A 130705-nucleotide genomic window follows, 5' to 3' on the forward strand; every position below is an offset into this window, starting at 1 on the left:
GAACTTCTGTTTATCAGGACACACTGTTGTTTTATGTGGTGGTAAGTCTCATTAGTTCTCAGGAAATGCAAATTAAAACTATGAGATCTAGGAGATCCAACCAATCAATCCTAAAGGAAATCAGTCCTGAATATTCATTGGAAGGACTGATGCTGAAGCTGAAGCTCCAATACTTTGGCCATCTGATGCGAAGAACTGACTCATTGGAAAAGACCCTGATGCTGGGAAAGATTGAAGGCAGGAAGAAAAGGAGATGACAGAGGATGAGATGGTTGGATGGCATTACCGACTCGATGGACATGAGTTTGAATAGGATCCGGGAGTTGGTGATGGACAGGGAAGCCTGGTGTGCTGCAGTCCATGGAGTCGCAAAGAGTTGGACACGACTGAGTGACTGAGCTGAACAGATCTAGAATTTTAAAAAAACAGAGAATGCCAAATGTTGGCAAGGATGTGAGGGCAACTAGAACTCTCATGCATGGCTGGAGGGAGGCTTAATGGGTACAAGAACTTTAGAAGACTATTTGACCTTGTCTACTAAAGTTGAATATGTATATTTCTCTGACCCTTATCGAAGCTGGGAGTAGCGGCCAGGGAAAGAGGAGATAAAAGTATATCCCAATCACTATCAAGGGCTATGAGTTGAATAATGTTACTCCCAAATTCCTATCTTGACATTTTCACCCACATCCTGTTTGGAAATGAAGCAACATGCTTCTATATAACTATAGGTCAAAATATCATAATAGAAAGTTGAAAATACATTGAATGTTTTGATAGGGAAAATACTACAGTCAAGGTTGTGCTTAGGGGAAAATACAAATGTGTGTGGTTATAAAAGAAAAGGCTAACATTAATGAGCTAAGTATCCCTCTCAAGAAATTAAAAAAAAATAAGAGGAAAATAACTGCCTCCCCCCCCAAAAAATGAATGAATGAAGATACAGAAATTAATGAAAAAGAAAAAACAACCAATATGGAGGGTGAACAAAACCAATATTTTATTGTTTGAAAAGTAGCAAAACTTTGGTGAGATTAATCAAGAAAGAAGACAGAAGGTACAGGAATGGAATAGAGACTGTAATTATAAATTCTATGAACTTTAAATGATAAGAAGTTATGAGCAAAAACAGAAAGTTTGAAATAAAATACAATTCATAGAAATAATGCAACTTAGAAAAGTCTGAATAGTCTTATAACTGTTTAACAATGGGATGAGCATTTGAAAGTTTCCCCAACCCATGATGACTGATTTTATGTGCCAACTTGACTAGGCTATAGTAGCCTGTTACTCAGTCACTCTTCTAGTTGTTGCTGTGAATGTATTTTATAAATGTGATTAAAGCCCATAATCAATAGACTTTAAAGGATATTATCCTGGATAATCTGGGTGGGTCTGATTCAATCCATTGAAAAGCCCTAAGAGCAGAGCTTCGGCTCCTACCAGAAAGTTCTAGGCTGTCCTTCCTCACAGCCTGCACTACAGATTCTAGGCTTCCTAGCCAGCCCTCAATTCCTGACACTACATCTCTATACATCTCCTACTGATTCTGGTTGAACCCTGACTGATAAAAACAGACACCCATGGAGAAATTGGCTGGAGGCTGGTGCCTAAATTCAAGTCACTCCCTGATCTTTCTAGAAATATCCTGCTAAGAGTCAAACACATGCTTTCTTTCAAATATGGCATTTTGCACTGATGTTTAAACTCTGGCATAAGCAGCAGGTTGCATCAGCTTCGTATATTTACAAGCTGCAGGATTCAAATAATTTAATTTTGGCCAAAGGAAGAAAGCCTCCCTAGAAACTGACAGAAAGAAGGAAGGTGAGACCCCCAAGGGAATTTCTTTTCCCCAGTCTGAACCCAGTGAGGTGATAGATGTGCAAGTTAGGATTCCAGGCCCTGGAGACAACCCAGGCCCAAATCCCAGCTCCCACACTCACCAGCTGTGTGAACTTGGACCTCAGTCTCCTCATCTGTAAAATGGGGATAATCATAGTATTGTCCTCAGAGGGCAGGTTTCAGAAGTGTCTCTTTTCTGGTTATTGAAATGTCAATCTCAAACTGGATTTGACTCTCCTCTCCCTGCCTCCCACCCAGTGCAGCCTCCCCAAGACCATGACTGCTCTGAGACCCTCCTGCCACTGTACTGTCTTCAGGAAAATTAAGGGACGCTGGCTCTTTCATGGCGGCGGGGGAGGTGTTGTGAGCTCTTTTAAGGGTTCTTTGGGAGCATGTCCACTGTCAGTCCCCTGTCATGGATGGGCAGGCCAGCCCCTGCTATTTCTTTCCCCAAGAGGGGAGAGGAGTAGGAGTGAGGGGGGCTGTGGCAGTGGCTGGTGACAATGACAAGGCCTGTATGTACCTTTTGTACATGACAGTGGAGGGTACCTGGCTGCCACAGCTGGCAGATGCCCCTAGACTGTGAAGGCCCTTAATGCCTCACATTTCGTTCTCTGACGGGGGTGGAAGAGCTCAAGCTCTTAGTGGGAACAAATCAGTCATGTGCAAACAGCCTTGGGAGCAAGCAGGAGAGAGCCGCAGGCATCCTGTTCCCCTCTGCTCCGGATGTCTTCCATATTCTGCTCCTGGCCACTAGATGAGTTTTGACAAATGTGACTGCTGATGCCTGATCTCTGACCCTTTCTTCACAGGCTCTTTCCTCACGGGGGCTCCCTTTCGGTTAAGCTGAGTAGGGCTCCTCACTGGCCTCTGTTAGTCTACACCCAACCCTTGCTATGCTGCCAGAGGATGCAGCATATGTTCTCTGTGGCCTCCAGTGGCCATTGCGAGCTGCCTCTGCCGCCACATGCTTGGCCTCCACCCTGCACAGTCCCTCTGAGCCCCAGCCCTGTACTATCCCATGTCAGTTTGTTTCCTCCACTTGGCTGCCGCACAGGCCCTCAGTCTCACTACCTCCCAAACAACTTTCATTCCCTGACCCTCAGAAGGGCACTCCTGAAGAGCGGATTCCTACCCCGACTTCCTTCCTCAATTGTTTCATGAGGCTTCTCTAATTCTTGAATAAATGATGTGTGCAAGTAACTGAAGCAAGCGGGCACCCACTCTGTGTCTCTCTCATTCCCAACCTAAGCTCCCTCTGGGCTCAGCCCATTTCTTCTTCTAATGTCAGTAAACACCTGCCCCTCTCTTTGTGGGTGAACCCAACAGTCCAACCCGTCTGAACACTGGGAGGACAGGGCTAGTGAGGGCCTCCCTTGTTGAAGCTGGGAGTGAGGCCAGGGGAAGATCAGATGAAGTCTATCCCAGCCACATAGGAATGCTTCTGCTGCTGCAACAAACCTACATCAAAGTGGCCACAAGATGAGCTAATAGAAGACGGACAAATGTGACTCCACATTTACTTAGCTTAATGTGGAGTCTTGATTTCATAGGGAGGGCAGCCTGCCCATGCCATTTCCCTGATTCCTCCCCCTCCTCCCCCAGTTCCTGGATCAGGAGCCCCCCTCCCATCCCCCACTCCACTGCATCCTCACATTAAGGTTGGTTCTCGGCATTTGAGATTCTTATCTGTTCCTTCTATTATTCTGGAACACAGGCTCCCCCTTCTTCCTCCCCCACCTTTTCCCCTAGGGGAATATCATAGAAGAATAAAGACATTCATCTTGGAAAAACTGTGAGTCCAACTTTTACTTGTAGGGAACAAACTTCAAAGAAACTTGATGATGGTGCCATTTTATTGACAGGAGATTTCCTACTTCCTTCCCTTTCTCCCTCTGTCGCTCTTTTTCCAAACACCCACAGAGCAGCCCATGTCCCTTGTGGGTGCCACCAGGGGCCCAGACCTATGACCCGAAGGAGCTCTCCACCACCCCAGGGAGACATGATGTCACCTGCTGCCTCTGCCTCCTCCTTCCTTGAGGTCAGGCTTCCCTCCAGTCATCTTCCCAGGACCATCTCTTTCACTTCCCCTCTTCTGCCCCCTGGCAACGCTCTACCCCTTCCCCACTGGCTACCACCCCACCCCAGTGGATCTTCCTCCCTCCTAGCACTAGTTCTCGCCTCAGGACTCAGTGACTTGTTAAGCCTCTTAGGCAGCTTTGTCTTCCCCCAGAGCCTGTCCTGTATCACAGGGAGAGGGCGGGGGAGGAGGCTCAGGGAGCACCTTCTGGGATGAACTCATACAGAGATGTTTAAGATGTAACTTTTTTTTTTATTTATTTTTAATTGGAGAAAAATTGTTTTACAATGTTGTGTTGGTTTCTGCTACACAGCAATGCAAATCAGTCATAATTATATATGTATCCCCTCCCTCTTGAGCCTCCCTCCCCTCTCCCATCCTTTAAGAAGCACAATCTAACCTGTTTTCTAAACACACCAAGTATTTACTGGGCTTCTACTTATGAACAAGTACTATTCTCACACACCTGTTGGGTTCAACCCCTGGGTTGGGAAGATCCCCTGGAGAAGGAAATGGCAACCCACTCCAGTATTCTTGCCTGCAAAATCCAATGGATGGAGAAGCCTGGTAGGCTACAGTCCATGGGGTCGCAAAGAGTTGGACACGACTGAGCGACTTCATTTTCTTTCTTTCACACACATGTTAAGAGTGGCCAAAAGCAGTCATCATGCAAGGACTGCTGAGGCCGTCTCAGGTTGGGGAGGGGAGGGAAGGGGCACAGTGAACTCCCACACTGTTTGTGTGCTGTATGGCTGTCCTATTACAGAGATAGTATATGTTCAAGAGAGTGCTGCCTCTGCCAAGTCACTCCCTGATGGTGGGACCATGATGCCGGGACACATCCAGCTGTGACTCTGCTTTGAATTTTGAAAATGAGTGTTTGCAAAAACGTGGCATCTGCATTTTGTTGCTATACTGGAGGTGATCCCGTTCTCTTGACCCAACACTTACTGAGCACTTAGTAGTTCCCAGTGCCTGTCTCGAGAGGAGGTGTATGAATGGGAGCCAGTTTCTCCTTTCTAGAGCTCATGGGCCATGGGGGAGGCAGAGGCAAACCATGTGACTGCCACGTGATGTGGTCCAGGAAGAACCTGAGCCACATGTGTTGCCAAGGCAGTGGCCAACAGCTCAGAGGAGCTACTGTGAGGAGAAAGCATCCATTGTTCATCCAGTCCCTGCTGTGTGAAGTCTTTTTTTTGTTTTGAAAGTGTTAATCGCTCAGTCGTGTCCAACTCTTTGCAACATCATGGACTGTAGCCTGCCAGGCTCCTCTGTCCATGGGATTTCCCAGGCAAGAATACTGGAGTGAGTAGCCATTCCTTTCTCCAGAGGATCTTTTTTGTTTTAGATCAAATTAATTCATTCTTCATTCCAGGTGACCCCTGATTCTGCCATCCAAGTGTGTTGTAGATGCTGCCATGTTCAATGTTTCTACACCTTTCTCATCTTGTAGACTTTATTTCTTCCTAGGTCTGACCTTTATAGACTGAAAAGCACTTCATTAGAGACACAGGCTGTTCATTATTAGAGCTTGTCCCCATGCCTCGACAGTCACTCACTTCCTTGGCTGCGTTAATGGTTTCTCTGTGGGCCCTCTGAGGAGCTGTCCTCTCCTTCCAACATAGACGGTGGGGGAGTCCACAGAAATACACTTTCTGGAAGTGATACATGGCTGGCCTCAAGGCAGCACCCAGAAGCAGGAGGAAATCTCTCCTGGGCAGCCCACCAACTGGCCCTGGCCCCACAGCCTGAAAGCTCTCCAGCCAGAGGCAGCCTGGCACAACTTGAGTGGGCTCCTTGTGAAGTCACTGGGGCCTCAGCATGGCTAGGTGGGCTGGGCTGGCCTGGTAGAGGCAGGGGCTGGCAGGGTTTGCTTGTGTGGTAAGAATAGTTCTATTTTCTTTTTTGTTTTTATTAGTGTTTTTTTTTATTATGAAAGTAATGCACTGCCATAAAAATTCAAAGAGTACAGAATGGAATAAAAAGAAAACTTAAAGTACATTCCCACTCGGCCCACACAAACCCACTGCCTAGAGGCAGCCGTCCTGATCATTTTCATGTGAAACCTTCTAGATACCTTATAGCATATACAAACAGAAATATAATGATGTAGTTGTTGAAAATCACTTTTTTAAACAAAAAGCAGATGCACATTTTAAAATAAATCAAGCATTGCAGAAAATACACACAAAAAAAGAAAGTCAAGGTAACTCAAAATCCATCTCCTAGACATACCAAGTGTTTCCAAGGTGTTTCTCAATGCATTCAAACAATTTTATAGAAATGAGCTCACACTATACACACTCTTATATATCTCATGGAAACTGCTTTCTCCCTCTTGTTCAGCAATATAGACATTTTCCATGTTCATTTCTAGAGACCTATAATCATCATCTCAATCAGCTTCATATTACCTGTTATAAACTTTGAATGTACATATGGATGGAAACCTACACTGTTACCAGCTTTTTAATATCAAAAATAATGTTGCAACGAGCGTACTTGTACTCATGTTCTCTCTCCCAACCCCACGTAATTGCCACCTGAAGATAAATACCAGTAACTCAAAACCATTGTATTGGCAACAGTGACACCTCTGTATCCATTGCATTGGCAACTGTAAGGCCTCTGACCACGTCAAGTCTTGGCCAGAATGTGGAGCACCGGGTGCTCTCACCCACTACTGACCCAAAGGAAAATCACTGTTCTACTGTGAGGTCAAACATGCCCATATCCTAGAACCCAGCATTTCTACTCTTGGGTATAATACACCTAGAGCTCTGAATATCCAAGTATGATTTCCCCACCAGTAGCATGAGCATTGGGCTTCTCTGGTGGCTCAGACGGTAAAGAGTCCACCTGCAATGTGGGAGACCCTAGTTTGATCCCTGGGTCAGAAAGATCCCCTGGAGAAGGGAATGGCTACCCACTCCAGTATTCTTGCCTGGAGAATTCCATGGACAGAGGAGCCTGGCAGGCTACAGTCTATGGGGTTGTAAAGAGTCAGACATGACTGAGCGACTAACACTTTCACTTATATAACATGAGCATCACCTGGGATCTTGCTAGAAATGCCAATACATTCCTAACCAAACTGAGATCTCTGGGGGCGAGGCCCTGCTCTCTTTGTTTTAACAAGCCCTCCAGGGGATTCTGAAGCCCATGAAACTTTGAGAACTACTCACCTCAAGAATATCTTGTCCATGTGGTCAGGAGATGTGTACAAGAATTCCAGAGCAGCCTTGTTCTTAATGGCACAACAACCAGAAGCTCACCAAATAGTAAGAGATGAGGAGAAGTGGCCGGATCTCTGTAGCCCCAACTTTGGTGGGGACAGCTGTGGGAGGAACAGGTTTGGAAGGGCTGATAAGGAGTTTTATTTGGGTCACCAAGTACAATGCCTAATCAATGTGCATTGAATAGGCCTTGGGATATAGGAATATGAAATTAAGGGGAAAGTCCTGAGTTGGAGATGTAAGTTTGGGATTTATCAGCCTTCCGATGGTGTTTAAAGACACAAGATGGCAAGATGAATAGAAATCACCATAAAAAAGAATACCATTGAGAAGAGTTCCAAGGACTGAGTCCTGGTAACTTCCAAAGTGAGGAGGTTGGAAAGAGTGGAGACAATGAGAAAGGGTCAATCAAGAGTAAAGCGTTTCCAGAAGGAGTGATTCCTGTATCCAATGATGCTAACATATCCAGTAAAATTAGAATGAAAGCTGACCACTGGACATAGCAAGAGGGAGAGTACTGGTTTTAAAAAGAGCCATTTCTGTTAAGTGCTGTCCATGAGATAGAAGGGAAGAAGAGGAGTAAGAGAGAGAAAGTGTAGGTTATTCTCTCCATGGTTGCTACTGAGAAATGGAGGAGGGAAATAAATGAAGAGTAGCTTGCATTTTGATCAAAATGATCCAACCAAGTGGAAATAATTGATGACCCAAGAAAAAGGTAGAAAAAACATTAGCAGGCCAGAGTAGGTGGTAGGAGATGGGGTCAAGTGCCCAAGCCAGGACAGGTCATCCTGAGTCTCAGGACAAAAGTCATAGATAATGGTGCTGGTTGGTTGGCAGATGTTTATATCCATCACATTTTATATAATATACATATATACCACATTATAGATAACAGATAATAAAAAGATGTTTTTAATTTTTGAAAAGTAAGCTTATTGAAGCAGTTGATTTATAATGTCATGTTAGTTTGAGGCATACAGCATGGTGATTCAATTTTTGGTTTGTTTGTTTTGGCCACACCATGTGGTTTGCAGGATCTTAGTTCCCTGACCAGCGATTGAACCCATGTCCCCTGCAGTGGAAGCACAGAATCCTAACCACTGGACTGCCAGGGAATTCCCAAAAAGAATTTTTGAATGTTAGTATTGCTAGGTCAAAGGGAGTCCTCATAGTTCTTGTTACATATTTCTACAAAAGTTACAATTCATTCTCCCACCTCTAGGACCCTTGAGGCTAAGGGTGACCATTTTCCCACACCTCAGATAACCCTGGGTTTTGCAGATCCAATGTAACTTTAACTTCTCTGAGACTGTATTTGCATTTCTTTCGCATGTGAATGGGGCTCCTGCAAACCTTGTTTTGTGAATTGTCTGTTCCCTTCTTTTCTGGCCTATGTTTGCTATTGCTGGCTTTGAAAGGGGCCCTTTTTTTATTTCTGGAAGATTAAGTCTTTTGCTGTCACATGCAGTTCAAATAAGTCTTCCCTGTTTGTCATTTGTCTAATGACAGTTCTGATGGGTTTTGGCATACAGAAGTTTTTAATTTTTCTCTTTTCTTTTATAGCTCCTGGTTTTCATGACATACTTAGAAAGGCTGTCCCCATCCCAGGATTCCTTCTAGTACTTTTATGGTTTCATTTTTTTTACATGAAATTTCTGAGCCATCTGGAGTTTATTTCAGTGCGGAGTCTGAGGTAGGAAATCCAGCTTGTTTTTCCACATGACTAGTAGTTCCAATGTCATCTACTGAGTGATACAGTTTTAATCTCTGATTTGAAAAGCCAGTGTATTGTCTAATAACATACCACATTTGACATGATCTTTTATTCCTTCTTTCATTCATTTGGCAAATATTTTGTGTGTGACCACTCAGGAACCCTACCAGGTGCTTGAGTGAGCAGGAAAGCATGAGATATGTTTCCTACATCCAAGAGTAAGGGAGGAGACAGAAGACTGTGATTCTGTAGGGTAATGAGTGCTGGGGCTGAAGGGCAGCCCAGGAAGAGACACTTGACTGGTCTTGATGGTTAGGGACAACTTCCTACTAGAGGTGTGTGCAGAGCAGGAGTTAACCAGGGCAGGAGGACCTCAGTCAACACCAAGGCTTGGAGACAGAGAACAAAATTTCTGTGAGGATCAGCAAGAAGTCCAGTGTGATGGGAACCTGGAACTTGGAAGTTGGGAGAAGAGGCTGGAACCACAAGAGGCATCAGACCTGGAGGGTGACAGGGAAAGAGGAGTCTCAGAGGATACCCCGATTTCCAGCTTGGACAGCTGGGTGAGTGAAGTCACCAGACTGACAATACAGGGGGACAATAGATGTAATGGGGCAAGAGTGGAAGCCAGAAGACCGTGGTGGTGGGGTAGGGGGGATCAAGGGTGATGGCTTGGACTAGGAGGGTGGTGGCAGTGGAAGTGAGAAGAAGTGATCAGGCTCTGGGTACATTTTGGAAGTAGAGCCATAATCAGAACCTGCTGATTGATTGGATGTAGGAGATGAAGGCCAGGTGCCTGGGCCTTTGGGCATGCAGAGCTGGGAGGTGCCACTGATGGGGAAGACCTAAGAGAAGAGAAGTTTGAGGGGTGTGGAGTTTTATTTGATGTGTTTAATTTCAGTCAACCCTTGGACATTGTAGGAGTCCCTGGCTAGGTCTGAAAATTAGACTGACAAGAGAAAAGAGTACCCATTTATTTAACATAAGGTTGAGAGCCTTCATAAGAAAATGAAGACCTGAAGGAATGGTTAATCCTGAGTGTTTTTTTCTAGGTTTGATGAAGACGGAAAGTCATGCAAAGCCAAGATAGGATGAAGAGTTTTGAGCAAAGTGTAGTAAATTCAGGGGAACTTAGCAAGGCCTCTTTGTTCGGATTCTTCTTGGCCTTATCCCTGTCTTAGAGATAAGGACACTCCTTTTGTCCAGGTATCAGGAGGGCACCTCTCACCTGAGAGTCTTATGAACTGCTTCCAGGAGAAAGGTGGGAGTGTAGGGAAGGTCAGAGAGACCTTCTTGTTTCTGTCATTTTCTCAAACTCCCTCATCTTAAAATATTCAACATGCCATGTTTGCTGGTAGTGAGTCTCAAACTCCATCAACATCCATTTGGTGGTTTCAATGAGTGTCTCTCAATGTAACAAGCTCTATTCTCAGCACTCTCTGTTACCAATGTAATCTTCACAATGACCCCAAGAGGTAGATGCTGGTATTCTCACCTCCTTCATACAGGTGAAAACCTAGAGGTGGCAAGTGACTTGCCCAAGGTCACACAGTGATTAATTGGCACAGCCAGGATTTATACCCACACAGTCCAGTTCCAGAGTTTGTGCTCCTAACCTTCAATATCCTTGGGGAAGTGAAGAGTCAGGGAAACAAGGGAAGCATGTTTTTCCGGCCTGAAGGAGTGATCGACTGTGGTTAAGAGGTTAAGTGAAGGCAGAGATGTGAGCACTGGGTTTGGCAACATGGAGAATCACTGGTAACCTTGACAAGAACGATTTTAAGGAAGCAGTAGGGTTGAAATCCTGACGGGAATGGGTTTATGAGGGAATGAGAAGCAGAGACAGCCCGTACAGACAATTCTTTCACGGAGTTTTGCTCAGTAGAGGAGCAGAGAAAAGAGACACTAAGTGGAGCTGAGAGCAGGGTCAAGTGAGACAACTTTTCTTCTTTTCTTTAATATTGATGGATATGCTCCAAATAAAGTGGACCTTCTTATGATGCAGAAAAAAAAGGGACAGTTACAAAGACGGAAGTCCTCGCAGAGGTGAGAAGGATTACGATCCAGAAATGGATATTGGCGCCATTCTGCAGTTATGTGACCTTTGCCAGCACTGTCATCACCTTGGGGTGGACAGGAAGAAAGCAGATGTTTAGATTTGTCCAGATCTGAGTGTCCAGTGAAGGTGACAGAGGGTCTGCAGAGCAAGGGAAATTCAGATGTTAACAAAAGAGGTGTTAAACTGATAGGCCATTGACTCCATGCTGGCTAGAGAGGGCCAGGAAGGGAGGAAAGAGCTAATGGATGGGAAGAAAGCAGACCAACAGACAGGAGATCCCCATGAGCCGGAAAGAGAACTGACTATATGTCTCATCAGGAAATAGAACTAATGTGAACAAGCCCACTGGAAAGAGAGGAGACAGGGGTCAGAAGGTGGAAGCTTTGCAATACAGTCTCCAGAGGTGATAACAAGATGTAGGTTGCCCCTGTGGGAAGAGGCAGCTGCAGTGGACTTGACAGGTTCTTCAGTGATATTGGGGTTGAAGAACTGAGAGCCCTGAGGAGGATGGATGGTCCACTGGTAGGGATGCTGAAGTCCCACACTCACTGCTCCACAACACTGCACCCCCTTCCAATTCTCCTAGTCACCTTTTCACATGCAGTGAGATCTGGGTGGAAAAGAACAATGTGTCCTGTGCAAACATTTGCCTAAATATTCGCCTGAGCCTCAAAGGAGGAGAGGTGTTCATCTAAAGACAGACTAGTCTACTCCGAGTGAGTGGTGTGTGGAAGAAGGGAATGCCTCCCTTGGCTGAGGTTGTGGGGGGACCTCACTTAGCGGAGGGACTCAGTTAAGGGGAAAGTTGAGAGCTTCCTTCTAAGGAGAAGTGATTCAGCTAGACTGCTGATGTACGACAGAACTTGCTGTGGGGATGAACTCTTGTCTATCTGTGCTGTCTGTTACAGAAGCCCATGGCCACATGGAGCTAAATGTGACTCTTGTGACTGAGGAACTAAAGCTTCAATTTTATCCCGCTGTAATACATTTAAATTGCAATAACCATGAGTAGCCAGTGGAGATCTAGAGAGGTATGCTGGTGTGGGAGCAGCAGTCCTGAAGGTCACAAGGGGGGAAGAAAGGGGCATGAGGGAGGGTACAATGCCAGGGAGCCTAAAGCCATGTGGCAAGTTCATAGTCTCCAAGTTCAAGCTGCTGTGATTCCCTTTCCTCCACGAGGAGGGGGTGGTCTGCCCAGATGGACAAGGAGGAGGCCTCTGAACTGTCCCCCTCCACCCCCAGTCTCTCAAAGGCTGCTCCCATTGAGGAAATCAAGGCAGCTAAGCACCCAGGGAGGTTTCTGGAAAAACTAAGGTGAGTCACAGTAACTTGGCTCTCCTGCATTTCCCCTTCCCAGGTGAGCACGGCCCCTGGTGAAGGAACAAATCAGCAACTCTCAGAGCTGGACAGACCTTCAGATTGCTGTGGCCTCAGCTCCTCCCACTAGCGGTTTAGCCAAGCCAGGCTTAGCAGGGCCCCTGAGCGAGAGCATCCTCCCTTGCTGGATGGATCCAGCTCTTCAGGAGTCACTTTTCCTGTGCATCCTGCATGCCCCGCTAGGTCTCCCAGCCCAGGGCCCCACTCAGGTGGAGGGAACCTTCCTGTTTCTTGAGCAGGTGGTAGCTCTCACACCTTTCCTCTTCTTGGCCTGTGATCACCACTCTCAGTGGGCATCAGGCCTGCCAGATAATCCAGGGGCCTGGGCTGCTTCTGGGGAAGCAGTGGGACCTCTGTGGGGTGGGGGGGAGCAGGGCTTGAGCCCTGGCTCAGGAGGACCAGGCAGCTCCCAGATCCCCCAGGCATGGCCCCTTGCTGAGAGCGGCTGAGCTCTGGGGACAAGGGGGCGCTGGGCAACCCGCCTACTGTCTCCTCCTCATGACTTCCCTTCCTCCTCCTCCCAGGAGCCTCCTTGCCGGCCAACTGTACTAAAACTCCGGAAAACCATGGCGGGGAGGTTTTCCAATTAGAACATTCTTTTTCCGATCTGTGGATGATTCTTAAAACAGCAAAAAGCCATTCTTCAGGGCATGTGGGGATTATCTGCCAGCGAGGCCTTGGCTCAGCTCGTGCACTCGTGCTCTGGAGGCCTGGCCCGGGGCTGCTTCACAGCCAGAGACAAAAGGCGGTCTGCGTTCCGGGCATCAGGTCACAGAGGCCAAGACAATGGCTGAGTGTTTCCTGGGCTTCTTCAAAGTAGTAGTTTTAAAAGGCAGAGGGGGAGTTCAGCCTGCAGGGGTGGGAGATGTGCACGTGGCCAAAGAGGCCTGCCTGTACAATCTCTCTGCTCCCAGAGGTGGGGGCACTGTCCACAGGGCAGGAACTGCATGGGCGTGGATTCCGCACCATGGACCTGAACTGGTCTGCCTTCCCCACCAGATCAGGAGCTACTTCAGGGTGTGATTGGTCTCTGGGTGGGTGTGGCAGTGTGGTAGGGAAAGGAGGTCCTAAAAGGGGCATTTGATGAGTAAGAATAAGTGTGTATGTCACACACTGGAGGGGCCCAGCCCCTAAGCCGGCAGTGCAGGTCGAGGGCAGCGCAGGGGCCTCACAGGCAACACCTGGCAGGCGGGGTCTTGCTCCCAGCCACATGGAGAGCTGGTTACAGACTCAGAGGCCGGCCCTGCAGGTTTGGGGATCCATAGGGGCCACTGTGGCTACAACCACACCTGAGGACCCCTGTTATAAGGGGACCCACCCTGCTTGGAGCCAGTGGAGTCACCCAACAAGTGGAAACTGGTTGAAGAGCTTAGGAGGATGAGGTGTCAGGGCAGGCCCTAGAAAGAGGGAGGGCAGGGGGGATTAGGGTGCAAACAGGAGCCCAGCCCTCCTCACATGTGAACCTAAGAACACCAACTGGATGGGGGTTCCATCCACAGCAACCGGAGCCCCAGCTTTAATCCTATTTCTGCCTCAGAATGCTGTGTGGTCCCTGTGGGCTACGGTCCATCCCTCTCTGGACCTGTTTCCCCATCTGCACCATGGCAGGGTTTGGATCCGGCATGGGTCTCCAGTCCCCTCCGGTGTGAGGACATTCTGCCTGGCGTGGTTTTGGTTGTTTTCAGGTTCAACCTCAGCCTGAAAACTGTCAGGCCTTACCCGTCGTCCCCCTCCCTAACCTGGGAAATCATGGTCTAGACTGTCTTGCCTGGGTTCTGTTCCCAGCCCTGGAGACCTGAATGGGGCCTTCCTGGAGCTGATGAGCCCTGCTGGCCACTTCCTTCCAGACTGCTGCCTGTCCCCCTGTCATCTGCTTGCTTCCCAAAGAACTCACCTCCATTCCCTGCTCCTGGTTCATGGCTCCCCTCAGCATAGGGGGTCACCACTTGCCCACTGCTGCTTTTTCCAGGCAGCCCAGCCTGGCTGCACCCTCCAGCCCATCAGAGTTAGAGGCAGCACTTTTACTCTCAGAGCAAAGCCTTGTTGTGGGGAGACTACTTGAGCTTGGGGGACTCCAGGAGGACTCTGCCAGAGCCTGGAGGGCTGGTCAGCCTTGCAGCTAGAGATGGTGGTCAAGGCACAAGAGGAGCTGAGAGTAGAAAGGGACAGGGCCAAGCTCAGGCCAGGCAGGGGTAGAGCCCAGTCTGGGGGAAACCAGCAGCCACCAGAGTCTTGGCCCTCCAGCTCTAATCTGAGGGGAAGTTCACGAAGGACCCAGTGTTCTGGCTAAGAATGGACGGCAGTTCACCAGCAAGAAGACATCTTGTGCAGGGCCCCGGTGGGACAAGAGCACTTGGTGCATCTGGGTCCACATGCCCGAGAGCAAGGAGTCAAAGAGGAAGCTGATGAAGTTGGCAAGGGCCTCAAGGCCTGGCTGAGGTGGCTGGGGGTGGCCCTGGCGGGGGTGGGGGGGCTCCGTTGGGGCAGTGAGCAGGTGGGCAGGGCAGGGCAAGGTAGGGCAAGGCAGTCACCTTTCGAGTCAAACTCGTTTGCAGGCAAGACCAGCTGCAGGGCCTGGCAGCCTGGCAGGGAGGGAGGAGTTAAGGAAAGGCCTATCCCTCTGGCTGGTGCTGTCATGGCGGGACTGACCCAGTGGGGGCTGAATCACCTGGTATGTGGGAAGAGCTGTGAGGCCCTGGGGCAACCCAGCCCCAGGCAGCCCTTGCTCACTGGCCATTGTTGGCTTTGGATACCACTCTCGCTTGTGCTCTCTGGAGTGAGCTTGCCATTTCCTACTGGTGGCCTTTGAGAGGGGGGCCACCCTCTTTCTCATCCTTATGTCTACTGCATCTCTGTGACCTCTACCTTCTACCTCTTTAAGTAAGGGGCTCTGGAAGGGTAAGGGGGCCCAGAGAAGGGGTGAGACATATCCAAGGACATATAGTGAGTATCATCTTTAGGAGCTAGGATGCCAAGTCAAATCCACAGTGACCAGCAACCTGAGATCAGGAGTGGGGAAGTGTTAGATGCTGGTCCCCAGACTGGAAGCAGAGAACGTTTGTTGGCAAGAGAGAGACACAGGTGAGCTGAAGTGACTTTATACTTTAGATGTAATCCCTAGTCCCACACCCCACACATATATTCACTCAGATATAGGGCTGCTTGCTTTCTACCTGATAAAGCCCGAGAAGAGCAAGGACAGCTTCCTGAGTGTCGATCACCTCCCAATCTTCCCCAACCCCCCATGTTGGTTTCCATGTCCCAGTGATGACTCAGACAGGGCCCTTCCCTCCCCAAGCTCACCATCTAGAACAATAAAAGGTGACAGCCACTATACTTGATTGATGCAGTCAGAGGGAACTGGGGGAGCACGGACAAGGAAGTGTTCTACTTGCCTGGGTGACCCGTGCAGTCAGGAGAGAATTTACAAACACTTGAGGAAAGTTTTGAACAATGACTAAGAGCTCACTAAGCAGACAAGGGGACAAAAGACATTCTAGGGAGTCTGTGCACCAGGAGTAAAAGCATCAAGGAGACAGGATGTATTCAGAAAGCAGAAGGAGGTGAGTGTGTCTGGAACATATTGAACCAAGGGAAGAGAGTGGCTGGGTCTGCAGCCAAATCCTTGAGCCCCTTAAAGTGGTTGCCTTTTATCTTGAGAGCGATGGGAAGCCATCAAAGGCTACAGGCAGCTTTGGAGCCATGTGCAAAGTCCTCAACTGACTTCTGTGTGGAGACTGGATGGGGAGGAAGGCAAGACCAGAGGCAGGGAAAGCAATGAGGAGGCTGGTCCCATAGTCCAGGCTTGGACTAGGGTGGCGGCAGTGGGCATGGAGAGAAATGGATGGATTGGAGGACCCTTGGGACCTAGATTCATCAGGGTTTGTTGAAGGAGAACCAGTAGCTCCATGGTTTGGATGCTCTCATCCTCATAGGCCATCTCCTGGCCAATTCTGTGTGGTCTCTTGGAAAGAGAAGCCCCACAGGTAAGGGTAGGGGCTTCATCTGACTCTCAGTCCATCCTAGCCCCTAGCCCAGTGCCTTCACTGTCACCAGTACTCAGCAAGCATAACAATGACACAAGTACTCAAAAACCAGGAATGAATGAATGACACTCATGAAACCGCACTGGACCTCGGGATCTGGCTGTGTCACCCCACTGAGTTTGCGGGGGTGCCCTGGCTAGGCGGACAGGGTGTTGGCTGCAGTGCCTTTGGAACCCCAAGTTTCCCAGGAGGATTTCCCAGCGTGAGAACTCAGGCGCCGCCGGGTAGTAGGCTCTCTGCCTTTCTTCTCCTTCCCAGCCTCCGGGACTTCCTGCATGATCTGAGCCGACAGCCCCCAGTCCCCCCGCCCCGCGACCCCCGTCTGGTATCTCCATCTGTAAAATGGATCTAGGAACAGTAGCTCTCCACAAAATGAACCTGCAGCATCTGCGCAAGTCATCACCCCGAACCGGGGCCAGATCGGGCCGGGCGCGGGCTGGGGCGCAACTGGGCAGCCCGGGCCCTTCACGTGGCGGCGGCCTCCCAGCCCAGGGCCGCGAGCCCGGAGGAATTTGCCTGGAAGTTTTCCACAGCGGCCGAGCCTTCGGGAGTTCGCTCTGGGCTCGGTGCGGGGAGCCCCGGCTTTGATTTCTCCAGCGGTCCCGGGGGCGGGGCCGGGAAGCTGCCGGCGGGCCGAGGACCCTGGCGGGGGAATGTCCGGAATGTGCCAGGCGCATCTACCTACCCCAGGAGAGGGCAGAGGAAGGGGGCCGGCCGAGAGGAGGGGCCAGGGGCGAGGCTCCGGGCGCAGGAGAAAACCTGTTTGTTCTCCTGCGGGCGGAGCCCAGTCCGTGCCTCCTCGCCGGCCCGCGCGCTCCCCACCGCGCCCCGCGTCCCGCGTCCGCTCCCCAGCCCGGCCCGGCCGGCGCTGCCCACCGGAGGGAGCCCGCGCCCCGCGCCCACCGGACCCTACGCCCGTCCCGCGAGCCGGGCACCTGTGCCAGGTAGGGCTGTCGAGTCGCCGTCCGCCTTCGGCGCGGCTGGCAGAGTCCGCGGTGGAGGGGAACTCGGGCAGAGCCCAGCCGGATGACAGTGACGACTCGGGGCCTCAGTTTCCCCACCCATAATCTTCACTCTCTCTAAGTGCTTCTGCCGGCTGAGGGACGATACTTAGTTTTCTGAATTCGCTGTGAGTGAAGAGACTAAGAAAAGAGGCACTTAAGGCTGGCCCGGCCCACCCTCTTTCTGCTAGAGGGGGTGTGATTGTTAGTAAATGGCCTGGGGCCAGGGTGCTCTAAGAGTTGATTGCAGGCCGCGGGAATAAGGGAATCTGAGATCAGCTAGTTCTCCCTGTGTCCATTTTGTAGATGAGAAAACCAAGACCCAGAGTCTGGTTCACCCTGGCGCCCAGACCAGGAGGCTCACCAGTTACTTGTGATGAGCGTGTGCTGGGCACCAGGCAGTCTCCTGAAGGGCCACTGGGAAGATAGCTGCTCAGACAGAAGGCGCCGAATCAAGCTCTGCTGGGTGTTATCAACAGGATCTGCCATGAGCAGGCTCTGTGGCTGGATTGTTTCGGGGGCAGGGGAGCCAAGAGCCTTGTCCTCTTTGGAAAGGCACAGTGATACCTCTGCCTTGGAAAGAGACTAAAAGCTCAACTCCTCTGCCTACTTTGCTACTTCTGAGCAGGGGGTGTCCAAGAGGGTAAGACACCTGGTTGCCTCCCACCCGGGGCTGCTGGGGGCTCACATGAGGTCGGTGGTGAGTGTGCCAGGGCTTTGCAATAGGAATTGTGCTCACACTGAGCCATTTGCACTTGGTCTTCAGACTGTGGAAGGCCACACAGCCACATCTCAGGACCACTCAGCAAACCCTGAGAGAGAGCCCCTTACAACCCATCCAGAGGTGGTCCAGACCCCTGGCACCTGGACCCAGTCCTGCCTGGGCCTCATGGCCTTGTGAACTAATGATCGTGTTACCTGGCTGGGAACAGAAAACAGGGCCCCATGGGCCAACAGGCCTGGACAGTTGGGAGGAGCTCTACGTTCCCACTCATCATTACCAGCTCACTTAGAGCTGTGGTGGAAGGTGGAGGTGGAGTAGTACCCTACCTTCCCAGGGTCTCCACTGCCTCATCTGAAAAATCAGGGGCAACTCAGAGACCAGCTCAGAGGCCCTGCTTATTGCTTTAAAGCAAGGGGCCAGGGCATAGATGCACAGACCAGGAGCCAGCTTGCAGGTTGGCCCTGGTACTTGTGCTGTTCACCTCATCACCCCTGGACCACCCCAGGATGGGAAGGAGCAGAACCATCTCACCTGCCCTACCCCCACTGTCCATCAGTTCCCAGACCTAGCCCTTGTGCCTTCAGAAGCCAGGACCTCGCTGGGGCCTCTGTACTCAACTGTGGGGAGCTGATGTGAGGCGCCCAGCACAGGGCCAGGCACATAGCAAGTGCTCAGATCTGTTCTTTTGTACCCTCTGGACACACACAACTCAGTGACAGAGGTGGACCACGACCACACTGAGGGCTGCCTCCCTGAATAGCATTAGCACAAGGGGCTGTGGCAGCCTGGGATGGGGGAGCAGGCCTGGCTGGGAGGATCAGAAAATACTTCCTGGAGGAGGAGGACTTGGAAGCAGCAGAAGGAGCTCAGGAACTGCCCGGCCAAGGCCCACGCATTCTTCTCTGAAATTGTCCACCTCCCTTCCTTCTCAATTCTAGCCGGATTCCAGACGGAGTGCCCCAACCTGAGGGCACTGATCCCAGGAGCAGCCAGTGCTTCACCTCGGCCTCCAGCCTGCCTTGTGCTTCTGCTTAGCACCCCTGTGGCCTAAGATTCAGCGGGACAGAGAGTCTGGGCCCCCAGCAGCAGGCCAGGGACCTGCCCATGGTAGGCATCGGCACCTGGTCCCCGAACTGCCCTCAGCTGATGCCAAGAAAAATTTCAAATCTGGCCCAATGAACTCTGGAAGCTGGAAGCCTGCTGTCTCCCTTCCCCACTCAGCCTCCATGGCTGACTGATCCCTTTGGACTGGATCTTGCTTCAGGCCACAGCTCATAAGGTGCCAGCTCATGCGTAATACCCGCTTGCTTTCTGCTTGCTGAATGAGGCTGCCTCAACTGCCAGCCCCTGCTCCTGGCATCAGACAGGAGTGTGGTTGAGGGAGAGAAGAGCTGCTTTCCATGGCTCCAGAGTCCTGAGCAGCAATCCATATGGCACCCCAGGTCTTTGGGTCCCGAAGTTTGGGATCCATCAGGGGTTCTGCATTCCTTACTGCTGCACTTGCAGAGAGCTGACCGATGCCAGGACAAGGGCAGCCACCCAGAGACCTGTGTGCCTGAAAGTGACCCTCAGAAGAGGTTAACTGGTGGTCATAGCGTGTGTGATGGGACATGCAGGCACCTTTACAGTCGAGTGGTAGGAAAGTGGCTGGGAGACCAGACAGGGTTAAGACCCCAACTTGGCCACAGTCTAGTTGTGCAAACCTGAGCACATCCTGAAAGCTCTGGAGGCCCCGTGTCACCTGTCCAGAAGGGAGGCTGAAGCCAGGAGTGCTGTGCTTTCAGGGCTGTCAGTGGATCCAGGGTCACCATATCCTCCTCCAGGAGCCATGGTCACCAGGAGTGAGGTTGAGGCCAGGTTGGAAGGGATATGGCCTCCCTACCCGAAGAGAAACTATTTTAAAATCCCTGCTAGTCTGTGCGAATGATGGACGTATTGTGTCTACTCACAGTTAAGTGATTTGCCACAGTACACTTCATTCTTGGTCATTTCTGGATGCCTACTAACTAGCATTTGATTTGCTTTCTTTGACAATTTTCACTCTTGAGTTTTTAACTTTTATCTTGGAGTAATCAAAAGCTCACAGAAAAGTGATAAGAATGGTACCAAAACCCCCCATATCTGGATCCCCCACTGTGAACATTTCTGGTCATTTTCTTCAGGAAGGGGAAGCTGATGTGGGAGCACTTGTGTGACTGTCACCTTCCAGGGGCCATAGCAGGGTCAGGAGGTGGGACTGGCTGGATAATGAAAGGACCAGTGGCCCAGGGGGTGTCATTCTCAAACTCCATAAGGAATTAGGGGAGCCGGAACCTGCAAGTTAAGCACACGTCCCGGGAGACCTAGATGCCAGAGGGACCTAGAGGCCACTGTCAGAAACACTCCCTAGGCTTTTCCTGTGGGGAGGATGCTCACAAACCACTGCAAGAGGTGGTGGCAGCCAAGGTGGCTCTGTGGCTCTGTGGCCACAGCCTGGGTCTAAGAGGAGGCCTGGCTTCTGGGAGCAATGGTGGGTAGGCCCCCCACCGCTGCTGCTTGTTGGCCCTGGCAGTCCCTGGCTGCATCGTGGGCACACCGTGGGTGCTCTGTGTGGCCCCTTGCTCTGGTCCCCAGGATTGTTGGCTCAGCACACGGCTTTCTGATGACTCGGTCAGTTTCCCACTGAGCAGGCCCGAGGATTCCTACCACCAGAATGGGTATCCTGGGTACAAATGCTCACATCAGGCAGCGCCTGGTTTAAGACTGAAACAAAACAAAATGCAAAACCAGGACTTGCCTCATTACTTCTGCCCAGCGAGCTCCTACTCATTCTTTCATTTTTTTTTTTCAGAAAGACCCGAGCCAAAGGCACCTTCTTGGGAAATGCAGTGCTGCTCTAGGCCCCTGTCTGTCTGTCTGCCCAGCACCGGGTTGGGCTTCAACTTTCTGAAAAGCCTTATGGGACAGATGAAAATGTGGCCATAAATGAAAATGTGGGAAGTCAGGATCTGCAGTGCACAAGAGTGAGGAAGGAGGGGGCTGGGAAGGCAGATGACAGCCTCACTCATGATCTCCCATGACCAGGGGCAAGTGGAGAGGACTTCCCTGTCACTGGACCTGCTCTAGCAGAGGCTGAATGGGTGGCAGGAGTAACAGTGAAGGGGTGTTCCTGGGGTGGAGAGAGTTGGTTGGGGTGGAAGTGGGCTCTGATGACCCCTGGGTCCCTTTCAACCCCCTTGACTGTCTGTGGGCCCCACTGGAATGAACTGAAGACCACCTTGGTTCCAGGCTGCAGAGATACCTGGAGTGTGTGCTGGGAGGATCAGCAGGGGAGGTGGCCACACTGGGAATAGCTCTTGTCAGTGGCTCTGGCAAAGGGTCCCCGGCATGTTGACTCTGCCCAGCCCCCTGGCCTCCACAGAGACATCTCAGAGGGTCCTGCCCAGAGTCCCTTGTGGCCAAGCCACCTCTGCAATAGTCCAGTTTCCCAAAGCAGCTGCTTATATCCAGCCTGCTGAGAGCTAGAAAAGGGGCACAGAAGTGACGGGTGGCCAGGTGGCTATGTCCTACTGGGGCTTGAACTCCTTACCTCCTGGAGGGAGCTGGCCAGCCTCAGACATCTGCCTCCCCGAGCTCTTCTGGTGCTGACGCCAAGAAGTCTAGATTCTGGGATGTTGAGGGGTGGGATGAGGGGAGGTAAAATTCCAGACTTGAATGCAGAAGTCATTTACCTGTAAAGCACATTTACAAATATTCCCCCCAGTCCATGCATTTTTTTTCCATATTACATTTTCCCCCTCTGCAACCCAAGTCTCCTCCAGCTCTTTTTTCCACGTGGTGTGCCTCCTTCCTGCCACCCCTTGGCTTCCAGGCCTGAGGCCTAGGATGGGAGCAAGGCGCTCCACTCTGCTGCTTGCACAGGGCAAAGGGGCTGGCCAGGGTTCCTGGGAGCTGTGTGCTGCTTAGCTGACTGAGGGGCTTGGACATGACCCAGCTGCTCAGCCATCAATCTGGAAGGCCTCTGAGGGGCCCCTTCCTCCTGAACCGCTGCCGAGAATCTCTGGATCCCAGGGACCCCTGGAGGAAAACAACCTCTCTGCTGACTGTCCTCTCGCCAGCTGCTGGAACCGGGAATCAGGATGTCCTCGTTCCTGAGAGCTGGTCTCGGGAGACTGTCTCACAAAATGGGATGTTTGATCGTTCCAGCCCTTTTGGCCTGGGGAATCAGGTCAGCTGACCCAGTGGCAGCTTAAATTGACTGGGGTCCAAACTTCGATACTCGGCCAAGCTTGTGCATTGAGAAAAGGACCGGATGAGGATAACCAAACAGGGATCCCCAGCCCCCTTCCTGCTCCCTGCCACGTCCTGCCTGGGGCCTCAGCGTTGTTTGTCTGGGTGCAGGTCCTCGCTAGGGTGCCAGGCCTTTGACCTCCAGGGATGCTGCCAAGGAAGGACAGGAGGCTATGGCCCTGGTTATGAGCTGCACTGAAGCCAGTGCCGCCCCCTCATGGCCAGGTGCAGGGGTCTGGGAGTGCTTTGAGACCCAGGCTTTATCCTCAGCCAGACAGGATAAGTGATGGGTCCAGTGACTTTTTCTGACACCACGGGACTTGGACTCTGTGTCTCTTGCTCCTTCCTTTGCACGTGAGTTGGAAGAGATAGCAGGTGTGCCTCTCTTGTGAAGTGACAGATAGTGGGCCCAGACGGTTTATCTCCAAACAAGCAGTGTCCCCACCATCCTGTAAGCTTCTGTTTCTACTGCCCCTCCCTTCAGGCTCAGGGCTGCCAGGCCGCCTGCAGAGGGAAGCTCTCTAAGGAAGCCCCTTGTCTAGAGGCAGAGCTCTCCAGCAGGTGGGCTTTGACTACCTCGTTGTCATCCGTCCCCTGGGACACATCATTACCCTGAAGGATCTTGAGAGGGGTCTCTCACAGGCATTCACACACAAGGGTGAGCCCTCATCTTGAAGCTCAGAGGCATTTGCTTGAAACACAGCCAAAGAGGACCCAGCTATCTCTTCTGGGAGGTGGCTATAAGGCACAGGGACTTTTCTTTGAGCCTGTTCCCTGATGCTGGGACCCCTGGAGGCTCTTATTCATGGAGGACAGGGGTACCAGCCCCACCCCTGGGCCCAGATCCCCCATCAGCAGGGCCAGTCTTCTGGTGTGTTGAGCTGTTGCACAGCTGTGAGGGTCATGCACAGGTGTCCTCCCCACCTCCCTATCTCCCCTTCTCACTGAGGGTGGCAGCCCCCAGGTTGAATTCAGCCAGGAGGTAGGCATGGAGGGACTCTGGCCAGGGGAGCTGACTGGATCCTCAAGCAGTTTGTCATAAGAGGGTTAGAGGGGACAGGTGTGACAGCCGGGGTTCTCCTTGCAGGTTTTGTTTCTCCATGGTTTAGTCACGACACCTTCATCCGATGGTGGGGGAGCCAGAGCCACATAAAAATGCTCACAGACAGAGCTTTTCTAAAACATTGCCTCAAGTTGGCCCAGCAACCAGCCCTTGCACTGGGTGGCCCAAGGCCTCATTGACTTCATCCAGATGTCCCTGTCACATCTGTTTTCAGTCACTGGGCTTGGCTGCATGGGTCACGGTCAGTTATGCCCTATTGCCCTGTCCTACTGCTTCTTCACTCTTGATTTCTGAGCCATGCCTAAAGTGTCTGCCCGGAGCTGAGCCGAGGACTCTGGTGCCAAGAGACTGCACTGTGTCTGATCCCTGCCAGCCAGAGATGGGGCCCTGCAGAAGGTCCATACACATGCGGAAATACAGCTGGACCTCCTGTCAGCTCCCTGGCTGCAGTGTCCCAACTCCTCTCTGGGAGGAAGGCCTGCCCCTCGCTCCCCTGCCAGTAGTGCACCCACTCATGCTTGTTCACGGTGGCCAGAGTCCAGCACATACACATGAAGACAAGCCCCGACTCCTGTGCCCTCTGGCTGCAGCTCCTGAAAGGCAAGGCTGAAGGTGTTTTGTTCCTCTTCCCTCCCATTTCACCTGGGGGGTCCCTGCCTGGTACCCAGCACCTGCCACCTAGGGTGGGAGAAGGACGGTCACTCAGCCTGCTGTCGACTTTAGCATGAGCCCCGCCGCCTTGCCCCCACCATGGTGTTCTTCCCATTGTCTGGAAGAACGCAGCCCATCCCAGATGAGCCAGGGAGCACCAAGGAAGAGTGTGGGGGCAGCAACAGCACAGAGGGACCCCAGGGGGACATGAGGGCTCCTGTGAGAGGCGCCGCCTGGGCTGAAGCTCAAGGCCTTTTGTCAAAGGTGGAGACACAGAAGCCTGCTTGGGAGAGTGGGTGGGCATGACATGGGGAGTCAGGCATGAAAGTCCAGAAAACTTTCTCCCAGTTAGTTTTCTCATCTTGGAGGCAGAGCATGTGCCTGTGAGGTGACAGGATGACCCCTCCTCCTGCTGTTTCTCAATCTCTGTCTCCTCATACATCAGCCAAGCACTGGTGTCCTTGTCTGCCAGCTCTCCCAGGTCCTTCCCTGCCACTAGTCTGCCTCCACAAGCTCCTCTGCCTCAGCTCTGACCCCTCTCGCTGATGGCCTCAGATGCCTCCAGGCTCACTGTGGCTGGGACCACAGGCTCCACACACCCCCCTCATTGGCTCTTCACTTTTCTCTATCCAGTCAAGGCCAGAAGCTCTTTTCCTGGGAGGTTGTGGGGCGGCCTTGTGAGGCCGCAGCAGCTGGGAGGAAGGTGCGGGGCAGCTACCTGCATCAGAGAGAGCCTGTCCTGACTCTCTCAGCCAGCCCTGCCAGGGACACTGCCCTGGCCTGCCCCAAGAGACAAGTGCAGGCAAATGGAAGAGGGAGGGAGAAGGGAGTAAAGGGCACAGAGGGTGGCCTGACTTGCTCAGGAGGACTTGCACTTGGTCCTGAGCTGCCCTGGGACAAGTCTGGATGTAGGGCCTTGGTTGGATTTAGCAAGGGAAAGGGTCCTGCCTAGTGGAGTTGAGAGAGAGGATGAAAGGTGGTAGGGAAGCCACCCATTCCTTTGGTGGTCCAAAACAGGCCCTTGGGCAGGGTGATGTGACACTTCCTAAGAAATGAGAAGCCATCTCCCTATCAAGGTAGATTCAGGGCTGTCGTCCTGAAAAGGTGCACAGTGAGGACACCCACCAGCATCCAGATACCAAGCCATGGCATGGACAGAGCTAGCACCAAATTACAGGGAGGGGCACATCGTCTGGCTTTGGGGTGTCCTGTCACAGGTTTGGTGGCTCAACACCACTTTACAGATGAGGCTCAGAGAGTGGGACTCATGGGCCAGGAGAGCCTAGAAGAGTTTGGAAGAAGCCCAAGTTCCCAGAGAAGGAGGAAGACTGGAAGACCTGATCAGGCGGGAATTCTGCCTTTTGAAGGTGGCTGGAGGTGGAGCCTTTGGGTGATGTGGCATCCATCTTGTCTTGTTCTCCACCTTCTGCATGGGCTAAGTGGGGAGGTGCATAGGTCTGCAGTTAGAACAGATTCTCTCTTCCCATGTCTTCTTGAATTCAAGTGCAAGCCCTGGCCATGAGAGATCTTGGCGTGTTGGACATGGAAAGGGTAGAGGCTGGGGCTGCAGGGCGTTGGCTGCCCACCTCGGAGAGGATGCTGGGGTCTGGGGCTTGGAGTCAGTCATGAGGCTAAGAGGCTGGGCAGGCACTGTGTGCATGGCGGATTCAAGTTCAAGGCCTCTTCTGTGCAGCCAGAACCATACTGGTGCCTGGCCACCTGCACCCCAGGCTCCGTGATGTTGTACCTGGGGTCAGCAGGGCTACTGTGCAGCCACAGCTGGGTGCTTAGGTTCTAGCTGGATCCAACACCCTGTGAAAGTGTTGGAAGTGTTGGAAGCTGGCCTCCCCCAGCTGAGTTTGCTCATAGTGAAGCAGGAAGATGGCATGCTTACTGCGGGTGGGTTGCCCTGGTGTCAGAGCCTGCGTCTGTGTGCTCTTTCGTCCTACTGTGTCCTTGTGGTTTTGAGCTTCTAGGCGTGTGTCTCTTGCCATGTGCATGTCTGACTCGACTGAGAACTCAACCCACAATGAAGACAGGGGCAGCATTGCAGGATGGAAGATGGAAGGTGATCATACACAGAGGAGTAAAATGTTTTTGTATACATCCTTTAGATGTTTCTTTTCCTGTGCATTTTTATGTAAATATAGTTTAAGGAAATGAACATATCCTACAGATATTGTTTTAAAAGCTGCCTTTCACTTAATAATATATAGAAACCAGTATACATGAAAGTTTGTTAAATATTGCATATATCAATATCATTTGTAATGGCTGCCTACTATTTGCTTGAGCAGTAGATCATATGTTTAAAGACAACTACTGGGAATTTATATTATTGCCAAATTTTCACCATCATGTTCAACACTGAGATGACATCCTCTTGTATACTGAGTTCTACTTATGCGCTTGTCTCCTTAGGAAAAGTTACTATGAAGGGAACGGCTGGATCAATGGCCTTGCTCTCTCTGAGGCTCTCAGTACACAAGGAGACTTGTCCTCCAAAATGATGCCCCGACTGACCCACCAGCCAAACCTGTTTGAGAGCCTTCCAGGAAAGAGCCCTCTTCAGTAGTCCATACCCCATCCTGCAAAGCTGCCCCTGTCTGCAGTGTGGGTTGAGTTCTGAGATGGGTCAGACTAAGGGAGGGGATGGTAGGTCTGAGAGAAGAACTGGGTCAGAAGACTGGTGTTGATATTGTGTAAGTCAGGAGCATGGCCCCCACCAACCTCTAGTCCAGTGGCATAAATGGGGGCAGGAGGCAGGGGGTGGCAGGAGGGGACAGACCTGGCAGGGCCAGCTTCCAGGGATGCTGAGGTGTATGGTCCACTTGGAGCACAGTGTTGACATTGAAGTGTGAAGAGTGACTGGGTCAGGGGAGTTTTCCCCCAGGCATAGAGACGGTAGGGAGCCAGCAGAAGCTGAGTGAGAAGCGAGGGCTGATGTGAGCCAAGAAGAATCAGGGGGCAGTGAGTGCTGCCAGAAGGAAGCACAGATGGCAGCTGGCCTGTGAACTGTAGGTGTGAGGGGGGTGGTAAAGGGGAGGGAGAAGCTAACTGACTGGGACACGGATTCAGACCTCAGGTGTGCATCCATCTGGCTGGGACTCCTCACCTAAAGTCTCCATGTCATAAAGAGCTGCCATCTTCAGTCCCATGAGAAGATTTTTCTTCCTGACTCAAATTTATAGTCCCATCAAAAAAGACTTTTGACTTCTGAGACGAAACATCCGTCATGGTCTTTGCCTGATGAGGTAGGACAGCAAACTGTGAAGATGGAGTCTGGAGCAGGACACACCCAGCTCCACTCCCTTGTCGTAGGCTCTTGTGAGTGCCCCGCCACTTGGCCTGGGAGTCCCCTGTGGCCCCTCTGCCTGTATCATTGGGCATGTGCCTGCACCTGCCCTGATTTCGGAAGTAAGTGGCTTGTTTGGTTCTGATTTGACAGAAAACTTCTAGGCAGCGTGACCAAGAGGCTTGTCAAGGGGAAACTGATGAGTTTCCAACCAAGTAGTGGGAGGTCCTGAGCTGAGGCCCAGAAGAGGTAAGGGCCCACCCCCCACAAGGCCTGTCAGTCAGTCACCAGCCTGAGACCAAAATCTCAGGCTGCTCAGTGGGCTGCTCCAGGGGCTGCTGGGATGGGCCAGTGGGCAGTGTGGTCCTAGGATCACCTCCAGAGTGAGCTATGACGTGGCAGCCTTAGTGCAGGGCTAGGCGCGCGGGGCTCCCACTCACAGTGATGAGGTGCCGTTCCTGGCACGCGGCGTGCTCAGGCCTCCTTGGCTGCTCAGTCAGTGCAGTTTATGGGAAAGCCAGGCCTTGCTGACGTGGCAAATTTGGTTTGCTCTTGGCGCCCTGCCCTGCTCTGCCCATTTTAGTGTGCCCCTGACCTCCGTGAAAACATGTCCTGGACTTGCCAGCTAGCAGCATGGCCCAACTACTCAGGCCCTGGCCCTGCAGGGGCCCAGAGGATGGCGGGCCTCTAAAAGGGAGACCCTTGTGCTTAGGACTGTGCGGGTAGAGCCAGGGGCCCTGCTTCCTGGCATGGCCACTCACTGAAGCCTCCTGCCCCTCTCCTGAGGCCCAAGGGACAGGCTGTGGTGGGTCAGTGCTTTGACTAAAGCCATCTTTGGTCAGTTCCATTCTGGAGAGCTGGCTTCCCCTCTCCAGCCCCTCCTGGACCTGGGAGGCCTCAGAGACCACCATGGCCTAGCCCTCACAGGCCACAGAAGGGCAGCACTTGCCTCAGGGGCAGAGAGGCAACAATGAGGCTAGAAGACCAAGTGAGGAAGAGAAATCAGAACACAGGACACCTCATCTGGTGCCCAAGGGCTTGCCCACTGGACACAGATCCTACCCTTGAGCCACACAGGGCTGACACCTCCAGGCTGAGAGTCGCTATGATCACTGTGCTAGGTTGTGCTGGGAAGTTTCAAGAATATTGGTGTCTTCTGTCCTCACAGCAGTCCTGAAGGGTGGACTTTTTTTTTTAATTCCCATTTTATAAATGAGGACACTGAGGTAAGTCAGAGGGAGAGGTTAGATGACCCATTCAAGGTCTGTCAGATGGCCACTAAGGAGTGAGAGAGACAGCCCAACCCCAAAGTGACTGTCCCCCAGCCTCTATCCTTCCCCCATCCCTCCTCCTGGATCCACTAGTGTCAACCACTGCTGCCAACACTCACCAGGCATGAGTCTGGCCATCAGAGTTCTCTAAGAGAGTTGGTGGCCTGTCTGTCTCAGCCATCTCCCCAACAGACAGGCCATGCGTTCCCCCAAGGTGAGTGGCCCTGGGCAGATGCAGGATGTGCTACCCAGAGGGGCCCTTCGGCCAGACTTCACCAGCTCTGGCTTCCCCATGCGCAGAGGGCAGTCTCTAAGGTCTCAGTGTGCCAAGGACCTTATGGTGATGAGCCATTATAAATACAAGAAGTGACAGACCATGTGCTTGCCTTTGCCCTCAGGAGCCCTGTTGAATCTACTGAGAAGGGACGTTCAGAGTGAACACCATGAGTATCTCAGCTCTTGGAGGAAGCAGCAAAGGTGAGGTCTGGGCGCCTCCTGGGCCTGGACTTGGCCACAGGGCAGCAGAGTGAGAGCAGTGTATGGGGAGGGCTGCAAGCAGGCCTCGGGGTCCTGGGGTGGGGCGCCCCTGCTGAGGCCGCCTGGCCTTGCCACCGCCAGGGAAGCCTCTCTCAGCAGGCCAGGAGGAGCGCAATACTGTCCTCAAGCAGATGAAGGTCCGCACCACGCTGAAGGGGGACAAGAGCTGGATCACCAAACAGGATGAATCGGAGGGCTGCACCCTGTAAGTCTGGGTGGCTGGGAGGGCCGGCGGCAACAGGTTGGGTATGGGATGGCACTCCATGGGTTACACTAAACCAGTCCCAGGGTGGGAAAGGCCCGGTGCCAGAGTGTGCAACGTGGATGCGGGCCGGGGAAGGAGAAGGTGCGATGGGAATGGTTGGCCAAGTTCCTGAGATACATGTAGCAGTCCCCTTTTGTGTTCCCTCTTTGCCCAGTGAGCTGCCCTCCGGCCGGACTCGTACCACCTCGCTTTCATCAGTTGGGGAGGTCCCGAAGGCCAGGTGAGAGGTGCTGCCCAGATGGCAGGTGGGTGGGCCCACACTGCAGTCCTCGGGGGACAGGGAGGCCTTTGAACTCCACTGGAAGGACTGCTTTTACACTTCCTGGGAAAAGGAGCACAGTGACTGGATGCAGGTCCCCTGGGGCCAGCTGCCTCTCCAGCTACACCTCCGTGACTTCAGCTGAGAACTGAGACCAAAATTGTCACTGAACACTCCCAAAGGGGTGCAGACAATGTCTCTGAGATCCTCTGGGGCCTTCAAGAGTCACACATGACTCCCCTGCATAAGTGCCAGGGCAGACTCAAACACTTGCTCCAACTCTCTCCAAGTTCAATATGACATGTTTTGACAGCTGGCTCTCCTCTCTATTTCAAGGAATTTTGCATAGAGGTGTCCAGGGCGGTTCTGAAGTGTCAGCACATCCTGCCCAGATCAGGGGGAACTACTCCTAAGAAGTAGGGGGTTAGCGTTAGGGGATAGGGAATTGGTTGGGGGGGGGGTGCTAAATTCAGCCTTGATCCTTGTTCCAAAGAGCCAGCAGTTGGCAGTTGAAGGCAGTGGCCACAGCTGGAAGGGTAGGGTCCAAGTTCAGTGCTAGCCCAATGGGCTGCCTCTGGTCACAGTGGCCTTGCCCGGAATCCCTCAGTGACTCAGCACCTGTCACCTACCAGGTCCTGTACTGGGCACAGAGGACACAACCCTTTCCTCAGGGAACTGACATCCTAGCAGGGTAAAGGGGCCTGACCCAAGTAGAGAGATGAGCTTAAAAGATAGAATTGCCGATTGTGATAGCAGTCGGCAGTTGGCAAAGGCCTGAGCACAGTTCAAAGATAATCTACTCATTGTGGGGTATGTTTACTTTGGGGGTGCAGTTCTCAGCCTGGGCTTTGGTTTGGAAAACACATGGGATAAGTGACATTTTTGCTTTGCTCCCAGCCCAAGTGAGTTGTGGGGATGGAGGGCAGTGCCCCTGCCACCTGCCCGTGTGGGTCCCTTTAAGACCATCCCATGCTACTCTAGCCTAATCTTCCCTGCCCACATCCCTCACTCTCTGAGCACTCCCTGCCCCCCCAGGCGGGGAGTGAAGGCATCCCACCGGCTGGAGGAGGGAGGCTAGAGCAGAGTGGGAGGTAAAGGATAGCTGGCCTTCGCTGGCTCCTGCCTGGGCTCCACCCCTTGGACCCTCATGTGTCTTCCTGGAGAGGACTGGGCAGAGTGGGGCATCAGATCAGGTTAGGGGTTCTACCTGACATGGCTTCAGCCCCCAGCCTCTGACCACAGAGCCTCAAGCCTGAGCTGGGTCAGCTCTGAGGATAGAGGTAGGGAGTGTTGTCATCCATCCTAGAAGAACACCTGCTCAGGGGAGCACCGGGGCCTGGCAGAACAGGGAGAAACCTGACTTTGGATGGGATACCTCTGTGTTCATGCCCAGCCATGGAACATACCTTCCTGGGCATCAGCTGTGAGCCAGGGCCCAGAAGAATCAGCCTTTCCTGGGGAGCATGAGGGAGACAGGTAGACCAGGACAGGCACCCTGGCTAGGGGTGCAGATGTGGCTGGCTGTCTTGAGAAGCAACCGGTGCCTCTTGCTCCCCTTGTTCTGACCACACTGGGACACTCACCAGCCCACCCCCTTTACTGTCATCGGGCAGCCTTGGCCCACTCGTGAGGCTTCAGTTCACATCCTACCTTCTTTTCCCTCGGCAGGCCCCTGAGCACGAGGGCTCCCACGGGCTATATCATCCGGTAGGTGACCACAGGAGCCCGCCCGCCCGCCTCCCCATGCCCACCCACACGGCCCTGGCTTCTCCCGGGGGGCTCACCAGGCTGCTTCTTCCGGACTCTTTTTCAGTGGAGTGTTCACCAAACCTGTGGACAGCTCGTCCCAGCCTCACCAGCACTTCCCCAAGGCCAATGGAGCTCCAAAAAGGTGTGTTCACAGGGCGCTGGCCAGTTGTCCAGTGGGAGGTATGGGAGTCCCCTGTCTGTCACTGAGGGGGTGGTAAGTGTCAGGTCTCTTCCTGTGTAAGGAAGGGCCCTGGACCACACGACCAGTGGCCTTGTCCCTGTGCCAGTCATGGCACAGGGTCACCAGGACAGAGTCACAGGGAAGAGGCTGCACAGAGCCCAGCCTTGCTGATCAGCTGTGCTGAGTGGGGTGCTTTGGGCCGCCGCCTTCTCAACAGGAAAAGCAGGACCAAGGGGGCTGGGCCTGTCTATGGCAAGAGGGTGGCCCTGCTGAGGGTGGTACACATGTCCTGGGTATCTGGCAGGGCTAAGAGCAAAGAGGAAAGGGCACCAGCACCCACTTGTCCACCTGCCACATGCCTGCTGGGCCATGTAGGCAAATGTGGAAGCAAGGCGGGAGGGGGGGGGTCCTGTGGGTACACATCTGAAAACTCCTTGTCTCTCTAGCATGGCCAGTCTGGGGAAAGCAGGTCCCACTGGCCCTCCCCGCCCTTCCTCCTCTGGCTACAAGATGACCACGGAGGATTACAAGAAGCTGTGAGTAGGCAATCACAGACCCAGCTTGGTTCCCTCTTCCCAGGGCCCAGACACGGGGTCCGCTGAGGGCAGCTGCCTGCTTGCCTCTGAGCACAGTGCAGACTGCTGTCCTGCCACTCTGACCTCCCTGCCAGTTGCCACTGTGGCCTGGACCCCACCAGAGGATGGCGAGCCCCAGAAAGTTGGACAGTGTGCACCTTGTACTTCTGATCTCAGGCAAAGTAGGGGCTGTAGGAAGCTTGTGGAAGGAGCTGGTGGGTCTGGAGAAAGCATCTTGGGTCATGGCCCTGACTGTTTCCTGGACTGTGCCAGGCTGGCCTAGCACCTGATGAGTCCAAGCGTGCTGCTGGCCCTGGCAGCCTGTCAGCTAAGGGCACTTTGTAACTAAATGTGGGTTGCTTCTTGTATGTCAATCTTTGGGGTCCCCCTTGGAGCTCCCCATGTGGCTGCATGCAAGGCCCCCTCCTGTGGACCCAGCAGCGCGGGGTCTGGACAGATGTGGATTGTGCCTGCATTCCCAGGAACCCAACATCTTTATCTTGCTTGTCCCCTGTCACCATCATCCACTGACATGGAGCAACTAGGGAATCTCTCTGGAGAAGGGGTTGAGGCTTGAACTGGGTCTTGGGGGACAGTAAGGGTGGGAACAGGGAAAGCCAGCAAGTCTAGCTTTCCAAGAGGAAAGAGTGGCTTGGACAGAGTCCAGGGGCAGCCAGGCCAACACATGCTGTTGTTCTTGTAAGTTAGGAGGCCAAGCTGCAGAGGGCATGACAGGGAATGGTGTGAGGGTGGTTGATGGAGGAGGGGCCATGACTGGCAGCATCTTCAATCCTCCACCCCAGGGCCCCCTACAACATCAGGCGCAGCTCAGCATCAAGAGCTGCTGAAGAGGAGGAGGTGCGCTTCTCTTCTGATGAGCAGAAACGGAGGTAACGGTGCCTGCTGGGTGTCCCACGGACAGGGCAGGGCCCAAGTCTCCACCGCCTGGGGAGACAGGGATTGTGCATGACATGTGGAGCATCTGTCTTGTCTATTGGCGGAGGGTGAGCGCCAGCAACAGGTAGCCTTCCTGGAATCCCTGAACCACCCACTCAGTGCTGGGCCTGCCCAGGGACTCCCTCTTAGGAACTTTCTATGAGGGCAGAACCAAGGTAATGAGGAATTTCTCTATCAGTTTGTTCAAAAGGGTCCTGAGCAAATTGGACTGAAGTAGGCAGTGCCTGGTACCCAGGGACAAGCCACCTGCATGTGGCTGGGGACAGGACCAGTCTCTAGAGGGGCCCATGCCCCTTGTCCCAAAGTGAGGGCTGGGTGCTTGGGCACAGCTAGGCCCCAACCTCAGCCTGACCCCCAGTGTCAACATCTGCTGGCCTGTCCTTGACATTGGAAACGCACCGAAGGCCCCCATGCTGAAGGCTCAACAGATGGGCAATGCTAAGGGCAGAGTCAACAGTAGCAGAGGGAAGAGCTAAGAGCTCCAGGGCCAGGCTGCCAGGCATTGATTTCCCACTGTGCAGCCCGCCAAGAGTGGGCTCTCGGGCAGGTCACTAAAGCTTTCTTCTGCTTCCTGAGTAGCTGCCCTGCCTCATCCATTAGCTGCCCCCTCTCTGTGCCACCCCAGGTCCGAGGCTGCCAGCAGTGTGGTGAGGAAGACAGCTCCCCGGGAGCACTCCTACGTCCTGTCAGCAGCCAAGAAGAATGCCGGGTGAGCAGCTCAGCAGGGGACCCAGCAGGGCCACCCAACCTGCTCCATACTCTGGGCCAGGTCCTTTCCCCTCAGGGCTCTGCTCTTCCTCTGCCTGTGACAGTAGGTTGACAGGGACCCCATGTGTACTTTCTGGAAACCTGAGAGGTCTGGCTGCTGCCATCAGGGCAGGCAGGGTGCTGGGGATGATATCACATGTGTGTGGCTTCTGTGAACATGTCGCCTTTCTGCCTTCTTCAGCAGCCCTGCCCAGGAGACACTGGCCCCATTCATTGCCAAGAGGTAAATGTGGGCAAAGGGAGGGAAGCTCTTGTACTCATAGGGGTGGAGTGTGTGGAGAGTGGGTGCAGGGGGGATGGAGTTGCTGTCCCTGAGCAGAAGGAGTTGTGCAGAGTTGGCGGCTTCTGTTTGGAAGCCAAGGAAGCCCATGGTTGGCCATGGTGGCACAGAAGACCCTGGCAAGCAACGCTGCATAGGCAGGAGCTTGGCTCAGAGAACATGGCTGGTGATGAGAAACTTCCATTTGCCAGTGGCCAATAGGACCAGGTCCCTGACCCAAGATGGAGCTGTAGTGTTTCTTGGAAACACTGGGGTTTTGTACTGGGGTTTTGCACACTGGCCTCTGGGGTTTTGCAGCAAGAATAGGTACCAGGGAAGAAAGCAGTTGTTCCTTTGCACTCCTTCCCACCCTACCAGGGGTTGGCTGGACAATGCCTTGGCAGGAGGGGTAATTGAGAGCCCCTGCCTGACCAGGCCCTTGGGAATGACCATGACATTGGAGATGGGTCCTAAAGGCTGAACAAGAGCCAGTGGGCCGTGATCAGGACATCAGGATGCTGCCGCTGAGTGACGGGACAGGACATCTTCTGGGAGAGGAGAGTACTTGGGGAGGACAGGGAAAAAAAAACTTCTGGAAAGCTGAATATTAGGGATATTCTGTTGGATAGAGAGGGAAAACATCTATGACAAGCTGAGGACTGAAAAACAAAGGGAACTTGGCATGCCAAGTGTTCCAGGCAGAGGACCCAGCTGTGCAGAGACTCAGAGGTGGGAAGACCAAAAATGCAGACCAGAATACAGCCAGCATGATCTTGGAGACAAGTTCCCACTAAGAGTCAGTTTGTAGTACTTTGTCATGGCAGCCTCAGGAACCTCATAGAGACGTCCCAGGCCTTTCTCCCAGCTTCTGGTGTTGCTGGCAGTCCTTGCCTTATAGACACATCACTCCTACCTCTGCCTCCACTGTCACAATACCTTCTTTTCTCTGCGTGTCTGTGTCCAAGTTTCCCTTGTATAAGGACACCAGTTGTTGTATTTAGGGCTCACCCTACCCCAGTATGACCTCACTGTAACTTGATGACAAATTGATTGCAAAGACTATTTCCAAATAAGATCATGTTGCCAGGCTCCAGGCAGACAGAATTTTGGCGGGACACTATTCAACCCTGTGTCCTGTCCTTATCCCAAGCTAGAGTCACTCAGCCACCAACATGACTGAAAGAAAGCATATCGTTCAGGCCCCAAGTGCATTTGTTTCCCTTCTTGCCCAAAGGGTTGACGTGGTGGATGAGGATGGGTCTTCTGAGAAAAGCCAGGACCCACGTGCTCTGACAAGATTCCCTGCTGGCTCGAGCAGGTAATCAATTGCTTACCTCTGCCCATGGTTGGAGACTGCCAGGTCACCTCCCTACAGGGCCTCAGGGTCAGTGTCCCCATGTGCCCAGTGACAGGATGGGACACTGAAATCAGTAAGGGCCTGTCTGGCTCAATGTCCTGAGGTTGAAAAGGGCAAAACAGCCTGGTCTTCTGGGAGAGAGTGCTTCAGTCTTGTCTTTCTGATGCTTATCTGTGTCAACTTAAACCTTGCATCACTGAGCACTGTAGTGGCCAACTGTGGGATGTGAGATGGTCTGCGGCCAGGGTACGTGGTCAAGGCTTTCCTGTAAGTTGGTCAAGTTCACCCTGCCAACGCTGTCCTCTGCCTCCTTCTTTGCCAGTGCAGACAGGGGCAGAGCCAAAGTGTCACGGGCCACTTGGGTGGAGCTCATGCTGAACCCAGGTGAGTGCCAGGAACTGGCTCTGGCCCATGAGCCCATGAGATGGGAGGCTCTGGCAGTGGGGTGACAGGGCAGGGGCAGTCTGAGCGTGGGTGATCTCACTCCAGGCAGGGCTCTGATTTGCCCTGATTTCTGAGCCCCAGAGTGTTGGGCAGATAATGGTGCTCTCTTTTGTCTGCAGGCAAAAGGCAATCAATACCTCTTTGTACTCTGAGCTGAATCATGCTAAGTCCTGTGAGAACGCCACTGCCCCTGGGGCTGTTACGGGTCTCGTAATGCCACTGCATGTCCACACACCACTCCTTGACTCAAGTCCCTCAACCATTTGTATGTGACCTTGGTCCTTGGGGCCACCTCTTCTGTGCCAGGAGAGAGATAGGATAACCTGCTACAGCCCAGACTGGTGGAGGAGAAGGAAAACTGCAGGAGTTCAAGGCCAGCCACAGGTCACAGCCAGAGCAACAGGAAAATTTAAGAGCTCTTCACGAGGTAGCATTGATGGGACATGGTGACTAATGGAATACAGGGGCTTAGTATGCCAGCATTGCTGGAATAAAGGGTCACAAACTGGTTGACGAAAATAGCCAAATGTATTGTCTCCCAGTTCTGGAGGCTGGAAGTTTGAAATCAAGATGTCAGCAGGGTTGATTTCTACTAAGACCTCTCTATTTGGTGTATAAATGGCTGTCTTCTCCCTGAATTTCTTCACAAGGTCTTCCTCAGAGTGTCTGTGTCCTGACCTCCTCTTCTTATAAGGACATTAGTCATATTAGATTAGGAGCCACCCTACTCCAATATGACTTCATCTTAATTATATCTGAAACATCCTTATTCCAAATAAGCTCACATTCTGAGGTACTGGGGATTAGGATGTAAATATATAAATTTTGGAGGGGACAAAATTTACCGAAAACAAAGTACATTTCTGAAAAGTGAAAGTGAAAGTCTCAGTCATGTCCGACTCCTGTGACCCCATACAGTCCATGGAATTCTCCAGGCCAGCACACTGGAGTGGAAAGCCATTCTCTTCTCCAGGATCCTCAACCCAGGGATCTCCTTAATTTCTGTTTTGGAAAAAACAAAAAGCAATTAATGTTGATTTTACATGCTTTCTTAAAGCACAGAGGAGGAGAACTAGGTTGTGCTATCAATTGAGAGGCATTTTAACATTTATTCCAGAAAACTCCTTTGGCTGTTTACTGCCCACCACCTGGCTGTCACAGCAAAGTGGCTGTCTGTCTTGGTCGGGCCACCATAACCAAGGCCCCACCATAAGTATGCAATAGTGGTTTGTCAGGAAGGCTCTTCCATTAGTGTTTGCAAACTACAAGGTAGCTTCCCCATGAACTGCTGGCTGGTCCCAGGCAGCCTTCCTGTCTGACGCTACCCCCATGAGGCCCTGCAGTGACTCAAGGGGTCACCATCAGCCCCTCCATGCTCAGCTCCTGCCTGCCTCAGTTCAGTTCAGTCCCTCAGTAGGGTCCAACTCTTTGCGACCCCATGAACCACAGCACGCCAGGCCTCCCTGTCCATCACCAACTCCTGGAGTTCACCCAAACCCATGTCCATCAAGTCGGTGATGCCATCCAACCATCTCATCCTCTGTCATCCCCTTCTCCTCCTGCCCTTAATCTTTCCCAGCATCAGGGTCTTTACAAATGAGTCAGCTCTTTGCATCAGGTGGCCAAAGTACTGGAGTTTCAGCTTCAACATCAGTCCTTCCAATGAACACCCAGGGCTGATCTCCTTTAAGATGGACTGGTTGGATCTCCTTGAAGTTCAAGGGACTCTCAAGAGTCTTCTCCAACACCACAGTTCAAAAGCATCAATTCTTCAGTGCTCAGCTTTCTTTATAGTCCAACTCTCACATCCATACATGACTACTGGAAAAACCATAGCCTTGACTACACAGACCTTTGTTGGCAAAGTAATGTCTGCTTTTTAATATGCTGTCTAAGTTGGTCATAACTTTCGTTCCAAGGAGTAAGCGTCTTTTAATTTCATGGCTGCAACCACAATCTGCAGTGATTTTGGAGCCCAGAAAAATAAAGTCAGCCACTGTTTCCCCATCTATTTGCCATGAAGTGATGGGACCGGATGCCATGATCTTAGTTTTCTGAATGTTGAGCTTTAAGCCAACTTTTTCACCCTCCTCTTTCACTTTCATCAAGAGGCTCTTTAGTTCTTCACTTTCTGCCATAAGGGTGGTGTCATCTGCATATCTGAGGTTATTGATATTTCTCCCGGCATTCTTGATTCCAGTTTGTGCTTCTTCCAGCCCAGCGTTTCTCATGATGTACTCTGCATATAAGTTCAATAAGCAGGGTGACAATATACAGCCTAGACATACTCCTTTTCCTATTTGGAACCAGTCTGTTGTTCCATGTCCAGTTCTAACTGTTGCTTCCTGACCTGCATATAGGTTTCTCAAGAGGCAGGTCAGGTGGTCTGGTATGCCCATCTCTTGAAGGATTTTCCACAGTTTCCTGTGATCCACACAGTCAAAGGTTTTGGCATAGTCAATAAAGCAGAAATGGATGTTTTCCTGGAACTCTCTTGCTTTTTTGATGATCCAGCACATGTTGGCAATTTGATCTCTGGTTCCTCTGCCTTTTCTAAAACCAGCTTGAACATCTGGAAGTTCGTGGTTCACGTATTGCTGAAGCCTCGCTTGGAGAATTTTGAGCATTACTTTACTAGCATGTGAGATCAGTGCAATTGTGCAGTAGTTTGAGCATTCTTTGGCATTGCCTTTCTTTGGGATTGGAGTGAAAACTGACCTTTTCCAGTCCTGTGGCCACTGCTGTTTTCCAAATTTGCATATTGAGTGCAACACTTTCACAGCGTCATCTTTCAGGATTTGAAATAGCTCAACTGAAATTCCATCATCTCCACTAGCTTTGTTCATAGTGATGCTTCCTAAGGCCCACTTGACTTCACATTCTAGGATGTCTGGCTCTAGGTGAGTGATCACACCATCATGATTATCTGGGTCGTGAATATCTTTTTTGTACAGTTCTTCTGTGTATTCTTGCCACCTCTTAATATCTTCTGCTTCTGTTAGGTCCCTACCATTTCTGTCCTTTATTGAGCCCATTTTTGCATGAAATGTTCCCTTGCTATCTCTAATCTTCTTGAAGAGATCTCTAGTCTTTCCCATTCTATTGTTTTCCTCTATTTCTTTGCATTGATCACTGAGGAAGGCTTTCTTATCTCTCCTTGCTATTCTTTGAAACGTTGCATTCAAATGGGCATATCTTTCCTTTTCTCCTTTGCTTTTCACTTTTCCTCTTTTCTCAGCTATTTGTAAGGCCTCCTCAGACAGCCATTTTGCCTTTTTGCATTTCTTTTTCCTGGGGATGGTCTTGATTCCTGTCTCCTGTGCAATGTCACGAACCTCCATCCATAGTCATCAGGCACTCTATCTACCAGATCTAGTCCCTTAAATCTATTTCTGATTTCCACTGTATAGTCATAAGGGATTTGATTTAGGTCATACCTGAATGGTCTAGTGGTTTTCTCCACTTTCTTCAATTTCAGTTTGTATTTGGCAACAAGGAGTTCATGATCTGAGCCACAGTCAGCTCCCGGTCTTGTTTTTGCTGACTGCATAGTTATCTATAGTTATCTGCCTGCCTAGTTATCTAGAATTCCAGGCCTAGTTGTATCCCTGAAGGAGCTCAGACCACTGGGGAACAGGGATTGAACCAAAATAACTGATTTGTGGCCAACTAGGAGGGGCACCCCCGTCTCAGGCGCCAAACCCTACAGGGGAACAGAAAGAGTGCCACAGCAGGATGCCCCATCCCGCTCTGGACTCCTGACCTGCCTGGGTGCCCCAAAGGCCCCTCCGTACCAGTGTCCAAATCTGAGCTCCCATCTCCACCATCTCCTCCATCCCTTTCCCTCCCCACCTCAACAGCCCACTTGTGGCAGTGGCCCTGCCTCCATGCACCATGTGACCTAGTTTCTGGGGCTCATCTCATTTCCCCCCTCTTGATGTGAAGGATAACTCCTGCCCACCTTCCAAAGTGCACTCACTCGGATACTCCCTCTCAGAGACGCCAGCCTGTGTGAGAGCCCCAGGCCTGGCTGCTGCCCCCATCACAGCACCGCTCAAGCTTTCTTGCCTCTCTGCTTCACCTGTCAGAAGTGCCTTGGTGCTGGTGTGGTTGGGTGCTTCTTGAGCTGCAGAAAGAAAGAAAGTGAAAGAAAGTGAAGTTGCTCAGTCATGTCCGACTCTTTGCAACCCCATGGACTGTAGCCCGCCAGACTCCTCTTTCCATGGAATTCTCCAGGCAAGAGTAAGGGAGTGGGTTGCCATTTCTGTCTCCAAGGGATCTTCCTGACCCAGGGATCGAACCCGGCTCTCCTGCACTATAGGCAGACGCTTTACTGTCTGAGCCACCAGGGAAGTCCATCATCAAATGAAAAGGCCAATATTGCCCCCTGTTGGTGTCAGAGGGAAATGCCACCATGGTCAGCCGAGAAGGAGCTCCTCTGTCCTCCCTCCCTGACTTCTCTCCCTCTTTTAGCTGGATGAGTCCTTTGGCACAGGCCACTTGCATTCCCACCTGCAGCTGTGGCTTCACTGGATAAGAGCTTCTGGCCTCCAGCAGCTCTCAACCTGGCTGACCACTTCAGATTGAACTAGAGCTGTGGGTGGTTGAGGGTCTGGAGAGGGGCGAGGCTGCTGGCTGCAGAGGAGGAGAGGCTTGGAAGACCCCTGTGTGAATTTGCTGGGGCTTCCATGAAAGGGTTCCAGAAACTGGGTGGATTAAACAACAGAAATGCATGCTTTCAGAGTTCTAGAGGCCAGAAGTCCTGAATCAAGGAAGGTATCAGCGGGGCTGTCTGTTCCTCCAAAGGCTCTGTAGTAGAGTATGTTCCAGGCCTTTCTCTCAGTTTCAGTCCTTGGCACCTCTTAGAGTGTAGATGCATCACTCCGACCTTGTTTCTGCCATCATATGGCTGTCTTCCCTCTGTGTGTTTGTCCCCTTTCTATAACACACCCTCTCTACTCCAGTACAATCTCATCGTAAATGTTTACCTCTGCAAAGACCCTATTTCCAAATAAGGTCACATTCACAGATACCAGGGGCTTCAGCACATCTTTTAGGAGGGACACAATGCCACCCATAGCAGGACCCATGGGGGCTGAGCCTTTAAGTCAAAATCGCTCAGGAAGCAAGCATTAAGGGAGAGGCACCAGCTGGGACAGTGCTTGGTTCCTATTTCCTGTCTGACAGAACTAGAAATGCCGGGGAGAAGATACGCTTTACTTACCTGTGACATCCCCAAGTGGAATGTGTCCCTGCTCCCTGGCACAAAGGAGCAACAGGCTGTCTTCATGGTCATCATGAATGGAGATGGGCTAGATGAGAGCTACCCATGTGCACCAGGCCCCCTCTGGGCTTTCTTGTGTAGAGAAGCCCTGTCCACCGCAGCCCTTCCATTTCCTCTCATCATCTAAGTGTCCAGAAGGGAAAGAGATGAGCAGCTCACTGACCTGCCCTCCAGGGGCTCCCTGTCTCCATCCTGCCCCTCACGCACCTCTCCTCCTGGGACCCCCGAGTGTCCTTTCTGACATGCCTGATCATGTCAAGGCCCCAGCCCCACCTCAAGCACATCTTGTGGACTTTCTTTGCCACAGTCGATCTGGCCTCTGTCTTTAAGAGCCCTGCCAGCCTCTTCCTCCTCCCACTGTCTCCCTTCAGTGAGTTTGGGCTCAGCTACTCCTCCATGGAACTTTCCAGGTGCCTTTGGGGCTTGATTTGGGCATGGCCCTACAGGTTACTTGTGTCAGTGCCCATGCCACTTGGCCCTCATCCTGTTCCCTGCTGGGCCAGGGGCTTCACCAGGAGAGGCCTGGGACTCACCCCTACCTGTACCCCAGTGGCCAGGGACAACCAAAAGAAGGAGTGAGTGGCTGTAATGTGGACCTGATAGGTGTGGTTTGGAGTGAAGGAGAACCCCACAAAGCCAACGTTCTAGATTCTCTTCAGCCCTAACCATCAGCACAGATAGATCCTCCTGGGTGTCAGGCCCTGCAGTGGGGACACAAAATCCAGTGGTATTGGAGGGCTGTGTGCAGTCATTCTCAACCAGGCTCTGAGCAAGGGAACGCTCAAAGGGACCTTCTGAGGGCTGAGAATGTCTGATCCTGCCCGGGTTCCAGCTCATGGGCACCTGTTCTCTGACCTTCAAGCCCTGAGTCTCCCCTTTCACTGGCTGTCACTCCAGATTCAGCGTGTAGGTTTCCTGGGGATCTTGCTCACCATGTGTTCCCATCAGCCCATGTGAACTCACAAATTGCCACTTTGGATGCTGCAGTGCGGCCACAGACAGGGCTCATCTCTGTACCCAGAAGGCCCCTCACTGTGTCTGAAGGAAGCTGGGATCAAGAACACGAGACTGATAAGAGGTCCCTTGGTCCCCTTCCTCTGGCACATGGAAGTCAGTGGCCTAAGCTCAGCTGCAGCACCAAGAAGACTCAAGTCCAAGGAGGAGACAAGAGAAAAAAAGGGAGGGGCAAGGTCTGGGTGTCCCACTGCACTAGCCAGGAGGCTCCTGAGAGAGGACACCGTGGGATCCCCAGCACAGATGGGGAAGGGGAGGCCTTTCTTACCAGCAACTCTCTACCTCTCCTTTGGCTGCAGTGCAAGAGGCGAGGAGACTGTCCACCTGCAGATCACAACACCAGGGGCAGGACTCCACCTGGTGGCCCCACACCTGGAAGAAATGAGGTACACACGATTGTAGAGATGGGAGCAGCAGGGCCAGGCTGCAAGTGATGAGGTCTGCGGGCTGGTTGGTGGGAAAAATGAGCAACCTGGATTCTTTGCCCCATCCCATTTCACTCCAGAACTCCTGGGAGCAAGCACTTAGTTCTACGGGGGAACAGATGCAGCCCTGGGAACCCCCTGTCTGGAGTTGCTGACTGTCTGCTTGGTGGGGGGAGGCAGACACAGACACAAGTGAGGTCAGGCCTGAGATGCCAACCTAGCCATGTGCCAGGAGCCCCTGGAAGTGATGGCTCACCCTGCTGGGCCCTGAGGATGGGAGCAGCCAACTGTACTGGGTGGGGATCTGGGCTTTGTGGAGCCCCGCCCTACCCAGGCCACTAAGGCCGTTGTGTGTGACTGGGGCCACCAGGAATGGGGCGGGGTCACTGGATCAGCCTCGACAGTTCAGGAGTGGGGGCGGTTCAGGGAGATGCACAACCAGCAGGGAGCACAGTGGACTCAGGCTTACTCCCAAGGTAGGGGGCAGACAGGTAACATGCAGGCAGGGCTTGGGGGATGGGGGGATGGGTCCAGCAAAGCTGAGGTGGGAGCAATTGGAAATCTGAGCAGGGAGGGGAGACCCGTGGAGGGAGGGAGACTTCTGTGCTTCTCTGTGGCACTCTGACTCCTGCTCATTTAGCTACTCACCTGCCTCCATGCCAGCACCTGGGAGGCTGCAGGAAAGCAGACAGACTGGGACCCCACCTCATGAGGCCAAAGTCTGGGGAGGGAGGCCAGAATGGACACCCAGGCTAATCCTTGGGGCAGTGGGAGCTCCAAACAAGGGCCTCTCACCCGCATGGTGGTGGGGGTGGTTAAGGAAGGCTTCCTGGAGGAACTGACATCTAAAATGACTCCTGATGGATCTGTGGATCCCTTGACTCTCTTCCTTGGCTCCTCCCTCTCTACACCGCAGGCCCAGTCAGGCACTGAGTCCTGTCCATTCTGTTTTAGAGATATTTCTGTCCCTACTCGCTTCCCTGGGGCCAGGCCTCCTCTATCACTCACCCCATCCCAGGATCTTCATATTTCTACTTGGGTGCCATTTCTAAAGGGCAGCAGTAGTTCTCTGCCAGGCCTGGTGAAAACCCCTGCAATACCCCCTTCCTTTTAGGCTCTGCAGCCTGAACTCTACCTTGCCTGATGGGGCCCAACCACCCCCTCCTGGCTCCCCTTATATACACTCCTCCCTGGACCTTGCCCTCCAGCCTTCCCCAGCCCCACTTGGCTGTGCAGGCTGTAGGCTCTGCCGGGGATGCCCTTGCCATTTGTATTGTCCAGTCTCAGCCAGGAGGTCTCCCATCTGCTGCACCTCCTTCATCTGTGTGTCTTTCTGTGAAGGGCTTTCCATACTGAGCTCACACAGAGAGTCTTCCACACAGAGTCATGATTGTCCACACACGGATGGCCCTGCCCCAAGAACCCCAGGTTCCTGGAGAGCCCAGAGCCTGTCCCAGAACAGGACCACAGTAGCATTTATTGCTGGAATAATTGAGAATTACCCAGTGTGACAATGTCTTTAATATGGCAACACTGGAAGCTGCTTCACTGGTTTCCTTAAGGTGACAAGTACCTGGGAAACAAGGGCAAAGTGACCCTGAAAGACACAGGAGGAAGCCGGGCTGTCTCTGAGGAAGGTCTGCGCTGTGTGCCCCATAGGCCTCTGGCATTTTGTCTGGAAGTGACAAAGCTATAACAGCCCATTGAGATCCCCTGGAGTGCCCCCTCCAACTTTCCAACAGAAAGTCAAGTTGGAGAAAAGGAAGAAAGAGGGAAAACTCTTAATAGAATTCACTAAGCCTTGCCTTGCCCCAAACAGCCAAGCCCATGTCCCCATGCAGGATGTAGATGCAATCACTGTGTCCATCTTACAGATGAGAAAACTGAGACCCTGAATGGTTCAGTAACTGCTAAGTCCCATGGCCAAGAGCAGGCAGATCCATAATTCCCACCTAGCCTGCCTGACTCCCACCCCACACTTTTTGCTCCATAACTCAATACAGTAGTGGGGGCTAGGGGTAGAGGGCAGGGAGGGATGCTATACTTAGTACTTTACAAATTACTATTTATGATTACCTTACCAAGAGGCCTTTCACAGTTTGTGGTTGAGCTTTGGGAGAGAGGTCAGGGCTCAAGAGATTTCCATGTTCTATGTAGAAGGATGAGAGTAGAAATAATGGGGTTCAAGTTTGATGTTTACATGGGGTACAATGTCAAGGGGCTCGAGGAGAGAGGAGCTGGCAAACTGAGCACAGATCATATTGTGGAGGTGGTGGCTGCCTAGTCATTCCCCTGGAGGCAGCTGGGGAGGTTGGTCAGTTCTGGCCATGTTGAGGGTGAGCTTCCTGAGGGTCAGCCCAGGAAGTAGTGGGTATATGGAGAAGTGGGAAAAGGCAGATGTCATTGGCTTCAGAATGACAGTTGACACCATGGGAGCAAAGGAGGTGACCAAGATCAGTGGCAAAGCATGCAAATGGTGAGGAATGCCAGGAACACCAACATTTAAGGGGCAGAAGAGGAGAAATAGATGGAAGAGATATGGAAGGTGTGGCAAGGCAAGCAGGAAGCGGTGACACAGAGTCATGAAGGATGGATGGGGGAGAAAAGGTGGGAGTTACCCACTGGGTCAGTGTTCCTGAATGGTCACAATGACGGGAGTGTTTCTGTTGGGGTTGGCACCATGAGACTCCCTGATGACCTCAGAGAGAATACAGGGAGTTTGAATCAAGAAGGTAGGATCAATTTTTACCCCATAGAAGATTATAGTCCAAAACTCTGAAGAAGCCAGACTGCTTGGGTTCAAATCTCGGCTCTTCCCCTTGTTCCTTGTGGAACTTGGGACAAGTCACTCCAGGCCCTCTGTGCCTCAGTTTGCTCATTTGGAAAGTGGGCATGGATAAGAACAGTGACCATGCTGTGGGGTTGATGTGAAGAGCTAATGCATGCAGAGTCATGAGAATGGGGTCTCACTGTCAATCAATAGTAGTTGTTAGTAGATCCTGATAATTAGCCAATCCTGCAACATCAGGACTTAAGCTCTTTGGAGAAAATTAGCATTTGGGGATGAGGTAGCTGCCCCCACTTAAGTGTGGGTGCTTAACTTCTGTTTCTTTCCACTTTAGGTCTTCCTCAGGTTCCAAAGACAAAGAGGTCCCTCACCCCGGAGAGCCCAAGAGAAGCTTGACTAGTGAAGGAGCCTTCAGGAGCCCTGATGCAGACTCTGAAAGGTAACTTGGTGCAGGGACCAGAGCCCATGTGGCCCCCCATCCAAGGTCAGTGGATGGAGCTGGGACCAGGGCTATTCCATTCCTCACTGTGTCCCCAGTGTCTGGGGTGCAGGTCCTCAATGAATATCTGTTGAAAGAATGAATGAAGGAATGCATAAGGCCTGGAGAAGGGTAGGCCTCCGCCAAGATCCCTCAGGGAGCCACTTGGACAAAACTCTAGAGGAAGACAAAACTGTAGGCCAGGCCACCCCAACCCCAGCCCTTGGCCCAACCTCATTGTGCCTTTACTCCATGGAAAGCAACCCTGTGGACAGCCACGGCAAGCATAGCCCTGAGCTGGAGGTTTAGGGAAGTCATTGATCAAAGGATGTATGGGCCCTTGCAGAGCATCTCACAGGGACTTCCAGGATGGCCTGTGGACAAAGGGAGATGTGGAAGGGGTGCAGGGGTGGGAGGCAGAATGATAGCAGGGAATGACAAGTCCAGAGGGGCTGGTTGTGCCCAACATCATGCAACCATCGAACTCACGTCTCCCTGAAGCCCAACCAGGGGAGCCTGGGTGTGGTGGGCAGGGGCTGAGAGTTGGGCACGTCCTCAGTGAGAAGCTGGTAGCTAGTAACGAAGAGCCTACAGGCTTGTCCACCTGCTATCGCCTTCTCATTGTGGAACCTCAGCCCTGGGCTCTGTGGTTTATTAGTGGCCCCAACCGTTTTGTCCTTTGTTCTGTTGGTCATGCCCCCGCCCACCTCCCATTGTGCCCCCTTGCTCTGTTTCTTGGCTCCACTCTTGCTCCCAGCCCATCAATTTTGGGATGAAAGCTAAAATAGTGCTGGTATCATCTTGGCTTCTGTTGAAGCAGTACAGAGTGGCAACTGAAGGCCTGGGCTTCTGGTCCTCGAGGACTGCTCTCAGGATGCCTGAAAGTGAAAGTCACTCAGTCGTGTCTGACTCTTTGCGATCCCATGGACTATATAGTCCATGGAATTCTCCAGGCCAGAATACTGGAGTGGGTATCCTTTCCCTTCTCCAGGGAATCTTCCCAACCCAGGAATCGAACCCAGGTCTCCTGTATTGCAGGTAGATTCTTGACCAGCTGAGCCACAAGGGAAGCACATTAAATTAATTTATGTTAATTTAAGTAAAATTAAATTAAAGCCCATTTTTCCAGTGGTCATGTATGGAGTGTTGGACTATATGAGAGTTGGACTATAAAGAAAGCTGAGCGCCGAAGAATTGATGGTTTTGAACTGTGGTGTTGGAGAAAACTCTTGAGAGTCCTTTGGACTGCAAGGAGATCCAACCAGCCCATCCTAAAGGAGATCAGTCCTGGGTATTCATTGTAGGGACTGATGTTTAAGTTGAAACTCCAATCCTTTGGCCACCTGACGCAAAGAGCTGACTCATTTGAAAAGACCTTGATGCTGGGAAAGATTGAGGGCAGGAGGAGAAGGGGATGACAGAGGATGAAATGGTTGGATGGCATCACCGATTCAATGGACATGGGTTTGGGTGGACTCCAGGAGTTGGTGATGGATAGGGAGGCCTGGCGTGCTTCAGTTCATGGTGTCACAAAGAGTCAGACACTACTGAGTGACTGAACTGAACTGAACTGAATTAAATTACATCAAATCAAATTTACATTAAGTCATTAAATTACATTAAATCAAATTTACATTAAATCAAAACCCTGTAAATCAGCAAATGTTTCTTTTCCCATCCAGATCAAGTGCACAGTCAAGTGATGGCAACATGGGATTGGAAGCCATGGGCTCCCCAGCTGAAGACTTGGTTGGAGCAGATGTCAGCTCTGGGAAAGGAGGGTGAGCTACCCTGGGGAGGCCAGTGGCCCCAAGTTGCTGATTCTTTCATGTTCCTGGTGACAGTCAAGCCTCCACAGCTGCTTGGGTTGCTGGGGGCAGAGCACTGCTCATTTTCCATAGTCCTGCCCACTGCTTCTCCCATCTCCAGCACTCCCACCACCACCACATCCTTTGTCCCTGGACTTTCCACTCCCGAGATTTACCTCTCCTTGAATCTTGCTTCTTCTCCTACTCTCTTCCACTGGCTCTCAAGTTCCTCCCAAGTAGGCACAAGGTAAACATGGGGAGCTAGGTTGATCCGTGGGAAGGAGAGAATGATGGGTGAATCACTGCCTTCTTGATTCTTGGCTGAGCTCTAAGGGCAAGCTAGAAAGAAGTCCTTCATCTCTGCTTTTTGCCCTTCCCTTCCAGAAGCCCCAAAGCCTCCTCCCTACCCCAATCTTCCTCCTCTGGCCAGCTATGCTCTCAGGTTCAGTGAATGGAAGAGCAGTGGCCCAGGAGAAAAAGTGGGAGACAAGTGTATCCACCTGGGCTCTGACTTCTTGGACTTCGATGGAGTCAGGGCCCATTTTCTCAGGTGATTTGTGGAGTGGCAAGGTCCCACCTGTCTCCAAGGGGTTCCAAACCAAGCATAACTCTTCCTGAGGGGAAAAGTCCAGGTGTGCAGATGTTGGTAGAGATAGTTCAGCTCCAAGCTGTACTACAGCCCTCATGGTTCAGAGCAGATGGCCAGAGAGGAATGGCGAAAGTGATGCCTGCAGAGAGCCGCTAAAGCACTTGCCAGCCAGCACCCCTGCCCTACAGCAGTGTGTTTGAGGAGGGACTCCTTTGTTTTCCCAACTGGTCCTTTCAGCTGCCCCTACTTGTCCGAGCCCACCGGGAGCCTCTGCCCTCCCTAGGGTTACTAGTTTGCAACGGATGCCTGAGCCCTGACCCCCACTTCCAAATCAGGAGCACAAGCCCACCTGGGAAGAGGATGGCAGGCTGGGGCCTCTGGTGCCAGGAAAGCCCATGGGGCCAGGGCCTTGGTTCTCTGAGTTTCCCATAGTGGGGAGGGCTGTGCAAGAGCCCCACACCTGCAGCCAGTGTCATGGTGCTGGCCAGCACAGTTTTGCAGATTGACTCCATTCTCTGGTCCAACATTACTGGACTTGGTTCTTGATTACTTCCTCTTCGGATATTTATCCAGATCATCCTTCTTGCGTATGCCCCGTGACAAATTGAAGTCTTTGATTTCTGTTTTCAGTTTCCTTAAAATGAAGCTGAAGCTCATATTAACTTGCAAAATTATCTGAAGAATCTTCTAGATTTTTATAACTTTTAATGCAGTGTTTTACACTGTCTCTTCTATAGTTATTTTGACAATGACTGTTAAGAGACTTGCTTTTATGATCTTTCTAAAGAAAAAGTTGTTTGTCATGAACAAAAAAGCACTCTCCTTTTCCATTCATTTTCCTGAGTTTACTTAATAATTGAATTCAGTGATTATGGTGGGTTTGGGAACAAACACAAGGTGGAGTGTACAGGCTAGTACAGGTGACCAGGTGCTCCATGAGCCCTGACTTCGCGGAGTGCTATGATTCATGCAGAGACAGAGAACTCAGCCTACACCTGGGAAGGTTGCATAAGACAGCACCCACTGAATCTGTATCAAACTGACGGGCAAAGACAGACTGCAAACAGTTGCTGCTTCTACAGATAGCCACAGGGCCCAGTAATAATCACAGGAATGTTTTAGCATGTGTTAGGGCCCAGACTGATGCTGAAGTTGAAGCTCCAGGATTTTGGTCACCTGATGTGAACAGCCAACTCATTAGAAAAGAGCCTGATGCTGGGAAAGATTGAGGGCAGAAGGAGAAGACGTCATCAGAAGATGAGATGGCTGGATGGTATCACCAATGCAATGGACATGAAATTGGGCAAACTTCAGGAGATGGTGAGGGACAGGGTGATGCTGGGAAAGACTGAAAGCAGGAGGAGAAGGGGATGACAGAGGATGAGATGGTTGGATGGCATCACCTACTTGATGGACATGAGTGTGAGCAAGCTCCAGGAGTTGGTGATGGACAGGGAAGCCTGGTGTGCTGCAGCCCATGGGGTCGCAGAAAGTCAGACATGACTGAGTGAGTGACCTGAACTGAACTGAGGGAGGTTTGGCATGCTGCAGCCCGTGGGGTCGCAAAGAGTCAGACATGACTGAGCGACTTAGCATGCTTGCACACACACTGTTCTCAGTAAATGTATGAGGCAGACACAGTTATCACCCCATTTCAGAAGCCACTCTCTTGGGGGGAGTAGACATAAAGACACAAAGTCCTGAACCAAGACCAGGCTTGGACTCCTTCCACAGGCCGTGCTCACCTGCTGGCTTCACCCCTCTCCTGGATGATCAGGAGGTGCCCAGTGCCAACTCACAACCTTGCAAGCCTGCACCAGCAACCATCAGGTAAGGGTTGGCCAACTTCCCAGTGATCAACCTCTTTGCCTCTGGCACCTCAGGTTCCCCCTCGCACTTCTCAGCTCTATGACATCTTCACATCAGGCAATCACCACAGGACAGGGAAGCCTAGAAGGGGCCTTGACATAGAGGTTAGCCCACCCACTGGGGGCAGTGGGAGAGAAGATATGGGTGATAAGTCAGGTGACCCAGAAAACTTAGCACATAGCCACAGGGACTCAAGCTGAGGTGGCAGAGAAGAACGCATTGGGAGTTGGAGCTTAGAAAGAGACCCTGCTCGGAGGAGTCAAGGGGAAGAATACCAGGGACAGCCAGTAGAGGGCTCAGTCCCAGGGAGCCTTTGAGGTGGCTGGGGGAGGTGCAAAGGTGCAATGGAAAGAGGTTGTACATTCCCAGGCTGCACGCTTCTCTGCCCTATTTGATCTACCAATCCACCAGTGGAGAGAAGCCATTTTACTATGGATTTGTGGAGCATTTAGTAAGTAAAGATCTTTCTGGATTTCCACAGAGCCCCAGGAAATGTAAGTCATGCAAAGATTCTGGAACCCAAAACTAGCAGGACACTTCCCTAGGGATTCCAAACTGTTCATGTCCAGTACTTAGTCTTGAACTGGGGTGTTAAGGCCACAGCCAGGGCTCACAGGATGCTCTAACTCACAGCAGCCTTTATTGGCATACATAGGTCCTCCTTTCCCATGAGAATGCAGCTAGGAAAGGGAAGACCTGGGCCCCCAGTCTTCTTTGGTCTGAGGCTTCAGCAGGCCTGTGTGCTTCCTCCCTCAGCTCTGATGCCATATCAGCCTCTGCTGTCCTGGCCAACAGGAAGAGCAACAGCCTGGCAGACCTGGAGGATATGGAGACAAATCCAAAGGGGTAAGGCATCAGCTAACGGTGCTTCTGTGGTGGAGAGATGCAGCTCAGGTATGCATTAGCCCTTGGCTGGGTAGGTGAGATCAGTGATGCCTACTAGCCAAAGGGATGTGGTGAGGGCTGAAGCTCCAGCTACAAACCTCTGGCCTGTGCCTCTGAGGCCACAGAGCCTCCCAGTACACCTTGTTGCATCTAGCTAGGAAGTCCTCCATAACCAGGAAGTCATCCACTCTTTCGGTCAGCACTCACTTGGACGGCACCTGCCCTGCCCTGGGGGTTGGAGCACATAGACAAAACCCAGCCAAGACGGGAATAGGGGAAGTGGGGCCTAACACAGCCTTGTGTGACAGGTGATTTTGAGCTAAATTTTGAAAGGTAAATAGGAATCCTCCAAGCAGAGGGAACAGTATATACATAAGACTCCAAACAACCTGGTATTTACTTGGCACTGTATGTAGCTGAGTGTGGAACAGGCTTGTCACAGTAGGCATGGGCTGACTGGCCTTTAGTACCGGATATCATTGATAATCACAACAACTACTTCACTTTGGGGTACCTCCTGTGTGCACAGTCCCGTACTTAGTTTCTTATACAGTCCTCCCCACAATTGTGAGCTTTGCACCTAATTATAATGAAGAACAAAGGACTAGAAGTCACATCTCTGTGACTCCTGGGAAGAACAGTGCTCTGAAAGAAATAACCAAGTTGCTAAGATAAGAAAGTAATGGTGGTGAGGAGGGTACTACTTAGATGAGTGGAGTGGGGCGATGATTCAGGAGAGCTCCTCTAAGGAGGAGAAGGAACCAACAACTCAAGGAAGAGCAAGGAGAAAAGAACTGGAGATGGGGAAATATACACTAAAAAACTCTGCTGTGGGAACACTTAGCAGGTTCCTAAGCATCAAGTAACTGGAGCCAACCTGGTGAGGGGGATCACAGATGGAACTGGGCCCTGGTAAGCCATGAGACGGAGACTGCATCTTATTTCAATTTTTAAGCCAGAGAGGGACATGGTCTGATTTAGGTGTTTAAAAAGTGAGTGAATTCCTGCAATGTTACACCTCATCATAGCTACTTTTATTTTTACACTTGTCACCCCTACATAAACCACGGTGCTGGGGGTTGGGTGGGCAACAGATCTCTAAGGTATGAGGCCCTATTATGTGACTTTTTGTTTGTTTGTTTTGAATTTAACTGAAAGTTAACAGAGTGAAAACAAAAACTGACACCTGTTACCACATTTGGGGAGGGTTAAAGAGGACCCTCCTATGGGCCTCGGTTCTTGGTAAGGACCCAAAGAAGAATCTGAGGTCTTACCCATGGCAAAAGAAAGTTTATTAAGGAAAAAAACAGAAAGAACACCTCAACTGAGACATGGGCCAAGCCAAGAGAGGCACTGGCAACAGAATGATGAAGTACAGGGTTTTTTTCAATACAGAGGGCTTTTACATATTCACCTAGACCAGCATGGACTGACAGTTTTGATTGGCAGTTGGAAGTTGCATAACAACAGGCTCTATCACACATTCTTTCCCGTAAAATTCAGTCTGTTATAATCATGTATATATGTATAGATGTATGTATGTATGTATGTATAGAATATTTATGAACCCTCAGTGGACTCCTGGATGCCTAAGGTTACTTGAGGACACACCTGCACATCAAGGGCACATGTGAGGGAATTGAAAAAGCCCCTGTGGGCTTTGTATGGACTCTCTGCCTAGGGCACATGTGCTAGAGCTGGAAAAGTGTGGTTATTTTGTAGTATATCAGTGAGCTCTCCTGGGCCACAGTGGCACATGTCTGGGGTGGGGTTTAGACATCAGCTTGAATTATCCATTAACTTATGTAATATTCCTCAAACCTGGGGAAGGATCTTGCTTCTTGCTATGCAATTTGACAGTGGAGGAAACAGAGGGCTCCTGTGAAGAGCAGAGCTAGGGATAGAGCTCAGACACGGCTAACTCTGGGCTTCCCTTGTGGCTCAGTGTAAAGAATCTGCCAGCAATGCAGGAGACCCAGGTTCAATTCTTGGGTCCAGAAGATACCCTGAAGGAGGGAATGGCAATCCATTCCAGTATTCTTGTCTGGAGAATTTCATGGACAGTAGAGCCTGGCAGGCTATAGTCCATGGGGTGGCAAAGAGTCAGACATGACTGAGTGACTAACACTTTCACATGGCTAACTCTTACTCTGCTTAAAAGTTTGCAAAATCAAAACAAACTTTATTGATCCGTGTTTCACAACTCTGGCTGCATTTGATAACCACCTGGGAAGTTTTTGTTTATTTTTTTAAGTATCCAGAACCCATGCAGAGATTTAGACTTAATTGCTGTAGGGTAGTGGTTCTGAACCTGGGGCATCTCCCCCACCTCCAACCCCCGAGTCTCGTGGCAATGTTTGGAGACACTGCTGATGGCCACAAATGGGAAAGGGTGTTACTGGCAAGTAGTAGGTGGAGACCAGGGATGCTGCCCAATGGCCGACAGTGCACAGGACCGCTCCCATCACAGTTATCCAGTCCAAAATTTCAATAATGGCGAGGCTGACAAACGCTGTCCTAAAGCTGATCTCTACGGAAAGTCAGAAGATACGGGCTGGGAAGAAAAAACGGCGCACACACTCCCCACCTTCGCTGCAGGTAGCTGAGCAGTGGGCGCAGAACGTACGCGCCTGCACATGCGCACACCTGCACCCCTTTGACTCCAGGCCAGCGAGAGGCCTTCCAGTGTGCGCCTGCGCGTGCGTGCCCCGGGGTGGGGGTGGGGGGGGGGAGGTGAACGTATACGTCCAGCTCCTGTGCGCCTGCGCGCGCCGCCATTTCCTGCGGCTGTGTGCTCGCGTCGCGGGGCTTGTCGGGAAATGCGACAGTCCACGCTTCGAAATGGCTACCTTGGGCGAGAGAAGCCTTGGCGGCAGTTCCCGTAAACGCCGCCAGATGGCGCGCGAGGATAACAATTCTGCCTGGCCGCCCATCTTGGGCGCCTTGGGCTCTCGCTGCCCATCCCCCGATGGTCTGGAGGATCTGGGTGGTCCCACCCGCATGGAGTTGACGCAGCCCTCCTGAACCCGAGTGCACCATCACCACAGTGCAGGCGGAGGCGGGAGAGAGGAAGGAAGCTGGGTGCCTGCAAAGATCCAAAGGGGCTGTTTGGCGAGCTGCCTTGGTGGTCTCTGGACGCCAGAGACTGGCCTTTAGAGCTGGCCGCGGCCAGGACCCATGGACACGAGGGGAGGGCAGCTCGACCCGTCAACCCCGAGGGACCCTGGGCGCACCTGCAAACTCAGGGCGCTGGGGCTCCGTGGGGAGAGGACGTCATTATCAAGAGGTCGAGGAGGGAGGTGGACAGGTTGGGTCGTCCAATCTGCACAGCAGTGCCTTTGTCCCAAAGTTGAAGAACTGCGCTAATCTGACTTTGGTTGCTTCATCACAGTACATGACAGGTACAGGAAGAGGTTGTATAGTGTAGTGAGCATGAACTCCTATGCCTGGGCTCTAATGTAACCCCTGTCCCTTACTTGCTGTGTGGCCTTGGGTATCTTACTCATCTCTGTGCTCCAGTTTTCTTACCTGTAGAATAGTGGCAAAAATACATCCTACCACGTAGGGCTGTTGTGAGGGTTAAATGGTTTTGTGTGTAGGCCATTTCCTGGCACAAAGTACTACATACATGTTGGAGTCTCGTTTTATTAAAAGTTAAAGCTAAATAACCAGCCCCAGAGGAATACCTCTTTCCACCAGAACTATTTAAGGACATGGGGAAGGCTCGCCTCTGATCCTCTTTTCCAGGTTTATTGGCTTGACTTCATTTAATGAGACACAGGGCCGCTCACCCCTTCCCCAGTAAATTTTTGTCATTAGACTTTACATCTAAAGCGTATACTGTTTTCCTCTGTGTTGCAAGTCTGGGTTTTTCAGGTTTGTGTTCTCTCTGCATTAGGAACAGGTGGACTTTAAGCACATGTATTCACTGTGGACAACTGCAGTCAGTCATTGGAAGAGTCTAATGGAGGTACTGCAAGAGTGGAAGGAGCTGTTGTCTTCTGTGTAAAGAATATGACTGTGTCCACAGTTGGCAGTAGCTGGACTAGGCTTCCAGATTTTTGATCTAGTTACAGCCAGAAATATTATAATATGTTTACTATCTCTAAACACTTGACTTCTAGGCAATGTATTAGGGGCCAGGAGGACTTCTGGGTTATTATATTGCTCAGCAAGACTTCTTGTGACTGTGTCACTAAAATTTATTTTTCATGGGTCAGGTGGGTTATACCTTCTATAATTGTAGTGACTCTGCTCTGAGGCTTAGGGAAAAGCAGCTTTATTCATCGACTTGTCCCTGTGTCACAGTAGACATTCAAATTGCTCTTTGCTGAGAATCTTGGCTTTATTCACAAGCTTGGTGAGGAAAACTTCTATTATCATAATTCTATTGGAGCCATGGGTTGGTACAGGACTCTGATTGAGTAAAGTTAGCTCATGGGGTTCTCAAGGCAAGAATACTGAGAACTAAAGAGCCTCTTGATGAAAGAGGAGAGTGAAAAAGCTGGCTTAAAACTCAACATTCAAAAAACTTAAGATCATGGTATCTGGTCCTATCACTTCATGGCAAATAGATGGGGAAACAATGGAAACAGTGAGAGACTGTTTTTTGGCCTCCAAAATCACTACAGATGATGACTGCAGCCATGAAATGAAAAGATGCTTGCTCTTTGGAAGAAAAGCTAAGACCAACCTAGACAGCATATTAAAAAGCAGAGACATTACTTTGCCGACAAAGGTCCTTCTAGTCAAAGCTATGGTTTATCCAGTAGTCGTGTATGGATGTGAGTTGGACTATAAAGAAAGCTGAGTGCTGAAGAATTGATGCTTTTGAACTGTGGTGTTGGAGAAGACTCTTGAGAGTCCCTTGGACTGCAAGGAGATCAAGCCAATCAATCCTGAAGGGAATCAGTCTTGAATATTCACTGGAAGGGCTAATGCTGAAGCTGAGGCTGCAATACTTTGGCCACCTGATGTGAAGAACTGACTCATTGGAAAAGACCCTGATGCTGGGAAAGATTGAAGGCAGGAGGAGAAGGGGATGGCAGAGGATGAAATGGTTGGATGGCATCATCGACTTGATGGACATGAGTTTGAGCAAGCTCTGGGAGTTGGTGATAGACAGGGAAGCCTGGTGTGCTGCAGTCCATGGGTCGCAAAGAGTCGGACACGACTGAGAGACTGAACTAAACTGAACTGAAAGCTAGCTCAGGGCTTCCAGAGTCAGGAAACATGCTCTTTAGGCCTTTTTGGTTTGTCATTGACTCAAGCCTATATGTCATAGGCAAAGGTGGGGTGAGTGTGTCAGGGTTAAGGGAGTGGCACTATTGGAGAAGAGCATGCTCTCCAAAAGTTATGAGTTCTGCTCCTCTTGTTATTCCAGCTTGAAGGCAGTGAGTCTGCCTACTATGCAGTTAACTTCCATGAATAAAGAGTCCCAAGGCTGGAGGTAGCTGGTGGTATGATCTTCTTGCCCTAATATAGCCCTACAAGCAATTGGAGGCAGGCTGCTGATTGGCAGGGTTGAATTCAGGATGGACCAGGATCAAGGTGATGGTGAACTAGATAGTCATTTTCTGGAATGCTAGGCTCATGTTCTCAATAACCTGACTCAGTCTTGGCCACTGGCCTAGTTGGCGTATGAAATCTTTGGTGCCTGAGGCCATCAGGCACCAGCACCATCACACAGGATGTGGAGGAGGCACCAATGAGGAGAACAAGGCCCTTGGAAGCATGCCAGGATGGGGATGAATGACGATGGGAGGGATGTGCAAGTATAGGTGTGATGTCAGGCCAGGAAGGACAGAAGATCTCCCAAAGAACTTGATACTGAGGACAGCTGGGAGGTCACTGCCTCCTTGCTGGATTCAGAGTGTGGCAAAAGCATCTGGGCTCAGGCTTCATCTTATACAGGGACAGCCTTTGTCAGTTGGAGGGGAGCAGCGGTGCTGGGGTCCTCCTGAGGAGGACATGAGTGCTCCCTGAGGTGGGGGCCATGCCAGGCTCCTTCCTACCCGCCTCCCCGGGAGAGGAGTCTGCTGTGGTCACAGAAGGGGATATGGGTGTGCAGTGGATGATCAAGGACTCATTCTTCCTCAGCACCTTGGTGGTTTTTGAGGAGAAGAATGTGGTCACCAAGGAGGGAGAGACGTGGCAGGGGAGGCCCGGAGTCCTGCAAGATGATCAAGGAGACCCAGTTGTACCCACCCAGCAGTGCACAGACCCCAGCACCTCGGAGCAGAGCAGCCCCAGAAATCCTGAGCAGCACCTGGAAGTGGACAGCCCGGCCAACAGGTAAGGGCTACTCTGTGCCAGGCTCCTGCTAGCCTGCCTGAACTGGAATTTTTCCAGGGGCCATGACCAAGGTAAGACCCACTTTTGCCCCACATGCATGCCAGTGCCTGGCACATTGCACACCTAGCTACTCAGGCTCCTGCCTGGTGAATGCAGTTAGAATGGTGATCCCCGGGCATGGAGCAGTATCAAGGGGCTTCCTTTGGCAGAAGGAACTGAGATGGAGCCTGTGATGGGAGCAGTCATCTGTTCCCAGAGGTAAGAAACCCTGGCTAATTTCTTATGTGTGGAAGAGGAAGAAGGTCTCCCAGAGTATAGAAGCACCACAAGTCGGGGCAAGGGTGGCCCCAGGTAAGATGAGGGCTATATGTATGTGTAAAAAGGCTCTGTCAGATAATTAGAAATGATGGGGGAAAGGGGAGACTGTGAAAGAATACAACAAGGTGAAGCAGAGAGAGAAGGTCACAGTGACAGGGGGAAAACAGGAGAGTGCAAGCATATTAGAGAGGTGCCCTGATACTGGCAGTAAAGGTGGGGGTGGGATTATGATTGGTGATGTGTTGGTGTGTGATATGCATAAGTGACAGGACAGGTGTAATTGTCACTAGAGGTGACTTTGTGGTATCGGTGTGTGGTGTTCAAGTCAAGGCTCTCCTGATGGCATCTGCCTGGCTGAACATTACATTCGTGTCCTATAAAGCTTATGGATGTGCTGAAAGATGATTGAAACACAGCAGGTTTGTATTGCTTGGAAATTTCATGGAGAATAAATGAAAGCACTTATCACTTCTGCAGATCCAAGCAAGAGAGAAATGCTAGAAGGGAACACCAGTGTGTTTCACCAACCCAGGAGACAGGGAACAGTAGCTGTAGCTCCTATTGCAGAGACAGATAAAATAAAAACCTAAAGCTCAACGTTGAAAAAGCTAAGATCAAGGCACCCAATCCCATCACTTCGTGGCAAATAGGTAGAAAACGAAAACAGTGGCAGACTTTATTTTCTTGAGCCCCAAAATCACTATGGACGGTGACTGCAGCCATGAAATTAAAAGACATTTGCTCCTTGGAAGAAAAGCTACGATAAACCTAGACAGTGTATTAAAAAGCAGAGATATTGCTTTTCTGACAAAGGTCCATCTAGTCATGGTTATGATTTTTCCAATAGTCACGTATGGATGTGAGAGCTGGACCATAAAGAAGGCTGAGTGCTGAAGAATTGATGCTTTTGAACTGTGGTGCTGGAGGAGCCTCTTGAGAGTCCCTTGGAGAGCAAGGAGATCAAACCAGTCCATCCTAAAGGAGATCAGTCCTGAATATTCATTGGAAGGACTGATGGTGAAGTTGAAGCTCCGATACTTTGGCCACCTGATGCAAAGAGCTGACTCATTGGGAAAGACCCTGATTTTGGGAAAGATTGAGGGCAGGAGGAGAAGGGGGCGACAGAGGATGAGATGGCTGGATGGCATCACCGACTCAATGAACGTGAGTTTGAGCAAACTCCGGGAGATAATGAAGGACAGGGAAGCCTGGCGTGCTGCAGTCCATGGGGTTGCAAAGAGTTGGACATGACTGAGAGACTGAACAACAATCTTCATGATACTGGGGTTCTTATACATAAAGGTTCCATACTTAAATAGGAGGCTATTTTTAGTGCCAGGCTCACGTGTTAGATGTAACAGGTTTTCTTATTTAAGAATATCCAACTGGCCTTTGATTCCTTTTGCCCATCTTTGACTCCAGGCCCTGTAGGGGCCCAGACCAAGATACTGAATGGACAACTCTGGACTTTGCGCCACAGTACTCAGTGTACTCTCTGGTTAGAAAGGTTGAAAAAAAATGCAGCCTGTAGGTAAAGGAGGAGGTGATTGGGCTTTGGGTGGGGGGGAGTTAGGGTGGATGTCAGGAGAGTCTTTCTTTATAGGTGGGATGAGGTTGAAGCTGGAAGACTTTGCCAGAAAGATAGATACATTGTGATGGAAATATAGACTCAGGGTGGCTGCAGTGAAGGAAGAGTTAATGATTGGCTTGGTGGGAAGTGATGAGCGAGGCTGGGCAGGCACCTACTCCTAGACTGACGAGCATGACCCACATTCTGAGGGCCCCAGGCGCCACTGACAGGTTTTGCAAAGGAGAGTCTAAAGACCAGACATGTCAAGCGGGGTGGATATACAGCAACACAAGGGAGGACACCAGTCAAGAGGCTGTTTGCCCAGCCAAGAGATGGCCGACAAGTTGCCTTATCAAAGGTAAAGGTGAAGGAAAGTGGTAGCCAAGGCTGCTCCCAAGATTTCACTTTTGAGCAACTGTGTGTAGTGATGGCTCCAAGGTTTGATAGGAACTAGCTGACAGCTGGTGAGGTTAGTGGGGATTGATGTGCAGAGATGTGATAAGGTCATTTGGGCCTGTGAGGATGACTGTATGCTGAGTCCTGGGAGTTCTAGTGAATCATTGACCCCGAGGGTGGTCTTATACCAGCACACTACCCACTACATTAACCCAATAAAGGACAAAAACTGTGATCACAAGCACAGGTGGGCAGGGTCAGAACCTTATGCCATAAGGACTTGGACTTTCTGCAGAGGAAAAAGAGCCAAGAAGATTTCTTTTTAAATTGTTATAAAATACACAAAACACAAAAATTACCATCTTAACCATTTTAAAGTATGCAGTTAAGTGGCATTAAGTACATTCATAGTGTTGTGCAGCCAATGTCCAGAACTTTTCCATTAAACAACAGCTCCCCATACCCTCTACTCCCAGCCCCTGGCACTTACCATCCTACTTTTTGCCTCTATATATTTACTACTATAGATACCTCATAGAAGCGGAACCATACAGTATCTGTCCTTTTATAACTAGCATCTTTCTCTTAGTCTTAATGTCTTAAAGGTTCATCAGTGTAGCATATCAGAATTTTCTTCCTTTTTAAGACTGAATAATATTCCATAATGTGGACATACTGCTTTTTGTCTACTCATCTGTCAGTGAACACTTGGGTTGTTTCCACCTTTTGGCTATTGTGAATAGTGCTGCAATAAATATGGGTGTACAAATATATTTTCAAGATCCTGCTTTCTGTCCTTTTGGGTATATACTCAGAGGTGAAATTGCTGGATCATATGATAACTTTATATTTAAGTTGTTTTAGGAACCACTGTACTGTTTTTCCACAGCAGCTGCAGCATTTTCCATTCCCACCTACAGAGCCAGAAAAATTTTAAGCAGACGATTGATGTGGTCAGATTTGTGCTTTACAGTTATCTCTATGGTGTCAGTGAAAAGAATGGACTTGAAATGGGCAGGTACAGGCAGGGAGAAAAGCTTAGAAGTTGTCCCAGTCCTCCAGGTAAGAGATGATGAGGCCCTATTTATGATAGCAGCTGTGGAGATGGAAACAGAACTGTTTAATAAGAATAATGAACCCAGAATTTGGGAAGCAATGAGGAAGAGAGAAGTGTCAAGTCAGAAAGTATGTGGCTAGGTGGAGTATGTAGCCCCTCCTGGCTCACGTGGTGGGGCAACTCTCCAAGTTGCCACTGCACTTCCTGGAGCCATCTGAACAAATACCCACTTCACGGACACACCAAGCCAAGGCAGCAGTCTCAAACGAGTCAACAGACAAGGGCACCTGAGGCAAGGCTCTGGCTTCCAGGTGTGGCTGTGGACAAGCCCTCTTTACAGACCCAAATGATTCTCCACTTCCAGTCTTTGGGTCCAGTCACTGGCATGGTATCTCAACAGACTAGGTTTATCAGAAAATGTGGCATTTGGAGTGTGTAGGCCAGGGAATTAAGGGCCACTTACTCCTCATAGTCTCAAGTAACAATCAGTTCCTCAGCCCCAGCCTGGACATATGTCAGAAGGAAAGGTGGTCTATGCACCCTTCTAGTGGATGCGGCTTGACTAACCTGGGATTCCAAGAAGCACGGAAGAGGGCAGAGTGAGAACTGCAAGGACACAGGCAACAATAACAGCAGAATTGTGAAGGAGACTTGGATGGAGGATAGAAAAAAATCCAATCAGGATCTTAGAATGTCTGAATTGGCCAAGTTAGAGTAGTTGAGAGCTGAGACAAAATAGAGAATTCTTATGTGTGGGTTGCATATAATTTCACATAGGGACAGTTGGTATGGCCCAGCAGAAAAGGACCAGAGGACAGTCATTGCCAAGGGTAAAATCTCAGGCTGTGGGAGATTGTTTTTCCATCAGCTTAGCAAGCTTTAATTTTTATATTTTATAATTTTATTATCTTCATTATCTCCACCATAGTTTGGTCTCAGGTCAAACAACAGGGAGGAAACACAGTCCCACCCATCAACAGAAAATTGGATTAAAGACTTACTGAGCATGGCCCCACCCATCAGAACAGACCCAGTTTCCCCCACAGTCAGTCTCTCCCAACAGGAAGCTTCCATAAGCCTCTTATCCTTATCCATCAGAGGGCAGAGAGAATGAAAACCTCAACCACAGAAAATGAATCAAACTGATCACATGGACCACAGCCTTGTCTAACTCAATGAAACTATGAGCCATGCCATATAGGGCTACCCAAGACAGATGGGTCATGGTGGAGAGTTCTGACAAAACGTGGTCCACTGGAGAAGGGGATGGCAAACCACTTCATTATTCTTGCCTTGAGAATCCCATGAACAGTATGAACAGGCAAAAAGATAGGATAGTGAAAGATGAACTCCCCAGGTCAGTAGGTGCCCAATATGTGACTGGAGAAGAATGCAGACATAACTCCAGAAAGAATGAAGACATGGAGCCAAAATGAAAACAATGCCAAGTTGTGGATGTGGCTGGTGATGGAAGTAAAGTCCAATGATATGAAGAGCAACATTGCATAGGAAACTGGAATCTAAGGTCCATGAATCAAGGTAAACTGGAAGCAGTCAAACAGGAGATGGCAAGAATGAACATCAACATTTTAGGAATCAGCAAACTAAAATGGACTGGAATGGGTGAATTTAATTCAGATGACCATTATACCTACTACTGTGGGCAAGAATCCCTTAGAAGAAATGGAGTAGCCATCATAGTCAACAAAAGAGCCTGAAATGCAGTACTTGGGTGCAATCTCAAAAATGACAGAATGATCTCTGTTCGTTTCCAAGGCAAACCATTCAGTATCACAGTAATCCAAGTCTATGCCCCAACCAGTAATGCTGAAGAAGCTGAAGTTGAACAGTTCTATGAAGACCTACAAGACCTTCTAGAACTAACACTCCCAAAAGATGTCCTTTTCATCATGGGGGGCTGGAATGCAAAAGTAGGAAGGCAAAAGATACCTGGAGTAACAGGTAAATTTGGCCTTGGAGTACAAAATGAAACAGGGCAAAGGCTAACAGAGTTTTGCCAAGAGAACGCACTGGTCATGGCAAACACCCTTTTCCAACAACACAAGAGAAGACTCTACACATGGACATCACCATATGGTCAATACTGAAATCAGACTGATTATATTATTTGCAACCAAAGATGGAGAAGTTCTATACAGTCAGCAAAAACAAGACCAGGAGCTGACTGTGGCTCAGATCATGAACTCTTTATTGCCAAATTCAGACTTAAACTGAAGAAAGTAGGGAAAGCCACTAGACTATTCAGGTATGACCTAAATCAAATCCCTTATTATTATACAGTGAAAGTGACAAATAGATTCAAGGGATTAAATCTGATAGAGTGCCTGAAGAACTATGGATGGAGGTTTTTGACATTGTACAGGAGGCAGTGATCAAGACCATCCCCAGGAAAAAGAAATGCAAAAAGGCAAAATGGTTGTCTGAGGAGGCCTTACAAATAGCTGAGAAAAGAAGAGAAGCTAAAAGCAAAGGAGGAAAGGAAAGACATACCCATGTGAATGCAGAGTTATGAAGAATAGCAAGGAGAGATAAGAAAACCTTCCTCAATTTGAGGAAGAAATGCAAAGAAATAGAGGAAAACAATAGAATGGGAAAGACTAGAGATCTCTTCAAGAAAATTAGAGATACCAAGGGAACATTTCATGCAAAGATGGATGCAATAAAGGACAGAGATAGTATGGAACTAACAGAAGCAGAAGATATTAAGAATACACTGAAGAACTCTACAAAAAAAGATCTTCATGACCCAGAAAACCATGATGGTGTGATCATTCACCTAGAGCCAGACACCCTGGAATGCAAAGTCAAGTGAGCCTTAGGAAGTATCACTATGAACAAAGATAGTGGAGATGATGGGATTTCAGTCGAGCTATTCCATATCTTAAAAAATGATGCTGTGAAAGTGCTGCACTCAATATGCCAGCAAATTTGGAAAACTCAGCAGTGGCCACAGGACCGGAAAAGGTCAATTTTCATTCCAATCCCAAGAAAGACTATGCAAAGAATGTCCAACCTACCGCACAGTTGCACACATCTCACGCGCTAGTGAAGTAACGCTCAAAATTCTCCAAGCCAGATTTTGATAGTATGTGAACTATGAACTTCCAGATGTTCAAGCTGGATTTAGAAAAGGCAGAGGAACCAGAGATCAAATTGCCACCATCTGTTGGATCATAGAGCAAGCAAGAGAGTTCCAGAAAAGTATCTACTTCTGCTTTGACTATGCCAAAGCCTTTGACTGTGTGGATCACAACAAATTGTGGAAAATTCTTCAAGAGATGGGAATACCAGACCACCTTACCTGCCTCCTAAGAAATCTGTATGCAGGTCAGGAAGCAACAGTTAGAACCGGACATGGAACAACAGACTGGTTCCAAATTGGGAAAGGAGTACATCAAGGCCGTATATTGTCACTCTGCTTATTGAACTTATATGCAGAATACATCATGCGAAGTGCCAGACTGGATGAAGCACTATCTCGAAGCAAGACTGCTGGGAGAAATACCAATAATCTCAGATACACAGATGACACCACCGTTATGGCAGAAAGGGAAGAGGAACCAAAGAGCTTCTTGATGAAAGTGAAAGAGGAGAGTGAAAAAGCTGGCTTAAAACTCAACATTCAAAAAGCTAAGATCATGGCATCTGGTCCCATCACTTCATGGCAAATAGATGGGGAAACGATGGAAACTGTGAGAGACTTTATTTTGTGGGGCTCCAAATCACTGCAGATGGTGACTGCAGCCATGAAATTAAAAGATGCTTGCTCCTTGGAAGAAATCTATGACCAACCTAGACAGCATATTGAAAAGCAGAGACATTACTTTGCTGACAAAGTCTGTTTAGTCAAAGCTATTATTTTTCCAGTAGTCATCTGTGGATGTGAGAATTGAACTATAAGGAAAGCTGAGCGCTGAAGTATTGATGCTTTTGAACTGTGGTGTTGGAGAAGACTCTTGAGAGTCCCTTGGACTGCAAGGAGATCAAACCAGTCCATCCTAAAGGAAATCAGTCCTGAATATTCATTGGAAGGACTGATGCTGAACTGAGGCTCTAATACTTGGGCCACCTGATGAGATGAACTGACTCATTGGAAAAGACCCAGATGCTGGGAAGGATTGAAGGCAGGAGGAGAAGGGAATGGCAGAGGATGAGATGGTTGGATGGCATCACTGACTCGATGGACACGAGTTTGAGCAAGCTCTTGGAGTTGATAGACAGGGAAGCCTGGTGTGCTGTAGTCCATGGGGTCACAAAGAGTCGGACAGTACTGAGTGACTGAACTGAACTGAATAATTTTATAGCTCTGTCATTTCCGATGCCTGAGTATAACAAAGGCAATGTAATTTGGGATATAGAGGAAGACCTTTGATTTCTTGGATGACTTAACTGGTGAAATTTATTCCTCAATTACTTGAAAGAATCAGAATTCCTCATGAGGGAGTACTTGTTCCAACAAAAGTTTAGCAGCAGTAGTTGCAATGCCCCTTTTAAAAGGGAAAGCTTCAAGTCAGTTAAGGAACAGACATGGTAGTAAGAACATATTTAAAATCATGAGATTTAGGAGATGAATGAAATCAAATTGCCAGTGAAGGAAAAGGTCTTGAACATATGTATATTAATAAAACTCAATAGGTAAGTGGTAAGAATTTCCAGTAGAAACCCACTGACTTAGAATACCTGAATTTAAATTTTAAAAAGTAAAATTGCACCTAAATTAACATTTTAAAAATAATTGAAATTATGACTGATAACATTATGATTGATAACATTGTTCTCTAATATTGGGCAAGGCAGGGCAGCACTGGGATTCTGAGAAATAAAAGCATATCATGGACAGTGAGGGCACTGACAAATCTCTAAGAATTTTATATGGTTTCTGAAATATTTATGTAATTAACATTTTACCCATAAAAATTAGGAAATGCCTTGCATTATTATTATCATTATTTATTATTATTGGATTAGTGCTTCTCATGTAATTTATATAATATAAAGCATATTGTATATTGTACAGTATAAAATACAAATATACAACTCACAAGACAGCTATTTTTATTAAATTAACAATATTAGACTAGCTTTGTTTGCCAAGGATTTACCTAAATTCTTTGAACTTGAATTTTTAAAAAATTCATGTTAGTTTATAAAAAATTCTTATAAAAGAATACTTTTTCTTCTGTACATTCAAAGTACTAGAAAAATTTTAATGAGTTTTAGAAATATTTAATTTATATAAGTGTTTATTTATCCCTAAGTCAACTGGAATAAAGGATAAGTGATCTTGTACGTTTACTTGGTAATTCTATTCACAAGTAAAAAGATATTACACATACACATGTACATAAATGTTCAGATAGACTCAAATGGAGATCTTATGGCTTGAATTCTAAAATTTCAGCCATGTGTCAGGTATAAACACAAATTAAAGACTCATTGGTTTGTATAAGAGCTGGTTCTCCTTTTTGCCACACTTTATATTTTTATCAGAATTCTGTTTCTGGCAGATGGGACAAGTTGAGGTCACCTGCTCGACATAAAGGCTAAAGCTTCCTGCTAATATTTATACAGGAGGCTTTAAATTTTTTTTTGCCTTGATATATAATCTTATGGAGACTGTAGACTGAATTTTGGGTGAGGGATCAAGGAGAAACTAGTCATTTGGGATATCTTAACAGTTATCTACCTGGACAAAATATCTAGAGCATTTCCAATTAGGTTTTTCAGCATGTTGTTTTTATGCTTTGTGACCACGGAGAGCTTCCCGCCAGTGGAGGCAGGACCTAGAAGGCAACATATTTGTCCTAGACACTTAGGGGAAGAGAAGTCCTTCATCACAGATAGTTTGGGATATTGGGAAGCAATAGTAGCTTCTGTGGAGAGTTGACAGGGAGATGGGAATGAAGAAGCAAGAAGAGCTAGTGCACCCAGCTCTTTCAAGAAGCTTGGCTGTTGCTGGGGGGAGAGAAGCTGCGGAGTTGGGGTGGGGTGGGGTATTTGAAGTTAAGAAAGACCTTTTTGTTTGCCTTAAATGGGCCGTCTAAGTTATTAGCCCATGCTTCTGCTTTTATCCCACTTCCATCCGCAGACTTAGTGATGGGAAGTGTAGTGGCAGCTACTTGATCAGACTGGGGATGGGAAGGGTAGTCGAAGTTACATCCTGAGTGCAATTTGTGACCTGCAAGCAGATCCTCACCCCATAATTTTCATGTGTGTGTAGGGGAATGAAAATGCTATTACTTCGTTAAAAATAACTGTGACTGCTTGGCAATAAAAAAGACAAGGAGATCCTAACTGTGATCAACAAATGGGCAACAACGGTACGTCTGCACCTGAGTCTGTGCGTGTGCCTCGGGCTAATGCTCAGTGGAGTTTGGCAGGTGTGAGCCTGCAACAGCCGCCATTTTCTGCAGCTGAGAGCTCTGACCGCGATGTCCGTCGTGAAATACGACTATCAGTAAAGAAAATGGCTGTCCTGGGCATGCTCAGCTTTGGCAGGGCTTATTCTGGGCTTTGCCCATGTTAGCCAGCAGATGGCAAGCAAGGATCACCTGTTGGGCGTCCTCAGAAGCCTTTTGGTTTTCATGGCCCTTCCCCGCGCATTGCAGGATCATCAGTCTGTTTGAGAATGTAGCAAGCCCTGATGATTCTCTTCCCACTCCTTTGCCCCCCTACCCACGCCCCCACAGCCCCCAGCCAGCCAAAGCAGGACTTCCCTGTAGCTCAAACAATAAAGAATCTACCTGTGATGCAGGAGACCAGAGTTCCATCTGTGGGTTAGGAAGATCCTCTGGAGAAAGGAATGGCAACCCACTCCAGTATTCTTGCCTGGAGAATTCCATAGACAGAGAAGCCTGGCAAGCTACAGTTCATGGGGTCGCAGGGAGTCAGATATGACTGAGCTGCTAACACACACAGCCAGCCAAAGCAGCTGAGGGGAGAAGCCTCTTGCCAGAGAGCTGGTGCCCTGCTGGATTTTTGTGCACAGGCATTCTGAGCACCCTGGCCTGGGGAGAAGACAGGATGGCTTGGGACTTTTTAAGCAGGACAGGTGAACTGGGACTGGGGAAATTTGGAGAAAGGAGTCATGGCAACAGGATGAAGGGGACAGAAATGCCACTGTTTCCAGCTAAGAGAGGTCTTTGTCTTTTAAAACATCATTGAGGTCATCAGTAGTCATTTCCAGTAGTCATGTATGGATGTGAGAGTTGTACTATACAGAAAGTTGAGTGCTGAAGAGTTGATGCTTTGAACTGTGGTGTTGGAGAAGACTCTTGAGAGTCCCTTGGACTGCAAGGAGATCCAACCAGTCCATCCTAAAGGAAATCAGCCCTGAATGTTCATTGGAAGGACTGATGCTGAAGCTGAAACTCCAATACTTTGGCCACCTGATGAGATAAACTGACTCACTGGAAAAGACCCTGATGCTGGGAAAGATTGAAGGCAGGAGGAGAAGGGGATGACAGAGGATGAGATGGTTAAATGGCACCACTGACTTCATGGACATAAGTTTGAGTAAGCTCCAGGAGTTGGTGATGGACAGAGAAACCTGGTGTGCTGCAGTCCATGGGGTCACAAAGAGTCAGACACAAATGAGTGACTGAACTGAGCTGAAGTCATCAGGTGTTCTTGGGGACTGTGTTTGCGATGGGAGGGGAGCAGTGGTGCTGGGGTCCTCCTGAGGAGGACATGAATGCTCCCTGAGGTGGGGGCCATGCTAGGCTCTTCTGTGCCCCCCAATCCCACCTCCCCAGGAGAGGAGCCTGCTATGGTCTCAGGAGGGGATATGGGTGTGCAGTGGATGACCAAGGATTCATTCTTCCTCAGCACCTTGGTTGTTTTTGAGAAGAATGTGGTCACCAAGGTGGGAGAGACGTGGCAGGGGAGGCCTGGAGTCCTGCAAGATAATCAACAAGACCCAGCCGTACCCACCCAGCAGTGCACAGACCCCAGTACCTCAGAGCAGAGCAGCCCCAGAAATCCTGAGCAGTGCCTGGAAGTGGACAGCCCGGACAACAGGTAAGGGCTACTCTGTGCCAGGCTTCTGCTAGCCTGCCTGAACTGGAGTTTTGTCAGGGCCCACACCCCAAAGCAAATCCTAACACACTAGTCATGCCCGTTACCTTCTGCAGGTGTGATTGGCTAGGAGTCCTTGTGAAGCTGACCAGCAATGAGCATCCCAGGGGTAGGTCTCTGTTGGCTTGAGTTTGAAGCCACAGCATCAAATCTGTTACACCAAGCATGACAGACGTTTGGAGCATGAAGACCTGGGTTGGCAGAGGGATATAGAGTGCCTTTGCCACTTGTGGGGGTGGAAGATTTCTGAGGAAAGTGTGCTACAATGTGAATAAATTCTTCCACTGCCACAGCCACCAGGATGGCCTTGCATGGCAGCATATCCATGTTCCTTAGCTCCCCCAAGATCTTTCCCCAGAGTGGCCACAAGTTTGGGAAATGATATACAAATGGACTTCCCTGGTAGCTCAGATGGTAAAGAATCTGCCTGCAGCATAAGTGACTTAGGTGCAATCCCTGGGTCGGGAAGATCCCCTGGAGAAGGGAATGGCAACCCACTCCAGTATTCTTGCCTGGGGTATTACATGGACAGAAGAACCTAAACACTCCATGTGAGCCAGCTGTAGGTAACAAACAAAATGATCAGCCCTCTATCCCCACTCTCATGAAGCACACAGTGAACCAATGACCAACTACTACAGCAGTTACACCACAGTAATAACCATTAGCATTTGCTTCGAGCTGAGAATGTGCAGGCATCCTTCTGATGCTTTATGTGTACTCACTTAATTCTCACACCAACCATATGGGAAAAGTGCTATTATTATCTGTTCTATAGATAAGAAACTGAGGCAGAAGTAGGTTGAATAGCTGGCCAGTAGTTGTCCAACCAGACAGTGGCTTAATAGGGATTAAAACACAGTCAGCCCGGGGCCTGTTTTGCTAATCACCATGTCACATCTGCAGCCTCTCCATTCTTGATAAACTGGCTCATCTTATCCTTCAGGTCTCCTTGATGCTTCAGCTCTTTTGTCGCCTGAACTATTGTGTTGGCTGTGGATAAATGGATGCCAGCCACTTGCTAACTGCTCAGTCAGAAATGGATGCTGTTTCCTTCCTCTTGTACTCAGTCTTCTTTTCACTGTCTGGTTCTGTACTTTATCCCCCCACCTGTCTTTCCAGGTTCCCACGGGGCTTCCCCTCCCAGCCAGTCCACTTCCTCCAGTCTCCATGGTGCATTCCTGTGTGCTAGAGTGATATAGGACTATCTCAGGGTAACTGGGCACACTGAGGCAGGGAACCTCACCCAGCCTGGGGTGAGAAGGCAGGTACCCTGGAAGGGCTTCCCAGAGGAGAAGGTGGTGTCGTGTGCAAATGTGCCAGAGAGGTCAGATGCACATGACATAGTCCCTAAAGATGGGGCTTGGGAGCTGGGCAGGTGCTAGATTATGATTGTTCTCTACAATCCCCACTCTTAGACTAGTTGAAGTCCTGTGCACTGGATTTTCTGGCAAAGGGGTGGTAGCCCAGAGGCTAGGGCAGGTGGATGAAGCCACACTCAGGACATTATCTTAGTGGCACCATGTTGGAGAGAAGCCAGAGTTAACCCAGGGCAGTGTGTTCCTGTAAAGCTGGGCTGAAGATGTTAGACAGGGAGTTGACATGAGGTGATGGCACAAATGGGGAAGGCTCAGGGATGGAACCTAAAAGAATTCCCTGAATAGGCAGGCAGCTGCAGCAGCCTTTGGTATGGGACTGCTGATCCAGGAGCAGGCAGAATAAAAGCAAGTAATGGCCTGACCAGAAAAACACCTTGTGAGCTGGCTAGGAGGTCCAATTCCAGGCCAAGGGTTGTGTGTTACACCAAAGGGTTGAGATTCAGAAAAACCATTATACCCATAAGTTTTCTTCCTCTTCTTATGGCAGGTGACTTCCAGAATGAGGTCCATCCACATCTCTTCCTTGGTGATGCCTAAATTAATTTGTCCCTCTCTTCCTCAGCTTTGTATTCTCCAGAGACTTCACTGGAGGAAGGGGGCAGGGAGCTCATTCCTGGAAGGGGCTGAGTCTGTCAAGTTCATGCTAGCCCTATAGCTATGCTATAACCAAGTGAGTCACAGGCCAAGGCCCTTGGCTGTAGGAGTAGTTATGGGCACATGCTGGAAGGTTGGGGTCTTGCCTCTGACTTACAAAATGAGTGCTTCTACCCATTGATCTCAGGATCCTCAAAGAACAGAAGCTCAGTGATCTTCAAGGTTTGTTTAAAAAACACTGGCATTCTTTTAAACTCCTTGACATAGCAGTTTTGGCATTAGCCCCTGATAACCCTGAGTGACTCTGCAACACATCAGTTCTCAATGTTGACATACTTGCCCCTCCCTCCACTTCTTTCAGGATGAGAAACCCCTCGGGCTGCATGGTCTCAGTTCCCAGGCCTGCCCCTTCTGAGCAGCATCCTATTCACATGCCAGCCTCCCCAAGTGAACTGGAGCCCAACTCAACCAGGTAAGAAGAGACCATCTGAGAGATGTTCTTTGGGCTATTCCCTGGAGCTAAAAGACTCAGCTTTTGTCTCATGCTACTTCCTTGACATTAGTTCTAGTGTCTACTGCAATTCCCAGCAACCTGTTGGTCAAGGGGCCATAAAGTGTGGCCCAGGTTCCCCTAGTATAAACTCCTGTGTGAAGGCCTGAATGGAGTCTCCCAGTGAGAAGCTGATGTGCCACTTTCTAGGGCTCTGCTACCCTTTGGACCTTGCTAGTGTCTCTTGGGGAACATGCTTGAAAAGGCCAAAGAAATACCTCTGAGGCCAGGGCCTATGTTGTCTGTCTCTCTCATGTTATCTGTTGTGAGAAGAGGCACATACCTACTGCCTCACCTCTGCTCCTGGCCCCCATGCCATGTTAGAGTTCAGGAAGGGAGTCATTGCAAGGAGGCTGAGTGAGGTGTGTGTGTGTGTGTGTGTATGTGTGTAGGAGAGATCAGAGGAGCCTCTACTGCCATCAAGCCAGCAGGCTGGAATGCAGAGCATGAGAATGGGGCCAAATGTGGGGTCATTATGAGTCTATCATGAAGTAGACCTTGTTTTCAATAATGCCAGTGGCTTGTCCAGGGTGAGGCAACTTCTCAACCTCTGGAACTCCATGAGTGAGAAGGGAGAGAAAGGAGAGATTAGATTGCAGGTGAAGATTTGAATATCTAAGATTGAGACTTATAGGCAACCTCGGTCCCAGACAAAGGGGAAACAAAATGTGGTGAGAGAGGAGGATAGAAAGTCCACTGGAAAAAAAAAAGAAAGCCCACTGGACTGAAGTCTCAGGAGGGTAGTGTACCACCACTGGCTGTAGGGAGCCTCTTTCTAGAGCTATCATATCTGCATACAACTGGCAATACCCATGAACTTTGCTTTCAGCCCAAGTCCACTATATGGGGGTTCTCCCTGCCCTGGACCCCTGCTTTAGATCAGGCCCAGTCCCCTGGAATCTTCCAGTATCCAGTTTTCTGTTCTGTTATGCTTTTTCTACAGCAAAGGGATTCTCTTTGTGAAGGAGTATGTGAATGCTGGTGAGGTATCTTCCAGGAAGCCACTGTCTTCATTCTATGGCAGGTAAGAAGTCCCAGATCTTTCATATCATGGCCTTCCCCTGCCAGGCCCTGTGTTGTTCTCATTACTGCATCCCCAGTACCTCACTAAGTACATGGCCCGAGTACCTTCATTTATTGTATAGGTGGATGATTTAATCGCCCATGGATAAGATATACATTTCCAGCTGTTCTACCTAACTTGATGTCTTGTGCTCCGCTTTTATCATTACTTCATCCTATGCTCCACTTCCAGCCTCATCCATTTCTACCTGTCTTTCTCAGTAGACTACAAGCTTTCTTTTTGTGAAATCCTGAGAGTATCACTCTTGATAGAGCTGTTGAGGCCCTTAAGAATTGTCTAGTTAATTCCATCCTTCCAGAACTCAGAGCTCCTCTCTTCAGATCCCATGCTCCTTCCAGCATGCCAGTTTGCTTCATTTGAACACACATTTGACTGTGTGTGTTCACACAGATACATGCATAACTTTCCACTCATCTTCTCTTTGCTTGCTTCCTGATGCTGTACTGAAGTCTACCTCTGTGCCACCTCAGCTAAAAACTAACCCACACTGAGACAGTGTCCTCCTGGGAATTTTTAAAAATGACACATCCCCTCACTTCTGGGGTTAGGATTTTAGTAATAGAAAGGAACATCCTGGCCTTATTTCAGGATTCGGCCTCTGGGGATCCCAGGCCAGCTTTCACTGCTGCTGTGGAATGATGAGCATGGGCATGAGGATCAAGTTCAAGTAGACTCAACCCTCATTTGTTGGGTCATTTTGGGCAAGATGGTCACAGTTTCTTCATTTGTAACTCCTTAGAATGATTTTTCCCCAGTAGCTTTTTTGAAATATAATTCATATCTCAAAATTCACTCTTTAAAGTGTACAGCCCAGTCATTTTTGGTACATCCACAATGTTGTGAGATCATCACAGCTATCCAATTCCAGAAATTTTTATCACCCAAAAAGAGAAATGCACACCTATTAGCAGGTCTCTCCCTCCCCCCACCAGACACACACACCACCAGCCACAGCCCTTGGCCACCACTATTTTCTGCCTCTATAGACTTTTCAGGGAGGTTTTGATATGAGAAATACTGTTATGAGATATGAGAACTACTGTTTACTGTTATAAACCTCCAGCACCCTCAAGAGAGCTATCTTTGCCTCTATGAACACTGTCTATGAATCTGGTATTTCTTCTTCAAGTCCCACCAGTACTTTGTTTAATTGAACATTTAGAATTGTGTAGCTCAGTGTGTTTTCCCCTTTTGCTTTACATTCCAGGAGGTTTAGAAATAAGCTTAGTGCTCAAAAGAAATCAGAAGCTGGGCTGAAATTCTAGTTCACTCCTTTTACTGCAAGCATGACCGTAGCCAGGTCACTTACCTCAGGAGGTCATCACACAGCTCCTATGAGAATGGAAGCTTCACCAAAGCATGTCCTAGAGCTTGTAGCTAGTTTTTCTTCCTTGGAAATAATTTTTAATCATTAGTTTTTATATAAGAAGTCATATTATTGAAAAATAAAGACATACAAAGGAAAAAAGCCACCCTGAATCGCACTCTGTAACTCAAGCACAGGTATTATGTTGGAATGTTTCCTTCCTTTTTTGTTCCTGTTCTTAGTGTCTGATTTCTGCTGTGAGTGGGCTCCTGGTGACTGTCACATTATAACCCAGGCACATATGTGGGGAGAAAAGCCATGGTCCTTTCCCCCTGGTCAGTGAAAGTGACAGTTACAGCCTCCAGAATCCTAGCCACACACTTGTCATCTTCCTCATCATGGCAGGTCTTCTTTGCCCCCAATGCAAGGGATCTTCTCTGCAAGAATTATGCCTTGGTGGCACCCAGTTTAAAGCTTCCCCTACCATTTAGCATAACAGACAATGGCAAGCCAGGCAATCACGTCTCAGCTTGTGGCCACAGGGTTAATCAGAAAAGCATTGTCCACTAATGACTGCAGTAGTAATCTGCCTCCCATTTTTTGCCCTCCTCTCTCCCATCACACTCCCTGAAGCACTGGCAGCAATGAGGACTCATGCAATATGGAGAAGAAACTCTCATATGACGGTACTCTGTACTCTGAGAGGTAAGTCTGCTGTGTTACCAAGGAGCACACAGGTCTACAGACGAGAAGCAGCTGAGGGAGATGTAGCCATTAAGTCCATTTGCTTTTGTCTACTGCTTTGCTACTTCTGATCCATTTCCAGATGTGATGTGTCACACCACAGCATAGGGCATGCTTCCCTCATCCAGATGTCACACTTGTGGCAACCAAAGCCTTTGAATCCAGCTAAGACCAGAAGGCAAACACAGTGAATCAGTGACAGAGCTAGGATGAACCCCAGGGCCCTGAATGCTCTGCCATCTAACTGTGAGCTGGAACTGGCGGTGGTAAAATACAAGGGAGGAGCAGAGCTGTGACGAGGGCAGGTGTCTTTTTAGCAACAGTGTCAAGAAACTGAGCCCTGGGCCAGCAGCAGGGCAGGCAGGGACGTTCAGCAAGTTCTGTCTGAGGGGGAAAAGCAGGGGTGACTCCAGGAACAAAGGCAGAAATCCTGGAACTGGGGAGATACTCAATCTACACGTCAGTATCCAGGACTTCATTATGAGGTCCCAGCAGGCTCCACAGCCAAACTCACTTTGTGATAGTCCTTGGGTCCTTGCTGTCCCTATGATATTCCAGGCAGGACCCAGTAATCCCAGGCATGAAGAGAAGGGCCATCAAGACAGGGAGCTGGGTAAGGCATATAAGGGCATGTCTCCTGTAGGAGAAGACATGGGTCTTCCTGTTCTAGAGGGGAAAAGCCCACCATGCAGATATGTTTGGCAGGGGGACAGGGAGAAGCAAGCTGCCTGAAATAAGAATCACATTGCAGTGTCCACACATATGATAGAGAGTAAGGTGAAGATATATGACTGGTTTCTGGAAACAGTGTGAGGGTCTACAATGGGCTGAGGTCCAGTGTGGCCCAAGGCTATATATGACCAGTTACACACCACAGGTAAAGATGTCAGGCCGCCTGCATCAAAGCACAGAGTCTGCCTGTATCACATCACAGAAGTCTGCATACTAGCCTGACCATGGATTCTTCTTTTTCATTTTCCAGAACAAGTGGAGGGATCTGTACTTACTGCAACCGGGAGATCCGAGACTGTCCAAAGATCACCCTAGAACACCTTGGCATCTGCTGCCATGACTATTGCTTTAAGGTAAGAAAGAGGGGTGGTGTTGCCGAACATCATCCAGAGCTGGGGATTCCTTTTGGGTTCAGGGAGAGTGGAGAAGGCTTGATTTCTGTATGCTCATGCTCCATCTCGAGGGCTTTGCAGAAGTGGGAGCTGTGTGAGCTCTCAAGTCTAAAGGAGTTAATGAGTGTTGGCAATTCTATGTGCTTAATACTGTGAGGGAAACAAAAGCAGTCTTATGGGGAAAGACTATTCCCAACAGAGGGCCAACAAGTGCAAAGGCCTTGAGGCAGGAGCATGGAGTATTTTAGCTCACATGGCCTGAATAGCATGAGTGAGAGATTAGCGGTAGGAGATAAAGTCACAAGGATGCCGAAGAACTGGGTCATGTAGGTGTTGGAGGACACAGAGAGACTTTAGATTTCATTCTAAATGAAGCTGGAACCTACTAGAGGGTTTGGGTGGTAGAAACACAAGGTCTGACTGAAGCTAGAGAAAACAAAACAGCCACTTGATTAGGGAGTTGGCATGGCAGATGTCAAGATGGTGGCTGGATTGGGGATACTGTTTGAAAATAGAGCTGGCAGTCTGTGGGGTGTGAAAAAATGTGAGGAGTCAAAGGACACTCCAAAGTTTGGCGCCCAGCCATTACCTGAAATGATGGTGGTGCCTTTTACTGAGAAGGGAAATACTGGAGGGGAGCAGGTTTGAGCAAAGGGGAGGTGTAGATGAGTGAAATTTCAGGGAGAGCTACATGGGGAGCGTCTGTGGTCATATGGATATGTGTGTTTGTGTTCCAGGGAAAGGCCAGGGCTGATGAAATCATCTAGGGTGTGGGTAGGTGGGGATGGGGGCTGACACTGAGCCTTGTGTCTTTCTAGTGTTTAGAGGTTGGGAAGAGGAGGGGGTCTACAGAGGAGGATGAGAAGTAACACAGAATGTAATGCCCCAAGTGACACAGTTTTTCCAGAGAGTCCAGTGGTCACCAGTGTCAGTGGTTGCTGAGAGATCGAATGGGATGAAGCCTGAGGACTGTGCTTGAAATTTGCAGCATGGTGGTCGTTGACCTCAGTTGGAAGAGTTTTGGTGGAGTGATAGGGATAGAAGCCTGACTGGAGTGGGCTCATGTGGGAATGGACAGAGTCACTCTGAAACACTTTCCTGATGGGTTGGCTTTATAAGGGAGCAGTGCAAGTGGACAGTGGGGCAGAGGTGCCAAGCATGGGTTTATGCTGATGGGAATGGTAAGAGTAGCAAGCAGACACTGATGATGCAGGAGAAACAGATGCTGATGGTGATCCTGATGCACATCTGGAGGAGAGAAAGATGGGTCCCATGTCCCACATGGCAGGGACAGAAAAGGCTGAATCTGTGGGTCACTATGGAGAGGTTCCCAGGTTGGTGGGTAGAAGGATGAGGAACTTCTTCAGTAGTTGCCTCTGTTTTTCTCAGTGAATGAGAAAACAGGATTACCTTTGAGGGATGGGGAGGAGTGTTGGACACTTGAAAGGAAAGGGGAGGATTTGAAAATTGTCTCAGAGACAAGGAGGGTGGATGGGCCCTGCAGAGCCTGCTTGAAGGGAGGACTCATGCATTCCTTTGGAGACCAGTTAGCATGTAGTGTGTTGTTCCCTAGCCAGGCTCAGCCACAGAGGTGAAACAGGGACACTAGCATTTACTGGGGCAGAGGTTATACCAGGTTTAGCACGATTTAGTCTGTGCTCAGGGAACAATAACAGTGAGGCAATGGCAGAGACTATCCAAGTGAGTTGGAGGACATGGAAGTCAAGGAGAGGGGCGAATGACTTATTGGTTATGATGAGGTCTAGTGCAGCAGTTCTCACACTGGAGCATGTGATTCACACTTTCACTATCCCCTGAAGGGCTTCTTAAGACAGAGTGCTGGGCCCCAGCAAGGTTTCTAACTCAGTGCATCTGGGTGGGACCTGAGAATTGGCTTGTCTAAGAAGTCCAGACAATGCTGAGGCTGCTAGTCCACAGAGAGTCTGGCCAGGGTAGTGGCTGAGGTAGAGAGGGGCCCAGGACATTGGAGACAGGAACAAAATGCTAGGTGGTTGGAAGCCCTTCCATCTGCGCGGATGCAGAATTGACTCAGGAGTAGAGGTGCAGGGAGAGACTGTGACGTGTGGTTTGGCAAAAACATTGTTTTCCTGATTCCTGGACTTACGTGAAAAGTTATGAAAAAACTGTTTTCAACAATTAAATACCAATAAATTGGATAACTGGGAAGAAATGGATGCATTCCTAGAAACATACAACATACTAAGATGGAACCAAGAAGAAATTGAAAGCTTGGAGAGACCAATAATAAATAGACTGAATCAGCAACCAAGCACCTCTCAACAAAGAAAAACTCAGGGCCAGGTCTTCACAGGCAATTCTAACAAATATTTAAAGAAAAAATAATACCAATCCTTCTTAAACTCTTCCAAAAATAGAAGAAAGAACACTTCCAAACTCATTTTATGAAGCCAGCATTATCCTGACACCAAGTCAAGCATAATATTAGAAATAGGGCTATGCTATGATCCAGCAATCCCACTTCTATGTATATACACAAAGGAATTAAAATCAGGATCTCAAAGCAGTCTCTGCACTGTCTGTTCACTGCAGCATTGTTGATGATAGTCAAAACATGGAAGAAATCTAAATATGCAGTGACTGATGGATAAAGAAAATGTGGTATATACATTAAAATGGGATATGATCCAGCCTTTACAGACAGAAGGAAATCCTGTCATTTGCAGCAACATGGATGAAATTGTAGGACATTGTGCTAAGCAAAGTAAGCCAGACAGAGAAGGGCAAACACTTCTTAGTACCACTTATACGAGGAATCTAAAATAGCAAAATCCTTAGGAGAGAGTAGAATGGTGGTTACTGGGAGCTTGGAGAGGAGGTGAAATGGGGAGGTGATGGTCAAAGGATAGGGTGTCAGGTATGCAAGATGGGTTAGTTCTAGAGATCTACATGGCACAGTGTCTGTAGTTAATAGTATCATATTATATAATTAGAACTTGGCTAACAGAGGAAAAGAATGTTAAATAAAAAATCCTAGAGTGCTTTTTCAACTTTTATTTATATACCCTAATCACAGAGCACCCCTGTTAAACACAGAACAGAATTACCTAAGCAACTCTTGGCACATTTGTTCCCACAGAGCCCAGTGTTGGAGGAAAGGTACAGTTGGAGTGGGTGGGCATCCAGGGAAGGCTTTGTGAGGGAGGTGGGTCTGGAGTCAGAGATGAAGACATGTCCAGGGGTATTTTCCAGGTGGCTAAACAGGTATCCATCATGCGTGCAGAGGGAATGAGAAAGAAGAGGCCAGCAGGAGGCTGGCAGGCATGGGAGGAGGAGGCACACAGTGGCAGGAATTTTAAACTTGCCTGACTGGGTTGCACACAGGGCAGGGAAACTTAGAATTGTGGCAAAACAGTGAGACCTGGTATTCTTGGGAAATTCCTAGAATGTGGGCAGGGTGCCTGAGATCCACCCCTGGAGGCCGTGAGCACAGAGGTGGAAAGGATATCACTTTCACAAGATCACAGAGCTGCTCAGAACTGAAGGTCAAAATCCCGGCTCCAATATCAGAGTGAATGTTGTCCAAGTTGTACTCTGCAGCATCCCAGGAAATGCCATTCCACTGCTCAGGTTCATCTGTATAAATTCATCTGTCACTGTCCTTTATCGGAGGTTTATCTTACCTCTTTTAGATTGACATAACATTTTAAAACACTAGTTTGTATTGTTATGTTTTGGAATAAAGAGAGGACACTTAATGTCCACAGCATCATAACAGCCTTTTAGACTCCTTGTTCTCCACAGAGCGAGGCATGTTGCAAGTCGGGGCTGTTGATTTTTTTTTTTTTTTTTTCTGTTAGAAGAGGTTATCCTCTAAATGCATCACCACCACTAGTTGGCTAAGTTGAGGTTCAAGCCCTGGCCTACAGTGACTAAAATGACAGAGGGCTCATACAGTGAAAAAATGGCCAGGAGACAGGAACTGAAAGGTAGAAGAAGAAAGACGTCAGAGAGGTGCTGGATGAGAATGAGCAGAGGGACTTAGGGATCCTAGCAGCTGATCTCCACTACTTTCAGCCGGAAGCAGAAGGCTTGTCCAGGGTGTGCCTGGAGACAGCTGGGGTCCCAGACATATGGGGATTCTTGGTCTCCTCTTATTTGAGACTGTATGCAGGCCCCTCTGCTCTAACCTCTCATACCAGGAGGGTCTGCAGCAGATGGATAGCCATTTCATCCTTTAGAAGTTGTTTGGAGAGGCAGGCCAGAGGGGCTGGACTGCTGAAATCACCTTCCCTTTCATTGCGCCTTCATATCACCTTCCTTTCACTTTCAACATCACAATTAAGGCTCTCTGATAGATGAGGAAAAAGAGCCTCAGTAACTCATCCAAGCTCAGCCAGCTAAGGAGCAGTCGATTTAGGGCTCAAACTCAGGCCCAATTCTGAAACCTGGGCTCCTAACGACTGTGTGGTCATTCTGCCTGTTAGTTTTTGTTTTACTGTTGCTTTTGTTTTTGTTTGGGCTTTGTCTCTGTTTATGCCAGTTTTAAATTGTCTGCTTCAAAGTCCAGGATGTGACATCAGCTTGGTGCCTGCCCACTCCACTCATTTAGATTGCTGCACTTATATGTTGACCTCTAGCTTGTTTTCTCTTTCAGTGTGGGATTTGCAGTAAACCAATGGGTGAGCTTCTGGATCAGATCTTCATTCACCGTGATACCATCCACTGTGGGAAATGCTATGAGAAGCTGTTCTAGGTGGGTGCTGCCAAGCAGCAGGAAATTTACTAAGGGGAAGAAATGTGCCCTAGTGTCTCCCTGAGTCTTGACCTGAGGCACTGCTATCTCTCCTAGCCTTTATGTTCAGGGGGCCTGAGTCCTTGTGTCCCTATGCCCTTTGACACTTTGAAGTCTTAGGTGGTACAGATGAAGACCTTTCCCATGGACATTTCCAAGCTGCAGAAGCCCCAGTCTCTTCCTCTCAAGGAGCACCTTCCATGCGGCAGCTCAGCTAAGCCCACTAGCTGCCCTGCTAGATCATTGGCCCATCTGGGGACGAGGAAGTAAAGACCTAAAAAGGAAAAGGACATGGAGAAGCACTTAGCTTGTAGATGGCACAACCAGGGCCTCAACCCAGGACTTCATATTCAGCTTCTCTGCCACAGTCCCCTGGGCTGCCTCCAGCATTGCTCAGAGAGCATCAGATCAGGACTCAACAGCCAAGATAGTCAGTAAAACAAGATATTTAGCTGGGGACCAGCAGCAGGTAAAGGCCAGGATAAGTGGGCATGTGTGGGAAGTGATGGTGCTGTCCTGGTGCTTGGGCAGCTTCTGGTCACGTTGTCAACTCTGCTTGAACACAGGTTTGCATGCTAAAAACCAGTAGAATTGACCCTAGTGTCTGAGCTTCATGGGGCCTGGTGATCCTGGCAGCCCATCCTCCTTAGCACCTGTTCAACTAGAAGCACAGGACAGAGTATCTCCCTTGAAGGCAATGGGAATGGGTAGCAACCAGGCCCTCCACCACCTACGAGTCTGTTCTACCTTTTCTCCAGAAGACACATTGATCTGGACTATCACTTCCCATGCCTGGAGTAGTCGCCCTCCCCAAGAGTCTCTGACTGCTCATTGGATTGGGTGTGTGTTTCCAATCTCATGGATACTTCTATTTTCTTTTACTTCCTCCAGGCTGAGAAGAAAGTGATGACTCCTGGACAAGTTTGACTATTCCCAGTTGCCCCAAGTTGCTGGCTCTTCTTCCCTCACTTCCTCCCTCATGCTTCAGATTTGTTCATGTTTTTGCCCTTCTTAAGTTGAACTTGCTTATATCCAGTAGCATGTCTTGATGATGTTATGATAATCCCTTGTGTGTGTACCTTTTCATAGCTGAAAAAGCACTTCCCATCCATGATCTTACTTCAGGTTCAAGCAAAGAGTGTTGAACCATAATTCTGTTTTGACTTCCCTAAGACCAGTCAGCTTCCTGATGAGTTTAGGTGGCCTAAGTGTGCCTTTGGGACTTGAAAGCAGAAGGAGACCCCCCTGAAGCTTCTTAGGGGCCAGGGTAAAGAATGCCGATGATCCCTGGTGGGTAAATTGCAGACACTGAATGCTAGGGATTGACATAGGTGAATGTTTAACTTGTCTATTTAGCATATATATTTTTGGACTCTCCATATCCTTTTACAACTAGTTTGTTGCTTTCAATTGAGTTACATAGCAGATTTTAGTTACCTCCTCCTACCTACCTTTCAGTATAGCTGAGTTCTTCCCCGCAGGCATGTGGGCATGTATTAGAAAGTTTACACATTAGGTTTAAATTCTCTATGATGTAATTCTGAAGAGGCTACTGACCAAATGGACACCTGTGTCTGAATTTTGATAGCTGATTGATACCTTAGACCTCAATTTCCAACCCCTAAAGTGTATACAGGGATCCCCTAAAGTAGGTCTTAGAGTGTATAGACTCCAGTAAGATTATGAAGGGAGGAAATCAGCTAGCATTCTTAAGGCCTTACTATGTAGCAGGCATTATAACAGAGTGATGGCATTAATCCCCGTTCTAGTCTTGTGAATAGGGTGTTCTTGTCCCCAGTTTGCAAAAGAGGATATTGAGGCTCAGATAAGCAGTCAGAACCATTGCTGTGTCTCTCCAGTAACTGTAACCATAGTCCTGAGCCTGTGTGGAGGTTAACCTAGTCCTCCTGGGGAATCTGCCCCCCTCAGACCTTCCCTGAGGCACATTTTTACAAAGAGAGGCAGGTGGGAAATTGCACTCCTCCTCTGGGCATCCTGGGTAAAATACAAGAAGAGACAAACTGGCCCTCCTCACCCCCCCTTTCCATGAAAACACTTCTGAACTGAAATACTCTTCGCTGGGAAGAGATTTGACTCACAGGTCTTCCCAAAGAAGAGCTTGTCAACCAAGGGGAAGCTCCAGTGGGCTAGCTGATCTGAGCACAGGGCCCTCAGTGATGTCCCATTTTCCAGTCCAGACAGATCCCAAGCTAGCAGCAACTACCAAGACCCCAGGAACTTGGAACAGGGACTCCTACTGGCCTGCTGGACAGATGTAGGCCCGTGCAACTGGGCTCCTCCACCTTTGGTACTGGGATTACTGTGTAAATTGGGCTTCCCTGGTGGCTCAGTTGGTAAAAAATCTGCCTGCAATGCAGGAGATCCTGGTTCAATTCCTTGGTCAGGAAGATCCACTGGAGAAGGGATAGGCCACACACTCCAGTATTCTTGAGCTTCCCCTGTGGCTCAGCTGGTAAAGAATCTGCCTGCAATGTGGGAGACCTGGGTTTGATCCCCGGGTTGGGAAGATCCCCTGGACAAGGGAAAGGCTACCCACTCCAGTATTCTGGCCAAAAGAATTCCATGGACTGTGTAGTCCATGGGGGTCACAAAGAGTAGGATGCGGCTGAGCGACTTTCACTTTCACTGTGTAAGTTCCACAAAAGGACAAACTGGCAGTTTCTCTGATTAAAAATGAGGGCCTTTTCTCTTGATCTCGAAGAGTTTGGGCTGCCTTTCTGAGTGTCTGGTGTCCTCCGCTAGCGTTCAGAAGTTGTTTTGTGGATGTTGCTCCACATTAAAATAACATTTTTTTTTTTGATGAGCCTGTGGGGGAGAAAGTGGTCTCCCCATCCTATTCTTCCACCATTTTGGGACCACCCCTTCTCTTGATTTAATTAGAAAATGTCTCTCCATCTATGTCCAGTTTCTGAGCCCTGTGCACATTGGATGGTGGACTTGTTCTTCTTGCAAAATGATCAGAGAAGAACATTCCATTTATTTACATGGATGTGCATCAGATTTGCTCTAGATGGGAAAATTGGCACAGCATGCCTCGTACTGACACAAAATATGAGCTGGTTTTCCTCAAGACTAGCCCTCAGCCTGGGACTTGGCACATGGTAGGGATTGACACATAGATGCTGAATGAATCAGTGAAAGGGAAAGAGGTCCAAGATAGGCTGGCTTCCCCACCTTCAAGATACACTCTGCCTTTAAGGGAGTTTTAGAACCAGTGTGCAAGATACTGATTTTAATCTGAAAAAATCTCTTTCGTGGTTGAAATGGCTCACATTTCTGCAGACTTAAGGAAGAGAGGTGGTTGCATTACACTTTGCTTCTTTTTAGTTGCCTAGAATTTTTAATCATACTTGCTTGACTCACAGTAACGTACACAAACAATAAATGGTGAGATACTTCATATGTAAATGTTAAGGTTTCCTTTTTTTAAATGTAATAACTTGGTGCATTTGGCTGTGTGATTAATTTTCTCCTATTATTTGAAGCCATTCTCTTTACAAAATCAAATAAATACTTTTAAGAAGTACCAAATATAAAGAGCTAAAAAAAAAAAAAACCCCAGCATTATCTAGAAACTATACATGCACTAGAGGTGTGCAATTCTTGACCTGTCAGATCTTTTTTTAAAAAAATTAGTTTTATTGGAGTGTAGTTGCTTTACAGTGTTGTGTTAGTTTGTGTTGTACAGCAAAGTGAATCAGCTATACATATACATATATCCCCCCTCCCTTTTGGAGTTCCTTCCTATTCAATAGACCTGTCAGATTTTTTTAGACCTGTCAGATCTTAATGAGTAATGTTTTATTCTTTTGGGCCCATCCTTTCATTGCTGATAGGTGGCTGCTTCATCCTTATTGAGCACTTGCAATGACCAGGACCACAGTCCCTTACAAGCCCATTCTGTCTCTGGAAATGCATTCCTCAGTTGAGTTACAACCTGTTCCCTTTAACTATCATCCACTGATAATCTATAATCCCTCTCTTGTATGCTAGCTCCTAAAATACGTAAATATGCTTATTGGATTCTTCCTCTGTCAACTCTTCCCATTTAGCACTCCTGTTCCCATCAACTCTGGCAGTAATTCTGAATAGACATCTCTCCAACACCCTCCTCAAAGGTGCCCCCTCAACCACACATCCCAACCCATTCCTCCAGATGTGTACCAACAGGAAAGACTTTTCATCTTGTTCATTAGGGCTAGTGGCCCAGGCTGTCAGAATCCTGTTGAACAGCCATTCTGTGTATTAGGTGATCCATGCTTCCAGGTTTTGTACCCGAAAATATAATTTACATGCCATCTATGTCTTGATCCCACCTGGGGCCAAAAAGGGTTGATCAGGAAATCAGCCCAAAGATAGAAGACATGTCAGAGAAATCCTTCCACTACTGAGTAGGGATGTTGGGACCCAATATTCAGTTGATATTGAACTAGTATTCCTGTAGCTACATTCTCACTGCACCTTCAGCCACCATCTTGGCTACATGAGTACCATTGGGAAATGAAGAAGATGCTTAAGCAATTCAAAGGACAAGAACTATAACAATAGCTCCTAACCAGATATTTCTAGGAATCTATTGGTGATAGTATGTGATACAAACACCCACACTCCACCCAAATAGGGTAGTGTTATTTTGAAAAATGACTTAGCAGAGCTGGTTCCCAGCAAGCCAGTTGATCACCATACTCAGCCTCCACTATTCCTCCTTCCCCTCTACAGATCCACACCTATGAGGGCCCTCAACCCATACACCCCACATGGGGTCCTCTGGGGGACTCTACTTATGAATGTATTCCACCTGTGAATTTCCACAAAACACATTCCTCTTGTCCTGTTTTTCTGCACAATATCTTTCCCCCATGAATTTCCCAGTGGAGGAAATCTTCCACCAGGGGACCCAACAGTGGTTATATTGAATTTGAAGTGGAGATTGCCACCCGGTCATTTGGGACCCCTCTTGGCACTGAATCAACAAGACAGGTGTTTTTACCTGCTGGCTGACTGCTCCTGATTATTGAGGGGGAATGGAGTTACTACTACACCGTGGAGGCAAGAAGGACCATATCTGGAACCTAAGAGAAAAAAATGAAAGTGTCTCTTAGTGTTCCCATATCCAATAATATAAGGTAATGGATGGTTATAATGACTCACGCAGGGCCAGTAAGAGATCAGATTGGTTAGGAATAAAGATTTGTATCTTACCTCCACATAAACAACCACAATCAGCTAGATGAGGTCATAGGGAATTGAAGTGCTAGTGGAAGAAGGAAGTTATAAATACTGAGTATGACCTCATGGCCAGTTGCCAAAATAACAACTATAGAAGCTACACATACTTTATCTTGCTTTGTTATTATATGGTTGAATCTCATGCCCATTAATTTTTATTTCTCCCATTTCCAAATGCTGTATTTGAATTGTGTGGGTGGTACTTAATAACCTGTAACCTATAGAGTACAGTATATCAAAGTGTAATTATGGCAGAACTAGAGAAGAAACAGACATCCCCCAGAGAATGAGAGTGTATCTAATGGGACTTTTGCCGTCCCGCCTTCCTGGAGAAGACAGAGGTGCATTCACCTGTATGAGGAATGGTTGCATCATGCTAAGCAGAAGCATGGTGTTGCTACTGTAACCATTTGGAAGAAAATCATGGAGAGAGAAGTATTATGGATGATGAGTGGTCAAAGAGTTGGACCGTGTTGGATCGGCTGTTAGCAACTAGGCCACATCTCTGCCCCTTTGTACAATTTCTACTCAATATATGGGATAGTCCTAGGAACTACATGTTCTAGAATCCCTTATCAAAGTGCCTCCAGGTTTGATTACCCAGCTACTAGAGTACTTTGAGAGAAGAAGAAGCCCTTATTCCCTGGCAGCAGCACTGGGCACTAAGGAGTGTCAAAAAGAGGTTATACCTGGTTTCTTTCCCAGTGACTTCTGGGAAACCTCCTGAGAATCATCCATGACAGTCCTGCCTGCAGCTGAAATCACTGGGGGCTTTTCCCTAGTGTATCAGCAGCAGCCTCCCTCCCCTTCACTGCTCCAACCCTTCTACTGGTTGTGAAAGCCACTGGTTTCCTATTCTCAACCCTTCCTGCTTAGGGAAGAGTGGCACTGCTTTTCTGATGGGCTACCCTGTTAATGCTGTCTCCACGCAGCCTTCCTCTGCGCTGTATACCCTGCCTGTGAGTGGCTTCTGCATCATGTCACCTGTCCCATGAAAAACCCCGCACCAGGCCTTCCTCACTGTACACACCAAACCCCTTCTGCACAGTGCTGTAGCCCAAGGAGCACCTTCTGTGCCAGACCCATCACCTAATGACATCTGCAGGATTCTTTTTTCTCTGAACATCCTCTGAACTCAGCCCCACTCATGAATGCCCCCTGTGTTCCCTCCTCATCCCATCCCTCACTGCCCAGGAACTCCTGTCTGCTGACCTGCTCCTCTGGGTGCCCACTATATTGTTAAGAGTTACAGATATCTTAAGATAAATGAGAAAGGGTTTCTTTTATCCAGAATATAGAGCATGAAAGCATCAGCAATGTTCCAAACAAAACCCATAATCATCCTTCATCAGTTAGTTAAGTCCTATGTAATTAATTCTCATTCTGCTCAGTCTTGGGTTAGCAGCCTCATGAACCTATCAGCTTATACCCTAGAGTTCTGAAAACTCTGGCTCACTGCAGTGATAGGATTTCAAAGTTATTTAAGTAATGGCATCAGAAACTCGTGCCTCAGAACATTTGGCAAAGTTCTTTTCCTGAGGGTCTGAGACAGTCCCTTTTTCTTGAAGAGAAAGCATTGTGCCCTGTAGGTGATTGCAAGCGTTTTTGGGGAAGCATAAGTGCAAGACAAAAGATTTAAAATGCCATAGTTAAAGATCTGATGAGAGTTCAACACAAAAATAATGCAACTGACAAGGAAATTTGGTTGTTTCTGTGGTGTGCAACAATTAAAAAGATAACTAGAATTACGATTGCTAACACTACACTGTTTGTTGTTGTTCAATCCTAAGTCGTGTCTGACTCTTGAAACCCCATGAACTGCAGCATGCCAGACTGCCCTGTCCTTCACTATCTCCCGTAGTTTGCTCAAACTCATGTCCATTGAGTTGGTGATGCCATCCCACCGTCTCATTCTCTGTTGTCCCCTTCTTCTACTGCCGTCAATCTTTCCCAGCATAACAGTCCTTTCCAATCAGTCGGCTCTTTGCATCAGGTGGCCAAAGTATTGAAGCTTCAGCTTCAGCTTCAGCATCAGTCCTTCCAATGAATATTCAGGGTTGATTTCCTTTAGGATTGACTGGTTTGATCTTGCAGTCCAAAGGACTCTCAAGAGGCTTCTTCAGCACCACAGTTTGAAAGCATCAATTCTTTGGTGCTCGGCCTTCTTTATGGTCCAGCTCTCACATCTGTACATGACTACTGGAAAAACCATAGTAGTAATAGTGTTAGTCACTCAGTCGTGTCCGACTCTTTGTGATCCCACAGACTGTAGCCTGCCAGGCTCCTCTGTCTATGGGATTCTCCAGGCAAGAATACAGGAGTGGATTGCCATTCCCTTCTCCAGAGGATCTTCCCAATCCAGGAATCAAACCCAGGTCTCCTGTGTTGCAGGCAGACTCTTTACTGTTTGAGCTACAGGGAAGACCAGAAAAACCATAGCTTTAACTATATGGACCTTTGTCAGAAAAGTGATATCTCTGCTTTTTAATATGTTGTCTAGGTTTATCATAGCTTTCCTTCCAAGGAACAAGTGTGTTTTAATTTCATGGCTGCAGTCACCATCCACAGTGATTTTGGAGCCCTAGAAAATAAAATCACGGTTTCTCATTTTTCCCCTTCTATTTGCCATGAAGTGATGGAACTGGATGCCATAATCTTAGTTTTCTGAATGCTGAATTTTAAGCCAGGTTTTTCACTCTCCTCTTTCACCTTCAACAAGAGGTCCTTTAAGTTCTATTTGCTTTCTGCCATTTGAGTGGTATCATTTGCATACCTAAGGTTATTGATATTTCTCCTGGTAATCTTGATTCCAGCTTGTGACTCATCCACCCTGGCATTTTGCATGATGTATTCTGCATATAAGTTAAATAATCAGGGTGACAATATACAGCCTTGACATATTCCTTTTCTAATTTGGAACCAGTCCATTATTCCATGTCCAGTTCTAACTATTGCTTCTTGACCTGCATATAGGTTTCTCAGGAGGCAGGTAAGGTGGCCTGCCATTCCCATCACCTGAAGAATTTTCCACAGTTTGTTGTGATCCACAGTCAAAGTCTTTAGTGTAGTTAATGAAGCAGAAGTAGATGTGTGTGTGTGTGTGTGTGTGTGTGTGTGTGTGTGTGTTTTAATTTTCGTCATTTCTCTATGACCCAATGGATATTGGCAGTTTGACCTCTGATTCCTCTGCCTTTTCTAAATCCATCTTGTATATCTGGAAATTCTTGGTTCATGTACTGCTGAAGCCTAGCTTAAAGGATTTTGAGCATTACCTTGCTGGTGAAATAAGCACAATTGTATGGAAGTTTGAACATTTGTTGGCATTACCTTTCTTTGGGATTAGAATGAAAACTGACCTTTTCCTGTGGCCACTGCTGAATTTTCCAAATTTGCTGGCAAATTGAGTGTAGCACTTTAACAGCATAATCCTTTAGGATTTTAAACAGCTCGGCTGGAATTCCATCACTTCCACTAGTTTTGTATGTAGTAATGCTTCCTAAGGCCCACCTTACTTCACACTCCAGGATGTCAGGCTCCTGGTGAGTGATCACACCATCGTGGTTATGTGGATCATTAAGACCTTTTTTGTATAGTTCTGTGTATTCTTGCCACCTCTTCTTAATATCTTCTGCTTCTATTAGCTCCTTGCTGTTTCTGTTCCCTTATCGTGCCCATCTTTGCATGAATTTAAACAGTTTAATATCAGGCAAAGCAGCACCAGGACATATCATAAACAGTAAGGGCATTGACAAACCTCCAGGAAATTCATACTGTTTTTGAAACATTCATTTCAATAACATTTTGTCCACACAAATGGAACCTAGGGAAGGTTAGGCATCTCTTGTGATTTGACAAAGCCTCCCATGAAATTCAATATATCAAATAAAATTTTTACAAGGTGAAAGATCCTTTGTGATTTTCCAGGGTCTCTCTAGGAAAACTCAAATAGGGTTTCAGAATAAAGACTATATCACTCAAGGGAATTCCTTGGTTGTCCAGTGGTTACGACTCGGTGCTTTCACTGCCAAGGGTCCAGGTTCAATCCCTAGTCAGGGAAATCAGATCCCAGAAGCCTTCTGGCATGGTGGGGGGAATAAACAAAGGATATATCACTTAGGATTTGAGTGTGGGGAAAGTAAAATAAAAGAGGTGTCAGGAAATTTGAACACTGGGTTAAATAAGATCATAGGTCCATAACAAACACTACTTGTCTATTTAACCAAAGTGACAAAATATTTTGAAAGTACATATTGAATGAAATGCAATTATAAAGAACCTTAGTTCTTTCAAAATTGACGAGGTTTGACTGAAGGCCATGATAAAGTCAACATAAAGCAAAGAAAATTATTCTGATAAGAATCTTTGCTTTCTAGGCAGATGATTCAAAAATTAAAGAAAAACATTTTACAGCCTTAGTAATTTTAGTACCAATAATCTAAGGAAATGTTTCCTGTTTAACAGATAAAATAAAATAAAATAATAAAAATAAATAAAACACACAAACAAAAAAAATTCTAGTTTTGCATCAGTGTACTATTTGATATCATAGCTCAGTTTTTAAAATATTATATACAAACCCATTGATCTCTAGGCAGCTTTGACCACAAGAAACAAAATCCTTTTTCTGAGAAGCATATCCATTCATGTTTTGTGCTGCCCTTTCATCTTTTTCATTCTTGAACAACCAGTAATTTTACTTTAGGAAAAAATTATTCTTTTTCCTTAAGAAAAACACATCCTGCACATCTTGTATAGTTATCTTAGTATAAGTATCAAGTTTTAAGTTAGCAAAAGATCTTGGAAACTAAGGCTGACATAATATATATAAAACATAATTACTGCTAAAATAAAGTTGTGTGAGAGTAAATTCACTTTCACTAATTCCTGAGAACTTTAAGAGTGTTCAATTCATAAAAAGCAGTTAATTATCTCTAAACCAATCATAACAGAGCTCCTTGAAGGGCTTTCATAATCTAATTCGGTAATACCATCAGGGTAGGACATATTATATAAACATACACACACATAAACATAAATGTAAGATAAATAAGTCCTGGGGATGTAATGTACAGGATGGAGACTATAGTTAATAAAACTGTACTGTACTGTGTATTTTTGAAAGTTGCTGAGAGGGTAGATTTTTTAAAATTCTCATTGTAAGAAAAAAAACTATGTGCATTGATAAATTTTAACTAGACTTATAATGGTGATAATTTTGCAACATATACAAATATTGTTATGTTATAAACTTGAAACCAATATAATGTGTTTTCAGACATGTTTCTTAACCTCCACTGTTCTCTGTGATGGCAATCAGAGCACCTCTTCCCATGGTATCACCTTTTGTGACACCTATCATACCTGTAATGCCATGTGGCTGAGTGGGGGCTTCACAGAGCCACAGTGGACTTGTGTTATGAGAGCCCTCAGGTAAAATGCCCCACTTGGGTTCTGTGGCTTTCTGACACCAGCAGGTAACCACTTTTTCTTGGCATGGGAAGGAGATTGATTTAACATGCTTTCAATAGTACTTTCTAGTGAAGTCAGGCATATTTAGGTCTGTGTTCCCCTTCTCAGACAAAGGAAATACCTGCACTCAAAAGGGATTCTGTAAGTATCTTGTTCAGTAATCACCCAGCTTTCTAGAAAGGAAAAACACAGAATTTCAGTCCCACTCCAGTCCTCCTGAATCACAACTTGCACTTTTATCAAGCTCCCCTGGAAGTGGGATCCCACTATATCAGGCCAGATGCACCAGGACCATGCCGTTTATCAGGCCTGGCACGCACCAGTACCGTGCCGATCAGGCATGGTGTGCACCAGTACCGTGCCATTTCCAGACATTGTGACCAGCCTCGGAATTGCAAAGGAACCTCTTGAACACCTAACCCTGCTCACAGCCATTGCAATCAGGACTGGGAGCTCTGGGCCTTACCCTGGAGGGGAAAGTGGCTTCAGCCCTTTCTCTCCTGGCCTCTACCAACTTCCATTGATCAGACGTATTCCTGCTCTGGAATGAGGAGTGTTTGAGGTAGAGAGTGTGTAAACGGGTGGAGGGATTTAGGAAGGTGGGCCTAGGTGAGGGTGGGGGCCACAGGGAAATGAAGGCGGAGGCTTTGGGACAGTAGTTGGATTTGAGTGAGGTCAGGGCTTAGGATAGACATTGTGCTTGGGAAGAGGTGGGACATGGCTTGAGTGGGGGTAGAGATCGGGCTTAAGTAGTGGCAAGGTTTCATTAGGGATGGGACTTGAGTGGGGGTTGGGTCACGGGAAGGGGTGGGGCTTCATGGGGGCAGAGATTGAACTTCCAACAGGGGTGGGGATTGGCATTAGGGGCTGAGCTCAGTTGAGGGTGGGGCTTCATTGGAGGTGGGACTTGGATGGGGTGGGCCTTGGTGGCGACCTGGGTCAAACGTGCCGGGAGGCTCAGCGTCAGGGGTGGGACTTAAGGCGTTGGTTGCGCTTCAGTGGAGGTGGGACTTGGCAGCGGGGGCAAGGTTTAAGGGCCAGTGAGGGACTGCAAGTCGCTCAGTCGTGTCCTACTTTTTGCGACCCCCACGGACTATACAGTCCATGGAATTCTCCAGGCCAGAATACTGGAGTGGGTAGCCGTTCTCTTCTCCAGAGGATCTTCCCAACCCAGGGAATGAACCCAGGTCTCCCGCATTGCAGGCAGATTAAGGTTTAAAAGAGGGCTGGAATTGAGGGCGGAGTGATAATAATTGAGGGCTTCCTGATGGCTTAGCCGGTAAAGAATCTGCCAGAGATGCAGGCAGACGTGGGTTCAATCCCTTGGTTGGGAAGACTCCCTGGAGGAGGAAATGGCAACCCATTCCAGTATCCTTGCTTGAAAAATCCCATAGGCAGAGGAGCCTGATGGGCTATGGTCCATGGGGTCACAAGAGTCGGACACATAAGCACGCGCACTGCAGCAATAATCTTAACTACACTAGCGCTGAATACCAGTTGAGCAGTTTCTTGTAAACCTGTACCAGAGTGCTTGTGAGCACTTCTGTAGACTCAGAATTGGCACAGCCTGAGCAGGGGCTTGTGAGGCAGAACCTCGGCCTTGCCTGGAACAGATCCAATGAAGCAGTGTCCACTGCCCCAGCACCAGGGACTGCCTGTGTGAAGCGCTGGAGAGCAGGTCTGGCGCTGCCTGTGGGTGGAATTCTAGCATCTGCACTGCCACTGGATCCCTAACCAGCATGGTGAACAGCTGTGAGATGGAAGAGGCCTCTGTAACCCTGGCAAAAAGCAGGAGGGGCGGGGTTGCCTGCCAAGGTTTACAGGGTCTGCAGGGTAGGGTCACACCTATGCTCGGAGTTGTCTGTTCCTGCAGTGTGGCACTGGAGACCCTTTTTGGGTCCCTTTTCTGCCTCTGATTCTAGCTTCCAGACAGCTGGAAAACATAGGCTCATGTTTTCGGCTCTTGGTTCTTGCTGCCCAGCCCCCATCTTCCCTCCCCCCAACAAAAGATACTTCTTTGGTTAGAGGCCAGTGACATCACCTGTTGCTCCTTAACCTTACCTACCACATGACACCCTTCTGTGATGGAAACCCATGGCCCATGCTGTCCTTGGTATCCATGGCAATATGACAGCTTGTCACACATTCTCTTCAGTTCTTCCCATCAGTTTCATTGCCTTGTGCAGAGCTCCAGTCATCTTTCTCATCTGTCAGGCATTTTCTGAGGAAGGAGGGAACTGGACCCCTTCGTCCTCTAACCTTTGCCCCAGAGAAGTGGGTACCAGATGCCCTGGGACTGCACAGCCCTGAGCCAGGGCATGGGCATGCACACACGCATGCGCGGGGCCCCGCCTCCTTCCTCTGGCCTTTTCACCACAGTCACCTCCAGGACACACAGCAGAGTCCTGGGACTGTGAGGAGAAGCCCACAGCAAGCGGAGGTCAGCAGGGACACGATGAGGTGGAGGAAGCTGGGCCTAAAGAAACCCCTCCACCAAATGATTGGGGAAGCCCTGGGAAGCAGGGGCTGAATCCCTGTGACCAGAAAGGGGAAGGGGGTAGTGAAGGGGTTTTGGTGGTAGTTGGGAGGGTGAGCATTAATGTTGTTCTCACTCCATTTGCATATATAGGCTGTGGAAAACGGAGACGATTCGGCCTTCATACTTGGCATTGACCCAAAATTCCTTGACTTCTGGTCACATTGTGAGCTGATTACTGCCCTTAGTATTAGACCAGTCCATAGAAACTGGGAGCAATGGCTGTGACTGTTGGAGGATTGGTGCAGAGGAATGGACCTGGACCCTAGGAAGGTCTTGCTAATTGTGGGGATCCCCATGGAGTGTAGTGAGGCGGAAATTAAAGAGACCCTGAGGAGGGGCTTAGAGTCCCTCTGCACCTACAGGGTGCTGGGCACAATGTTCAGAAGGGAAGACCAGGCTAAGGTATTTTTCCTTGAATTGACTGACACTATCAACTATGCTACCGTGCCCAGCCAGATCCTAGGAAAGGGAGGTACCTGGGAAGTGGTGAAATCCCGTAGCCCAGATGAGGAATTTATCAACAGACTGAAGTACTTCCTAAAAGATGAGAGTCGAAGAATGGTAGATGTGGCCAAAACCCTGGGCTACAGCACTCACTCTGAGGGGGCAGAGCCAGAGGGCTTGGCTCAAATCAGGCAACCAGTCTTGCAGCCTCTGAAAGAAAGCCTGTGGTACCAAAAACTCAAGACGTTTTCAGGAAACACTCTCCCAGGACCAGGTGAAGAGAGCTTTGAAACCTGGCTAGAGCAGGTGACTGAGATGATGCAGCTATTGCAGGTGTCAGATTGAGAAGTGGCGGCATTTGCTGGAGAGCTTATGCAGCCCTGCCTAGTCCATCATGTGGGTGCTCAGGGTCAGCAATGACTCCATGACAGTGGAAGAGTGCCTGGAGGCCCTGAAGCAGATATTTGGGGCTAAAGAGGACCACAGAACCTTACAGTTTAAGTTATCCCAGACCTTCCAGAAGTCTAGAGAGAACATCTCTTGTTTTGTGGTACGGTTAGAGCCCCTGATTCAGAAAGCTGTGCAGCACAGCCCCTTGTCAGTGAGAAGCACAGACACGATTCACCTGAAACACATCCTAGCTCAAGCCTCCATGACCACTGCCCTCTGGGGCAAGCCCAAGCTACTGGATCAGTGAGAGTGTGTGCCCACTTTCCTGCAGTTAATGAAGCTCCTTTGAGATGAAGAGGAGTGTGAGGCCCCCATGGCAGTGACCGAGAAGAATCAGGGTCCAGCAGAAAGGGTCTGCAGGGCATCAGAAGACAGTGTCCTGATCCCTCAGGTCATGGTACAGGCAGGGTCAATTGCTGAGAGCAGCACTCAGACCATCCAGGAAGGGATCGTTCCATTTCTGAAGTGCAGGTGGCTATCTTCCAGCTGTGACACTGGGGAGGAAGGCCACAGCCAGGCATTATTTCCTAGGGCCGAGAACCAGCCTCCGGCAAAGCCCAGGTCTCAGCTGGCAGCAGAAGAGTCGGGGAACAAGAAAGGGGCTGGGACCATTGAGCTACCCCAAGCCCTAGGAAGCATAGGCTCAACATATCCAGGTACCCCCTCTGCTAGCAGACAACAGAAGAAGTGTAACGGGGGAAGAGGCAGTCCACACAAACAGGGGGAGCCCTGAGTGGGACAGAGGGGCAGGGCAGCCAGGCCCAGCCCCCTCAGCCTCTACCAGCTGGAAGGTGCTCCACCAACCAAGCCAAAATCAATTCAGGGAGGTGCAGGAGACCCAAGTAGGGGGCCATCAGGTGCAGCAAAAGGGGTGCCTGTGCCTCAGACAGAGACCCCAACTTAGCAGAGACTGAAGGTGTAGTCAGGGGCTCTGGCATTGGCCCTGGCTTCTGGCCACCTGCAAACGCCCACCCTGTAGGCTCTGAGTTAACGATGCTGATGGTCCCCCAGGCCACATGGGGCCTAGAGGAGCCTCTCTGGAGGCTATCTCTGCCACAAGGTGCCAGTGCTGGCAAGGAAGAGCTGTGGGGCAGACGGGAGATGCTCCGGTGGGGAGACCGCAGGATCCAGCCTGTCTTCAGAATCATCTACACTGCCCTAGGGAGTCCCCAGGAAGGCAGCACCCTAGAACCTTTCTGAAGTTGAGGGCAGGGAACCAGAGGCCCATGGCACCCAGCACCAGCCTACAAGCCGTCTTCCCCCACCCCAGCCCCTGCAGCCTGGAAGGACTGTAGGGACAAGGACAGCAAAGACTGTGAGCAGGTGATAGGGCCCTGGGTACCTGCTGGGCCAGTACCCCACAACTGGCTTTGGTGTGAGTGGGTGTGTGTGTAAACTTTTGTTCCAAAGGAGGAAAAGGGGAAGGAGGAGGAAGAGGAGGAGGGGGATGCAGGAAGAGGAGGAGGATAATTCATTGGTGGGAGGGAGGGTTCTTTTGTTCTGCTTAGGTTTGAGCTTGGTCACTGGAGGCCTGGGACTTGCCTGGAGAAGTACCACTCACCAGCTGCCAATGCCAAGGTCAGCCCCAAAGCCTGCAACTGGAAACAGCCCTGAGTGGGCAGCCCCTGCCTAAGTGAGGGATGCCTGCAAACAGCTGTTGCCCACACTGGCCTGGGAGACGTTAAGGGCCATGTCATGGTGCCTGGGCCTCCCCCTCCCACCCCCCTAGAGGGGACCCCTATTCAGTATCCCCTGGGGAAGGCTGATCCCTGTCCTGGGAAGTCCAGATGTGTCCCTGTAGGCCCCCTAGTGACCCAGGTCTCAAGGAACCCCTCCTTGCCCCAGTCCCCTCTCCCCTCCCCAACAACACACACCCCCACACCCCGCAGAGCCCTGTGGTGCCCAAGAACCTGGGCCGGGTGTCCCCACCTACCCAGTCAGCCACCACTGGGCCCTGCCACATGCCCTGAGCTTCAGCACCAGCCAAGGCCCTACCCGCTGTGGTCCCGGGTCCTCAGCTCAGTGTGTGCTTTCCCGGTGCAGATTCAGGCTCAGTTCTGCTTGGTCTCCTGGAGATGTGCATGTGTTCTTCTCTGAGCAGTTCCCCTCACCGTGGCCCAGAGACACCCCAGCCCACTCTCAGGAACCAGTGGGAAGGAGGGGATGGACGAGGGCTCGGCCAGCGTCCACCCTGGGACTTCTGGAAGGAAAATCTGCATCGGGGCTGCAGTGGGGCTTTGGGAAGCCCCCAGGACCTGTGCTCTGCTGGGCCACCCTGTGCTTCCTCGGGATTCTGCGTCCTCGGCCTGGTGCAGCATGCCCTGCTGTGTGACTGACTTGTGCCCACCATAGGGCATGTGGGCCCAAGCGGGAGGAGCTGCCCTGGGGGGATCGGGCATTGCCAGCGTCCACCTTCCTGGCAAGACACCGCCTGTGAGGCCCTCAGGAAGGGAGAGTGTGGGGGGAGGGAGGGCCGCTGTGTGGGGGACCCTGGGAGGAGGGGGGGGCAGGACCGTGACCTGTGGCCGTTAGGAGTTCTTTGTGTTGATATTCCCTGTCTTCAATAGTTTCAGTCAGTGCTGCTCTTCAATAAAGTTTCCTGAAAGTTTCAGCTGTCTTGTCTCTGCTCTGGATAGTTGAGGGGAGGGGCTCCCTGGTGTGGGGGTACAGTGGCCTGGTACCCCGAGTCGGCACTGCAGTGAGGTCCCGGCAGGGTCCGAGATGGTCTGTGTGGCCCCCTGGGCCGGACGGAGCTTGGCGACAGGGATTTGTGGGCAGGGACTGTGGCTGGTTAGGTCCCCAGGAATCTCAGGGAGCCCCCAGGAATGAGTGGGTTAGATGTGGGGGGAGGGTAGGGTCAGTTGGTAGGACGCCAGGCTCCAGGATCCCTGGCAGCTCCGTGGGGACTCCAGGCACCCAGATGGTTCAGAGAGGTCACGTGTGCCATCCCAAGGACCAGCCAGCCACAGAAAGGTCCTGGTGTGAGATCATGGCCACTGTTAGGAGTGTGGTGCAGGATTCCAGGGCACGGGTGTTTGCCCACCTTCCTGAGATCAGTCTACCCCTGCTGGCCAACAGCGGCCAGCCCGGCTCTGGGCACCCAGGGACGGGGGTGGTGGTGGTGGGGGTGGTGTGATGTCCGAAGACAGGAGGGTGGGCCAGCAGGAATTCCACAACCCCCTTTCCTCAGAGGCGGGGAAAGGCTGGCAGCACTGTTCTCCACTTTGAATCCAGGGCAGGGTGGCCTGCTGAGAGGCACGGGCACCCCTCTCCCTGTCTCACTCCCCCGCACTAGTCCTGTGTTCTGGTAGCAGGCAAAAGGCAAGGTGCGGGGATGTCAGTAGGAAGCTGCAGACAGGGGCCCAGCGATAGCCCCTTCCTGCCCAGAGGCTGACTCGGGGTCTGCGGCACCCCCAGAACCCTCGGTGAGCAGTGCATTCACCAGGGTAGAAAGCACCACTGATTCCAGAGACATGTTCTCGAGCCTGAGGCCATCCTGCGTGCGCCTGCGTGTCTGTGCCCCGTGAGGTTGCGCGTTTACGTCCGGCGCCTCTGCGCCTGCGCGCGTCGCCATTTCCTGCAGCCGCGAGCTTGCGTCGCGGTGCTTATCGGGAAAAGCGACCATCCTCGCTTCCAATGGCTACCCTGGGCGCGAGAAGCCTCGGCGGCAGTTCCCATAACGGCCGCCAGATGGCGGGCAAGGATCACAATTCTGCCTGCCGCCCATCTTGGGCGCCCGGGGCTCTCGTTGCCCATCCCCCTGGACGATCTGGGTGTTCCCACTGGCCTAGAGCTGACGCAGACCCCCTGAACCCGAGTGCACCATCACCACAGTGCAGGCGGAGGCGGGAGAGAGGAAGGGAGCTGGGTGCCCGCAAAGATCCAAAGGGGATGTTTGGCGAGTTGCCCTGGTGGTCTCTGGACGCTGGATGCCGGTCCTCAGAGCTGGCCGCGGCCAGGACCCATGGACACGCGGGGAGGGCAGCTCGACCCTTCAAACCCGAGGGACCCCGAGTGGACCTGCCAACTCAGGGCGCTGGGGCTCCGTGGGGAGGGGACGTCGTTATCAAGAGGTGGAGGAGGGAGATGGACCGATTGGGTGGTCCAATCTGTAGAGCAGTGGCTTGCGCCTTTCCTTTTTCAGTGGTAGAAAGTGAGTAGGAGAGAAATGAGAGGATTACCCTGATTACCAAGTTGTAGAACTACGCTTAAGTCGGTCACCTCTGTTACTGTCATTACAATATATACTGCTTCCAGTTTGTGGGTAGTTACTACTGCTAAGGCCTTGGTGAGCCTGGTGGGCATGGTGCTCAGGCAGTCGGTTCAGCCATGAGTGAGAGGTGCCTCTTCAAATGTCCTATTTGTGATCTAACTTCCTGCCTCCCAGATGCTTATGCGAGTGCACCGACTCTTCTATTTAGACATCTAACATGGTTATGCCTCTTGTTGTCTTCCTTTATACAATCAGGTTCTGCTTTTCTGCCTTATTTGATTTTTATTTCTTCTAGCAAAACTCTCCCTGAATTAAGGCCAGGCACAGCACAGGCCATTTTGAGGTTTCTATTTCCAGCCCTAAAAGCTTCCATTTCCCAGAGCTGCAACAGTGCAGGGAAGAGTATCACTTCCATCCCTTATCATTGGTAGAATTTGGCCTTTCCTTTTTCAGCTAGCCATTCCTCTCCCCCTTGTGCGTGATATCTGGGTAAACTGGGAAGAAAGCCTGGGTGCTCCTTCCTTTAGCACCACAGGGAGATCAGAACCATGCGTGCTGGTAACTACATGTGAGAACTCTCACTTTGGCCCCACCTCTTCTCCATGGTAAAATCCCAGGCCACTCTCTATTCCTTGCTCTCAAAAGTCACTTCACAACTGGTTGAGAGGCTTGTCCTGCTCTCTTCAGAACCCTTGATTCTGAAAGTAATGAACCATTTCTTGACTTCTTGATGTGGGTGGGGGGTGTGTGTGGGGGGGGTGTCATTGGTCTCCACATCCAAACCAAATTTTAGGTTGTCATTCATTGTCTTTACATTGGTGGAAGTTATGTGCAAGTATACGGAACTGCACACCACTCGCACCCCATCCCCCCCCACACACTACCAAGAGATTCAATTACAAACAATATCACAGGAGACATGACAGAGATTAGAGCCACTTTTAAAGATTTAGGGGTGATGGTCCCCATCATATCTCCATTTGCATTGCTAATCTGTTGACTGCAGAAATTGGTTGAATCCTGTAGAATGACTGTATACTCCAGGCTTCACCAAGTAGTAATTCCAATTGTGGATGCTGTGTGCTGGATGTGGTATGATTGCTCAAGCAGATTAATAAGCCCTTGACTGTGTGGATCACAATAAACTGTGGAAAATTCTGAAAGAGATGGGAATACCAGACAACCTGACCCACCTCTTGAGAAACCTATATGCAGGTCAGGAAGCAACAGTTAGAACTGGACATGGAACAACAGACTGGTTCCAAATAGGAAAAGGAGTATGTCAAGGCTGTATACTGTCACCCTGCTTATTTAACTTATATGCAAAGTACATTATGAGAAATGCTGGGCTGGAGGAAGCACAAGCTGGAATCAAGATTGCTGGGAGAAATACCAATAACCACAGATATGCAGATGACACAACCCTTATGGCAGAAAGTGAAGAGGAACTAAAAAGCCTCTTGGTGAAAGAGGAGAGTGAAAAAGTTGGTTTAAATCTTAACATTCAGAAAACTAAGATCATGGCATCTGGTCCCATCACTTCATGGCAAATAGATGGAGAAACAGTGGAAACAGTGTCAGACTTTATATTTTTGGGCTCCAAAATCACTGCAGATGGTGATTGCAGCCATGAAATGAAAAGACACTTACTCCTTGGAAGGAATGTTATGACCAACCTAGATAGCATATTAAAAAGCAGAGACATTACATTGCCAACAAAGGTCCATCTATTCAAGGCTATGGTTTTTCCAGTGGTCATGTATGGATGTGAGAGTTGGACTGTGAAGAAAGCTGAGCACCGAAGAATTGATGCTTTTGAACTGTGGTGTTGGAGAAGACTCTTGAGAGTCCCTTGGACTTCAAGGAGATCCAACCAGTCCATCCTGAAGGAGATCATTCCTGGGTGTTCATTGGAAGGGCTGATGCTGAAGCTGAAACTCCAGTACTTTGGTCACCTCAGGCGAAGGGTTGACTTATTGGAAAAGACCCTGATGCTGGGAGTGGTTGGGGGCAGGAGGAGAAGGGGACTACAGAGGATGAGATGGCTGGATGGCATCACTGACTCGATGGACATGAGTTTGGGTAAACTCCGGGAGTTAGTGATGGACAGGGAGGCCTGGGGTGCTGCAATTCATGGGGTCGCAAAGCGTCGGACACGACCGAGCTACTGAACTGAACTAGGTCCATGTTATGTGGCCATTGATTTGATGAGTACATTTCTTTCTATTCCAACCAATCAGAGAAAGAGGATGACAAGTAGTTCACAATCATGTAGACAGACATCTCTATTTACAGTTTACTCCACTGCTATGTTAACTCTCCTGCCCTACATCATACCCGACCTCATAACGTAGTACAAAGAGATGTGGATCATCTAGACAGCCCATAGAACATCACTCAGATCAGTTAAATGACATGATAATATCAATTGAAGAAGATGAGTAAGAGGCATCTGTAAGACACATGTGCTCAAGAGCATGGGAAGTAAACCCTATGAAAATCCAGGGAACTGACAATTCAGTAAAGTTTTTAGGAGTTAAGTAATCAGAGGCATGCCAGGATGTCCCCTCCAAAGTGCAAGACAAATAATTGCATCTTGAATCCTCCACCACAAAGAAGACAGCAGGGTTATTGCTACAGTCCATATGATGATGCAGAAGGCTCAGAGCTGGGGTGCAGGAGAGGAACCTGCAGCAGGTTCAGGCTGCAGTGGAAGTGTGGACCATCTTTTATGACAGCCCTCATGGTGTCAGATGTATCAGTAATGGGCAGGGATGCAGTGTCAAGTTCAAGGCCAGCCCCTGTAAGAGAATTGCCACCTAGGTCCCTGGGGTTCTGGAGGAAGGCCATGCCATCAGCATCAGAGATTATATGTCTTTCTAGAAATAGCTTCTGGTGTGTTTCTGGGCCCTGGTAGAGACACATGCCTGACTATAGGACACAAAGTTGCTGGGGTCCAGCCCCAGCAGGATCCAGGGGTACCCTCAGGATGAATGGTGTCGGAGAGGGAGAGAGAGAGAGAGAGAGAGAGAGAGAGAGAGAGACCAGACTGGGGGTGTGCAGCAGAGTCTGGCAATGCTTTATTTTTTTACCGTAGCTTTTATACCCTAATTTAGTACATTTCTAAGGGGAAGATAGTTTCACATTACATCAGCTTGTCCTTCACAAAACCAGGGTGTTTTCTGCATACTTCTTTGTTTATGAGGGTCTTGTACATTATCTTCTGGTCTTGGAGTCTATTGACATTTTATACAAGTCAGGTGAATGTAAACCTATTTCCTTTCTGTGGTGATCTTAACAGAAAAGTTGCAGTCTCTTAGGACAACATTACAGCATGTCACAACATAGTAGAAGTATAACCTTGTTAACACAAAAGTTGATTCTTTTGTAGAAGTTGTCAGTTGAATTTATCTAAGAGGTTTATCCCACACAGACTCTGAGGCTTTGGTGAGGCAGCCCTTGCCTAGCACTCCTGGCTAATAATTAACAACCGTCTCATTGGTACCACACTAGGGTTAAGCTCTTATTTTCCTAGATCTTTAACTATATTAACAATGGTTTCCATAACACAACCTTAGCACATTAAGAGCAAAAATACAGCAAGCAAATGTTAACCCAATAGCCACTTTTACAATAATTTTTCTTGTGTTTTCTAATAGGGCTTCCTCACTCCCTGAAGGGCTCTATGTCTATTAGGGCCTTTATATGATCAGGTTCTTTATGCTGTTTTATGATTAGGGTATTATAAGCAGTCATGCATATTAGTACCAAGGGCATAGACACATTTGCTAATCAAACTAGAATGCCAGCAAAGGAGTTTAAATTGAAACACTCCTTTCATCCTGGATAATCTCATAAAATACCACCACCCGGGAAACTTATTTAAAGTTCTAAATTGATTCTTACTTGGAAAGAGATCAGGGAAGGCCTTCTGCCTGTGTCACAGAAATTAGGGAGTAGTCTATTGAAGCAAGCATCAGAAAGACAGATATCATCTTTAAGGTGAGTGATGGGGGCAGCTTTTCGGAATCCCTGAAAACCTGATCCGCCTTGCCTGTCAGGTTTTCTCCCTCATGACCTTGTCATGGGTAGGATCTTGTGTGTTGGCTCCCGGCACCAAGTGTTTTGGCTTTTCTCCTACCTTTGCCATGAAAGAGGAGAAGGAGAGGTATTCTCTACCCTCAAATGAAATGTGTCAGTTCAGGTCCTTCAGGAAGCCAAACTGGAGTTGGAAAATGTGAAAGATGTATGTTTCACCATGCATTGCCCCAAATGTCAGAGACGCAGCCTATTAAGAAGCAGAGACATTACTTTGCTGACAAAGGTCCATCTAGGCAAAGCTATGGTTTTTCCAGTAGTCATGTATGGATGTGAGAGTTGGACCATAAAGAAGGCTGAGCACCAAAGAATTGATGCTTTGGAACTGTGGTGTTGGAGAAGACTCTTGAGGGTCCCTTGGACAGCAAGGCGATCCAACCAGTCAATGCTAAAGGAAATCAACTCTGAATAGTCATTGGAAGGGCTGATGCTGAGGCTGAAGCAACAATCCTTTGGTCACCTGATGCGAAGAGGCAACAAGTTAGAAAAGACTCTGATGTTGGGAGAGACTGAGGGCAGGAGGAAAAGGGGGAGACAGAGGATGAGATGGTTGGATAGTATCACCGACTCAATGGACAAGAGTTTGAGCAAACTCCAGGAGATAGCGAAGGACAGGGAAGCCTGGTGTGCTGCAGTCCATGGGGTCGCAAAGAATCGAACACACCTGAGTGACTGAACAACAACAGCAATACATTGCCACAGATGCTAGAGATACAAGGGACATTGAAACTACTCGTGGTTCCTGCCATTGTGGAGCTTAGAACTGCTGAAGGAATTGCAGAAATACATATGTAATCATCGGAGAAGGCAATGGCAACCCACTCCAGTACTCTTGCGTGGAAAATCCCATGGGCAGAGGAGCCTGGTGGGCTGCAGTCCATGGGGTCGAGAAGAGTCGGGCACGACTGAGCGACTTCACTTTCACTTTTCACTTTCATGCATTGGAGAAGGAAATGGCAGCCCACTCCATTGTTCTTGCCTGGAGAATCCCAGGGATGGCGGAGCCTGGTGGGCTGCCATCTATGGGGTCGCACAGAGTCGGACACGACTGAAGTGACTTAGCAGCAGCAGCAACCTATGTAATCATTGTGTTAAGTGCTTAAGAAAAGCAAGTACTACAAGATTGCATTAGAGAAGAACTTAACTTAGGTGGGGACAGGAATGCCAGTTGAGGTGCTGTTGGTGATGGGAGAGGAATACTGAAACATGAAGGATGAGTAGGACTTGGCCAGGCAAAGAGTGAGGGAGGTTGTGCTCAGGCAAAAAGAACAGAGTATGCACTAGGCAGAAAAATGACCTCTACCTCAGCCACCCACTTCCCCTGGTCACTTCCCAGGCATTGTCATCTCCTACAACTGCCCTCTCCCACCTCGATCATCAGTGATTCAAGTGTCCCACTCTCTGATTACAGACTCCTCACTGTGGTCATTTTCCAACCTCTTCAGAGCCTTCATTGATTTTTTCTGTCTCTGTCAGCCATCTCCTTCTTCACTTAATCTTTTTATTTAAAAGACCTTACTCAGGTATAATCGAAATGCACATTCTTAAAGTGTACAGTTTGATAAATGTTGATATCTTTTTACACCCATGTAACCATCATGATGATCAGTATAATAAACATTTCCATCCCCCTCAAGCTTTCTCATATCCCTTTGAAGTCCCAGACTTCCCTATAGTTCAGATGGTAAAGAATCTGCCTGAAATGCGGGAGAGCTGGGTTCAATCCCTGGGTCAGGAAGATCTCCTGGAGAATGAAATGGCAACCCACCCCAGTATTCTTGCCTGGAGAATCCCATGGACAGAGGAGCCTGGCCGGTTACAGTCCATGGGGTCACAGAGTCAGACACGACTAAGCGACTAACACACATGTACCGTGCAACCTTGCTAAAGTCACTTATTACTTCTAGGTTTTTCTTAGTAGATTCTATGGGATTTGGGGGCTTCCCTGGTAGCTCAGTTGGTAAATAATCCACCTGCAATGCAGGAGACCATGGTTTAATTCCCGGGTCAGGAAGAATCCGCTGGAAAAGGAATAGGCTACACACTCCAGTATTCCTGGGCTTCCCTTGTGGCTCAGCTGGTAAAAATTCGCCTGCAATGTGGGAGATCTGGGTTTGATCCCTGGGTTGGAAAGATCCCCTGGAGAAGGGAAAGGCTACCCACTCCAGTATTCTGGCCTGGAGAATTCCATGGACTCTAGTCCATGGGGATTTGTACGCGACTGTGCAACTTTCACTTCATGAGATTTTTATATATAGAAACTGTTGTCTCCGGGTAATAGCAGTTTGACTTCTTTTCTAATAATGAATACCTTTTATTTCTTTTTCTTACCATGAGACAAATACTATTATCTGTCTTAGAAAGACTTTCTGCTTAGCCCGTTAGCTTCTGAGTGCAATGTGACAGACTCAGTCCTCCATCTCTTTCTCCTTGCAGTCTTGGCTCCTTAAGACTCTAATTTTGTCTCTCTGGGCCTGTGAGACCACTGAAAGCTGTGTGTTTTTTTTTTTTTTTTCTTTTTTGGTCCCCAGATATAGCCATCTACCTGGATGAAGCCTGGATTCTCAGCCTCTTTTACTGTGCCCTAGAATTGGCAAATGTCTCCAGAGGAAAAGAAGCTGCAAAATGTCAGTGTATCTTCCCATGGTTCTCCTTTATCCAGCATGTTGGCTCCTTAAGTCCTGATCACTTCAGTAGTTCTCCAATGGCTTTAAACTATTTTTGTCATACTTTAAATAATTGTGTTTGCTATTTATTAATGTTATTGTTGTAAAATATTGTAAATATACAAAGGGAAAAATGTATCATGTACATTAACAGTCCAAGGAACTGCAGAAAATCCCATAAATCTGTATCAGAGAACAAGTCTGACTCTGTATTGGACCTCTTCCTTTAGCTCTAATCTTTGTGCTGTCACCTGCGCTTAGTCATGCTGGCTCTGCACCTTCATCTCTTCAGTCAATAAAAGAACATTGCCTATCACCTAAAACATATAATAGACTTTTTCTCAAGTCTCTGACTCCCAGGTTTAGCCTTTAAAGCCATAACACTTTTCATTCATACAGAGATAAAAAGTTGCAGAACAGAAAATAGCATTTGTCTTATTGAAGGTTTACAGGAACTTCATGACCTGACCTACCTGGTCACCTGCAAGAACAAGGGTTTATCACATTTCCTCTAGGGTCTGCCTAGCACCAAGAGGTCTGCACCAACCAGCTACACTCTCCCTTTTTACTATAAAAGAAGCCTGAACTCTAACTTGGGTAAAATGGTTCTTTTGGATATGAACGAACCATTTTCTTGATCTGCTGACGTTCTGAATAAAGTCACAATTCCTTGCTCCAACACTTTGTCTATTTATTTGGCCTGTCATGTGCTTAGCAATATGAGCTTATTGTGCGTGTGTGCATGCTAAGTAGCTTCAATTGTGTGCGACTGTTTTCAACGCTATGGCCTGTAGCCCACCAGACTTCTCTGCCCGTGGGATTCTCCAGGCAAGAATACTGGAGTGGGTTGCCATGCCTTCCTCCAGGGGATCTTCTTGACGCAGGGATTGAACCCACGTCTCTTACATCTCCTGCATGGGCAGGCAGGTTCTTTATCACTAGCGCCACCTGAAGCCCCATGAGCTTGGACTCGGTAACAAACCCACCATGCAGGTGAGCTTTAGGTACCCTCCTCATTTATAGTTATTCCTAGTCCACCCTCATGCCATTATCCTACATTATTCTTTTTTAAAAATTCCTTTAAAATGAGATATAATTGGCATATAACATCATGTAAGTTTAAGGTATACAATGTATTGACTTTATACATTTATATGTTGCAATGTGTTACTGCCTTAAGGTTAGCTAACACATCTATCATATCACAAAACTATCATTTTTTTGGGTGTGTGGTAGGAATACATGATGTTTTAATGGGGTTTTCCTGTTGTTCTCTGTAGGAGCATTTGTCTGCCAAAAACTACCCTGAAAACTGAAAAAACATTTTTAATCACAATAAATGGTATTTGCTGATTTGTGATAATGCTCAATGAACCAGGCAAGCACTGTCACTTGATTTTCAGAGTAATGCAAATAATTATTTCCATTATTTCCCTTGTATATACCAATAAGTAAATAGAAACCTATAAGGTTTAATTTAATTGGTTAAGAACACAGAAGTGAGGAAGCTGGAATTCCCAGTCAGGCCATTTCAGCTCCAATGAATGTGTTTGAAACACACACACACACAATCTATATCCATATCTGTATCTATATCTCTGAATTGTTAAGTGCAAGCAGGTAGGCTGAAGACTCAGGGAAAAGTTACTTTTACAACTTGAGTCCAGAGGCAGTTTGGAGGCAGAATTTCTTCCTCTTTGAGGGACCTCAGTCTTTTTCTCTTAAAGCCTTCAACTGTATGGATGCAGCCAACTTAGATTATGAGATTATGGAGAATAATCCATTTATAGTGCACTGATTAAAATCTCAATCACATCTAAAAATAATTTCACAGCAACATCTAGAGACATGTTTAACCAAGCAACTGGGCAGTATAGCCTAGTCAAGTTGACACATAAAAACAGCTACCATGCTCCCTGACTGTATTTTCTTTGTAACAGTTCAAACAATGGGAAGAATAGAGAAGAAATAGTGTCACACTCTCGCCTCTGTCTCCTTCCCTTCACAAAGAACACTGTAAACCTCTCAGTGAACATCCTTCCAGAACTCTGCCTATTCCTTTAACACTCATACATATAAATATATACATATACAATGTGGTTTATTTAAATGGGATCATTCTACAGGTATTGTTTGTGTCTTATTTGCCCTCTTGAATGGTAAGTGACATATATTTATCCTTTTATTTACTTGGACAAACATTTATCTAATATTTATAATATTAAATGATACAATTGAGTAAAAAGCAAAAGTCCATATTTGATCCCCTTCCTGAACCTCACTTTCATCCTCAAAAATAAATACTGTTATCACTTAAGGAAGCAGATCACTTAATTGGCTGCCTGTCCCACGATCCAGATTCTAGAATCTCCAGACAGTATTTATTGGGCACCCCGACCCTGGTCTGAGGCCCTTCTGCCCTGAGCATTCACTACTTGGGTAGAGAATGCTCCTGAGCTAGACTGGCTCCATGGCTAGTCAGAGTTCCCATGAGGCACACGCAGCCCAGCTGGTCCCATCAACTGATGGGGAACCTGCATCAGGGGACTCCCGTGATTCCTCCCCAGATCTAAACGTGGACTGAGGGGAGGTTTTGGAGAAGCAGGGTGAGCAACCCGAGAGCAAAGATCCAAGCCTCCAAGACAATCTGCCCCCACAGGGCCTGAACCCAAAAACAGCCAAGGAGGAAGAGAACAACGCCATCCTCAGGCTGTCCTTCCCCAGGAAGCTCTGGAGGATTGTGGAGGATGTGGCCTTCACATCTGCATGCTGGAATGACGAGGAAGACATGGTGGTCATCAAAGTAGATCTCTTCCAGATGGAGGTCCTCCAGCACAGAAGCATGGACCAGATCTTCGAGACAGACAGCATCAAGAGTTTCATCAGTGAACTGAACCTGTATGGGTTCAGTAAAATCTGCCCTTCGGGTCACTCTGCAGGGAAGAAGATGATGATGATAACACAGAAAGCCCTTCTGCAGAGACTAGACTAGACAAGCCGAGTGCTGGATGGGTTTCATTTCCCAGGAAAAATTTTTCTCATAAGAGGGTGGTTAAGGAAAGAGGAGAAAGCAGGATGTGTTGTGTTTTACCACCCCTCTTAGACAGGACCCACAGTGGTGACCCCAAACCTTGAGGGGCCACTTGATGTCAGGGAGGGCCAGTAACACCTCAAGTGAAGACAGCCCCAGGGGAGCTCTAGGGAACAACATGCTAGGGACTCATAACCTGCCAGGAATGAAGAGACCTTGTCTCCACAGTTAGGCAAGGCTGGGATGGTGGCGGGGAGGAGGGCAGCGAGGAAGGGCTCTTCTCCCACCCGATGGCAAAAGTGATTCATTTCCTTTCAGGTCTATCCCAACTCCAACTTTCAGAGAGACAAGCCTCTCCTCCTGCAGAACATCCAGAGGAAAGGCGACCCCGGAACAACTGCTCAGCCTGCTGCCAGCACAACAGCGACCACGAAGAGAAAGAAGTGAGCAGTGGCAACCAGACACTCTCCTCAACTCCACCACAACCAGTGCACCCAAGAGGCAAGCAAGAAAGTCCAGAAGGGAACGCCACCTGCTCACAGAACCCCCAGCTGGTGCTCATTTGTGTTCTCTGGCCTTTGGTCTATGGGCAGTGTAGCTGGGCGGGCCGGGAGAAACTATCTCCCCAGTGAGCAGGGCGGTCACAGTGGAGAGGGCACGTCCAGCAATGCCACGTCTGTGCCCCCAGCTACTTCTGGAAGGGATGGAGCAGGGGAACTGCCCGAGAGCCCCCAGAGTACCCAGATTATGATTCGGTGATGGCTTTGCACAACACCTGCTACTCCATCCTGATGGTGGCCCTTTCAGTCATGGCCCCAAACGAGGCCCCTGAGGTGGAGGAGGAGCAGGGAAGAGTCCTCAGATTACAAGTGTGTCCTCTGTGAGCAGGTCAAGCACAAGCCCAATCCCTGACTGCTAGGTCCCTAGGGACACTCAAAAGTACTCTTCTTGTAATCAAATAGATTTCTGGCTGTAATAAAGTAGAGCAAAACTCCACAGGAGTAAATAAAGAATCGAATGAGAACTGTGAGTCTCCCTTCTGTCTGTCTGTCCATGCTATTCACACATGGCACAGGGTAAACCAGATGAGGCTGGAAGCCCATGCCCCAGGCAGGCTTCAGTCCGGTCCCCATGGTTCCTTTTCAACTGAAGCAGCAGCATTTCACACGCTCGGCCAAGGGTCTGACCCACAAGCCGAGCGCTGAGGCGAGCCCAGGACAGGCTGGTCCCTGGGCCTTGCCTGCCACTCAGCAGATGGCCCAGCCGGGCTCCTGATCTTGGGGGTGTCACCTTCCTTGAGTCTTGCACCCTGAAGCAGAAGGGGCTCCTCAAGGGTCCCCCAACAATGCCACAACTTTCTGATCAGCAGCTGAGCATCTCTAGCTCCCGATCCAGGGGCCTGTTTCTGGGCCTGTGGGCCTCTCCGTGTGCTGGATGCCTCTCCACCTGCCAACACACAGCCTGGCCCCCAGCCTTCCCCCATTGCCCCCTGGACACTGTTCCAACATCGGCGAGTTTGGACCAGAACAGAGAGGAAAAACACTAAGCGGTTTCCTATCAACACATTTCTCTCAACCACCCAGACCCAGCAGGGCCAAAATGAATGGCAACGCCATCTTATCGTAAAGGTCAAAGTCCGGGAGACTCTTGCTGAGTCCAGAGTAGCACTGCACGAGGGGTGTCCCGGCACCCCGACCCACACAAAGTTGGCAGCACATTCCAGGGTGGGGCCAATTCAGACTGAACCAGACGGGCACGTCCAGGGTGCAATGGTGACGACAGTGTCACCATGTGCTGGTCTCTTGTCACCTTTTGAAAGCTCAGCTTGGACAGGCCTCCTGCCCAAAGGGGATCAGATGCTGGGGGATGTCCACCAGGAAGATGTCCTTCCCGCCCCTTCTAGGGACAGGCTGCAACAGCCAGCGGGGGTTGGAGAGCACAGTCAGGTACTTCTGTTGCAGATCAGGCAACAGGGCTTGATTTTCCAGCTCCTCCATCTCTTTGGGATCTAGGTTTTCTGGGCACTGCAAAGTGTCCCCAATGTCCACGAGACCTGTGTGCAAAGACAGGACACAGAATGAGAACAAGGTCATTCAAAGTCTCGCCTGCTAGAAACTAAGACGTATCATGGCAGGGAACCAGGGTGAACTGAATCCTCTGGCTGAGCATTCCAGATGGGCTCACATTGGCAAAGGGAACTTGGGGCAAGGCCAAGCGAGGGAAGAATCGAAATGAAAGGGAGAGGCCTGGTGCTCCACGAACCCACCAGGCCACAGGCAGCTCTCAGTCTGCCCACTGCAGGCTGGAGGGACAGAACAGGAGGGCCCTGGCGGGGAGCCTGTGGGCATCAGTTCCCCAAGTGATTCACCAGCAGAGAGTTGTTGCTGTGGGGTCTTACCCCTGGGGAGTCAGGGGACTTGCTCAGGCCTGGCTGCAGGCAGTGGCAGTGGGGAACCCAGGCTGGGTGCTTTCCTGCCTCTCATGGTCTCTGCCGGGTGCACACACACACATGGGGACACACACACGTGAGGACACACACACACAAAGACAAGTGCCACCTGCAGACCTGGACCCGCCTCTGCCTCAGAGCACAAATGGGGACTGAGGCCCAGACTGGTGGTCAGGGACCTCGGGCCATCATCTCCCAGCCAAGGGACCCTTGCTGCTCCTCTGAAGAAATCTCAGCTTCCCCCCTCCCCCCACACCAACTGGTTCAACAGAAAACAATGTAGGGCAGCATTAGGGCCATGCAGACAGAGTGGGGCAGGGTGTCACTTGCCCGCGATCACTCCGCGGCCGAACTTGTCCCCGTCCCGCAGCAAGGCCTGGATCTGGGTGGGGCTCATCCCCAGCCTCTGCTCCAGCAGCTCCCGCCAGGCCTCATCCTCCCAGTCCCGGTGTGCGATGTGGACTGCCAGGGTACAGTGCTGGTGGCTGCGTAGCATGGGCCGCCACCGCGTCTCCAGGGTCTTGACACCATTTAAGATGAAACCTGCATAAGGCTGTCGGAAGGACAGACAGCCGAACTTCATCTCCCAGGGCTCTCAGGGCCTCACCTGGCTGCAGAAACACAGAACCACAAAGGTCAGGAGCCTGACACAGTGGCCTGCAAGCTCACAGCCCTGTGCTAGACTTCAGCCCCACGTGCCTGAGCATCCTCCAAGCCTGCTGACGCTGAATGTGGGGGGTCAGAGAGGGCTGGCTCCTTCCATCCGTCTCCACGTGGTCCACTGATAGGGGGGTGGCGACCCAGAGGACCCGTCCATCACATGGAGTCTGTGGGGAGGTCAGGAAGGAGGGCAGGACAGTGGGAGAGAGGCACGTGGTGAGTTCCAAGACAGAGGGACTCGAAAGCCTGGGAGCACTGAGGAGGGAGGGCAAGCCCCCTGGCTTCACAGCTCAGTGGCCGGGCTCTGGTCCTCTCCCAGCACAGAGAGGCACTGTCCTGGGCTTGGCTTCCCCTACCCTCAGCCACCATCCCACCCCTTAGCTCCCGGCCCCAACCCTGCCCATGCTCTGGCGATCTCCATCTTAGCTCAGGGCTGCTGAGGGCAGATCCATGCGGATCAATCTGGCCTTGACCCTGGGGCGCCCTAGACCTCAGACGGCCCTGCCAGGTATCTTCCCCAACCTTTGGCAGCCCCATTCCTCCCAGTCCTTCCCACACCACTGCCTCCACTGTCATCAGATGCCCCGGCCCTTGCCCAGAGCCTAGAGAAAGAATGGTGAGGAGCAACTACTGGGACTGGCACGCTCCCTGTCCTCGCCAGGGCCTGGGACAGCACCATGCAGGGATCACAGAATTCAAACCTCAAATAACCTGTTGGGTTACTGTCACCTTGCTCGACACCTGAGGAGGTGCTGAGGCACAGAGTCACAGCCCATGACTGCAGGGGACCTGACTACACATACCTCCAACCTCACTTCTTTCCTTGTACTTGGAGGGGGGTCCCTGTTCACTTTAGGGGAGTGGAGGCGGAGGATCAGAGCCATGGGCCTGGACCTCAGTAGAGTCTCAGCACCTCCGAGGGAGCTTCCGTTTCCACGTGGCTGTAAGGATGGGGACAAGGTCCCAGAGGCACCCAGCCCAGGGCATTCTGGGCCTTTCCTTCCCTGAGCACAGGAGAGCCACAATTCTCCCAGGCCCATGAGGCACCATGTGATCTGGTTCCTAGCCTGATGGCCTGTTCTTGCCCCTGGATTCACCCCCAGTAGCCATGAAGGCCATCCTTCCATCCTTGGAACACTCCAGTCTGTTCCTACCTCAGAGCCTTTGTAGGGTATGAGGTGTCACATCATGTCCCCTCAAATTCAGGTGCTGGAGTCTCAATCCCAAGTACCTTGGCATGACCTTACAGACAAAGGGAAGGTCTTCACAGAGCTGATGGAGGTCAAGTGAGCTCATTAGGATGGACCCTCCTCTAACAGGACGGCTGTCCCCATACAAAGGACACATTTAGAGACAGAAAGGCACACAGAAGAACTGGGGTGAAGAGGAAGGCGGAGCTCTTCAAGCCCAGACACACCCACCATGGCCAGCAAAGCCCGGAAGTGAGGGGGTGGATGGGACAGACTCTCCACAGCCCTCACAAGAGCCAAGGTCAGCTCGACTCTGACTCCTCGACCTCAGCTGCCAGCCTCCTGAACCAACACGGTTCATATTTGAGCCCCCGGCCTGTGTGACCCTAACATGACTGCCAGCAAACGAAGCTAGAGGGTCGGCCCTGTCCGGACATCTCTCCACAGGGGCAAGGGGGGATGGCCTCTCCACTCCCAGCACCTTGGGCACACTCCTCCACGTCTGCACATCTCTTTTCATGCGTCTGTTTTCACTCTTACACGGTGTCTGTTTACACCTCCCAGTGTTGGGGGTCCCACAAGTTACTGATGCTTCCCTCCTGATGGAAAGGTAGGGAAAACTCATTCTGCCAATACAGCCACTCGACATGACCACACATTCACTGACTGAAGAGCCATGCAGGAGGCGGTCCAGGGAACAGGGCACACACCTGAGGTGCTGACACACGCCAGCAAATGGTCTTCCACTAAGGCTTCCCTGTGTCCACTCCACCAACCACAGGCAAGGGTGCCATGTCCTCACACACTGGCTGGCCCCGAGCATCATCATCCCCCTGAACCTCTGTCAACCTGCTGGGTGACAAAGGGTCACCCTCTTCACTGGTTCTGGCTTGGTTACCAGAGAGCCTGGCTGGCCCCTGGGGCATGGCCATTGCTATGTCTTCTACTGAGGTATGTGACTGGATCCCAGGCTTGCCCAGTTTCCTCCACTCAAGTGTCTCAGCCAACCCAACCCCTTCCTCCTGGGCGCCTCTGAATCTCACCTGTGTGGGTGGAATCCCTGGCCAAGAAAGGGCTCAAACTTTCCTACCACTCGAAGCAGAGGGTGCCTGCTTGGTGGCCAGAGATGAAAACACTCTTCCGACTGCTTGTCTGCACGTTTTCACCTCTACGAGGACCAGAGGAACAGGGAGAAAAGCACCAATGAGAAGACAGCAATGTTGGACAGCAAGCCATCATGTTCTTCTCCTTGGCAGGGGCTTCAGACTACGGGGACCCAGGAAGGCCCAACTGATGAGAAACACACAGTGCAGGTTCCCTCAGGGTGGGTTCTGCTCATCACAGCAGCTGGCCTGTCCTCATGTGACTGAGACAGGGACCCCACAATGCCTCAACGGTCAGCACAGAAACCCATCCCCCAGGAGTGATGGTGATTTACAGCCCAGGAGACTGGGGCAACTAAGAAGAGAAAACAATTCCTCCCCTTACACTGCCACTCTGGAAGGATCTGGAGGTCGGCACAGTCAGTTGGCCGCCCTCCATGGACTCCTGGTTGGGCCCCACCAGGAGGGGAACGCGTACAAGCAGTGAGCTCTTCAGGTTAGGGCCCAGCACACAGCGGGTCGGTGGGGCTCGTGTGAGGTCACAGTCCGGGGGAGAAGCAGGAGGCTGGAGGGTAGGTCGGCATCTTCGCATGTGTCCCAGGGCATCTCCAGGACACATACGTGGAAGGAAAGCATGCGGGGACTGTGGCCGTGGAGGGGACAGGAAGGTCCTGGCAGGGGCTCCTGGTCCCAGAGCCTGGAAAACCCCGCCCGGAGGTACCGTCTGCGCACGAGGCAGGTCCTACCTTCCTGCAAGCAGAGCGAGTCGCGGGCGCCTTTTTGGGATGGCCGGGCAGCGGCCCCCAAGCAAGACAGTAGTCCGCCACACGGACCGCTGTCAAGTGACGGCGCCAGTTAGCCTTAGTCCCGTCGCGCCCACAAAAACACTGAAGCCCCTGATTTCCGGTGTGTACGGCTTCCGTACTCACGTAGGCACGCAGGTACGCAGGCACGCAGTTACGTAGACACGCACGTACGAACAAAGGCGCTTTCTCTCGCCGCCCCTGTCTGCTAGGAGACAGAATAGGAGTCGCCACGCTCTGAGGTGCCTGGAAGGTCAGGCTGGGAGAAGCCTCGAGACCTGTGGCCTGGAGCGGGACCCTGAGGAGGACCACGAAGTGAGCTGCTGAGAGGAGCAGGGCGAGCGGTCTGGGGCTGAAGTGGGGGAAACACCTGGGTGAGGAGGAGCTTCTGGAGAAGGAGGGGAGGCGGGGCGGGGCGGGGCGGAGCGGGGTGGAGCCACCAGGGGAGCGGAGCGGGGCTTACAGGGATGGAGCTGTGGGCCTGGGGAACCCACGGAGGCTGGGCTTGTCCAGTTCCATGGCGGAGCCCAGAGTGTGCCCTTTTGAGTCCGTGCCAGAGGCATCCAGTCCGCGAGACTCGGCGAGAGTCAAAGTGACCGCGACCCAGTGTCCTCAGCGACTGCATCCAAGCTTCAGGGTGGACCCCAGGGGCCAGAGAAGCGGGAAGAGGCGCAGCCTCTGGGCGGAGTTCCCCAACTCTGGGCAGAAAGCTCAGGCTGGCTCCCCTCCAAGCCACCCTGGGCCTGCTGGCCCAGTGCTGAGCAACAATCTGTTTTTTTTGCAGATGCGAAGGAAAATCCTCAGTTTCCTGCTGCCCCTGGGGCCTGAGATGTCCCATAGAAAAGAAGCTTCGCCTTCAAAACTCTTTCCTGTCCTCTTCCTCTGGTCTGGGGGCTCAGCCCACCCAGGACAGCCCCCTGACTCTGCTCCTGACCGCCGCCCTCCCTGCTGTGCCCCAGCTTCCCAAGTGCCTGATCAGAGTAACGATCCTCTTCCTGTCCCCACTGTTACTAGCTGAGCTCAGGCCTCATGGCCTGGGGCCAGTGCTGTCAGCCTAGCACGCCCCCCCCCACCTCGGCCCCCGCACTCGCCTGGACCCCTCCTGTCTCTCCTCCAGCTGGAGTTGCACACACCATCGGTTCTGTGTCACATCACACAGACATCTGTCCTCGTCAATCCCGGATTGAAAGAGCAGCTGAGCCCTCTCCTGTTTAAGCCCCAACCCGTCCATGGTGCCCTGGGGGGCTTCTGATGGTCTGAGGTCTCCTTCCTCATCACCCAGCACTCTGGGTGGCTGTGCTGGTCCTACACTCTGTGCAGAACTCATCCGGGACCCCACACTTTCTCATGCAGTTCTGCCCCTGGACTACTGGCTCCTCTTGTCCTGACAACCTAATGTCCTCCTTCCAGGCATGACTGTAACATCTCTTTCTCCGTCCACCCTAGTGTCAGCCGCTCTCATCTGGGAGTTTTGAGGCGCCCTGCATCTTCTTGCTGCCTGCTTTTGCCCCCCTCTTCCCAGGCTGCGGCTGCTGGGCACAAGTCTGGACCCCTGAGTATCACCGAGACCCAGGAAGGTAAGGTCGGTGTCTACCTGGTTCCCATTAGCTGGGCACCCACACAACTGCTGCCATGGGAATGTTGAGTTGGAGCAGTGCTTTCCCTTCTAGCATACAGCCTGCTCTCTCCTTGCAGAAGCCTTCGAGCTATGAGTTGAGGGGCAGAGGCTGCATCCTGGATTTGAGGCCTCAGCACTGCGGGTACCCGAGTGATCACCACGCCCAACTCCCTCATGCTGGTGCTCTGCTCCTCACCCTGAGAGTGGTTACTAGCTGCCTCTAGAAACCCCAGAACCTCCTGGTAGTGGTTTCAGATCGTGAGGGAGGTTTCTGTGAATGGTAGGTGGGATCCTGCTGATCCTCCCTAATCCTGGTTTTGAACTAGACGTTGCCCAGTGAACTGGACACCTATGAAGTGTGGCTGCTGATGGGGCAGCTGTGAGGACCTGCTCCATGGCGTTTTTCCACACTTGTCCCTTCCCTGCTGCTGGCCCCAGCTCTCCTCATGTGCCCACATGTGTGGACTGAGCCACGGGGAGTGCTGCCTCTCACCCCACCTGGGTCTCTGAGGCTTGGTGAGGGTTCCACTTTCCTCTTGCTGTGCGTTTGCAGGCAGCACTGACCTTGGATGGGCTTGACCCAGATTCTCGGTTTTCTTCATGCCCTCCTTGCCCAGTGTGTTTTCTTCTCTGAAATACCTGTTGCCCATCTCTCTGCTGAGTCATGTGTCCTTTTTGTGCCGGGATGTGGGCACTTCTTTTGAGGTCTGGGCATTCATCCCACCCTGGTGTTTGTATTGCAGATTCGTCCTCTTCTGTTTGCAGGCTAGCAATGGACTCAGTATTCACCTGGTCTCTTGGAACTGTAAGTGCCCCACAGGTCAGCACGTGTCTGTCAGGCCCTCCTGCTGGGGGCCGCCATCCATCCTCTCACACCTGGGGCGAGCAGTCCCCAAGGAGACGCTGCCCTGGCGTCCCACACTCTGCCCATGAGAGAGGGCTCCTTCACATCTGTGTCTGTCCCTTGGTCCCTTGGTCCCTTGGTCCCTGCCTGCCTTGGACCCTGCACACAGGACAAGCCCAGGGGCAGCCATGTAGCTCCAGGAGGTGAGCCAGACCTATTTCTTCTCTGTCCTCAGGGCAGCTCCCGTTGTCCGCACCCCTCTCCATACCGCCTAGATGGAAGGGCCAGCCTGAGAACCGGACGCGTTTCTGATTTCATCTCAGTTCCGTTGCAGTTCTTTGAGAGAACGTGGCACACATGGGACCTGCGGACACGGGTGGCCACTCTGCTGCCGCTGCTTGGAGTGCTGTCTGCCAAAGGGCTGGGGCACTGCCCAGGGGGGCCTGGGGAGCTTCTGTGAGCCTCTGGCGCTGCCCCGCTCGCATTCACATCACAGGCCTTTATATCACATCTGACCCAGGGGTGGGAAATGCTGGTTTACGAGTGTCCATCATTCCTGAGCTCTGGGGTCTATGTACTCTTCACTGTCCTCTGTCTGAGCAGGTTGGCCACAACCCAAACACCAGGCTGCGGCCCACTGAACGGGTCCAGCTGTTTAATTTGCGAGGTTGAGGAGCAAGGAGGGCGGCCTGGAGTGTGCATTGCCATCCCATACCCATGGTGAGAGGACTTCAGTGAGTGAATTCTCATGCGCTAGGCAGGAGCCCCATCTGGCTACCCTGTGAGAACTTGCATGCCCACCGTGGTGACTTGGCCAAGCACAGAGAAGATGTGAGGAGTCAGGAGCAGAGGCCACCCATGAGGCGCCACCAGAGGTGGGAAAGTTCTCCAGTTCATGAGTGGGGCGTGTATCCACCCCTCCCCATTTTCTGTGCGTTTCTCTTTTACTCAGTGGAGTTTACCTGATGGAGTTCCATTTGGCCTTACCATCTTTTCCTCACATCACATGTTCCCCCAGGTTCTGAAGGACTCCTCGACAGACGTCTCACTAAGCCCTGCACCCAGCTCTGGGGGATACTGCATTCCAGGCTCTCCCAGGTCAAGACCGACTGGCAAGTCCTCGGGACTGGCACTATGTTTCTTGCCCCTTGAGCCCCTGTGCCCAGAAACCCCAGCCCCGGGGGTCCTCCCAAAGTGGCCGCAGAGTCAGAGTTAACTGTGTCTCTCACTTCGGTGTCAAGTTGACCCTGTCTGGCAACCTCCACCCCTCTGGTGGTCCCACCACCCTATGTGGGGTCACCGACGCAGAGCCTGACATCCCTTTGGGAGGGGCTGGGGTCATCCCTGTGTCTGTTTCCTGTGGTGCGGCAGCGTCCATCCCCCAGGGGCCCGCCCTGTCCCTGTTCCTCAGTTCGACCTGAGAACTGGCTCGGGGCTGAACCTGGACAAGGGATCTTAACCTGATGACTGGGGCAGCTGCCCTTGGCCTCAGTGTCGTTTTGGACTGTACCTTGGTCGGTTGCCCACCTCCTGAGCCTCCGGGAGGTTGCATTTTACTGACCACCTGCCCTGCTCTGTGGGTCCGTCCTCCTGGGTAGCGGCAGACCTTGTCACAGTCCCTGGGTCCTGGCTGCTCAGAGCGACCGCGTGACCTCTGCTGCAGCCCGAGTAGTGGTGAGGGGTGGGGGGTGTCATCCGTCTCCTCCACCACGAGGCCCGTCGAGCCTGGCCTGTGTTGCACAGTAACTTTGCTCTGCTTGGTGGCCGGGCAGTAGATGACCAGCTCTTCCCATGGTTCCTTGGTTCTTGTGCTGGTAGTGCTGTGGGTCCTGCCGCAGATCGGAGCAGTCAGCTCCCATGCTTCCTGGGATGGAGGGCACATGTGGGGGAGGACTCCGGTCCCATTTGCTCCCTTGGGGGTGGGGGGGACACCAACTATTGGGTGGGGGAGGTGGGCGGCTGCTGCAGGCTCAGAAGTTCAGACATCTGGGATGTCCCAGTTTTTTGTGCCCTGCCTGCCAGTCTCCCTGGCCCTTGTATCAGGATGCAAGTTTTCCCAAGAGGACCTCCAGTGCCAGCGGTTCGGGCCTGCCTTGGCAGAATGTTCATCTCTGAGGTTCAGCCACTCCTGTCGAATCCTGGGCTGATGTTTGTTCACTGCCTGAAGCTTTGTCAGCTACTGGGGAGACCCTGCCACCCCCCCTTGTTCTCATTGTTCTTCACCCTGAGTGGGTCATCTGCCTGTGGACAGCAGAGCAAAAAAGTCACTTCCCTCTATTCCTCCCACGTTCCACACGCCTGGATCTTCTCACTTGCCAGGGAATTCCTTTCCCCCTGCCAGCCCAGTGAAAGTTCTAGCAGCTGGGCTGTGGCCTTGAGCCCAGGGCTGAAGGCACACTGACTACCCCGAGGACGGCTCCTCATAACCAATGGGGCAGGGGATGTCAACCCCCTACCAAGGCCCCATTGTGCCACTTCTCCTCAGACCACTGCAGGGCCAGCCTTCTCGGGATGGGTCCTTTGTGAGGCTATTCCTGGGGGTGGCGGGGGGGAGTTGGTGCAGGAGGCTGGCTGGGGATTCACCACCAAGGGGACAGGGAGCAGGCAGGGGTAGGCAGGGCATGCCTTCACCTGCAATGTTGCCCTGACAGTTCCTGCCAGCCCGTCGGGAGGTGCAGAGCACAGACAGGCATTGGAGGTGTCCACAGTGGGCCCCGGTGGTTGAGCCCTCACAGTGCCTGAGGCCTCATGATCACTATTGACCAAATGGGAGAAGTGACACCAGGAATTGGTGCCTGAGCGGTAGCTTTGTGTACACACAGGACGTCAAGTGCCTTTGCCTGGGTGGCACCATGCTCTGCCCTGCACGCAGCTTGGTGGGAGGGGCTCTTGGTGTCTTTTGCACTAGACAACTGCTGGGTTGGGCAGGAGAACTGCTTTCAGTGCGAAGGCCACCCGGCCATCTGCTAGCCCCAGTGTAAGCACAGCCTGATGGGAGAGGGCAGGTCTGGATGCCAGAGCTCACAAGGCAAAGTGCATTCAAGTCCAAAGATACCTGTCCTGCAAGAAACTCCTCCACTGTGCAGGGCGCCAGGTGTCCACTCACCCCTGCATCACTCAGGGCTGGCGGGTGGGGAGGCTGGAGCACATTTTCCAGGCAGACCTCTATAACGAGCAAAGCCTGAAACGTGTCAGAGGTTGGGGAGCATGAAGTGTGGGGAACCAAACACTGATTCACAGTGATGGACCATGGTGGGCTTTTACAGACAGGAGGGCCGTCCGGGCTGGGTGTTGTTGTGAAAAGGGTCTCCTTGGCTGGGAAATGGGGGAAGGGCCCCCGAAAGGATCAGACCCATGAAGGGAACTGAGCCCAGGAGTGTAGCTGGACCAGGCAAGTTTGTGGAGGGCCCCTAGCCTGACACAATCTGTTCAGGTCCCCAGGAGTTTTGGCAGAGGGTTTCTAGAGACTTTGATGTGCTGTGAAGTTGCATCCATTGCCTGCAGAGGCAAGGCTGTGTGCTGGTATGTGCAGTGCTACCCAGGTAGGCTGGGCAGGCTCTGGTCCTCCACAGAGGTGGTGTGGGAGGAAGCAGACACTCCGCTCTGCTGTCTCAAACCTGGATTGATCTGCAGCACAACCATTGCCGGAATGTGAGTCTCAGCAAATCACTCCCTCTATGAGTCTCCATTTCTTTATCTGAGGATGAGCACAGTGTGAAATGTCCCCATTAGGAATAATCCTATTTGTTGGTGTATCTGATGGGAGTGAGAAGTCACAGGATGATTCATGTGAACGTAATCTGTAAACCAGAAAGCACCTACTATGAATAGTGATTGAAGAGGCATCTCATTTTCCCAAGAGAGCTTTCCCCAGGATGAGTGGGAATGCAGGCGTGTACCTTGAAGCCTGCAGCTGGGAGACAGGGAGACAGTGAAGAGCTTCCAATTTGGAAAGGAGGAGAACATGGACACCATCGGTCTCCAGTCCCAAAGGTCCTATAGGATGTGGCCTGGGTTGGGACGAGGGCCATCAGTGGATTTTGAGTAAAGATGTATATAGTGGCCCCTGGGGACAGAAGGCAGTGTGAGCTGAGTCAGACTGCCAGGCTTTGTGAACTGGGGGCTGTAGCAGGACCAGGAATCCATGAAGCTGGGGGCCTCTTCCCTGAACTGTGCAGTAGTCAACATCTGCCAGCTGCCTCAGGTCCATGATCTGCTGTCCACCATTCCGACTCCCAGAACACTTCAGTGGCCAAGTGTTTTCACTAGCTTGACATAACCACTTTTATTAGTAAATCCAAAAATGGATGATATGAAGAAGCTATTTATAGTATCCCGAATTTTCTCTATATAGCCCACATGGTATTAACAGTCATGTGGTTCACTGCAGCCATGTCAGTGTGTTTGCCAGCCCCTGCCTGGGTGTTGATGATCTCTGCGTCCCTGTTAATGATTTCTAAATCCCTAAACTCTTGTGGCCTCCAAGGCTTTTGGGACAAAGCATTAGGCACAAGTGATCCTAGCCCCAATAAGAGCCAACACTTTCAGAAGACTGACAGAGGCCCAGGGGTACTGGATGTGTTACCTTCCAGCCTTCGGCCTGCAGGGATGCCCTTCCTGGGACAGGCAGGACTGAGGGCCAGCCCCATGTCAACCTGGATGACTACACACCCCACCATCGCCAAATTGCCTCAGGATATGGAATCTTAGGGTAACAACCATGGTCTTCTGTGGTAGAATGGGAGGAACCTAGAGCTAAAAAGAGGAAGGACCCTTGGCAAGCACATGTATTCACTAGTTTGTAATTCTAGAAACTTGTCCACCATCTTGTTTCAGGACACCTGGAGTCTGGTGTGGTCTCCCAGTACAGCCCGACAAAATCTGGGTCCACCCACACAATTCTGGGGGTGTTAACATGATTCAAGAATCTGGTTTGGGGATACAGGCAATGACACCGGAAGCTCAGCAGCATTAGGCTCACCTGGTTGACTTGCTTTCATAGCACAATTCTCAAGCGCCGATAGGAAATGCAAGTAGAAGAGATGAGCGGAAAGGGCATTGTGCTGCTGCTGGTGCTGCTTGCCCTGCTGGACACCCCCCTCTGTCTCGGAGAAGCCTGTGCATTAACTTTGGACAGGATGGAAAGCTGCCTCTAGGGAGTGGCACCTTGGCCTCACTTTTCCATGCTTGGTAGCTAGTCACATTCTTAGGATTAACCTGGACCCTAAATTGCAATGGCCAGGTTCTTCCTGAGCAAAATTGTGGTTTTTCTGCCAGCCCATGATCTGGAAGCTGTCTCTTGCTTTCCCACCCTGGCTTCTGTGCTCCGGTGACCCTCCAGGTACCCCAGTTACCCATGAGGGTGTATGGTCATCAGCCTAAGCGCAGGGCTGAGCAGCCCAGATCAGTGTCCTTGCCTGGGTTTGTCCTTGGCATTGTGGCGTCATGGCTCAGAGGCCAGGGTTTAAGGTCTTGAGCCAGTGATGACCCTTTTGCAGCCTCAGTTTTCACATCTGTATGCTGGGTGTAGTAACAGTGCACAGTCGCTAGGACAGCAGGGAGGGTTTCATGAGTTGAAAGGCTGGGGTAAATTTGGTGTGCAAATACGTTACAGGGAAGAGAACCAGGAACACTGCCAGGGTCTTTCATCTGCTTTGGGGAACTACCATTGGCTGACAAGGGCAGAAGAAAGTACTCCATGCCACCTTGTCTCCAGCCTGCTAATCGCGTTCCTCTGGGGTTTTGGGGACTGTTTTTAAGCAGCTTGCTGTTGGCATAGCAACATTGCTGGGAGACATATCAATAACCTCAGATATGCAGATGACACCACCCTTATAACCGAAAGTGAAGACGAACTGAGGAGTCTCTTGATGAAAGTGAAAGAGGAGAGTGAAAAAGCTCAACATTCAAAAAGCTAAGATCATGGCATCTGGTCCAATCACTTCATGGCAAATAGATGGGGAAACAATGGAAACAGTGAGAGACTTAATTTTCTTGGACTCCAAAATCACTGCAGATGGTAACTGCAGCCATGAAATTAAGAGACACTTGCTCCTTGGAAGAAAAGCTATGACCAACCTAGACAGCATATTAAAAAGCAGAGACATTACTTTGCTGACAGAGGTCCTTCTAGTCAAAGCTATGGATGTGAGAATTGGATCATAAAGAAGGCTGAAGGCTGAAGAATTGATGCTTTTGAACTGTGGTGTTGGAGAAGACTCTTGAGAGTCCCTTGGACTGCAAGGAGATCCAACCAGTCAATCGTAAAGGAAATCATTCCTGATTATTCATTGAAAGGACTGATGATGAAGCTGAAACTCCAGTATGTTGGCACCTGATTCGAAGAACTGACTCACTGGGAAAAACCCTGATGATGGGGAAGATCGAAGGCAGGAGGAGAAGGGGGTGACAAACGATGAGATGTTTGGATGGCATCACTGACTCGATGGACATGTGTTTGAGCAAGCACTGGGAGTTGGTGATGGTCAGGGAAGCCTGGCATTCTGCAGTCCATGGGGTTGCAGAGTTGGACATGAGTGAGTAACTGAACTGATGGGCCGAGATGCTATGCTAAGCAAATTACACATACTGAGTGGTTGCTATAGATTTGAGTATACTATTACACCCACTTAACAGATGAGGAAGCTAAGGTAACAGGTAGTTAAATTGTAGCAACAAGATTTAAGCCCAGAACCTGTTGACCTTTTTAGTCCTCTGACTCACCATGAGATTCAGCCAAGTGACAGTGTCCCTGCTGCTCGAGGACCCTGGCAGGCAACTTGAAGAAGTGAGGTCAGCGGGTGCAAACCACAGCGAGCAAGAGAGCTGGAACACATGGAGAGAGCATGATCTAGCCCAGGAGGAGCTGCCACTAACAATAGGAGGGTGTGCAGGCCAGGTCCAGGCCTTTTGATTTGTCCAGAGTGGCCAAAAATGCTGAAGTTCAGTAAGAGATCTTCCGGTTTTTTAATGTTGGCTCCTTATTTTATAAAGGCATTCTCCACACCAGCTGCCTACACTTGCACTCATGTAGAACCTACAGGTGGCCCTCTCCTTCCTCCACTGCACCGTCTCCACACAGTGTTGCCCTTGCCAGGGCTTTGCTCTCAGACGTTGATCTTCTGTCTGAAAGTGCTCCCGCCTCAGCTCACACTGCCTGCTCATTTTCATGAAAGCATACTGTTGAAGAACGGAGACAGACTCGGGGAACCTGCCTGCTTCTATGTCTCCTCCTGAAGTTTACTCAGCTCAGTGCAGACTGCACTTCCGAGCTTTCCCACGTCCTCTCTGTAGGGATCAGTGTCCTCTTGGCCAAAGTTCTCCCAAGGCTTTGTACCATGCCTGGCTGTATCCTTTCTTCCTTTTACCTGGTCCATTTCTCCTCTCTCCCAGTTACACAGTCAGCCTCTTGGGACAAGTTCAAAGTCTAATTACCTCACTCTTCCCATCTTCCCCCAAGTCTGATCTCAGTGCTTAATAGGTTTACGTTTCAAATATTTGCTGAATTAAATATAAAAATTGCAGTAAAGATGAGGCTTCTCTTCGTATTCTTATTAATGACAAGGCAGGTTCGGTTGCTTTAATAAAGAACTAAAAATGCAGTTACTTTGCCATTTTAAACCTGCTTTCTTATCTATTAAGTATTATCAAACCTATAGGAATCACTTAATAGGTGTAGATTGCATAGCACAGCGCCTGATGCGGAGAAGGCACTCAGGAGAGGTCAGTTCATCTTGTTGTCACAGCTTTCATGATTTAATACAATTGTTGTTTAGACTCTTTTTGATCCCATGAACTGTAGAACTCCAGGCTTCCCTGTCCTTCACCATCTACTGGAGCCTGCTCAAACTCATGTCCATTGGGTCGATGATGCCATCCAACCATCTCATTCTCTTCAGCTTCAGCATCAGTCCTTCCTATGAATATTCAGGGTTGATTTCCTTTAATATTGAGTGGTTTGATTGCCTTGCAGTCTGAGGGTCTCTGAAGAGTCTTCTCTAACACTACAGTTCAAAAGCATCAATTCTTTGGCACCAAGCATTTTTTCTGGTCCAATTGTCACGTCCATACATGACTACTGGAAAAACCATAGCTTTAACTAGACGGACCGTTGTCAGTAAAGTAATGTCTCTGCTTTTCACTATGCTGTCTAGGTTGATCATAGCTTTTCTTCTAAGGAGGAAGTGTCTTTTAGTTTCATGGCTGCAGTCACCATCTGCAGTGATTTTGGAGCCCAAGAAAATAAACTCTGTCACTGTTTCTGTTCTTTCCCTATCTATTTGACATAAAATTATGGGACTGGATGCCATGATCTTCATTTTTTGAATGTTGAGTTTCAAGCCAGCTTTTTCACTCTCCTCTTTCACTTTTATCAAGAGGCTGTATAGTTCCTCTTCACTTTCTACCATGAGGGTGGTGTCATCTGCATATCTGAGGTTATTGATATGTCTCCTGGAAATCTTGATTACAGCTCATGCTTCATCGAGCCCGGCATTTCACATGATGTACTCTGCATAAAAGTTAAATAAGCAGGGTGACAATATATAGCCTTGATATACTCCTTTCCCAAATTTGAACCAGTCCATTGTTCCATGCCCAGTTTTAACTGTTGCTTCATGACCTGCATACAGGTTTCACAGGAGGCAAAGAAAGTGGTCTGGTATTCCCGTTGCTTTAAGGATTTTCCACAGTTTGTTGTGATCCACACAGTCAATGGCTTTATAACATGGTCAATGAAGCAAAAGTAAATGTTTTTCTGGAATTCTCTTGCTTTTTTATGATCCAACAGATGTTGGCCATTTGACCTCTGGTTCCTCTGGTGCCTTTTCTGAATCCAGGTTGTACATCTGGAAGTTCTTGGTTTACATACTGTTGAAGCCTAGCTTGAGGGAGTTTGAGCAATTTTGAGCATTAACTTGCTAGCATGTGACATGAGCACAATTGTGCAACAGTTTGAACATTCTTTGTCATTGCCCTTCTTTGGGATTGGGATGAAAACTGACAACTTCCAGTCCTGTAGCCACTGCTGAGTTTTCCAAATTGGCTGGCATATTGAGTGCAGCACTTTCATAGCATCATCTTTTAAGACTGAAATAACTCGGCTGGAAATCCATCACCTCCACTACCTTTCTTTTTAGTGATGCTTCCTAAGGCCCACTTGACTTCACATTCCAGGATGTCTGGCTCTAGGTGAGTGATCAAACCATCGTGATTATCTGGTCATTAAGACCTTTTTTGTATAGTTCTGTGTATTCTTGCCACCTCTTCTAAATCTCTTCTGCTTCTGTTAGGTCCTTACCATTTCTGCATTTCAGGATTTAATACAATAGAGCTAAGATTTACTGAAAGGCAAGGCTGATCTTATTGCAAGTGATCCTCACATCCTGAACTGAGATCCCAAGAAACTCGTGAAAGGTCTCTTCCAAATTAAGAGAGCAGTTAAAGTTCCACCTATTTGTTTTTTGCCTGCAATTGTTTGGTCCTTCTTAATAGAACTTTTACAAATCTAAGTGTTGAATATGCTCATTACTCTCTGTCATAGGCTGAATTTCGTACCCCTCTCCAAATCCACATGTTGTGGCCCTAACGGAGAAGGCAATGGCAAGCCACTCCAGTACTCTTGCCTGGCAAATCCCATGGATACAGGAGCCTGGTAGGCTGCAGTCCATGGGGTCACTAAGAGTCGGACACAACTGAGTGACTTCACTTTCACTTTTCCCTTTCATGCATTAGAGAAGGAAATGGAAACCCACTCCAGTGTTCTTGCCTGGGGTATCCCAGGGACAGGGGAGCCTGGTGGGCTGTGGTCTATGGGGTCGCACAGAGTCGGACATGACTGAAGCAATTTAGCAGCAGCAGCAGCAGCGGCCCTAACCCCAGCACTTCAGAATGTGCTTCTGTTTGAAGATAGGGACTTTAAAAAGGTAATTACGGTTAAATGAGGCTATATGAGTGGACCCTAATTCATTCTGACTGTGGTTCTTATAAGAAGAGGAAGGATGGAAACATAAAGGGACTCAGGGTTGGGCATGCACAGGGAAGGTGACATCTGAAGTTTCAGGATGGAGGCCACCATCTACAAGCCAAGGAGAGAGGCTTCAGGAGAAACCTGACCTGCTGACACCTTCATCTTGGAGTTCCAGCCTTAAGAACTGTCAGAAAATGAATTTCTAAGGTTTTCCTGGTAGCTCAGTAGTACAGAACCAGCCTGCTAATGCAGAAGACACAGGTTTGATCCCTGATCTGAGAAGATCCCACATGCCACAAAGCAACTACCGCATGCACCACAACTGTTGAGCCTGTGCTCTAGACCCCGGGAGCCAAAACTGTTGTAGACTGTGTGCCCTAGAACCAATGCTCTGCAACAAGAGAAGCCACCACCATGAGAAGCTTGCACACCACAACTAGAGAGTAACCACCATTTTCCATAACTAGAGAAAAGCCTGTGCAGCAACAAAGACCCAGCAAAGCAAAAAATAAATCAACAAATAAAATTATTTTTTTAAAAAGTAAATGAATTTCCACTGTGCATGCTACCCAGTCTGTGACACTTTGTTCTGGCAGCCCTAGCAAACTAACACCTGCTTCTCCTTTTGGACCTTTGCCTCTTCCTAATGATATGACTCCAGAAAATGGGAAATGGGGATCTGCTTGAAGGAAATGGGAGAAAAATATACTTTGGGAGAAACAACATGTTTGCCTAAAAACTCTGTCTCCTGGCCTAATATTTGGGAGATTTTCTGATTAAAACCTGTGTAGCAGATCCTGCCCACATCCCCTCTCATTTGTGGCTGAGGCACATACCAGCCAGACATTAAACTGCCAGCATCTCGTCAGTAGCTTGGAGGCTTTTTCCTTGTGCCTGAAACCTAGTTTGTCAGTGCTCAGGGCAGACTGAAAATGCCAGAGAATTGATGCTTCATGACCCTTAGGAACTGGAGTATAAATACCCCAGCTCCCTCATCATCAAACATGATAAAACAGATAACTCTCCATAGGCTTGCAGAGTTGTCCAGCAGGATTAAGCTCCCATAATCTTTCTTCAAATGCACCTTTTCTTGACTCCCTTCCTATCTCTATGGAAGCTCTCCATCCTTCCTCTGCAAAGCACATCTCCCAAGGAAACTATTTGCTCTAGAATTCTTATTTTAGGTTGTGATTCTGGGGGAACCAACACTAAGGGCACCTGCTTCTAGCTACCTGTGTGTGCATATGAAATGCCCATATTTAAAGATGATGCTGTGGTTTCTAATTTAACAAGATGATGTACTGGATTGGGGCTTTCCTGGTGGCTCAATGGTAAAGAATCTGCCTGCCAATGCAGGAGACTCAGGTTCAGTCCCGAGGTTGGGCAGATCCCCTGGAAAAGGAACTAGAAATCCCCTCCAGTATTCTTGCCTGGAGAATTCCATGTACAGAGGAGCCTGGTGGGCTACAGTCCATGGGGTCACAAAAGAGTCAGACATGTCTTAGTGGCTAAGCAACAAGACTGCATCCATTTCTTTCTGTGGTAAGGTGGTAAGCGGTTTATCGACTGGTGGACCCTAGGGCTCTCCTTGCAGGAAAAGGTGTTCTAATGTCCTGCCTTGTGGAAATGCCTTTGCATCAAATCAACTATGCTGCCTTTTTTCTTCTATGAACACAAAACCCCAATCTTTTCCGTACTTATGGGCTTAAAATTTTTTTTTTAATTGAAGGATAATTGCTTTACAGAATTTTGTGGTTTTCTGTCATACATCAACAAGAATCAGCCATAGGTACACCCATATGCCCTCCCTCCCATCTCCCTCATCATCCCACCCTTCAGTCTGTCACAGAGCCCCTGTTTGAGTTTCCTGAGTCATACATCAAATCCCCATTGGCTGTCTATCTTACATGTGGTCTTGTAAATGTCTATGGTCCTCTCTCCATGCATCTCACCTTCTCCCTCCTCTCCTCCCCCCGTGTCCTTATTGGCTTTTCTTAGCTTGTGCTCTTGTATCACATCTCCATGATGGGTAGGTGTGTTTGCATCAGGGTGGTGTGGTTTTAGTAAGCTGTCTTGTGCCTGAGCCGCATGTTTCCTTATGGGGCTGCTCTAATACCTGCTGTGAAGTTTTCATGGTCCATGGGGGTGCAACTGAGGGAGTTGCTTCTGAATAGGTGTCCAAGTGACTATGAGAGAAACAGACTTCTGAGGAACAATGCAAGCTGCCCTGGGTGTGCAGTAAAGCCTCTGCTGAGCCCACTGACCCTAAGCCCTTTCTCGTTACTCTCATGCTGGTGTTGAGCATGTCAGAGGTTGAAGTCTTCTCAGTGACTACTCAGAACAATGCTACAGACATTCCACATTGAGTAACTTTCAACCTTCTAGACTCCCTTAACCCCCTGAAAGCTGTTTACAGCCAGGCCCACAGTTCTGGAATGAGGAGCCCTGGGACAAGGCTGTGGATGAATGCGTTAGCCAGGCCTCACCTGACTGTGCACGTAACAGGTAGCCTCTGCAGCTGGTTTGGTGACAGGATCACTTGTCTTTGCCCCAGGAGGAAAGGTTTTGTCACAGAAGCTATTTCTCTGTTGCCTCTTTTGTGAATCTTTTTCTGTTAGTGTGTCGGGAGCTGCCGGGATACACCCAGTCTGTGACAAGGTCACGGGACGAGAAAGGAATCTGCAAGGCAGCTCTTCCCCTCGAGGTTGTCCCGGGGGCCCGGTATGTCCCTTTCCTCCTTCTGTCTTACTGTTGTTGGGCTTTCTATTAATTTTTGGAAATATAATATATAGTAATAAGGCCTCCCTGGAAAAGTCCAAGCCTACTTAGAAATGCTCATGATTGCTCTGCCTCAGGACACGACCATAAACATCAAGTCAGGAAAGAAAAGGCCACAGGTATAGGTTGGCTGCTTACTTAAAAGATTATAATGTTCTAGAATAGAAAAGAGTAGAGGCATTTAGATTTAGAAGTAGATATACTGCTTCAGTTTACTTGCTCCTTGGTTGAGAGGGTTTTCATTATTGCTATTTCTTTGTTATTAATTGTTCATTGCTTCCCTTTCTTTAAACAACATGGAAGATTATGGGTATTTTTGTAGAGTTAGGAAATGGGGTACATAGGATTTCAATAGAAGATTTATATTAACCAGCTTCACTGCCATTATCTCACTATTAATAGAGGTGTTTTGCTGCTTTAGAGGTGTTTTTGCTGTTTAATAGTTAATCATTGTAAATTGAAACTTTGTAATTTTAGGTAAAGAAAAATATCAAGGTTTTTCTCATGGTACTATTCTCAGAAATGTCAAGCATGTTACTGTGACCCTTCCCATGTATTGTTTTATTGTCCAAAGAATTTACACTATACCTGAGATTTGTAGAACATTGTTTTGTTAGAATGAAAATGTTAGGCCATTGAGGCAAGAAGATTAATGTACGGGACATTTAAGAAAAAACCCTGTAATCGGAAACGTTTTAGATGAATGCATAGGGGAAAAACATGGGAA

The 130705-nt window shown here is 49.6% G+C and overlaps 2 protein-coding genes, 1 long non-coding RNA gene and 1 pseudogene across 21 annotated transcripts; 3 read left to right on the plus strand and 1 right to left on the minus strand.

The window, feature by feature from the left end:
• The first annotated feature begins 17047 nt into the window (after positions 1 to 17047).
• On the plus strand, positions 17048 to 83829 carry ZNF185 (zinc finger protein 185 with LIM domain). Of its 5 annotated transcripts, XM_043459388.1 has the most exons (25): positions 17050 to 17298; positions 27511 to 27606; positions 29027 to 29105; positions 29247 to 29370; positions 29585 to 29650; positions 31358 to 31396; positions 31503 to 31580; positions 32066 to 32155; positions 32998 to 33084; positions 33777 to 33860; positions 34101 to 34142; positions 35413 to 35496; positions 42577 to 42663; positions 45825 to 45929; positions 47651 to 47749; positions 50100 to 50195; positions 50991 to 51080; positions 57219 to 57413; positions 68603 to 68794; positions 71186 to 71296; positions 72318 to 72398; positions 74398 to 74469; positions 75491 to 75593; positions 80269 to 80367; positions 81298 to 83829. In XM_043459388.1, exons 3-24 carry the CDS (start codon positions 29072 to 29074, stop codon positions 80365 to 80367), a joined length of 2058 nt encoding a protein of 685 aa, XP_043315323.1. In that variant the 5' UTR covers positions 17050 to 17298; positions 27511 to 27606; positions 29027 to 29071; the 3' UTR covers positions 81298 to 83829. The 5 variants fall into 5 exon arrangements, with proteins under 5 accessions (XP_043315326.1, XP_043315324.1, XP_043315325.1 ...); XM_043459389.1 differs by lacking the exon at positions 27511 to 27606 and having other exon boundaries at positions 17049 to 17298; positions 34104 to 34142; XM_043459386.1 differs by lacking the exon at positions 27511 to 27606.
• A 23782-nt stretch (positions 83830 to 107611) lies between these two features.
• Positions 107612 to 115043, minus strand: LOC122435061 (protein EOLA1-like). Of its 8 annotated transcripts, XM_043458927.1 has the most exons (6): positions 114715 to 114891; positions 113909 to 114033; positions 112830 to 112947; positions 111715 to 111842; positions 111346 to 111626; positions 107612 to 110619 (listed from the first exon to the last, which is right to left on the minus strand). In XM_043458927.1, the coding sequence occupies exons 5-6, from the start codon at positions 111596 to 111598 to the stop codon at positions 110387 to 110389; spliced, it is 486 nt and encodes a 161-aa protein (XP_043314862.1). In that variant the 5' UTR covers positions 111599 to 111626; positions 111715 to 111842; positions 112830 to 112947; positions 113909 to 114033; positions 114715 to 114891; the 3' UTR covers positions 107612 to 110386. The 8 variants fall into 8 exon arrangements, with proteins under 8 accessions (XP_043314862.1, XP_043314863.1, XP_043314859.1 ...); XM_043458928.1 differs by lacking the exons at positions 112830 to 112947; positions 114715 to 114891 and adding an exon at positions 114898 to 115043; XM_043458924.1 differs by lacking the exon at positions 112830 to 112947.
• Positions 108006 to 109478, plus strand: LOC122435062 (annotated as a pseudogene).
• LOC122435063 lies at positions 114959 to 123117 on the plus strand. 8 transcript variants are annotated; one of them, XR_006267570.1, is made up of 6 exons: positions 115021 to 115145; positions 115556 to 116348; positions 116467 to 116669; positions 117133 to 117194; positions 117469 to 118108; positions 118252 to 123117. It is a non-coding gene; the product is annotated as an uncharacterized LOC122435063 (long non-coding RNA). The 8 variants fall into 8 exon arrangements; XR_006267575.1 differs by having other exon boundaries at positions 117155 to 117194; XR_006267571.1 differs by having other exon boundaries at positions 116467 to 116531.
• Positions 123118 to 130705: the final 7588 nt, after the last annotated feature.

This window comes from Cervus canadensis, chromosome X (genome assembly GCF_019320065.1).
Source record: "Cervus canadensis isolate Bull #8, Minnesota chromosome X, ASM1932006v1, whole genome shotgun sequence".
NCBI classification, from domain to species: Eukaryota; Metazoa; Chordata; class Mammalia; order Artiodactyla; family Cervidae; genus Cervus; species Cervus canadensis.

Coding starts and splice junctions, on each gene's coding strand:
- ZNF185 (XM_043459388.1), top strand. CDS start 29,072: ATGAGTATCTCAGCTCTTGGAGGAAGCAGCAAAG. Junction 50,196..50,990: donor CCTGCACCAGCAACCATCAG/GTAAGGGTTGGC, acceptor TTCCTCCCTCAG/CTCTGATGCCATATCAGCCT. Junction 57,414..68,602: donor GTGGACAGCCCGGCCAACAG/GTAAGGGCTACT, acceptor ATTCTTCCTCAG/CACCTTGGTTGTTTTTGAGA.
- LOC122435061 (XM_043458928.1), bottom strand. CDS start 111,598: ATGAAGTTCGGCTGTCTGTCCTTCCGACAGCCTTATGCAGGTTTCATC. Junction 110,620..111,345: donor CGGCCGCGGAGTGATCGCGG/GCAAGTGACACC, acceptor CTTTGCACACAG/GTCTCGTGGACATTGGGGAC.